Source organism: Planococcus citri, chromosome 2 (assembly GCF_950023065.1).
Source record: "Planococcus citri chromosome 2, ihPlaCitr1.1, whole genome shotgun sequence".
Classification (NCBI taxonomy): domain Eukaryota; kingdom Metazoa; phylum Arthropoda; class Insecta; order Hemiptera; family Pseudococcidae; genus Planococcus; species Planococcus citri.
In genome coordinates, this window is record NC_088678.1 from 33,495,824 (window position 1) to 33,597,662 (window position 101,839).

General features: G+C 34.2%; 1 protein-coding gene and 1 long non-coding RNA gene across 5 annotated transcripts; both read left to right on the forward strand.

Moving 5' to 3' along the window:
• The first annotated feature begins 2,223 nt into the window (after positions 1 to 2,223).
• On the forward strand, positions 2,224 to 98,783 carry bnl (branchless). The gene is made up of 3 exons (XM_065349782.1): positions 2,224 to 2,870; positions 85,186 to 85,289; positions 95,745 to 98,783. Exons 1-3 carry the CDS (start codon positions 2,606 to 2,608, stop codon positions 96,423 to 96,425), a joined length of 1,050 nt encoding a protein of 349 aa, XP_065205854.1. The 5' UTR covers positions 2,224 to 2,605; the 3' UTR covers positions 96,426 to 98,783.
• On the forward strand, positions 35,105 to 40,627 carry LOC135835515 (uncharacterized). 4 transcript variants are annotated; one of them, XR_010556899.1, is made up of 4 exons: positions 35,105 to 38,382; positions 38,732 to 38,912; positions 39,188 to 39,282; positions 39,377 to 40,627. It is a non-coding gene; the product is annotated as an uncharacterized LOC135835515 (long non-coding RNA). The 4 variants fall into 4 exon arrangements; XR_010556898.1 differs by having other exon boundaries at positions 35,105 to 38,148; positions 38,218 to 38,382; positions 38,732 to 39,282; XR_010556896.1 differs by having other exon boundaries at positions 38,732 to 39,282.
• Positions 98,784 to 101,839: the final 3,056 nt, after the last annotated feature.

Genomic DNA, 101,839 nt, shown 5'->3' on the forward strand with positions numbered 1-101,839 from the left:
ACGAAAACTAGTATCTGGAAACTGATTCAAAAAAATTCAAAACTCTGAGAAATAGGTAAATCTCAATAAAAATCAGCACGTGTGAACAAGCTGAAAGAAAAAATACGAGAATATGCTTAGACTCGTTTTTTAATAAATTATGGTGCTACCGAAGAGAAGTCTTTGAACGAGCCTTGCTCTTCGAATTAAGAAAGCTACATACGATCAAACTACCTACGCAGATTATTTCAAAAATTTCCATTTTTAACAGAGAGTTTCCAGAAAAGCTCGAAACCAGAGACAACCTCGAATGAAGTGCGAAAAAATCCGATTTTTTTTCAAACAATGTTACCCCAAAGATTTAAATGAAACCCTGGATAAAGAACTGATTCATTTTATGGCATATGTACCTATCCGAAAAAAAAAGATTTTGAGGGTTTTCAATTTTAAATTTGTATCAGTGGTTTTTGGAAATGAAGCTAGAAAGCGTATATCCTTATGTGGATGTGATTTTTAGACTGTAAATATGTACACCTGCAACGAATTGCTCGGCAGAAAAGAGTTTCTCTGCGCTGAAAACATTTTTTTTGTTTACATTTTACAAAATTCTAAACCTAATTTAATTTTAAAAAAGTAACATTCGACATTATTTTGGTTTTGATGGAAAATTTTCAAAAATTCAACATTCAAAATTCGGTTTTATTAAAAACTACTCAAGAAAAAAAATCTAAGAACATCTACCTAATTAATATTAAATTTTAAAAAAATCAACACTCAAAATGTAACTTAAATTTTGTATGTTTTAAACAACTATTTCCTAGTTGAGATGGGCAACAGCATATTGCTATCTTGCATCAGAAATGCCATATTTGAAAAAAAATTGAATGCAACGATTTACCTAATCAAGAAATTCTCTGAAGCTAAAGTCAGAAAATAGTTGCTTAAAATGTAAAAAATTCAAATTAAATTTTGAGAGCTGATTTTTTTAAAAATTCAATTTTAGATGTTCTTGGATTTTTTTCAGTTTTTAATAAAACCGAATTTTGAATGTTGAATTTTAGAAAATTTTCCAACAACACCAAAATAATTTTGAACGTTACCTACTTTTTTTGAAATTTAAATTAGGATTAGAATTTTGTTCTTGTTTTTTTAAAATATATTTTCTATCATTCTCAATAAAACCATTGTTTCGTATTTTAAACTTTTATAATTATTTTTATTCTTGTTGTAAGTAATTTTTTTTCAATTTTCAATAAAACCACTGCGAAAATAATTTTCATTTGGGGGGAGGGGGGATACAAAACCCTAAATCCGCCTCTGTTCAACACCCTGCATTTACTATAAGAGATTATGCAGATTTTTACGCGTGGTTCTCTTGGTAGATCAGCTGAATTTAACGTTAGAAGTGTTGCATACTCAACGTTTCAAAGGAAGTACTAGGTACGTCTTCCCTCTTCGGTCAAACCAAAGGATCTGGCCACAGGTTTTTACACATAGATAGGGTCTTTTATCGTATTGATAAATGTTGCAATTTTTCTAAAACTGTGCTCAGAAAGTAGGAGTTTTCTGACTTTGAGGAGTAACTGATTGAACACCATTTTTTGTTCTCTGAAAAAGACTGAGATGTTTCTTTCAACGTTCCCTCGTAAGGAAAGTAGGCTTACTGACGTCTTTAGAAATGACTCTTCAGGATGAAGTAATTCGAATGTGCGAAGAATAAATATCGTATTTATACACAAATGATTCAAAGTCCAATATACCTACAAATATTTTGAATGACCAATGAATCACGTGGGATTCATTAATATACACGAACACGATAGGGTTTTTTCGCACAATTACATGGACAAAGTTTGCCACTCGTACATACAACAATCAACTGTCAATTACTGCAGGGCCAAAATTTCAATCGCGTAATTTCTCAGAATTAAATGCAATAGTAATAATGGGAGAATTTTTCATTTCTTTGACGCAGGCAAATAATTTAGATTGTAAGCAGATAACCCAATCCAAGACTACCGATCGCGAATACGAATTAAAATCGTCACTAATAGAATAGAGAGAGGTATAATGACATTAGTCAGCCGAAAAAGCTTACATACACACTACACAGGGGATTCACAGATTCATGACGTACACTCCGCTCTTCCCCGCCTTTACGAGTAGTATTGGCGGGAAAGTTGTCTGGCGCAAGAAGCGCCATCTAACGTGGTAATTTATCAGACTCGCTTCAAACATCCAAATATCTGTTGAGCCGGTAGCTAAACATGCCAGTTGCGAATAATCCGTTAACCGGCTTGTAAAATGATCATTTTATCGAAGTAATCGACAGTTTAAAAATTCGCGAACGAGTTTTCGAATAGGTCAATATCCGATTACAGACGTAAGTATATTACTTTTGAAAAAAAAAAATTCGTAATGAATATTTCGAAAAATTCGACCGATTGCGAATCGCGTTAGCTCGAACGAATTTCGACCACTTGTTGCTTTGCGTACGTACCTACGATTCGGTGATTTTTTTTCACGAGTTTATTTATTTCGATTTCGTTGATTTTTTTTCGTTTCGTTTAAAATTGAAAAATGCGGTGATGCGTTGGAAAGTTATTTGTTACCATGGCCTGACGTCATGGTGAAAAGCTCATTAGGGATAAAATCGTTTCTAGTGCTAGTAATGGTGATGGTGAATGTGGTGACAATGGTCCCGTCTTTACCAATTTTATCACCACAGTCCGAAAATACGCAGAATGATTCGTCCACGAGGATAGAAAGATCCGCTCCTGATAACTTCACCGGAACTACGAGAAGAGTACGAATGTTCATCAGAAATAAATATTTGCAAATCTTCCCAGATGGAACTGTAAATGCCACGGACGATGCTACGAGTGAATATGGTAAGTGTTTTGAAAAAATTCACAAATTATATCCCTTCGTTCAAATTTTGAGATACAATTGGGTTGAATCATTTGGTTCATCACGATTTCGATCAATCAATCAATCAATCAATCAATCAATCAATCAATCAATCAATTTTCCTGTGAGAACTTTGCCAATATAGGGAGCCAAGTTCATCGAGCATTGATCTAGATCTCAGTGATAAACCCTTCCCTTATCTTAAGGTCGAAAATTGGGCTGGGACCACTGCATCTTCATAATACCTAGATTTCAAATCCTTTGAAACCGAGCAAATTCAAAGTTCTCTTCTTCCTCCTGTGGTGTCGAATAAATCAGAAATATTGATAAATGTTGACGTTGTTAACAAGATAAAAAATATGTAGTTACCATTTAGCATCAGCAGGTATTTACCTAAACAGCATGCTACCTGAAAGCTGGAGCTGATTCAACACATAAGTAGTTCGGTGACAAACGAGACTACGTGGATTAAATTTGCAAAATAACGTACCCATACTCTATTAAGTCACTATACGAGACAATGTCTACGAGTAAGAATTTCAAACCGGTTCAATGTGTATTTTGTTTTTTTCAAAAAAGAATTAGAATTCATTTCGAACGATATTTAAACGCATTCAAAACTTCATCTATGCTTTTTATGCAAAAAATGCGGATAGAAACTGAATCGAGAAAAAATGTCGACAGTGTGATGAAAAATATGCCAAATAAATTAAAAAAATAAAGGTCAACTGATGAATTTCGACTGTGAATTTCAAATTATAAAATTTATGGCTTCGTGTTACCGATACGAAATATTTACTTTCGAGATTAAAATATTAAAATTTGAATGGAACGAATAAAAACACGAAAAAAACCTATTTTACCTACATCATTGAATACCTACTCATATAGGTAACTGATGAAATTGTAAAATTCTACCACCCTCCTGTGCGTCGATTTCGAATTTAAATATTTAATGTTCCGAAGCGTAGGTAGGTAACACGTGGATTGCTCAGTTCCTAAATTCGAGAATATAGGTCTTTCTTTCATAAAAAAAAGTATTTCACCAAAAAAAATGCATAATTTTTGAAAGTAAAATTTTTTGATTAACGTTCGTACATGTTTGATTTTCGTGTTTTTATCATTTTTTACTTTAAATTAAAGAACTTGTTGAAAACTAAAAAAAGAAAAAAAATCTACGACACATTTAGTCCATCTTAACTAATAAGGCGTAATTCGAGTGGATAATTAGGACTACACAATATTATAGACCAAAATGTAATTTACGAAATGATTTATGGGTCTCGACAACAATAAATCTTTTTTAATAACGCGTAGAAATTGTGGTTTTCTATATAAAACACAAGCTATTTAGATGAAATCGAGTGTGTAGTTTGCAGTCTGCAACAATGCGAATATAAAAATATGTTTACAACTTTGTCTACTCTACAAAGGCTATAAGGATATAAAATTAGGTATGTACCTAATCATGTTTGCGGTATTATAGCTAAGAGATTGTGTAATTTGTCCATAACTTCCTTTGCTTTTATGTGCATAAATAAGTAGGTTTTCACATCTGGAATAGTTCAAGTGCAATTTTGTAACGTCACTAATATTTATTTCTGAATTCTTATGGGCCCTTCAGTAGGTAATTTTACGAATAAGGAACGATGTGAACTGCAAAGGTGCTCAAATTAGAGCTATAATAATTGTACAAGCTACTACCTATTTCTTGTTTTCATTTTAGCACTAGGTAGATATGTAAATCCATGTTATCGATTTACATACTAATATTTTTTTATTTTTAGTCATACTTGAACAGATTTAGTTTTCTAAATAAGTTCTCTTCGTCAATTGGTGATTTTTGAAAAATTGGAAAAGGAAGTTGGGGAGGTGAATTCAAAATAATGACGAATGAATCAAATTGAAAATTTGAGAGAACTTTTAAAATGAAAATTTAGAAAAATGAAAGAAAAAATAAACGAGAATCAAAAAAAATCAGAAATCTAGGTATGCTGCAACACTTTTTTTTATGGTTTTCACAATTTTTTGTTGAAATGGGGGAAATCCGAATTTTGTTGAATTCGAATAATGTCAGAGCGTTGGGGCCAAATGTAGAATTTTTTTCGATTTTTAGGATCACTATGTCAGATGTATGATTTTCTTCTTTTTTTTTGTTAATCGAAGGACGTCTTGCAAAAGAACCTGCAGGAGCAAACGATTGTGGGGTAAAAAAAAAGGAGACCATAAAATCAACACTGTGGTCGTGAAAAATATTTTTTAGGGGGATAAAAACACAAAAAAGAAATTTTATGATTAAATTTTTTTATTTTAGAAATCATCAAAAATTTTGATGCAAATTTTTTTTAAAAAATGGATAATTCTGCAGAGTTAAACAAAGAAAAATTCGATGAAAAATGTGAGAGTTGATAATCAATTTAATCGGTTTACGCCTGAAAAGATCCGATGGCATAAAAGTCAAAACAATTCGATTTAAAATTTAGTTCTGTTTTCAATTTTCTGCGTAAATTTTTTTGAATTTTTTATACTTTCACAAAAGAAAAACATTTTTTATCAAAATTTTGATTGAATTTCAAAACGGTTTTTCTTCTGAGATTTTCATTTAAAATATGAATTGGTAATATAATTTTACCTTTTTTTGTTGTAGGGGGGGGGGAGGGACTTCTACACGAGAACTATTATTACTATGACTGAAAAGTAAGATATTTTTCAGAATCTTGGTGCATAAAAATTTGGTGAAAGGGGGCATTAAAGAATTAGCATAGGGATCCATCCAATAGCCAATTTGGTGCAGGAAAGAAATTTTGAAGCATTAAAATATGAAAATTGGAAACGATTTTCTAATTAAAGAATTTCAAGTGTTTTTTAATTAAAATTGTCATGATAAATTTGGCTTGGGAAAAAATCATTCGAAGCACCGATCGTAGGTCTGTCTATTTAGAATCGACAGTTTTAGTTAGGTATACTCACAATAAGTTTTCACCTCGATTTTTCACCTATCGTATCGACCTAAAATTATACTCATGTAAGTAATAAGGCCCACTTTTGTTCGTACAAGTGATGTCTGATTACAATTTTTTTTTTTTTGAAAATGACCACAGCTTTTCCAGAGATTACTAAAAAACATCAACTTGATAAACCAATAATCTAACCCACTTCTTTACGGGTGTAATAATCTTGCAAGTTTATAAACACCACCCCCCCCCCCCCCCTACTCAAGAACAGACAAAAAAGCTAAATTAAATTCTATTAAAATTTAAACTGCAAATTACTTATCCATACTAAAACTGGTTCATCGAAGAAATGTTGAATAAAAAGGCCAAAAAAATGGGTTGAAACATTTTACTGTAATTTTTAGTATTTTTCAAAATTATTTTTTTTAGTGAAATTTGATTTAATTAGGTATTTTTTCGTATTGTTTTCTAATCTAACAAAATTTCCACAATACGTATGTGGATCTTAATGTATGTCATTGTTACATTATAAAGTCCACTTTACCTTTTTCAACGAATATGTTTCCTATGGAAATTCACTGATGAATTCAGGTATTTAACCAGGAGAGCATACCTACACATTTTACTTTCAGCTTGAAAAATTCGGCTTCTTTAAAAGTCCTAATTAGCGTAATAAAATCACCAAATCAATTTCGTATCGTCAACGTGCGTGTGAAATGTGAAAAACTGAATATTGAGACATAACCCTACATACCTAGTTCGAGAAAGATTTACATTTAAAATGAAAAATTAAGTTAGAAAGTGGTAAAGCATGGTGGACTACCTTCCGAAGCTTATTTGCACGCTTGTCAAAATAATACCATGAATCCGAAAATCACGTTCAGGTATTCGGTGCCAGCTATAGGTAATACGAAGCTTTGAAAATATTCAAAACATATCAACTATTTGGAGAACGCTTCGAGCATCTTCCACACTCGAGTCATCTTCACTCGACGACGACTGTACAAACAGTGGCTCGATTTAATTACTCACGTTACAGTCGATTTGTTATAATCAGCTACTTAAAAGTTAAGGGATTCTCGACGAGTAGTACAAATGTTTAGTTATGGCTTTTTTATTTACACAGCCGCGTTTTATAGTAATGAATGAAAAATGAGTGTTGAAGCGTGAGAGAAAGATGAATGTTAAAGTACGAGTATAATGATCTCTGCTACAAAAATGTTTAACGTACGAGTAGATACTCTTACTACATTGTTGCGTAGCTTAATTTTTGCGCCCATGATGTTTTTTTTGGCGCAATACTGAGGATGTAATATACGAGTACATATAATTATTATAAGTGCGGCTACTTATGTATACATTATGAGAGGAAATTGACAAGATATGTGTAAACAAAATCGAGATAATATTATAGCTTAAGCTGGCGAGAATTAAATAGGTATAAATTTATCCGCGTTTATGATGATTTTACGATCATTTCGATGAATATTTCCTCTCGCGTTCTCGAGCGGTACCTACATTTTTAAAACGCTATCAATATCGCTTTTATTACAAATACGCGATTAAAGCTGGCCTATTGGATGCTGTAAGGAGCGATGGCTGCTGCGTAAAGCTCGCCACCGCTCGCACCTAAAAACGCACCGTTCATCTTGCTCGCGATTACTATCTTGATATACGGTTTAAGTTCTTTTTTTCTTTCATTTTTATAAAAATGAACTCGTAAAAAATGATATACGTCGCGATGTCTTTATTTTGACCTCAAGATATACTACGCTCCAGCCCACCATCTACACAATGAACTTTTTATTAGCTTGCGAAGGAAATTTTTACAAAATATTCCAACGTGGGGTTTTGGAAAAATCGCGTTATACGTTGTTGGCGCCGGACAAACTACTGTATGATACGAGTACTTATTTCAAGGTTTATAAAAACAACCAATTTATTGTCGAATGAATGAACGACTGAACGTGTATACTTATTATCGATGTGATCTATCAACACTTCAAAACATTTGGTGAATTTTTTTGAAAGTTCACCAATAGTAAAAGTAACGATGGAAATTTTCCGATTAGCTATACGATCTCTCGAGTGCACTACTTACTTTCTCATGCGCTTGATTCGTGAACGTTGGGTAAGTAGGGCTGAAGTTATTCGTTCTTTTACTCGTATTCGGATATTTGATGGGTGGATAATTTTCTTTTCATTTTAGGGGTAATTGTTTAATTTTATAACACGATGAGGATTGTTTTATTGAGCTTAAATATTAAGCACTTGCACTCTAGTTTATTACATGTATTATAAAGACTTTAGAATTGGTGACAATTTGATATACGAGACTTACGAATATTTAGTTAGTACCCGAATGTTGATATTTTTTGAGCTTTTTCTCGAGTGGAGTTTTTCTATTTTAATTTTTGTGGTTTTATTGTAAGAGCGAGCTTTGAAAATGGGAAAATTTTCTCTTTCGTCGTTTTATGTGCTCAGTGGGTACGATTAGTTTAAGAGATATTTCTAGAATGTGAAATCTATTGATATACTTAATACTTATACATTTCTTCAGGATTGGGATATTTCATTGGAGCAGACTAGACCCCCTTCTCTCCAACCCAGCTTAGAAATTATTACTTCATTTTGTTCTTCAAATTATGAAGATTTTGGTAACTACGTATAAGCAGTATTGTAATCAAATCAGCCAAAAACCTTGGTCAAAAACTTGGTTTTTGAAAGGTCCTTCATAATAAACTAAGTATTATGCTCCTTCAATTTACAGATTTGGCACGTTTCAAAAGATTGAAATAATAATGCCCCCCCCCCCCATCAAGGTTACAGCGAAGGCAAACTATCACTCGGATTGGCACGTGACACTTCTGAACCGACCCTTGTTAGAGTTTCTGGCCTTTTTAGGTGTTTCAAAATATGATTTTTAATTTAGGTTTCATGATTTTGAAATTCGTGACACAGTTCCAGCAGAAAAATGCCAAAATTTGACACTCAAAAGTGTCGGACGTTGGCTCTCAAGTGTCGTATTTTGGCACTTATGACCTTAATAGTAACGCTGACCCTACGTTGAAATTTCATACTTGATGACTCAACTCGATATTTTGACTCTTGGATACATAACCCTGGAATTCGAGAATGTCTTGTCAACGTATGATATTAAATTCATTGATTACAAAAATGGTCTATCATTATAAAATGATGTAATATAAATGAGACGATGCATGACGAAAGGGGCCTTAGAGCAAAAAGTGAAGTTTCTTAACCAGATAAACATTTTTTGCTGAAAAGTTTAATGCTGGTGTAGGTAGTCCGGTAGTAAAATCAATTTTTCGATAGTTACCAAAAAAAAAAGTCGATGCAAAAACGTAATATTTTCTGCTTGAAAACTCAATTTTGAAATTTTTGCTACAATTTCCTTACCTACTCATCTCCATCTCTCTTGAAAATGACTTTAGAGAATTGGAATCACTTTCATTCGATTTTTCGATATTTTTTATTTTAATTTGAGAGAGAAAAAAATTGGTCGGATGACCCTAAGGTCTCTTTTACATTAGGCAGTATATAGGGTAAATAATGTCAACGCTATCATCGTTTGATACATCTTCGTTGAATAAATTTTTTCTGGAATACGTGTGGTTATATAAAATTATAGTTCATTAATTTTTCAATTTTTCACCCATTTTTTTGAATTTTCTAGAAGGAAGTTGACAAAAATCAGCCAGTGCCACCAAGAGCCAATGTGGTCCGAGGTCAAAAAAAATCAGGGCCTTCTGAAGACTTTTCATATCTGTTCTCTCCTTTAAATCAAGTACATATGTTTTTTTTCAAAAATTGAAGTCGAAAATGAGTTTATTACAAAACAGAATTTTTTTCACAAGTTTTCTCCTATATGTAAAGATCACCACCCCCTCCCCTCGTAACATAAAACTCATAATGTTGTTTTCAAAAAAAGTTTATTCTGAGCAGTTTTTTCTAAAAAAAAAAAAATGTTTCGAAAATAAGTTGACTCAAATAAAAAAAAGTTTCCTTTGAAAATTGAGATAGAGGTTTTTTGTCTTATGGAGAAATTTTTTTCTCAAGAGACTTTTTTTTAAAAAGCAAAGTTTGATAGTTTTTTGTTCCATGAAGTTTCCATTTTTCCTTCAAAAATGAAGGTTCTGGTTGCATTTTCTTCCTAAAATAAAGTTTGCATACTCTCTCCAAAAACTAAAGGAAATTTTCATTTTCTGTTGCAGAATGACGAATGCTTTCTCTCTTCTAGAAATTGAGTTCACGAGCTTTATTCTAGGAACCCAGGGCCCTGGGGGAACACAAGCCCGAAGCCAAATGCCTCACTCCCTCTCCCTCTTTTTCGTTGACACTGAAACTGAAAGTGACCTAACCATTGGTTGAGAAAAGTTGAATAATGAAACTTTAAGCAAAATTAATTATAATGCTAAATAAATTATTCAAATCAGAATATTCAATTCGTAAAATGCAAATCAGAAAAAATAGTCCAAAATGAATGTAAAAACTGAGAAAAACAATTCAGAAAATTCAATTAATTCAAGTTTTTGAAATTAGGTACTTTCTTGTCGAGGTAAAGAGGTAAATTTTTTCAAATTTTTAAATTCCATCTCCTATTTTTCAAAAAAAAAAAAAAAAAATACATAATTATAAATAAGTAGGTACCTAGTTAAACACCAAAATAAAATAACTGAAAGTAAATTCAACGAATAATGAACTTTCGAACATCTCATAAGAAAAAATTAAATGGAAAGATTGATACGTGGGAATTGAAGAGTTTTAGATTTTTGATTTCAAAGAATTAGAAGAAGGGTAAAAAATATAATAATATTCTACCGTTGAATATAAACACTCAAGTTATACTCGGAAACTTTACCTGTATCAGCACAAAAATGTATACAAATGACCCAGGTGTGTGTCGTGAAACAGCTAATTACTTACCTAGTTAATTACTCGTCCTATCGTTACGTTTAACGATTCGTTTTGCAAATTTGGAAAAAATAAGAAACCTGGCAATCCCACGAGCGTAATTATTTTATAAAGAATAGTATAATGAACGAATTAGGTATAAATCCTACCTACCAGTACACTCGAAATAAGTAGGTCTACGTACACCAAAAAGTATACTCAGAAACTACACCTGTTCTAAAAAATCTGAACGCAATTTCAAAGAATCTCCTATCCTATCCTATAGTTGTGGGTAAAACAATTACAGAAAATATTACCGAAATATTAATAGGTACGTTAACACGCGTGAATATCGAGTATCTGCGCAACGATCATCATGACCCATAGTTAGCCGTTGGATCTATTGTTTTTTTTCTTTCTTTCAAACCTCTCACTATAATTCCGATAGAAAAATTCACTAATCAATTTTATCACGCCGGATCATTTTTCTTGGCCTGAGGCGCCGGTCGAACTTTTCTCATTTTGGGGATCACGTTAAACATCACGCGAGAATAATAATTCGAACGAAATCATATTAATTTCCATTTCTGTTATTAGTGTGTTGGTTGGTCCATTTTACGTATATTTATCTCACGGTTGGCGTTGCTCTGTTGCCGAGTTCTTCGATGTCGTTTAAATATACGTCCTTCGAGAGAAATAAAATACATAACTCGTGCTAGAAAAGAATCGAAAAAATATCAATAAATTGAACAACCATCATCGGATGAGAGTTATTTCGCAGCAGGCGCCATCGTTGTAGATTTATACACAATTCGTGTGTAAAGTAAAACAATTTAAAAATTCGAGCTCGAATTTGCGGACATGTTTCGCGAACTCGAGTGCTCGGTACATAATTGAGACGACAGTAGCTCTACACGTCTGTGATGGTAGGCTATTCTCGTGTTTAGATCTTTATCATCCCCTCGAATGTGGCCAATTTTTCTAGTTTTTTCTCACCACCTACGCGAGTAATATAGTCCACAAGCGAAGCGACGTCGTGAGAATTGTTTTAGAAATTGGCGTCGTCGTTCGAATGTACCTAAGCAAATAAAAAATGTGCAGTAACCTTCGCGTTTAATAATCGCGATATTAAAAACCAGATTTTTAAATTTTATAGGAAATAACGATGCAGTGAAAGGAGCTGACCCTTCTGTTTAATTAAATTCTAGGTGTAATTATGTGACCTTATTATCGGATAATAACGAATAAAAAATTTCCATCTGAGATAACCCACATGAGCAAGTATAACATCCTATCTATCAATTTGATGATACTGAAGTGAGATGTGAGCCAAATCGTTGAAAATTTCGATCGATCATCGAAATCAGATATTCTTTTTGAATCCAAAATCTTCATTGCGTTTGAAATTTAAATTAAAGAATAAACTTTTCTTGTCAAAATTCAAGATTTTTTTTCAATCCATTCTTGAAAACATAGATATCCATGAAGTATAGTTCACAAAAAATTTTAGTTCTGGGTCATTCCACGTCAATTAGACCAAAAAGTGGTAGGGGGTTCGGCGATTTTTTTGAAATTTTTTCTGTGGAGAGACCTTCCGAAGGGATGACCAATGGCGCAAATCGCAGCTGTCTAGCCCACTTTTAAAGGCAGCCAGAGTGTGTCAAATTTTTCAGTGAACCTAAAATATCATCCATTTCAGCAGTGGATTACTCGATAACCGCGATACCTACCAAAAAATAGAACTTTTCCCCATATTTAGGGGTTTTGAAAGGCTTTTTGGTGATTGATATCATAAAAATCAGTGTTGCCACTTTTTTTTGTACAAAAAATTAGCTCAAAAAGTTTCTAAACGTAGTTTTTATATCGTTCCGACTCTCAAAAATTCCGAAAAAAATATATTATGGACAACTTTTCATGCTGAACAACGTATTAAAAAATTGGGATGGTAACATGTTGCAAAGACAATTTAAAAAAATTTAAGTTTGCGAAAAAATGCGATTTTTTGATTAAAAACATGAAAACAAGTTTTGATAGGTGAAGTTGACCCATTTTACCCCTATTTGTACGTATCTGTTGAAAAAGTTGAAAACCCCTTTCACTCGATGAAATGAACTCCTCACCAAAAAAATCAAAATTCGAAAAGATTCAAAAAATGAACAAAATTTTATTTTTTTGGTGTGAGTGAAATTTTTAACAACTTTTTCATGAAATACGTCAGAAAGAGGTCAAAATAAGAATTTGAACTTTTTTTGATGTTCAAAATTGAAAATTGAATTTTTTCGAATTTTGATTTTTTTTGTGATGAGTTCATTTCATCGAATGAAGGAGTTTTTTCGACTTTTTCAACAGATGATACGTAAAAAAAAGGGGTCAAATGAGTCAACTTCACCGGTCAAAACTTTTTTCCACGTTTCAAATCAAAAAATCGCATTTTTTCGCAAACTTTCAATTTTTCTAAATCGACTTTGCGAAATAATGCCATTCCAATTTTTTAATATGTTGTTCAGCATGAAAAGTTGTCCATATTTTTTTCAGAATTTTTGAGAGTCGAAACGATATGAAAATTGCGTTTAGAAACTTTTCGAGCTAATTTTTTGTACGAAAAAAAGTGACAACACTGATTGTTATGATATCGCCAAAAAGCCTTTTAAAATCCCTAACTGTTGGAAAAAGTTCCATTTTGGTAGGTATCGTGGTTATCGAGTAATCCACTTCTGAAATGGATGATATTTCAAGTTCACTGAAAACTTTGACACCCTCTGGCTGCCTTTAAAAATGTGCTAGACGGCTGCGATTTGCGCCATTGGTCATCCCTTCGGAAGGTCTTTCCACAGGAAAAATTTCAAAAAAATCGCCGAACCCCCCTACCACTTCTTGGTCCAATTGACGTGGAATGACCCTTCTAATAACTAAGCCCAATGTGTGTGGCATTTTTTTTTTTTTTACCATGAGTACTTTATTGCGTGTCTATAGTCTTCAATAATTTTCTCTAGTTTCCTACTAGATTCCTAGTGTGCTTCTGGTGGGTTTTGTAGTTTCATTTGTTTATCTACCTTTTTCAAAGCGTTGTAATTTTACACCTGATTAAATCATAGGGCACGTGTTCAAAAAATAATCTATCTTTACTCGCAAAATAGAAGACCCCTTAGCGCGAATAATTCCAAAAAATCGCACCATCATCTCGTTCACTTTCAATATCTCGATACAAATCTCACGCAAATCCCTCGACAGGAGGGCTTCCAGTCGATTGAGACAATTCGACTTAACGAATTAAAAATCGTAAATTAGCTATAAAATGTGATCGACTCAAAGGTGCGCCTTGGCCAGTTCCAGTGCCACATTGTATAAGCCACACATCGACTTCTTCGTATCATTTCCGCCTTTAGGCCGTACATTTCCGAACAGAAGCGGGAAGCCCCCGAAGAAACAATACGCGAAACCAGTTCATCTACGTAAATGAACCGGATTAGATTTGTCAAGATTGTCTCTATATAAGGAAATTGCTGATAAATCCGACTCATCTGGCAATTTTATAGCTTCCAAATTGCTGGTAACTTTTTCATGGAATCGAGACTATATTTAAATAGGTGGGCGCGTGCGCGAACAAACGTGTAATAAATTAAATCACAAATTTGACGTTAACTGCCGCCTCGGCCGTAAATTCGGGCGCTATAGATATCAAACCGCGTATCAGCCATTGAATGGGAAAAAATGCCATACCAGCAACCAACCGATTGCACATTGAATCTAGTGAAAGTACAAATACGTATAAATACATATTGTCGCATCTGTAATATATTTTTCCACCAAAAATAAGAAAAAAATGAATACTCGACGTTTATCAATAAGATAAATCTTCTCCCATTATTTTGTCGCTCATAAGGCGAGCAATGCTCCAGCTCTAAACTGCTACAAGAAGAAAGCCACCTCAAGGTCGAAATTTTTCAAGCCAATAGCGCGTGTTAGGCGATTATTTATTGAAAAAAAAAAACTGCTCGTAGGTATTTATTTTTCTTAATTTATTATGTAAATTTTTTTCGTCAGAATGGTCGAAATTTTTTTTTTTCACTGTATCTCGAATTAAATCGTAGTGGACATCTGTGGTATGCTTCTTCACATATGTGTATCTTTACTCTCTTATATGAGGCTAGAACCCGTCATAATAAATCCGGTCGGTCTTTGACTTTTACTTCTACGTGACAAACGTGTGTAGGTATTTGTATGTGTATATAGTAAACTTCTTTGCAGAACAGAACTCTACCTATCATCAGCGTACGAGATGTTTAAGTTACGATGAGGATGATGATGATGACTATGATACACACGCTTTTAAATGCTGTAGGCTTTTTTGCGAAACCGAAACGAATATTTTCGGAAGCCACCCGCGACGTCAACGCATTAGAAAAAGAGCCGCTCTTTGCCGAATTATATACCGACGCCAATGTAAACATTTTAAACGACCGATCAAGTATGCTTAATGGTATTCCAATACTGTGCCATTATTTTAACACGCGTTCTTCGTAATCGAGCTATGTATATACCCATCTTGAAATTTATTTTTCAAAATGGATCGCAAAATTGTAGTTTAGACCGATTCTGATGAAGGTACATGCTCCAAAATGGATTCAAAACGATTCGATTCCATTCCAAGGCTTTTAAAGGCAAAAGTGGGCCAAAGTTCGTTTTTTTTTTCAAAATTGAAAATTCCCACTTTTTCTATCATAATTCCTGAGGAAAATTTTGTTTGTTCTCAGCATCAAAAAGACTGGCTCTTTTTTATCAAAATTGCAATTGCTGAAAAAAAATTTTTTTTGAGTCAGAATTTCTGAAATGTCATGGCTTTTATGTGGCAAAAAATCTACTTTTTTGACAAAATTACAAAAAAATCAATCAAAATTATCAAAAATTTCATTTTTTTGCCAAATTTTGAAAAATTCTACTTTTTTATAAAAATTGTAAAGAACTCATTTTTTGTCAAAATTGCCAAAAAGTATAATTTTTTTCAAAATTCAAAAAAGACCGATTTTTTGGACGTAATTTGCTTAAAAGTCTGATGTTTGCCGAAATTGCAAAAAAATCCTACTCCTTCATCAAAATTGCAGGAAAGACTCGTTTCTTGTCAGAATTGCCTAAAATTTTTGTTCTGTTACCAACGTATTGCAAGTACGAGTAAGTATAGGTAATTCTTACATTTGTGTTTGGAAATTATGAACTTTACCATTTTTTGTCATTCTGAAGCTTCGAGCGTAAGTTTCACTTTCTCTGAAAAAATTTTGATACTCTGGAGAAATCGAAAGTCACATTGGAGGCTTCAGAATGGATCAGAATGGTGAAATTCGGGTATATTATGTATGTATTTAAAGGGTACCCCCGGATAAGATAGGCAAAATGCCCTTAACCTCGGATTTCGATGAAACTCACAGGGTATGTTTAGTACCCCCAAAAAATAATTTTGGGCCCATAACCCGCTCCCCACCCTACCCCCCTCAGCCAGGGGGGCCAAAAAACGCGTTTTTCAGGGGAAAAATTCTGCATCAGCGAGTAATTGAGATAAATTTATTCTGTAAACGAATATAGTTAGAGGATACATGGGGGTACCTCCCTGAATTTTTTCAGAATTTTTCATCGCATGGGGGGAGAAGGAGGGACAAAAGAAAACTTTAAATCGACATTACTCCGGAACGAAAAAACATACCAAAACGATTTTTTCGTCAAATATGTATTTTTAGGTCTACTTTCCATAGAAATCATCACCCGGCCATTTGGAGCGGTGGGTCAAGCTCAAAAGCTCAAAAAACTCTCAAAAAACCAAGTTTTTTACGTTTTTCTCCAAAAATATGGACAAATGGCCGAAATCGAAGAGAACCAAGTTGTTCAGCGTGAAATTTTACCTCAGAATGTGTAATTGAAAATTCATTTATACCGTGCGATCGTACGGTAAAACTACACGCGCAGAAGTATTTTTGCTTATGCGTATGTATCAAGATAGCTGAAAGGGTATTCCTGAGTAAAATAGGTGGAATGCCCCTGTCCTCAGATTTCTGAAATTTTGATGAAACATCGTTGGGTACCTTTAAAAAAAATGTTGGAGCCAAAAAATTCCCCCACCCCACCTCCCTTGCTCACAATAGCGAAAAAACGTTTTTTTGGGGGGGAGGGATCATGCTTCAACGGGTTTTGGAAAAAAATCTGTATTCACTCAAAATATGTTATGATTCTAGCAACGCAAATTTTTTCAAAAATTGTTGGCTCCCCAAGGGGAAGATATTGACAAAAGAAAATTTGAAACTGCCGTATCTTCAAACCTAATTCAAGCACATGAATTTTTTATCAAAAATATATCAGCATGAGTACTATAATTGGTATTTTTTTCAAATTTTCCCTCCAGGTGGGCCATCCTCAAAAACTCAAAAAACACTCAAAATTGTGTTTTTTGGGTCACGGCACCACCAAAAAAAGCGATCTGTAATTTTGCATTCTGGCCTCCAAATCCATAGAAAACCAACTAACTTCTTGAAACTCCAATTTTGGGGCCATAGGCACCCCCTCTCACAAATTTTGAGGTGAAAGTAGATTGACAATATGGGTATCGTTATCATATGAATCGAACTCGCTGAACACCAATATGAAGTTTGATTTGAAGTTGGATCCTCCTAACGGTCACATTGTGGAGAAGGGTTGTCCAAAAATTAGATTTTTTGAAAAAAATGCTTCATAGCGCAATTAACGCCATGCAACTTTTTAATCAAGATTTTCTTGAATTACAAGTATTTTTCAAGTACATAGTATCTAACTCAAAACATCAGAAAGGTTTCTTTTTGGTGTCGACCATTAAATTTTTATGTGAGTTGCCTACCAAGTACATTGAAAACACAATAAGTATACCTATACCTAGTAGATTGGGTGGATCGCGAAATATTGGGGAAAAAACTGTGAATTTTTATCAATTACAGCAAAAACCGTTATTTTGAGTTGAAAGTTGTACAGAAAAATTCTAGCTCTAGAAGTGCCCCTAAAAGGAAAACATGAGCCCTCAAAGTTGGGGGTATTTTCGAAAAAACTAGCCCCTGTACCCAATTTGTTTTGAGAAAAATGACGACCCAGTCCCAAATAAAATTATTTGAGATTCTGTGTCCATTCTATGCTATTATTTTTAATTGTTATTGCCAATTTCGAAAAATTACCCACAATTTAGGAATTTTTTTGCAATTTTTCTCGATTTTTTGAAATTTAAAATATTGGCGTCACTGCGTTCCAAAATATTTCCTCAGTTTCAGAAATATATCTTTCAATGTTTCTTCTTCATTATAGCGAAACATTTGCGAAGAAAATATTTTCAAAACACCAACTACTAATACCCCCCCCCCCAAAAAAACGATTTGCAAATTTTCAATCGCTCAGTAGAACTCTAAAAATGCACTTGGATTTTGACGGCATCCGCAATATTATAGATCGACGGTTCGACGCAGAATCTCAAATATGTATGTACCTTCATTATACTGTCTCCTCCATATATTTTGAGTGAATTCAAAATATATATATTTTTTTCAAAACTCGTTGAAGCATGATCCCTCCCCCCCAAAAAAACGTTTTTTCGCTATTGTGAGCAAGGGAGGTGGGGTGGGGGAATTTTTTGGCTCCAACATTTTTTTTAAAGGTACCCAACGATGTTTCATCAAAATTTCAGAAATCTGAGGACAGGGGCATTCCACCTATTTTACTCAGGAATACCCTTTCAGCTATCTTGATACATACGCATAAGCAAAAATACTTCTGCGCGTGTAGTTTTACCGTACGATCGCACGGTATAAATGAATTTTCAATTACACATTCTGAGGTAAAATTTCACGCTGAACAACTTGGTTCTCTTCGATTTCGGCCATTTGTCCATATTTTTGGAGAAAAACGTAAAAAACTTGGTTTTTTGAGAGTTTTTTGAGCTTTTGAGCTTGACCCACCGCTCCAAATGGCCGGGTGATGATTTCTATGGAAAGTAGACCTAAAAATACATATTTGACGAAAAAATCGTTTTGGTATGTTTTTTCGTTCCGGAGTAATGTCGATTTAAAGTTTTCTTTTGTCCCTCCTTCTCCCCCCATGCGATGAAAAATTCTGAAAAAATTCAGGGAGGTACCCCCATGTATCCTCTAACTATATTCGTTTACAGAATAAATTTATCTCAATTACTCGCTGATGCAGAATTTTTCCCCTGAAAAACGCGTTTTTTGGCCCCCCTGGCTGAGGGGGGTAGGGTGGGGAGCGGGTTATGGGCCCAAAATTATTTTTTGGGGGTACTAAACATACCCTGTGAGTTTCATCGAAATCCGAGGTTAAGGGCATTTTGCCTATCTTATCCGGGGGTACCCTTTTCATCATTGTAATTTTACTTGTAGTTGGAAAAATTCACAGGGTGTTCAACAAAATCATGACTTTTTCATGACCTATTTACCACATTTTTACCGCATAAAAATACCCTCCACCCCTCAAATATATTTCTGTTTTTTTTTCACTTTTCTGATTTTTTGAAAAAAAATTCAATTTTTAATTTTATGTTTTTTTTAAACAAAATTTCAAGTGTGTTTCGAGCGAAATTCATGACTTTTCATGACTTTCATAACAGTTAGACTTTCTGAAATGAATTCAAAATGTGACAGGTCGTATAATTTTTCCTAAATCGACATTTTTTATAATCATTGATGCACTTTTGATCATTGATCCAAAAAGAAAAAGAGTACGTGCTGAGTCAGCTTATTTGCAAACTAAATTCACAGGAAAAAAAATTCACGTGAGGAGAGAACGGAAGAGGGAAGAAGTTGAACATAAAAAAGAACATCGTGTTACATTTTTAATCCACTTCCCCTCTTATCATTCTTCAACCCATCCCAATCCACAGTCCATCCAAATCATTTAGTATGCCTTCATCATTCGTCTAATATTCGAAGCTTTAAACCTTTCCCAAGCTTCCTCACCGTTCATTTAAAAAACTTCATCTTTTTTCATCTTCACTTCACATCTCATTTCACGTCATGGTATTCAAAACTCAGAAGCCGGAGCATTGAATTGTTTATTTATTAAATGATTCATTCTAGTTAAATAGTTTCTTATCACAGTTTAGAGAGAATAATATTTCAAATGTTATCGCAGAGATCACGCGAAAATTAGTGAAATGCTATCACTACCTACGCGTAAAATACATTCATCCAAACCTACTACCACTTCATCTTCATAAGCTAAAAATCAATAAACTCCAACCCAGCCAATACTTTGTATTTCTTATCAGTATTCGATATTGTGATAGGTCATTGAAATAAACTTTGGAAGCACAAAATCGCACGATTCTTTCGATGTAAACATATAAAATGAGTAACAAACACACACGTTCGAGAGATGGATTTATTTTTGTGTTTAAATTTCTATGTACATACTTCCTTATCAGTTTGCACATTCCCTTGCAATGTTTTATCTCATACTTATATAGGTATTTCGCCTCTTTCTTTCGTTTCCTGAAGATAGAAATTACACGATGACGAAAGGCAAGTTCAATTAACCACTAGAACATCAAAAATAATATCAGATCGACGTTTAAAAAAAAGCTTATAAAGCCAGAAAAATTTAAAATTGATAAAGTTTAAAAACCCATCGAATCGATTTTTTTTTACTTCAATTGAAACTGTACAAAATTTCTGCAGCATCGATGGGTCATAAATTTCCAAAATGACAAATAAAAAACGAAACTTGTTGCTCAAAAAAATGAAAAATATTATTTATGTAAGTACTGTAAGTAGCCTAGATGACTCTTGGTAAACTTGGGAAATGAGAAAATAAGAGTATAGAAATAAGTACTCGTATCTATCTGCCACTCGAATCCATCCAAATAAACCATTTCCACGTATCTTTTTCTTTTAATATCGGATTATTTATGGAAGATATTTTCAAAAAAAATACATCTCTTTTTTGACAAGAAAATTGAAAAAAAAAAACGATCAAATTTGTTAATCAATAAAAGTAGTAGGTAAATCGGATTAAATTTTTATAAAAATAGCAATCGAAGAACCCAACATCGAAATATCGCCAGTGAACTAAAATTTAAAATTAAATTAAACGTCATGTAGTCTATTAAATCTTTAAAAATGTTCTCCAAATAAACATGGTGACCTTGTACGTAATTTGAAAATTCAACAAAACGCCATACACCCATAAGTATAACGTTGAATACGATCAAATCATTTCTGGAAATGGTTCTTTTACCCATAAACCTCGTATATAAATTTCACTTTTTTTCATTCCATTCTATCGTTCATTCAAATTATAGGCACTGATATCTGGCAACAATAATATAGGTACCTAATGGAATATTGAAACGATTCCGTATAACCATAAGGCCCGGCACCTGGGAAAGTAATATTATGAAAATAGTTAGAAATTCCATTCCCAAATGCGGATACCCATCGATGTAATTCTCATTTCTCTTCTTAACGTAGGTACCTAGGTATACGAGTATAACATAAAATTTGAACATTAACGATGAGTTTAAGATTTAAGAAAATTTCCACCTACCAACCAATATCTCTATATTATACGCGGGTAATATACACGTAGTTACTTATCGGTAAAGGCGGATAATTCAAAAGTTTCCTTTTGTAGTTTAATAAGTAGATGCGAGTCCGAGTATGCAGATATAAATCAAATAAAAATGCTACCGGGAGGTTAATATTTTAAAAATAGAGTAAACTAAACAACAGTAGGGTATCAGGTTAATCCCGATGTAGTCGAGAATCGGGTGGTAACTACTAACTAGTCAGCCTGGTATCGTGTAAAATGAAATCTAACTGAACAGTGAACATCGCAGGTAAATCTTAAATTATGACTGGAGTCATTTGTCAGTACAGAATTATTAAAATGCGCAGGTACCCCAGCGCGGCGTGATGTTTGTATACCGCGCTGATTCTCAGCACCGAATACTTCTCTATACCTATACTTTACAATATAGATATATTATCGTACTTCAATGTGTTATAATTAGGTGCTAGTGAAATCAAAAATCATCGGTAATCAGTTCTTTTCATTTTTATTTCAAAAATCACAGGCTACGAAGGGGTGAAAGGGTGCCATCTACCGAAGAAAAAGGGTTCATCTATATAGCAAAACTATTTTTTCATCTTTGAACGATGGATTACTTTCGATTTTTTTATTCGCATTATATAATTTAAACGCTCGTAAACCGAGAACTGTGACAATTGGAACACGTTTACTAGTGCCAAGTTGACCACGAAGTACAAAATGGGATTTTACTATGTAGGTTTATAGTGTTAAAACACATGCCTCCTTCAGTTTCTCTTATCAATGTGTTTTTTCGAGCGTAGATCCGAATTGGAGAGGCACTGAGGGAGGGAATAGCTGGTTCCTACCCAAGAGAGTGTTGAAGGTTTTAAGGGTCCCTGACCTTTTCACATTATAGAGCCCCAGCAAAGACCTAACCAAGAACTATTTTTGGAAAGGGAGGGCAAGACAGAAATCACAAACGTATTGATCGACTGATACCTACTCCAATGAAAATCCTCAAGCTACAATGCAATAAACAAAGTGGGGTCTACTAGTTTTATAAAAGGTGTTACGAGCCCTGAAATTTTTTAATGATTCTTGAAAAAAGTCATTTTATTATTTTTCTCAATATTTTTTGAAACTTTGTGAAACCATCTCTATATCCAGACGAAGATTATTGGATCTTTTTTAGCATTAAAACTTCTTTTTGTGGAAAATTTTTCTAAAAATTTTATATTTTGGCAAAAAAAAAAGAAATTGCCACGAATGAAGCGAGGGCAAAAACTTCCGAAAATTTTATGTGTAAAAGCTGAAAAAAATACATCATTTTTTCAAAACCCAATTCTCAGCTGCCCAAGTTCATTTTTCGATTTTTGGCGAATTTTTGAAAATTCAAAATTGACTGTTTTTGGCGATTTATGCTTTTTTTTAAAAGTACGTACTTGATCAGTAAAAATGGTCAAAATAAGTCCGAAAAGTAATATTAATTACCCAAATACAAATTTCACAATTTCCAGCCATTCTGGAGCCTCCAGCGCGTCTTTTCAATTTCTCCAGAATTTTGAATTTGCTCCAAAAGGCGTGAATATGAAGTTGGACAGCTAAGAATCGAGTTGTATACTACAATCGACCTGTTTAACGAGTTTATCCAGATTTGAGCAGATTTTGAGAGCGACATCTCAAAAGTGGTTTTTTGACTAGCTTTTTTCAAAATTAAAAAATCCAAAAAATCAAAAGATAACCGTTTGTGAGGACATTTTTGAAATTTGTGAGAATCGCTGTATTTCTTCAAGAACTGACCCCCCCCCCCCCGAAAGCAAATTCTACCATTTCCAGCCGTTTTGGAGCGAGAGTGACACCTCAAAAAACCACTCTTGAGGTGTCACTCTCAAAATCTGCTCAAATATGGATAAACTCGTTAAATAGGTCGATTGTAGTATACAACTCGATTCTTAGCTGCCCAACTTCATATTCACGCCTTCTGGAGCAAATTCAAAATTCTGGAGAAATTGAAAAATCGCGCTGGAGGCTCCAGAATGGCTGGAAATTGTGAAATTTGGATTTGGGTAATTAATATTAGTTTTCGGACTTATTTTGACCATTTTTACTGATCAAGTACGCACTTTTAAAAAAAAGCATAAATCGCCAAAAACAGTCAATTTTGAATTTTCAAAAATTCGCCAAAAATCGAAAAATTAACTTGGGCAGCTATAAATTTGGTTCTGGGTGTTTTAGACTATGCTCTTTCCAAAAATCGCGGTCCCGTTCAAATGGGAGTGTGACAACACCTCAAGAGGTTCCCTTGTTATAGATCTACTTACTCTACTTGCTTAAAATTTTTAAAAATTCCAAAAATCATATCTGCTCTCGAATTTAAGTTCCTTTTTTTGATACAACATTCTAAATCTTACGTTTAGTGACCTCGTCACTCCAGTGAAACTGATCCCAAGTGCACCGTGAAACAAAATCTATTCCTGGAAGCTTGGAATCTTCGACCACACCACCTCCAGTCGTGGTAAATTTTCACACGACAAATGAAAAGCCTCAAGTCTAGCTAGGGTTAATAATGTAAACGACACATGCGGATGCCGGTCACCCATTATAAGCGATACTTTGAAGTTTCGATGCGAAAAAATTAAACTTACATAGAGAAATTAACGTACCCGCGCGCTCTTATTAACTAAAATAAGGAAGCAATATATAACGTTAATATAGACAACAAGCCTGTGTACAGCGTGATATACCGCCTTTGCAACGAGTTCATTCGCCTGACCGTCAAACATCGGCAAAAAATCGTCGAAAATTTTATAAATTCAACCTCAGACACAATGTACAATGTTGCCTAAAATGTAAACGTTCTGCTCAATTAGCCAACACCACATGCCATCTCTACTTAAGACGAATTATACGTATGTACATATGCTAAACGTCATATGTGACATGTACTTTTACACATCCGTAGTCTATGTCTATACATGAAACGTATGTGTGCATATATTTTTTAATAGACCATAGACTAAACGGAGATGCAAAAGCTCAATGAACACCACAAGGATCACCCGCTGCTGGCGCTCTGCTCTTCTTAGAATACAAGTGCGTAGATTCCAAGTCTACGTACACATTGTATACACAAATTTTTTTCTTTTCTCTTTAACAAATTGTTGAATGTTAACCTCATCAATTACATGGCCGTTTCTTCGCTTTACTTCTCGAGTGTAATATAAATAATACTTAGATAAATGATTATTTAAAACGACGAACATTCGAAACGATGCTTAGCGAAAAAAATATATATCCTATATTCTCATCACACTATACCAAACTCGATCAAGTTATAAATCTTCCTTAAAAACGTATCAACGAATTTTAAACACCCAAAAATATCAAAGCTGCGGTTACTTAATAAGTTCCATTGTATGTTCCCTTTATGGCCTACTCGTAGCCGACTAATTTATGTTATAATATGTTAAGCGTTAAGGTCTTTTTTTAGAGGTGTATCTGTCACACGCCGCATTCCGAATCCATTATTTTATAAACGATACTATCTGAACATATATTCTCAACATAAACCCCCTTAAAATTTACTACGCCAAATGATCTTTCACTCAACGCGAGCCACCACTTCTTCTCACTCCTCCAAACCTATCTCACGTATTTATTACACCTCTCGGACCTCGTGGTCTGTGTACCCAGCACGATGAAGACCACTGTCACTAACTAGTTCTACGACGACGTAACAATGTATTCTGTTTTTTTTTTTTTTACTCTGGTACCCGAAATAAGACCGGGGCGCCACACAATTTACGACAGGGTGTTAATATAACGAGCTAACAAACGCGGTCGCGATCTAGTAAATCCTTCGATGGGTTTGACCAAAGAGATCTTCTTCCAAGGCTATACTCGAATGGACCAAAGACCATGGACCAGGAAACTAGCAATTATTTTTACAAGAGAGAAATTTTTCGTTCAGTTCACCAGCCTGAATACGAAATTAGATAATAAAATTTTTTATCGCGAGTAACCTACCAAAGCGGTGATGGTGATGGCGGTTTTTTCACGCTATTTTGTTTTTTTATTTTTTTTTTCATTCGTTCCGACACAAAATAACGCACACGTTTAGCGGTTATTTAAGCATTCGCAGAATTACTTCAGGGTCGAAAAATTTATTGTCTGGAAGTCCAATAAAAAAATTGGTTCGGTTCTTATCAGATTTGCAGATTGTATTTCACTATGGCGCATTTAACTATACAGCACCTATACCTTACCTTATGCAAGTTTATGTACTGATTTATGCATAATATACCGACTACAAATCATCTATCATAATTCCTTTCTGTTCGATTCTATAATATCCGTAAACCAGTTTTCATTTTCTGGTAATCCGACGAAATGTTACAGATCTTTTTAAAAACTGTATTTTTGTATAAGTAGGTGAGGCCAGGAGAGTTGAATATAGGATATTTTCCATTTAGTCGTTTCAGGTGAACTACGGTCAAATTTATGTGTCAAATTTATCAGGATTTTGAAAATTTTTCAATTCAAAAAAATTAGGATCCATTCAGTAGGAAGGAACTAGAGCCAAAAGTCAAGTTGGTATAGGCAGATAACACGAGTATATTTTTTGCAATTCCTTACCTATAGTTTTTTTTTCCAAAAAATTTGTTCTCCCAATTTTTGATGACAGAAAATTACTTCAAGAGAAGAGAGGAGCTGATTTCTCCTTCCGCCTTCCATGCCTTAAGTTCAGGATCACACCTTCGCTCACAGAGACGAAACTACTAATAGAGGTAGGTGAAAGGAGAGTTCCCCCTCGTCCTCAGAAATCAACAAATTAAATTGTGAAAAAATCTAAAAAATTTAATAATGATTTAATTTTTGAACATCTTCAAAATTGATGAAACTTACAAAAAATTGCTAAATTGATTCAAAATTTTGGATGTCGAATTCATGCAAAATTTTTGCAAATTTTTTTTTCGCAAAGATTCTGCATACACCTACTAGTAAGAGTACATTTTCAATAGAAATAGAGACCTTTGAATTTCATTGAAAAGAGAACAGAAAAGGATTAAGTATCACTATATAATTTTTAAAAAAATTGTTGAATAAGAGCTTTCAAATACTGTGCCTATTATTCATGAAAAGTTGAGCATTTATCGTGGAACTTGAGCTTTGAATTTTTCAAATTTTATTTATTTCACCGTTTTTGAGTCAATTCATTTACTAAGTATCATGTTTAACACCGTGCAAACTAATTTTTCCCAAGCTCACCCGTGTCTCGAGATACATCAATATCTGCAAAATAGAACTCATAGTCACTTTCAGTTTCAACGTCCGCAATCATTTTCTTCGTAGAATGTTTCCATCACCCTTCCCCTTTTTCTTTCCCTAGCAGGGTTGTTCTAAACTATACTCCAGACCATATAAACTTCTCCGAGCGAACGTTGTTCTTCTTTATTTAATTGCATGCCTTCACCTACAACATCGTTACCTATTCCAGGCAGGGCTCGCAAAGGCTCAATGTACAATAGAGTACATCCACCTGGTACTATAAGAATAGAGCTTTTTACATATCTAATTACATTTTGAATTATCCGATCTATACAGGTACAATACATGTTGATCGTGTTATTTATTAGTCGACTTTTCAAGGTTATCTTTGAGCAGACACCAAAAGACAGTGCGGCATGGCATATTTTATGACCGTTTGCATGTTGTGTCTGCGATATATAAGTTGGATTCGCCATGCGCGCCATCATACACAAGAGAAAATAAATTTCCACCGTGGAAAATACCCGTGTTACTTAGATGCGTTTTTATTGTACGCGAGGTGCGAAAGCATCTCACCTATAGTCGTACATAGACCTAAAGTGTCTGTACTGTGTACGATAAATGGCATTTTTTTGCTCTGTAAGTACGAGGTATTTTGTAAAAGGAATGAATTTTTATACGAGAACGATGGTCGTCTCGCGGATACACGGGTAGTTTATTTTATTCGTAGGTTGATTTTTTCCTTATTTTTTTGTTCAACTCCTCTTCTTTTTTTTTTCTGATGATGATGGAGTTGCTGTTTAGTAGAAGAACACCGACATCGTTTTCCCGCGGCTAACGTTTAAGATATTATAAAAAGAAAATTGAATTTGCATAATAACGTGTTACAGTAATCTATGAACTGTGATTTATAAAACGCGCCACCTGTTTTTTGATTAATAATGGTTTTCGTTCGGATCTCGAATGGCATTTGTTAGTCTGGTAATAATTGTACTATAAGTGCGAAGTCATTCGTATTCAGCGTTGATCTTTTACAACATTGTACCGGTTTCGCCTTTTCCTCCGCAAGTTTATCGGTTCAATCTGGATGGTATTGAGATGGTAATATTATTGATGGATACCATTCCAGAGTCTGAATGGTAACGTTTTCTGTATTGAATCGGAGTAAGTGGGTAGTTTTGCCAAAAGCTGTTTCTGAAATAATTGAATATTGAAAAGAAGTATCCCAAATTTAATATGACGAATCTAGTTTTTGAATATTTGTCGCGGTATTGAAAAGTTTCCTCTGCAACGTTTCTGTGGGCTGATGTGGGGGGTTTTGGGTCTATTGAACTGTTTTTACAAATTTCAAAATTTGTGTGGAGGTTTTAGTTGGATGTATATACCGTGTACCTTACATATTATTAAGATATCTCATTTTGATTAGGTTATTCATAAGTTTACTGATTGATTGTAATTATGTAAGATGGGTTATTTATAAGATAAGTTAGTTATTTCAACTTTTTGTGCATATGATTTTATAAACTGCCGTTTAAGAAATCTTGTGTATGGTGTGAGTTCTAATAATCTTGCCCCACCCACTAGTTGGTTGGGATTGGAGTCCCTTAAAAAAAGGTTAGGTTATGTTGAGTTAGTTTTTTTTGTTTTAGTAATAATGATTCTGTCTTCAGAGTGAAATCAGGGTGCCCAACTGTCTACTGTCTACTGGCATGGGAACCCAAAAACAGGGAAATAGCACGGATTTCCCTAAAAGTACTAGTATGGAAGCATAGAAATACCCAAGAGTAGCATGGATTTTCACAATTTTTGTGTAATAGCAGACTTTTTGAAAAACACCCTGTATTTAATTCAATTGTTGTTGGTGCATCATCATTGACACCAAATATGCACTATGATCTTGCCCCACCCATCAGTTGGTTGGGATTGGAGTCCTTTAAAAAGGTTAGGTTATGTTGAGTTAGTTTTTTTTTGTTTCAGTAATCAATAATGATTCTGTCTTCAGAGTGAAATCAGGGTGTCTACTGCATATGTACTGGCATAGAAACCCAAAAACAGGGAAATAGCATGGATTTCCCTAAAAGTACTAGTATGGAAGCATATAAATACCCACGAGTAGCATAGATTTTCACAATTTCTGTGTAATAGCAGACTTTTTGAAAAACACCCTGTATTTAATTCAATTGTTGTTGGTGCATCATCATTGACACCAAATACTATGATCAACCCTCAGCTCCTAGAAAACCATATCAATACCCTATATTAACTGCTTTTGTGAAAATGCTGTTCTTGAGGGAAGTACTGCAGCTGAATTGAAAAGAGAATATTTAGATTGTGACTAAAGATCAATGTAATGAAGTTGTGCAGTAACAAATAATCGTTCGTTGTGTATCTGCTGAATTAAGAACCAAATTAATGAGAATGAATGCTGATACAAGGAACAATAAGTTCAAAAAGATTGGCCATTATATGAAACGGTGACATAGAAAGGCTCAGGAGATGAAAGTAAACAAAGTAAGTGGCTGCAGAAACTGAAGTCTATGGCAGATGAATCAGATAAGTGGAAAGTATCTTGATGAAAAATGCCCTACAAAGAAAGCTGAATGTTTAAAATGTAAATGTGTGAGTCATTATTTGAAGATGTGTCCTTCATATGATGATAATGTGTCATCTGATCAGAATGCATCAGTAAAAGTGGCTGCAGTTAGTGAGGAGGAAAATATTTTTAGTGTCTGTATGAATGATGCTACAAATTCTGATGCGATGGTGCAATGCGTTTTTAGTGGTGTTGAGGGCCAAGAAATGTTTATCAATTTGGGATCATTATATGCATACAATAGTGTCTTATTTGCAGTGCAGGAAGATACAGACTGTTTCTCAATTTCTTAATGATGATTTAAAGATAAATCTTACAAACGATACACTGGTCACCATCTTAATGAAAAATTGAAAGCAATTAGACACGAAAGATTGAAAAAGTTGCTGCGCTTGTACAGTAAAAATGGATACAAGAATGTCCTTTTCATAGATGAGAAAATTTTCAACATCAAAGAAATGTATAACAAGCAGAATGATAGAGTGTATGTTCAGACATCATACCCAAGAGCAAGGTTCCTAGGGTCCAGTGAGGTCATCATGCGACTTCTGTGATGCTGTGGTAGGGAGTGTCTTATCACGGTGTCACACCAATTCATTTTTGCTAAACGAGTCAAAACATGGACTAGAGTGTACCCAGAAGGTGTTTTGAGAGAATGTGGTGAAGCCCTTGAATGATACTCTATTCAATGGAATTGATTGGATCTTTCAGCAGAACACTGCCCCTGTTCATAAAGCCAAGATGACTCAAGTATGGCTAGAAAACAACATTCCAGCATTTATTGCTTGAGACTAGGCTTCTGGGAGCCCAGACTTGAACCCCCTACACTATGTGCTGTGGAATATTCTTGAAGAGAAGACTTGCAAGAAAGGGCACTCCAATTTGGAGGCCTTGAAACAAAGTATTCTCAAAGCTGCAGCCAAAACTTTGTTGGAAATGATCTGTAAGTACATGCATTAATGAGTTTCCAAAACGTCTTAAGCTCTGTGTCAATAATGGAGGCAGTCATTTTGAATAATTAATATACCATTTGATTTCTATTTTAATGTACTTTTAAATAAAATTTCATTCAATTTTCTATCTCTTTTAGTTTTTGACTGACAAGTGTTGTGTATGTACATTGTATAAAATGCTAAAGTTTAGTTTATTAGTCGGTTTTCAATTGTTTTTTTGTTCAAGTTCTTTGTTCACGTTTTGTTAGTTATTGCCTATACCTACTAGTTACTACAAGTATTGTTACTATTAAATCCTAAGAACCAAAGTTATGTACTGCTTTTTTCATAAGAAAACTAAGTGAAAAAAGTTGCTGTTTTTATAAAATAAGATAACTTCTATACTTTTTTTAAATAAGAAATTGAAAAGAAAGTTACTACATATTATTATTATGTTTCATAACGTTCACTTTTTTTTGTTTGTATTAATATTAAATCTTAAGAACCAAAGTTACTACTTTTTTTATAAGAAAACAAAGTACATAGCTAGATATTTTTATTTTGTAAGTGAAAGAAGCAATAGTGATTAAGTATAAAAAATTAAAAAACGAAGTTACTTGCTGTATTTTTAATAAGAAATTGAACAGAACGTTACTATTTATGTGTCATATAATTTTCATTTTTGAAGTCTAATTGTTGTGAAGCTCATCAATATTGTCTTTGTGTTAATATATTTACATTTTTTATTCTTAATCATGCCAATTATTTTCTTCGTAATGTTTAATCATAATAAAACTGATTTTTAAAAAACACAAAGAAATTTCCTACAAAACAAGTACACACCAGGGGGGGGGGTGTCTTTTTAATCTCAAATTTGAAACCCAGAAAATGGCATGGAAAACCAAGAAAATAATTAGGAATTTGATTTTTCAAATCCAGCAGACACCCTGGAAATAAAAAAAATCTCAAGAAATTAGTACCTACGATAAACTTTCAGCTTTTCACTTTCTTGCTCTCAAAAATCAACTTACAAACTTTCTCTCTCACGTTTCACGTCTTTCAATCATTAAACCGCTACCAATCTAACAAGATCGAGTAATATTTATAATTTAACATTAAAATTGCCTCCTTCATTCTAGTAATGAGCGAGGGAAAAAGGAATGCGACGACACTTGCAGTAGTAAATTGCGAAGAGACAATAAACGCATCGTATATGACCGCTTCGTTTGAAGTGTTCTATTTTTATAAACGTCGGATACGTTTTTAATTACATGCAAATTAACCCGGCAATAATTTCGCAGTATGCAATTTTATTGCAACCGTAGCATAAAAATTATCAGCGGTAGTCTGGATGGCTTGGGCTTGAATTTCAGTTCATTCACTCTCAATTATCATGGAATACATCCTCGACCAAGGCGAAATTTCTTGATGGAATATTACCGATAGAATTTGCTGATGTAGCGGATACTGGCACTGGCAGAGAGTACGTGCAACTCTTGGAACGTGAACGTGATAGCTTATCTGTGACTTCTTCGAAGATAGTAGAAGATGATCGAGTTCTCTAGAATGCAAAAAGAAACTACCCAGAAACCTCTTATCGAGTGATCATCTTCTCGTTCTCTAGAAGGTGACATTATGTACGCTACTCGGAGCATTATTGAATTTTGATAATGAAAAAATGATCAATGCTCACGGTAGACGAAAGTAATGTTTTCGAGTACCCAGGTACCCACCTGTTGACGACTGATCGTACTAATAGATTATGGAATAAACTTCTTTATCAAAAGGCTGGCAATAGGTTTGATAAAATTCGCGAACAACGAGCCATGAGACATAGGTAGGTAGGTAGGTAGGTAGGTACCTCTACTTATGTACTTGTACTTGCAATTCTCTAATAGAATTCGAATGACGTCTCGTTCATGCTGCGAATAGTCAGCCGAATTTCACCTATATCGATAATTGGGTTAATTATGAAAAGGGTAATGATCGCCAAGTTTGCATAGGCACCTGTTGCCATACGATATCCTTGAGGATAAAACCCGCCATGCGGATTCCACCTGTAGCTGATGCTACGAGATCGATATAAAGATCAAAATCAAGTTGGCTGAAATTTGAACTAGATCATGGGCCAATAGAATAGACATACGACGAATTATCGGTATAAAAGGGTAATTTGCCTATATCTCATCACGTGGGTACTGAACTTGATCGTATGCCATCCTTATACGGATGTTGCAACTTCCCAAAGGTAGCGCTGCTTCCAGATTCCAGTTCTAAAATATCAAGATCAACAGACTGGAAATGAGTTTTATCTGATTACGGAACGCCTAACGTTAATCTGTAATGTAACAGGTTGATACGCGCTTTTTTTTTTTTTTTTACTTCTCTGCCTCTCCCGCTATCAAACTTTTCTCCGATCTTTTTTCACTATATAACAGCGAGGAACACAAACTAATAATTTGTTAGGTCAAAATGTTAAACGACGCCGCGATAATTGATTAAAATCCCGCTGTTTATTAAACTATTACGTAAATCTCGACTAATTATAATCAATTTAAAGGTTTTGTTACGCGTCGCGTTCGCGTTGCTTTTTATACTGTACCTACACGGTGCATCGGCGGCGGCGGCGGCGCGGTGGTTTAATCGTCAGCTTGTAATAATGGTTTTTTGGTATAGACAACCCGAAAATAGGCGGGTATACGCTTTCTGTGAGGTATTTAATATGGTCGAAGGTTATCAAAATGAATGATTACCCACCTATGTTGTGAAGAGTAATAGATTCCAGGAAGATGTTTCCGAAGTAGGTATATTTAACCATCGGTAGGTCTTATACATATGTATCTGCGAGGTGTGTCAATTAAGTTTTCAAAATGATGGTTTTTAGTGCGGTTTACACATATACAGTGGTACATCTGGAAGGATGGGATGGTCAGGAGCTTCTGGCGAAGAAGAGACATTTTAGTGATTTGCATCGTGTTTTGAGGGTGCCTGACAGATGAATTTTGTTATTTTTGAAACATTGGTCGGGGCGACCTCACTTCATTTATTATAAAAAATTAATTTAATGGAGATTTTGTGGGAAAATTTTGGTGAATTTTTGAAATTTTAAATTTTTTACATGAAAATAGAAATTAACCTATTCATAGTGGTTTCCAGTAGTTCTGAAGCTTCCAGTGACTTTACATTTATCATCTCCGAAAAATTTCATAAAAATAGTCTAATGAAGGCAAAACCTCTCATTTTAGATAAATAAATTGTGACCATACCAATCTAATACGAGTAATTCTCAAAAAATTAATCTCAAAGATGCCACCCGACGATCTGAGGGACAAATGAAAAATGAAACATTTGCACATATTTTTCAGAATCAGTGAAAGATGAAAATCAACATCATAATGATGGGTAAAAACATCTACAAGTTATCCTCAAAGGTAATTTTCAATTTTTTTTTTCTTCAAAAATTAGGTCTTATGTATGGTTGGGGGAGAAGAGAGGCGGATTAGAGTGAAATTTCTAGCACAACATTTGTTGAAAAAATCTATGCCTAAAATAAAGATTCGTGCTATAACTGCTATACTTCTCCCTTCAATTTTTGAAAAATGAGGGCAACTGAATCATTATTGATGCACACTCTTTCTAACCAGTTTTTCGTGGAAAAGTTGATGGAAGTTTTTGAAAATGAGAATTCATGGATGAAAACTAACCCAGCGAAATAAAATCGAGTACGTATTGAAATTTTAAACTGGGAGAATCTGTAAAATTGATGATTGAGCTTCAGATAAAACAAATTAACACCTCAATTCCACAGCAAAATCGTCAGTTTTTGATGTTTCTTCGACCTTTTTGGGGGGAGGGAGGTTCGATTTCAAAGGCCAGTCGTAAAAATATCGAATTCATTTTTCATTTCAAAATGTACTTTTTCGTCGAATTTTCAAAAAATTATAAACAGATTTTTCTATAATTATTTCTGAGGTTTGAAAACCCTCAAGTTTCGATAATTTTTTAATGAAACTCTAGACTTTTCCCAATTTTTTCACACTCTTGAAGGGCTGAATTTCTGAATTTCTCAACTATCTGCCCCATACAAATTCATCGAGCAGATTCCACAAAAAAAAAATACGCAGTTAAACATATTTAAATCTCATCAACAAACACTCTAGAGTTCGTATTTTTGGACCAATTTTTCGAAACAAACACGAATTCGTAAAAATGAGTTGGGCCAAATGACTGGAATTGACAGTTCACGTTAAATTATTAGGCAATGGGGAGAGGAGGGGGAGGGGGTTGATAAGTTCTTCAATAGGGTGCTGAAGTTTATGGAAAATTTACAAAAGTGATAGAAAACTTATAAATAGGTATTATGGGGAAAAATTGCACGAAGTGAATATCTCCAAAAAATTTCGTTCCAACAAGGAGAAAAAATTGTGAAAATTTTACAACGCAAGTAAATGAGAAAATTCCCATGCATATAAAATTCAAAGGATAAAAAAAGAGAAATGACAACAAAATACGTTTTGAGTTAGTATAGGTACATAGGTATAATACCTACCTAAGTAGATAAATGGATCAGACTGCAGATCTTCCAATTCGTAATTCAACGATGAAAATGTGAGTCACAATAATTAAGGAACACTCACCTGAAACAAACAAAAAAATAAACATATTCTGTCAAAAAAATGAAATGATCGAACAATTCATCTAAATAAAACATTTTTTCCTTCGTGAAACGAACTTTCATCGTGCGGAATCAAAAATTCCACCATTTTAAGATCAAGAAGTTTGTTTTGATTTTTGGTAAAATTTGATTAAAAATATCGCATTATTTCATAAATGAACTACCTAAGTAGATGGGCCTACCAAACATTGCTAGAGAGAAAACTGCAAACTGAACTTTTGTATGTACTAAAATTTTGAAGTAGCAGAATTATTCTTTTAAGTAAACGAACAGTCTACTTACCTAAATAGGCCTACTAAACGATGAAATCGCAATCAAAATGCATAAAATCCTTTATCAATAATTTTTATTAGATGCTCTTTTAAAAAAAAACCAATCGATTTACGATTTTTTTCCCAGCTAAACGGTAAATTCTACGAAGAAACGGCAGCTACGTCGTTAAATTCAGTCAATTTACGATCATCGACTTATCATCGCCAGTTAATTAAAATATTTTTTATCGCGGTATAGTCTTTAGAAAATTTCGAGACATCTGTGCTAGAGAAACAGTTGTGGAGATATATTCTGCACATTACGATATGCTGTTTACAAGCACATCTCCATGTATAGGTCTCACATATGCTAGCTACCTATTTGAGGTCTAGCAGTACCTAGCTTCTGAGAGCTTCATAGGTACCTGGCGACTTACCGCCTCGTTACCTATTTTTCGGACACTGAGTGTAATTACGAATACCACACAGACATTTACCTTAAGATTATTTATCTTACGAAATAATAACACATCTTCAGTTGTCATTCCATGTATTGTTTATCAAGTACATGATAACAACTTACTCAAGCTATATTATTTATACTGGCCTGTACAGTATTACGAAAAAGAGAGATGGCATATTCATGCCTAAGAAAGTGCTATGCACATCACCACAGGGAATAGGGAACAGTACACGGATGTGGGAAGGTCCATATATGTTACTCATTTAGATGAGATTTACAATAAGGATCCTCGGATGTTTTACGTAATAACTCCTGGACCCGAGTGCATCTGAACGACTCTATCAACGTAACTGGAACACAGAACATATTCGAAATAGATCACTTGCTTCACCAGTTCATATTTCGTATATGACTGGACTTGTGCTACTAATTTAGTCCATTAGATTTACGCAAATAGCATGGTATAGGTGGTCCTATACCATCTCCGGAACATTGATATCCGATGTTGTATCATCGGGAGTCGCCAAATGACTGGTTTCTCTAGCGTATGTTCTCTCGTTACGAAGTATAGAGTGAACTAATCCGCTAGGTGTCGTATTACGAAACTATCTTTAATGTTGGCTAGAGGCAGAACGAATTTCTCTCGCATACGCGACCGAAAATGCATCACAATCTGTCTCTACATATGCCCCGAGTTTGTGTAATGGCATAGTGTTTACATAAATTCTCAAATTAAGAGATGATTGCGATCTCCTCTTCTTCTGCCCCGAATTATGTCAACATTTGGTTATTACGCTTGAACATGGACCTTCCGAGAAATGAATGAATGGATAAAATGGAAACTGTACTAGGTAAAAACATATTAAAATACATAATTTGTAAAAAATAAAGAAAATAAAAAAAAATAATACTGCTTACTGATAAGAAAAAAAAATTTTACAATGCTTCTTGTTTAAAAGATAAAAAATAATAAATAGTACAAGTATGTGTTTTACGAAATTTTTGTAATGTGTTTCTGTTTTTCTGTTTCAGGTTTCTATCTTGATGGTGAATAATGTCTTGGATTAATCTTCATTTCAGTTGAAACCGTTTGTGAACAATCATTACGGGAAGTATATTTCTCTTGTGTTACGCGATGTGGAATGTTTGAATACTTTGTGTCAAATTGTTTCATAGGATCAGAAGATTTTCGAAATGGTTCACTGTGTGAATTTTTATTCGGTGAGGAATGGAATGAGACCCAGGATCAGTTCTAAGATGATATGTTGTATCATCGTCGGCGCTTCGTTTTCACCTTTTTCAATTGGAGTGGATCGGTCAAGTATGGATTCCGCTTGTCTTACGTATGTTACTGTTTCCTGTCTTTCATGTGCTGTTCTTTGTAGCCAATCTCGTAATTTAGAACCTTGATCCTTAAACTCTTTTAACAGGATTGGAGGTAATATCACTATTGTTTCAGCTCCTTTGCGTTCCAAAGTATTTATTAATCGTAAATACTGAGATTTTAACTTTTCTTCACAGGTCCCATCCATGAGGTCTTTGTGGCCTACCGACATTATTATACCTCGCGTTGATTTTAGAAGGTGTTTGTCAATATTGCGCTCGAGTTGGTCAACGGAGATGTTTGGCTGTATGAAGTCATTAAATTTCATCGCATCTACATAACTGGGATCTGCTTTTACGGCTGTGTGGACAATTTGTTGGATTGCTCCATCTCCAATCATGAAATGATTTTGAATCAAGAAGATTGTTTCAGAACCACCATTTCCGACTGTCATTGAAAAACTTCTGAGAAATAGATGATCTTTGATCGGGCGTATGTTGTTGTATACTTCTTTTGGTGCTCTGTTCATTAGCGGGTAACTGAAATTTTCTAGTTCTTTTCGAAATAAAGTGTAGTTAATCGGTAAATATACTGTTTGAGCTCTTTTTTCTGCATAGGTATCTATTGTTATCGAGTTACGTAAATGTTTGATTGTCTTGATCGCCGCAAATTGTCCAGGTTTAGGGTAACATTTAGAAGATGGATAAATCATCAGAGATTCATAGCGTTTCGAGTTGCGTCTTTCGTAATCTTGTTTTCTTAATTCATGTCTTCTGTTATATCCTAATGGTGTTCTCGGTATGCGTGTTGAATATCGATAGCTAGAATAATTTGGTTTTACGTATGGTCGTTTGTATACCGGAGACGTCGGGCGAATACGTGTGATTGTTGAGTTAATCGTTGTTCTGATACTGCTTCGTCTAGGTCGGCTTTTAATTTCTTAATAAATGTTTCAGGTCCAGTATCTTTAACGCCATCGGGTAAAGAGTAGAATCTGCGAGCGGTGTCAGCTCGGTTCAAAATGGCATACATTTCGTCAACATATTGCGATCCCATCGTAACGTTGTTAATTGCAAGTTTGTCTGCATATTCGTGGAATTGTAGAATTGGGATACTTTCGATGTCGTGTTCGGGGGTAGGTTGACACTCGGCTATCTGATCTCTCATTTTGGCTACTATTCCAAGTTGTATCATGGTTTGTGACCCAATTAAACATACTTGGTTACATTCCTTGATTATATAAAATGGTATTTTTAAATGATGTTTTCCAAATTTCATTTTAGGTACGATTATATATTCCGAGGTGGTTACCACTTGTTTGTTCGCCATCATGCATTGAACTGGTTCGTGTAATTCTAAAAAGTCAAGCTCGCTTGAATGTTCTCGTATCAATCTTAGCGCTGTTTCTTCAGATATAACGTTAAGGACTGCCCCAGTGTCAAGTTGGGTTGGGAAGTCCGTTTCATCAATTTGGAGATTGACTACGCACGTTTGTGGCATCATCCGTCGCTGTATTAATTGGGAAACTACCGAAGGAGTTTCATCGTTGCTCAGAGTTGAATTTTTTATTAAATCAGGTTCGTAGTAAGGACTGTTCGTAAATATTTGGTTGATTGTGCAGGTAGCATAATCTTCCATCTGATTTATAACTTTCTCTAACCCATTTGCCCCAGGGTATTCCCTCGCACTCAAGTAATCTCGTAAAAATAGTTGATAGGCTCGATAAACGAATGAAGATAGTAAATCTTTCTTGTTCACGGTGTAATAATCAAATTTGGTTGTATGCCTACTGAGTGCTACTATTGCATGGGGCAAGCTATCATAGATCGATAAGTGTTCTTTCTGCAGTCTTACTACTATTATATGATCATTTTGTTTGCCTTGAAACTCGTGAATTGTGTTCACGCAAAACTTTTCTTTTTCCAGCGCAGCTTTCTCCTGCTGTGTGTACACTAAGTACTGAGCTCCTGCTACTCGCGGTAATTGATCGAGGTTTACGAAATCGTGCAGTGACATTTCAGAATGTACTTTTGACGTGGTAGTCATCCCTCTGTCATACATATCGGATAATACTGCACAGGTGGTTAACGTGCAACGATGTGATACAGTTAAGTATTCAATTTTATCAATTAATTGTTGATGTACGTTTTGGTATAACGTATCACGTAATGGCGATCTGTTTATGTACTGGATTTGATGTCCATCTCCGATGAGTATCACTTCTTTTACTTTCGATTTTGCAATAGCTAAAATAATTTCACCGAAATGTACCAACATGGCTTCGTCGATGATAAGTCGTTTATATTGTTGATCACTACTATGCATTAAGTACGAATCGATGGTGCGGTAATTTTTAACTACATCTTGATTTTCTATGTCTAGGTTGCGTAATTTACATAAACGAGTACGAAAATCTTTACATCCTTCCTTCGTTGGAAATAATACCAAATCTGTTCCATCAGTGTTTACGTGTTTGAGTAAGTATGTGGTTTTTCCACATCCAGCCACACCTTGGACCATTTTGGTTGATGGCATTACGAAATCATCGAATGAAATGTTTTTGCATTGTAGGTATAAATCCAGGTCACTTAATATTTTGGTATCTTTGGTAACAATAAGCATATCTGAAGATAAATTCGAAGCATCTTCCACCTCAGAAGTTTGAATTAATTTGTTTCCATCATGTGCATACTTGTGATCAGGAACTGCATCTTTTGGCAAGTGAGTAAATATTCCTGATGGAACATCGTAAATTCCAATTTCATTGTTATTGTAATCTAATATTTTTTCAATATCATCTTCTGATGTGTTTAACAGTTTCGTATGGATGGCCTTAGTTCTATGATGAATCGACATATAGGTGTGGTACCAGATTGCAAGCTGTTCCTTTGCAGCGTTGTACGCAATTTCCTCTTTCGAAATGGCTTCAATTTTTGGTGGTCGGAAATCGATTACAATGGAATCAAGGTGTGTATCATTGGGTGATACTGATTTTTCTGAATTTGTTTGATCCGTGGTGATTATTTTTTCAGGTGCCAACATCGAGGTGTTTTCCGTACGGTCAAGTAGATCAGTTTCATCGAATACTGTATTACGTAAAATTTCGGACTTCTCCAACTCATTAGCAATAACATTTTTAATGTTGTTTAGCTTGTGTTGGGCAGCTTCTTCCGTTTCATCTAGTGTTGGGGGAGGCGGTATTTCCTCTGGTATTTTGATTTTACGGTTATCCAACGGAGGAGATTTAGCACTTTTCGGGTGACTGTCTAACACAATGTTTACGAACGTTTCGATGAATCTTTCTTTCATTGCATTATTTGGTAAATAGTTGCCAGCATTATTTGCATAAAATTTCTTAAAATCAGGTACTACATTATGATGGCGGTCTTCCTTTATTACATACTGAGACTTAATTTTAGGATGAGGTTTTAAACAGGTGAATATCAGCGATGGTTCAATCACTAAGCGGAGGTTGTGTTTTTTTGATAAAGCATAGAAGATTCTTTGAAAGGCATACCATCGAGTGACTGGAACATGGTTACGTTGATCTTTCGTAGGTAATACTAGCGGGAAAGCTAAGATTATGTCCTCGAATCCTTTTTCAATCAATTCTAAGATAATTGCATCAGCATATTTAATGAATTGTTGGTAGTCAACGTAGTTACTGTTAAGTTCTTTTTGACCGAAAGATATAACGGCGTGATAACGGTGTTTGAATCGTGTTTTACGTAATGCTTGAAGTAAGCTATATGCAGATACATTATCAATTAGACATAGTCGGTCAGTTTCGCAGTTTGCTATGTCGAACAGATAAGAGGCCAAAGTGTCCCCTATCATTTGGTATTCAGTAATCGGGAACTTTGACCTATATACTTCGACGGAGTTTAAATATTCAACAACGGTTCCGCCTCCTCCTCGTCTTCGTCTGGAGGTATTGAAATCTCTAGACCATCCTCGTTTTTTGAATCCTCATCTTGTTGTTGCGTGAAATCCACTAGGATGTTGTTCAATGCTCCTGCATATAATGCTTGTAATTGTTCTTGAGTTAAAGAATTCAAAAGTGGTTGTTGTTTCTGATAACTTCCACGTTGGCCAGATGAAGTGCCTGCCCCAGCGTTCGTATCTTGTGTTGAAATTCCATTGTTTTGTTTTCCTTTCCCACTATTTTCTAGACTCTGATTTAAATTTCTACCTCTCGGGTTGTTGCGACCATTATTTTGGTACCGGCCAGCTGGGGTAGATTGAAAAGGTGTGGCGTTGGGCCTCGGGGTACTATTCATCGGTACAGAGCGTTTCGTGAGCTCCTTAATTCGCGCACCTAAATTCTGGATGTTTTTAGTTACGCCCAAATCAAAATGATGTTTCATATCGTCGTCTATTTTCAATTGAATAGTAGAAATTATAGTACAATCGGGAAATTCTGCATCACATAATGTTTTGAACCATTTTTGTAGTTCAAACGCCCATTTAATCGAATTTACTTTCGTAAGTTGTGTCATGATGAAGTACATCTTGGCATTCTCTTGTTGAGTAGTATTCCATAGTGTTTGAATGAATGATGTTCTTAAATTGTAATAAGTCTTGATCTCACCGTTAAGGCCCATTAAGCTTTCCTTCCAATTTTTTCCTGCATCGCTTAGTACTAATGCCTTGAAAAATTCAACGTATTGAGCTTCTGAAGCTCCTTTAGTAGACATGGCTCCTTCGAACTCATAAATAAATTGCATGACATGATAAAGGTTTGAATTAATATGTTTGATGCCTTGATCTGAAAGTTGTTTTGTCTTGATGTAATTATTGGGTTCTTTAGAAAAATATAAGTCATATCTGAGTATCCGTTGTCTACGTGGTACATTGATGGGTATATATTGGTGTCGATTTCCTAATTGGAAAGGTACCACAATCTCATTTCCTTTCTCGTCACGAGGGGGAAAATCCTCTAATTGATCGTCAACAGCATTAGTAGGATCACATGTTAACATGGTTTGTCCGGTTATCATCCCCGTCATGTTGGTGTTCATAGCAGTATAATTTGGTGGTGGATATTGCGTAAAGTTTGGCTGAGGATGATCCGAAGTTTGGTTTACGGAATGAGAATTAGATTGTGGTCCATTGGTAGAGCCTACATTGAATTGGACGTGTGGGGTTGCTTGCCCCATTTGTTGATTATTAGTCGGTTGTTGTACATGGTGTGATTGTACATTCCTTTGATCCGACATCTGTTGATTAAAATGTTGGGCTTCACAAAATTTCTCATACATCGGGTTGACTTTTTCATCCAATTTTTCGAGTGCAGTCCATGTTTCTCCGACACAGTCTTTCAACTTTGTGACTCCTTCTACCCCTTGTATACATGTATTCATGCAAGTAAACAGGGCATCTCTGATTTGGATTTGCTTTTGATGAAACGATAGAAATTGTTCCCGAATGTGTCGACACTCAGTAGCCATAGAGGCTTGTATGTTTTTATAACATTTATCCATTTGAGCTGGTTGGTTCACTACATAGTCATTCATGTCATCACGAGATTTTGTTAATTGGATTTCAAGGTTTTTTATGCGATTTTGAAGATCAGTTATCGCTTCACGGCGTGCAGTTTCGTTTTCGATTGCCCATTTAATATGGTCTTTATGCGCAACTGCTTCGGGATCTTCCGGAATTGCATTTTCCGCGTCCTTAACGAATTCTTTTTCATGATTGATGGGCGCAAAATCGTATATACGTACGTGACGTTGGCTCTGAGTAGCCACTGATAAAATTTGGTGTACGTTTACTTGCTTCGTAATCTCACTCCCTATCATGTTGCCAACATTCGGGTCATCGTCTATTTGCAGGTTAAATGAAGAATCGTCTACGTTTTCTTGCTCATTGATCTGAGGCATGGTACGTATAGGTGAAACATTAGGACCTCCAAAAAGGCCTGACATTCTTTGAGTGGAAGTAGCTACCGATTGTTGCAAATCATTTTGCAGGTTGTTCATAATTTGTTCATTACGACCTACTTGATTAGTTGGATAGATAAGCTGATGGCCTTGGGGAGTAGTTTTCGGTAGTTTTTTCGTACGTAAATTTGTAGCGATATTTTTTAGATGTCTCATTTGGGGACTTTCCGTAGTATTAATTGCTGCAAGTTTGGCCATTTGTCGAGCATAAGCCCTTGTGCTTTGATGAAAACGTGGTTCCACAGGACCGGTGTTCTTACCTTTGTGGGTTGTAACAGTTGGATTCGATTGCCCAGCAGTGTTTTGCTGTAAATTGCCATTATTCGGAATACCATTTTGGTTTACGACAGGTTGTTGACTAAGTAACAAGGGGTTCGTTTGAATCATTGCCGTAAAGAAATCCGAAGGAGGATTGTTCTGATTTGCTTGCGACATTGCTTGGACATTCAGTGATCTATTCAGATCTTGCTGAGGCGGGTTAGAATCCACCAAGTTTCCTTGTACCGGAACAGTATGATTCAAATTTGGATTTTGTCCATTTTGAACTGGTGGGGTCGTGCCCCAAATCGAAGGGATCGGGTGAAATAAATGATAATTGTTCGGCGGTGCATTTGCCTGAGGTGCAGTCGGGACTGGATTCGGAACGAGCATTTGTCCTGTTGAAGCAGGAGTAGTACCAGTTTGATTCACAAAAGGAGTACTTTGAAAGATACTCGCTTGCCCGTTGGTAGGTCCACCTTGTTGAGTAGGATGAGGATTCATATTTTCAAAAATAGAATCTAACGAGACACTGCAATTGACTAACGTTGATGTCTTCCGATAAGCAGGATTCCAAGTTTATTGCGTAAAATTTACGTTTGGCTAACGTCTGTTTTACGATAAACTAGATGATGGAATTATTACGAAATAACACGTTTGGCTAACGTCTGTATTTACGTAATAAATTAATTGCTTGAATAATTAAAATTATTCACACAGGAACGAGAGAATATTTCTCAATATTCACTTGTTGAAAATTGCCTAAGCAACGCTTGATGATAACAGAAATGGAACACCTTCTCATAGCAGAGAAAATAAACATATGAACTCCGTATCGTTGCTTGGTCCGCTAGCTAGTACCATCGATGAAAAATAGGTATAGTGGGAGTAGATAACCTTCCCTTCCTCTTTGCACTTCGAAGTAATGTGCTCATATGGTCTAGCCTCGTAATAATACATTGTACATATCCGTTTGATAGATTTTACATTGTGCAGTGTATTTTATTTTCAGCCAAAAACCTGCTCCAATACTCTTATTGTTTGAGAGTGTTATCTGAACAAGTTTCATAACGAATTGGCTGTTTTACGTAATATATCGCTGACGAGTAGGTATTACCTACCTCACGTTGCTGATTACACATGAAATAAATAGGTAACATTTCAACACGTTTTGAACATGCAACGTGTATCATATTACGCGAATGGCCTTCAATAATCCATCTGAATTGAATTGCGAAATTACCTCTGCAGTAGGTTCTTACGAAATCTTTTCTTCTGGAATATCTCCGGATAATTCCTTAAATTTAATCTCCTTATAACTATTTCTTCTTATAAACGAACACGTACATTGAATAAAAATGTGTCCCATGCAAAAATAGGTATGAGCAGATGAGTAGGTAGGCGCTTCTGCCTGAAGTAGATATTTTCAGGAGTGTTGAAATTACGAAATATTCACTGGAATTATTCTGGAACAGTGTTTCAACACTTCGCGCCCACCCGGGGGCGCCAAATGTGGAGATATATTCTGCACATTACGATATGCTGTTTACAAGCACATCTCCATGTATAGGTCTCACATATGCTAGCTACCTATTTGAGGTCTAGCAGTACCTAGCTTCTGAGAGCTTCATAGGTACCTGGCGACTTACCGCCTCGTTACCTATTTTTCGGACACTGAGTGTAATTACGAATACCACACAGACATTTACCTTAAGATTATTTATCTTACGAAATAATAACACATCTTCAGTTGTCATTCCATGTATTGTTTATCAAGTACATGATAACAACTTACTCAAGCTATATTATTTATACTGGCCTGTACAGTATTACGAAAAAGAGAGATGGCATATTCATGCCTAAGAAAGTGCTATGCACATCACCACAGGGAATAGGGAACAGTACACGGATGTGGGAAGGTCCATATATGTTACTCATTTAGATGAGATTTACAATAAGGATCCTCGGATGTTTTACGTAATAACTCCTGGACCCGAGTGCATCTGAACGACTCTATCAACGTAACTGGAACACAGAACATATTCGAAATAGATCACTTGCTTCACCAGTTCATATTTCGTATATGACTGGACTTGTGCTACTAATTTAGTCCATTAGATTTACGCAAATAGCATGGTATAGGTGGTCCTATACCATCTCCGGAACATTGATATCCGATGTTGTATCATCGGGAGTCGCCAAATGACTGGTTTCTCTAGCGTATGTTCTCTCGTTACGAAGTATAGAGTGAACTAATCCGCTAGGTGTCGTATTACGAAACTATCTTTAATGTTGGCTAGAGGCAGAACGAATTTCTCTCGCATACGCGACCGAAAATGCATCACAATCTGTCTCTACACAGTTCGCTTATACCTACCAGTCTATACGCACAGCTAGAATTTTCGGTGGCACATTCGATTTCGTGAAAGAATAAAAAATCTGCCGGTGATTAAAATTTCGTATACGAAAACGATAGAAACATACATGGAAACAGCAATGAACTGGTAGCCTATAAGAATTTACGTTTGAAAAAAATTTCATCGATGAAAAGACGACGTTTAAATAGTCGTTAATTTGTCAAACGATTTTTTTTTCAACGCGGTTCGAAGTGGTGGATACCTAATTTACTCGTTATAGGACGTAATAAAATTCAAATCAGCTCGATATCTCCATTGATAAATTGGCTGTTGGAATTCCTCAGCTGATGTATGTAATTGCCCGTAGAAAAAGAGATTTTGTCACTCGATTAGAGTATAACTACTGTGTGTTTAGGGACTTCTTTTCCTTCTTCGTCTTGATAGTAGACAGGTGTCATTCAAAAAAGGTACCTATATACCTACGCAAGGGGAACTCGCGTGTGCTTTAATCTTTTAACAATTTCACCGACACCGGTTGAACGAGTCATTAAAATCTGCACATGTATTTATACAACGTGTACCTACTCTTCTCTTCGTATTCGAAGAATCAATTGTAAAATATGTGACCGCCTGAATTGCACGAAACCGCATCGTCGTCTCGATACCGCTATACCTACTTGCTCGTTGCACGAGATACCCCGACTATCGAATTAAAAGTTAGATGAGTTTATTTGAAACAATACCTCTTTACGTATAAACTCCCATAATCGTAGGTACTTGACACTGAGTGTATTTTTTGACGTATCTCTACCAAATATGTATACTAACTTCTCATTCATAATACATATGAGATACTTATAGAAGTAAGTAGGTATACTACTTATGCATATTCGCACATACCTATAAATAATTTGCAACCTAATGGCACTTTAGAAATAGGTGTAGCTTCCGTTAGACGTCGTTACTTTGCATTTTTATTGATCTTTTGAATTTTGAAACAATTTCGACTTTATAATTAACTCTGGAATAGCAACAACGACGACAATGTACTACCGAATAAAATTTATGTGCTTACGAGCAAAGAGCAACCAACCAGTTGCCATGCGACTTACGAGTAGAGAATGCAAGCAATTTACAAACTAGATGAAATCCACCATTGCCAGCTGCAAACAATCGAAGTTAAATGAAAATTTCTTCGAAATTAATTTCAAAAATGTCTCGGGATTACGATAAATTCTCGTTAATATCTTAAACAGCCTTTGGAATGCGTTTAGCGCAGAACAGATCACAGCTGATACCCCAGTAATACCTACCTACTCGTAGTACCTACTATGTATTCATTGTGCCAATAATCTCGAAGCTCTTTCTATAATAGATGCATATTAAAACGTCTTCCTAATAGTTTCCGGCTTCGACTAGTTAAAAATATGCTCGTCTTTTGTATTGACATTTTAATAGCACCCGGAACCCGGTGTGCGGGAAAAAAATTCATTACTGGAGTTTTCGTTTCGTGTTCAAATATTTTCTCGTTCACATTTGTGCTTCAATTTTCCAAGAATTTTTTACAACGGAGGTACATAAATAGGCACTAATTAGGAAGAAACGTGAGTATTTATAGATCCATTCGGGAAAATGTAAAGTGAAAAAATGGGAACAATTTTTCGGGAGGGGGGAATATTTGTATTGAATTCGTCTTGAAAAAAAACTACGTTGGCTTAATGAAATAGGGTCATTCCACGTCAATTGAACCAAGAAGTGGTGGGGGGGGGGGGGGTTCGGCGATTTTTTTTGAAATTTTTCCTGTGGAAAGACCTTTTGAAGGGATGACCAATAGCGCAAATCGCAGCCCTGTGTAGCCCATTTTTAAAGGCATGCCAGAGGGTGTCAAAGTTTTCAGTGACCCTAAAACATCATTCATTTCAGCAGTGGATTACTCGATAACCGCGATACCTACCAAAATGGAACATTTTCTCACAGTTAGGGGGGGTTGAAAGGCTTTTTGGTGATATCATAAAAATCAGCGTTGCCACCTTTTTTCGTACAACAAATTAGCTCAAAAAGTTTCGAAACGTACTTTTCATTCGTTTCGACTCTCAAAAATTCTGAAAAAAATATATTACGGACAACTTTTCATGCTGAAGAATATATTAAAAAATTGGGATGGTAACATGTTGCAAAGTTAATTTTAAAAAATTGTAAGTTTGCGAAAAAATGCGATTTTTTTATTTAAAACATGAAAAAAAGTTTTGATAGGTGAAGTTGAGCTATTTGACCCCTATTTTTACGTATCTATTGAAAAAGTTGAAAAAACCTTTTTACTCGATGAAATGAACTCCTCACAAAAAAATCAAAATTCGAAAAGATTCGAAAAGTGAACGAATTTTCATTTTTTTTGTTGTGAGTGTAATTTTTATCAACTTTCTCATATGTTACTTACGTCAGAAAGAGGTCAAAATAAGATAACTGAATGAATTTAAACTTTTTTTTGATGTTTGAAATTGAAAATTCAATTTTTTCGAATTTTGATTTTTTGTGAGGAGTTCATTTCATCGATTAACAGGGTTTTTTAAACTTTTTCAACAGATACGTAAAAATAAGGGTCGAAATGGGTTAACTTCACCTATCAAATTTTTTTTCATGTTTTAAATCAAAAAATTGCATTTTTTCGCAAACTTTAAATTTTTTAAAATCAACTTTGCAACATGTTACCATCCCAATTTTTTAATATGTTGTTCAGCATAAAAAGTTGTCCATAATATATTTTTTTCAGAATTTTTGAGAGTCGAAACGATATGAAAACTACGTTTCGAAACTTTTAGACCTAATTTTTCGTACAAAAAAAAGTGGCAACACTGATTTTTATGAAATCATCAGAAAGCCTTTCAAAACCCCTAACTATTGGAAAAAGTTCCATTTTGGTAGGTATCGTGGTTATCGAGTAATCCACTGCTGAAATGGATGATATTTCAAGTTCACTGAAAACTTTGACACCCCCTAGCAGCCTTTAAAAAGGGGCTAGAGGGTTGCGGTTTGCGCCATTGGTCATCCCTTCAAAAGGTCTTTCCACAGGAAAAATTAAAAAAAAATCGCCAACCTCCCTCACCACTTCTTAGTTAAATTGACGTGGAATGACCCTTTCTTAAAATTACTACTCTAGACAGGCTATTTGCAAATACTGAACAATCATGGACATAATTCACATATTTTCGCAAATCTAACGGAGATTTCAAGCCATAGGGTAAAATTGTGCTATAGGTTCGTATTAGTAAAATTCATTTGGTCGGATCTCTGCAAATATTTTGTTTCCATGTTCCCAAAGAAGAGATCGCGATCTGGTCACGTTTTGTATGAGGTATTTTAAACGATTCGTATTAGGATCATTGTCAGAATCGGAATTTGAAGGCGAAGAATGAGTTGTTTTTTTGCTGCATTGCGGGTTATCCGAAGTATTTACAATTTGCGAGTTTTTGCCCATATATTTTTCAACTATTTAGATAGATACTTCTGTGACGTTTACAACGCTATAAGTAAGCTTAGTCGTCGAATGAAACAAGAAATAAGAATTCAATTCGGTCATCGTGTTGGTCGTTTGACTTGGATTGCATCATTACAGTATCTAGCTCATCTAATTATGTTGGCTCATCCCTGTGGGTAAATTTCAGGATTATTTACCCATCATGATTCGAGGTCATTTTTAAGATCAGTAGGTACTTGGAGTTATCGAAACTAATGTAAATATACGATTTAAATAATATTTACGAGTATAAAAGTGGTCCTTTTTACAAGTGTTTGTTTAACCAGGTAGGTACTCGTAAGACAAGATGGCTAATAAAAGTAATGAAAATGTTGACTAAAAAATTCGCAAATGATCGAGTTACGCTTTTTTGGTGATACGAGAGTGGACCTACCGACAACGTGATGTTGATATTTATCAGGGAAATTGCTGTACAAATAGACCTTGGATAGCCATCGTAGCCCTTGAAAGATAAAAAGCCGACCAATGAACCGTCTGAAGTGATATTATGTATTCAGCCCACTTATTTCTATGTTTTTTTGTATAATTGGCGTATAGCAAAACAATACGAAACAAGGTCACGAACGGCTATAAATTAGCCTCACCTTATAAATACAAATCAATTAAGAACGTGTGGGCCTACCGGATAATGGGTTTTTAATGAGATCGAAAAATAAATACTCTAGTAACGCGTATATACTCGTATCTAGGTGTACTCTTGGTACTCGTTCACGAAAAATAGCCACACTCTGGGATGATTTGATGAAAAAAAAAAAATTGCGACGTTTAAGTTGCGTATACTTAATATAGGTACTTGGGTAATTATAATTTCATGTAGCAATGCTACGTTTTCGGTGTGCAGTTCATTCACATTTTAATTCGTTGATATACAATTTAATCACTCGTGGTGGCGCCTTTATGTGGAATGATAAATGATAACGTTAAAAATTTTCCTAAAAAATTACGCTAATTTTATACATTGTATAATTCAACTCTTGGCTTAATTGGTTTTATAGTTTGATAAGGCTACAATTTGGGTGTAATGACGTTACTTAAAGCGAATGATTAAATTTACGACAAAAAATGAAACATTGTATAATGGTTACAGACACCTTGATGGTATCAATTTCTTTCTATTCGCAGTCAATCCGGAAGGCAATGTAATTATTGGTAATTTGGTACTGGCTCAATCGTGTACCTAAATGTGTAACATTTTCGATAGATTTTAACTGCCAGAGTTTTTAAGCTTGCCATTATGGAGATGAGCTACATTTAGCGAGATTTTAAGATAGCCAGGTTAATTTATAGGTGATTGTCCTGACCAGTCTTAACGGTTCGAGTTCAATTTTATTTTGTAGCTTAAATAGAACTGAGTTAGGTTCGAATTGTTTCACAGTTAACCTTTTTTTTCTTTTCTAATTGGAAAGAGGCGAAAGAGAACAGCAACTTGATTCGCGAAAAAGACATCACGATGAAAAAATTTCAGATGGGGTCAGTCAGATTGGAAAAATAGCTCTATCTGGTTTCATCAAATCACGTGAAACCGGATAAATTTGCATCGATTCGATGCAAAAAATTTGCTGCTGACGAAGTTGATAACTAACAGCACCTTATAGAGAACTTCAATCCTATGGAGACATGTCATTTTTTGTTGGAGACTTCAGATCGCTTTGAAATGGGTGTAGCTTAATCGATTTCGGGGGTTGATAAATTATCATATTTTCGTTTCAAAATTTTCTCCATTTACAAGGAGTGATGTGTTTCTGGAAATTTTCAAAACTTCTCCAAAAATTTAAAAATTAATTTCGGTGGCTCAAAATTTTGTTCTGAGGTGGGAGTAACGAATTCTTTCTATGAGCCAAATTTCAGTTTGATTGTCCCTACCTTTTCATTCGCAAAAGAAACCTCACACCTCACTTATTGACTCCTGATTTCCTCGCACCCATAGCTAAGTTATTAGCGCAGATATTTATTTGATTATCTTGTTCTCTATTCGATTCTATCTATACCTGTAGGTAGTGTAGGTACTATAAAATGTATCAATGCTATAAGTTTGCCATTCAGCATGTTTAAACTTTATCGTACTTCCAATCAGGACATCGAACGCGGATAAATTTTAATCGTACAGCCGAAATAAAAAACCAGTCTCATCGGCATGTCATCTACTCGGTGTGTGATCATTTTACATTACGAGCCGACTATACAGTGACTGCTACTTTGCTTATAGTACATCGATATCTATGAAAATTGGCTGACGAAACGATTAAGAGGTTCCAATTTCGTTGTCGCTAAAATATGCGAAAGGATGATCAATCGATAGAATGGGTGTTTCAATTCAACAAGTTCACAAGATTTCTTTTCCAGTGTAACGCGGTTTTCGACGTATCTGTGTAATAATGACGTAAATGAGATGTCCAAACACCATTTTTAGCCCGTCAATGCGAGATAAAATTCCATCGAATGGGAAATACAGTAGGTACAAGTATCGAGATAGGGTTTTCGGATACCTATTTTAAATACATAAGTATCTTAATTTTTATGGTCGGTCGTTTCCATTTCCCTTTTATAATTTACCGTACTGAACCCACATCTTGGGTAAAAGTATACCTATGATAATTTAGTTTTCTGGGAATTTCTGAGTTTAATTAAGGCATCTTTTATTTCTTTCCTATTCGTCACAATGGTGGATTTTCTTTCAACGAAAATGAGACCAGATCTTTACAAGAGGAGACAAGCTTAAGTAAACAATTACGTTAAGTACATGTACATACTTATTTACTTTATAGGTACCTAGAATTTGAGGAGACTATAAATGTATCGAAACTGGAGCAGGTGTAATAGATTCATTCAGAAAGTCAAGTAGGTAGGTAATAGGTATTCGCCTACTCAATACTTGCAAAATGTACAAATTTTCTGTATCTATCAGTTCAAATTTTTTTAGTTTTATTTTCAAATTCTCGCCAAATTATACTGTTTTATGGGAAAATGAAGCAATATAAATGTCGAATGTAAATTCAATTTAAAGTCTGAAAATTTAGAGAAGGGAATTCGGAAAAAATTATATTTGGTTTCTGCCAAGGACGAATGAGTCCAACTATACAACAATTGGAAAGAAAAAATCGAAATCGAAAAGGCAAAACTGAAAATCTAAAACCTTAACTAAACCTTCAAAAAATGTCTGCTTGAATTATCTTCGCTTTTTTTCCATTTCATTATCTGAATTTTGAAATTCGTGTTTGAAGGTCAATCGTTGCCTCAATCGACAAAATTACCCAAATTTGATTGAAAAAATAAAAAAACTGAAGAAAAAAAACTGGAAAAAAAACGAAACTACAATGAAAAATTCAAAAAAGTTGAAAAAATAGAACTGAAAAACAAAATTAAATCTATTCCGTTTCTCATTCTTGGTTTTTGTTTTTGCTTTCTATGTACTTTAGTACTGATTATGAAAAAAGAAAGAGGAACTTGAATAACAGAAAAACTGGAACTGGAACTGAAACACCGAAACTGAATACGAAGGCAGTTACTCGAAGAACTGAAACTGTAACTATACATGCGTATTTTCAGTTCCAGCTTCAATCTTTTCACAAGGGAGCTTTCCAAAATTTTTTCAATGTTTAAGAAGTTTTTGAAACGTGAAACTTCCTCAAAATTTCATCAAACGGAGAAGGAAAGCCGAAATTTACTCTGCACTTTAATTTTAACACCTTCTGGACATGACTTCAGGTGAGTTCAAGTTATTTTGGAGCCTCCAGCAACTTATGGAAAATTACTGGAGTCACCACCAGATTTTTGAAACTTGAAATTCCCACAACATTTCATCAAATAGAGTTAGCAAGCTGAAATTTACTTCGCAAACTAATTTAAATACAATATGAAGTCGACTGCATTGTGGTTTCAAATAGTTTTGAAGCTTCCGGCTACTTTTTGGAAATTTAAATTTTCCAAAAAACGCCATACATCCTTTCAAATAGTCGCTGGAGGCTCCAAAACGACTTGAAATCCACCTGCAGTTGACTTCATAGCGTATTGAAATTAGTTTGCAGAATTAATTTCGTCTTTCCATCTCCTTTTGATGAAATTTTGGGAAATTTCAAGTTTCAAAAATCTACTGGAGACTCCAGTAATTTTCAAAAAGTCGCTGGAAGCTCGAAAACGACTTGAAATCCACCTGCAGTTGACTTCATAGCGTATTTAAATTAGTTTGCAGAATGAATTTCGGCTTTCCAACTCTATTGATGAAATTTTGTGGGAATTTCGAGTTTCAAAAATCTGCTGGAGGCTCCAGAACTGCTCAAAACGGTTTAAAACAGTTTCCAATCGATTTGGCATGTCAAAAATAGGGTATATCCCAAATTTCAGCCTTCTCGAACAATTTTGTAAAATTTTGATTTTTCCCTCATTTTTGGCTCAAATTTGATTTTCAAAAATTCACCAAAAATCGAAAAAGGCACTTTAACACTTGTAATTTTGACAGGTGATAAATTTTTGCCTGATCTTTCGATCTACCTTTGTAAGGTTTTAAAAATTTCGTACAAGTCCAATGTTGGAACGCAAAATCTGCGATTTCGGCTGACCTGTCAATCAAAATGGCCCCCATTTTGTAAGTAGGGCCACTTTTTTTCGAGTACAAGGGCTAGAAATGTTCCTTAGGACTCCCCCTTTAAGAAAAAAGTTGCCCCGGAGGATCGACGGGGGGGCTGCAATAGTAGGTATCGATTATGACTAATTCAAATGCATTGAATTCGAATGCCGACTTATATTTTTCGACCGCTTCTGACCCCCCTCCCCCGTTCGCCCCATCAATGCTCTTAAACATGTCCAAAATACCAAAAAAAAAAAAAAAAAAAAAAGTAGAAAATGACGTGTGACGCATCTTTTTTTGGGTTTTATAAATCACTGAATTCGAATATCGATTTATTTTATTGATACAAACCCTCTGCAGTGCCCACCAGTCTCCCCCTCTCAAATTTCGATAAATGTAAAAAAATTATGAAAATGTAAAGTGACGTGTCGATATTTGCTTGGTGATTCAAATAATTATCTATTCGTTCTGAGGGCACGAATCTCAGAGTCCCCCCTCCCTGAACTGTGTTTTTTTCAGAGGGGAGACATTTTCTCGTTTGTTTCTGGGGTTTTCTATTTTTTTGTGAAGATTTTAATCAAATGAACAGTATAATTATATGAACTACCAGAAACATGAATTTTTCACCCCCTCGCCCCCTTTACAGACACTGATCATCAGCTAAGGTATTTCATCGCACACGTTTGCTGTCAAATGAGATTTCTCACCTCTTCACCTCGCTTTCCATTGATAAGGTAACATTCGTTTTGGCTTCGGATAAAAAAAAAAAAATGTAGTTCAGTCAGTCGTGTCAGGTGAAATCATTCATCGGGTGTTTAAATATCTATACGTGCGTCAATTATGGTCGCGTGCACACGTTATAATAACACACATGCTGCACTTATGTGCGAATTTTACAAACTGTTGACTGCTCGGGTACCGTTTGGTGTATTCATAAATCATCCGAGGCGATGATTGCGATGTTATTTTTTCAAATCATCTTAAGGAGGACGAAGACCTACCGCGTTTTCTCACATGTATCTATCTACAGTACAGTGCCTCGGTATAGAGCTTGGTACGATTGACGATGACGTGTGTTGAAAACGATAAAAATATCTTAACGTGGAAATTAGTAAGATGTATCGGTTATCTATTAGTACCCATATAATAGTGTACTATAGGGTTACGTACGTATACGTGTATCCGAACCGAACCATATTATAATGTTTAGATATAAATTTCGTATCCTATATACGTATTGAAGAAGCTATTTAGATTACACATAAAAATTCCACGCTGAAAAAATGGGAGAATTCTTGTTAAATTAGAAACTTCTGAAAAGCAACTGGCATCTTTTCACCGCATACCAGTTGGTAAAGCCATTAACATTGTAATCCCTTAAATCGGTGACAAAAAAAAGCCGGACGGTGGGCGCGGAGGCGGACACAGGAGTCTGGTACATACGAACTACTCGTATCACAGAGTAGGTAAATGCAACATAGTTATGGATTTAAAATGATTATCGTTCGCACGTCTCCGTTTGTAAAGTAGCTCGATCGTAAAAAATTACACAAGGTAAAAACCATACAGTGAAATTTACGAGCAACATTAATATACTCGTATGTGTGTATTACGAACTAAATAGAAATACATTTCTACATAGAAGTATAGAAGTATACACGACGAATGGTTGAAGAGAAAACCCGATACATAAATATTGTCCTAGGTCAAGGAACAGGTCCTCTTCGTTATTTCTATTAGCTAATCGAAATTCGTTAACATGCATGTTGAATTTTAGCAAAATAACCTCTCAAAACGCATTTTTTGTTTTGCCAAAAAAAAAAAAACACGAGCAAGAATGCGTTCGTTTTACATCTCGTAGTATAGATATGTAATGTCAACCCCATAAATTTTGGCGGGCGAAAATTTTAAGGCTCGTGTATCTCGATGTCACCGGTTTCGGCGGCAGGCGACCATTATAGGTTGAGAAAAAGACACGGACACTAATTCGTTTGCTCTTCCGATGGCGATACATTAGAACCAGTTTACAAAGAAGACGAGGTGTGCATGATGAACCCGATCGAAAGATGTAGCCGAGAAAGAGAGGTATTGGTCACAGAGTAACAATGATTCTGATTCCATTGGTATACGCGATGTACACGCTTTTATAGCTACGGAGAGTAGAATAAAGTTATCAATGAAAAAGAAGAGGTAATTATCAAAAGGCATAAATCATGGCAGAGTGACGCGTTCGAGGATTGAAAATATGGTTTTCAATTACGCGCGTGGACATCGTCGGCGAGAAACAGGGTAATATATCTTGGCGCGATATACGATGATGGCACTTTTCATAATAGGAAATTTATTACTTATACGATTGTTTCAAATGTATACGGTTACGAGTTTTTACAAGTATATGAGACGTCTTTGTCGTCGAATCGAAGAAATTCTTATATATCGAGAAAAAAAGACCCGTCTGGGTCTTCTGCAATTGAACGACGAATAATACCCCTTGATCTGTTCCAACGCCGCCAACGCCACCTAGGTACAAAGAGATTGCGGCGACATGGCGGTCAAAATCATACACCAAAGGCCAAAGGGGACCCTATTCACGTATAAAATACGATACGTTTGTGTCTCCAAAAAATATACGAGTACTCGATCCCCCTAATTATGGAATAATACACGAACTTCGGAATTATGTTTCTAGGCGGAATTATTCGTTTCGCGATCGCACATTCGCGTACGATTCTTTGCACAAGTTGCGTACCTCTACCTATCAAACAAAAAAAAAATGACAGCGGAACGTAAAAATTCACCCTTGTTCTATACAACCTTTACCCTCCGTAATATGATTCGCGATTTTAACGGTTCATCAAATACCGTTTAAGAAACATGTTTCGCGGCCAAAAAGCGGATAATTTTTATGATAAGAGTAGGTTACTAATGCTAAAGGAAATAGGAAGGTGCTATAAACGACGCGAGCGTTAATGATTTTCGAATGTGAAAATAAATTATCGTATCATTGCTCAGGGATACGTCTTGGTACTATAGGTTCCTTCTTGTCTGGACGAGTTTATTTAAAAAATTAGAACGATGAATGAGGGTATTTATGGACTATGGAAGATTGAACGAATTGTGGTGTTGGTTTTTTTCAGTATTATTCCTACATATTGCTGCAGCTCTTTTCTGTGCGTTTGTTGATTCGTCATGTGTGGTGATTTTCTAAACGTGAGGTATGGCATGATAATTGCTGTTGAATTAGGTAAATCGGTACTACGGGCGAATTTTCGACCAGATATACGATTACCAACCAATACTCTAATCTGTAGATCTAATCGCAAAATTATTACCTTGGTCGGAACCATATGAGTCCCTCCTCCCCCTATTATAAGTAAGAAGCGGCTATTTGTTCGAATTCTGCAGTATTTAGAAAATCAAACAGTGAAATGAATTTGAACGATCACTCTGGATGATTGAATAGAATGAGTGCAGAATGCGAGAAGAAAGTATCCGCTTTTGAGATGTGGTGCTATCGAAGGCTACTACGGATCTCATGGAAGGACTTCGTTACCAACAAGGAAGTACTAGCAAGAATAGGAGAGGAGCGGAAAGTCGTAGTTGAAGACATCAAAAACAGAAAGCTAAAGTATTTAGCTCATAAAATACGAGAAAACGGTATTTTCATGCTAGCGGTACAGGGGAAAATCCAAGGAAGATCGACGAGAGGGAGGAAACGATCGGAACTGTTAACAACAAACTCACCAGCCAACTCCCCATGCAAGACCCTGAAAGAAACAATTAGATACGCTAGATACCGGCTAATATAGATGGACATATACGCTATCTCCTGTAAAGGAGCGCGACTACGACGACGACGACGATTTCGAAGGAGAAAAAAAATACGAGTAGAACTAACGAAATTGTTTGTGAAAGTTTGAAATTTAGATTGATTGAGAGGACGTAAGAGTGCAAATAATGTTGTGATAGTACATATATGTACATGCGAGAAGAAATTATGAAATTTTGTGCTTACAAAGTATGATAATTTTACATTTTTGGTATTAAAAATCGATGCAGAGAGAAAATCCCTTGAAAGATATTTTCTACAGGGAGAGATGCTATTAACTCATCAATTTCAAAAACCGGTTAAATATTTTCCTAGCAGTCCTAAAGCATCCAGAAGTGCTCTAAATTCTCATTTCTCGAAAATAAATAAATAAAATGGAACCAGCAGTACCAAGAGAAACATATTTTGAGGACTCACGCTTGAATGGCTGATTTGAGCTTGTGCTTGCCAATTTTAATTTTGGCCCTTTTTAAGCAATATTATGAAAACTGGAAAATCCAAAAAATCGCTGGAGACTTCAGAACAGCTCAAAACTGCAACTAATACATTTGAGAGGTTTAAAACGAGATACAAGCCAACTTTCAGTTTTCTATCTCAATTTGATGGATGTTTGATATTAAAAGAGGAAAAGAGGATTTGGAACTTTCAAAAACCAATCAAAAAATCGAGGAATTTTTTTCAATTTTTTTTAGTTGGAAAAATTGCAAAAGATCATTTATGAAAAAAAATCCTATTGGAAAAGTGAAAATGTACTTACCCCAACAAGAGCATCGGAAGCAAATTTTCAAGATTCGTGGTTGCAGAAGCAATATTGAAAAATCATATCTACGTAGATGGTCTTGTTGACTTAAAAAAAGGCTGTGGTTTCCCTTGACTCAATTTTTAAACAAATTTACATGTAGTTCTTAATTATGCATTTTCAGTAAGTTATTTCTAAAAACAATGTAATAAAAAGAACTTGTTCCAAAAAAATAATCCAATGATGTTGAGCTTTTTAATTTTTGCTCTAACATGGTAATCTACTCGTAACGGAATTTTTTTTTGAAAAAAATCACTACTTTTTTCACAACCCTTTTTCAATCAAATTTTCAGAAAGCTCTCCGCTTTCAACTCAATCTCCCCCCCCCCCACAAAAAATTAACAAATAAAGTAAAATTTTTCATTTGAAAATTTTCAACCAAAAAAAATCGAAATTGGAAGAAAATTTGTACATTTAAGTACGAAGAATTTTTTTTATTTCAATCAAAATTATAAAAAAAACAAGTTGTCAATTTCATCAAAAATAATGTTTTTTTTCGATGATTTGAAGGATTTTGTTGAGCGTTTGAATTTTTTTATTTTTTCACTACCTCTTGGCATTTCGACCAAATTCACTTCTTTTTCACTACATTTCACTACCCATTTTTAAAATCACCAAGTTACTTTCACTACCTGTTAGATACCCTAGCTGTCAAAGTCTTCTGAAAAGCACACACTCAACAAGTGAGCGATTTCAAAATCAGGAATATCGTTTCACTCAACTTTTTCATAGGGTCGAGAGGGTCCTTGGATCTTTTCTACGGTCGATTTTTTCATTAAAATAGATTCAAGTTCAACTTGACAAGTTTTGATCAGATATATAAAAAACAGAAGCTTTTTACAAAATATGAATCACACTGCAATTGGAAAATTTTGAAAGCCGCAAAACTATTGACGATCCTGCTAAAAAAAAAAAAAAAAAAAAAAAAAAAAAGGAAATCGCAAAGCACTAAAATATTCCATCCACAGAACTAGATTTCCTAAAATCAATTTCAGAATGTTTTTTTTTCAGATATAAGTACTGTATATCTATGTCGAATCGAACAAAATTTCGAAAGCTCAACTTGACTGATTTTTTTTGGAACTTTCTGTCAGGAGCACTGTGTTTTTCGCGACTACATGAGCACAGAAATAAGTTACTTTAAAAATTTTGATAGGCCTTTTTACCGGAATGAATTTTTACATCATTAATCCAGAGCCTTTAATTAAAACAAGGAAGAACCCCATTTCGAGTATAATTCGATTAATCGATAATAAAAATCTCAAAACTGGACATTTCGATCACGAATTCGGAACCTAAAAATACTTTAAATACCGTTATTAATACCTATAAGATTAAGTATCCATCCTTATCAAATATTTATTAGTGAAAACACCTCGCCAAGGGAGCTCACGACGCCGAATAATTTTTATTCGAAAAAAAAAATTAATAAAACCTACATCTCTAATACACATTTGCACAAGCACACAACATCGAGAACGTTGTACGAGTATCTCTACTACGCTAAGCCACACAGCTATAAATATTATCTTGTTAAATTGAAACTCTCATTCAATAAAAAAACTGGATTGCGGGAAAAGTGGTTAATTTCGTTGATGTCGACATTAGTATGGTTGAATCGCGGCTACAACAAACAAGTGCGATAATTATTTTATAAACAGTGAAAATTAACACTATTCTGATACTTAAGCATGATACTGGTTTTTAGGATTAGATACGAATGTCTGAGGCGTTCGCGATCGCGTTATTAGAGGAGGCTGCAACACGTGTAATTATAGACTGGCGACTTGAACTAGTTATGTGTGTGAATTCCTAATACCTACGAATATATTACCTATAGGTATTAGGTACCTAAAGGTGTATCGATTCGAGTATCGTTTATAATGTTCGAGATGGTTTTCTATTTGCAACTGGGGATATACTCTTAATATTTTAAAATCTCATCTAATTTTTAATTCAATTTTACGCCTGGGACCAAAACTTGCAATATTTTTTCAAAATTTCTCTGAATATCTGTTTTTGTTTTTAGGCGGATGTTACTGTTGCATTTCCGCATTTTCCTCCATTCTTGACACATTTCTTAAATTCAAAAGCATAATACAGAATGCAAAGTTTTTTTTTTCCATGGACACCTTCGTGTTCTTGCTAAAATGTTCCCAGATTCTCGACTAATTATCGATAAATTAGAAAAGATATGAACGTTTTGATTCCCTACTCGATCAAAAATTAACTCTAAATACATACTAATTAAAATTTTATTTGCATATCGTCTATTGAATCCGATGACGTCAAGCAACTGGCGTCAAGATGATTTTTTTCATTAACCAAATTAGCCATTGCCAAAATAGAGATTTGTTAATTGTTACAAAAAAAACGCATTTCTCATTTCGAGGATTATGTAATTTTACTTTTTTGTGTACCACGCCGCGCCGCAGCCATAAAACCATCAATAAGGGAATCCAATTTCAACACTTCTGCGGTTTGCCTCGTGAAATTCAAACTGCCCCAGCTTGCACAAAGTTCAACGATATGAATGACGCTAATAATAGTAACAACATTCAAAATCAAGATTACATGTGCCAAAATGTTCTTATTTACAATGTCATCGTAAATGCATTCTTACATTTAAAGATCTCCTCGTCTTGTTTCGACTTATTAGTAGTCACGTTTTATCATACGATACGTCATAAGTGTAATTTTACCTATACGGTTTATGTAACGAAATATACCTATCCTATAGGAATGAAGATTTAGATCGCTATCTGATGTTAGAAGCTATCATCTCTAACGAACTTTGATGGTTTAACGCCTGAAAAATTTTCAAACATTGTTATGTATTGGTTAGTTGAATGACTGAAGTTGAAAGTGATCTATATGATTTATTTCTCATACACGTTGAAATTTTAGAAGAAGCTTCGAATAGAAAGTGTTTTTGTTAATTTTTTTGGCAACTGGTTTCACCTAAAGGTACTGGCCTGCGAGGGGAATAATTTTAATTTATTATATTTCAAAGAACTAGTTTCATTTCACGAAATTTATCGAGTAAGCTATTCGGGGATGAAATGAGCAAATTCGCGGAATATGTATTGTTTATTTCCTCGATCGACTTTCATCTTGTTATTCATACCATAGGTCCATAAAGTCCACACACATACTAAGTATATACTCGAATCTATTACCTACCAATGTACTGGAAAATATTTACATATTGTTCAAGCAAATAGATGACTAATTATGTTAACATAATGGTATCGATTTTTAATTAATCTTATCTCACGAATAATCTCACACGGACCATTCAGTCACCAGGAGATAATCTATTGTGCGAGTAGGTACTAGGTAATAGGTATATCAAAATAAAATATTTTGCCCATCTAAATAACGTAGCTAGACTCCTGCTAAATTTTAGGAAATTTCATAAGAGATGAAACCGAAGCAATTCTCTTCAGTTCTAAAATCTGATTCGTGACGTGATCTTATAGCATAGCGGGGAATTCTTCTCCGCGGTTGGGTTATATTAATGAATTTCCACAAAAATCATGTATAGGTTTTAATCACCACTGTCTCATCGTAAATATCTACCAGTAACTGGTTTTAATTCCGCTGCAATTCTTTGCATCATCGGTGTAAGCATATTATGGTGTGGTGAAGGGGAAAGATGCATGCAACTGTGCACGAGAAGGATAAATACAATGTAGAAATAGAAATTTAGCTGACGACGGTGAGCTCGGTGTGTTTTGTAAAATATTTTTGTTGAGATGGTTCCGAGTTTTACGTGTAATTTGATATTGGCAATAATGTAAGAATTTGAAAAAAGAATGGTGTAATTTGAAAGCTCATGGGAGGAGGGCTACAGAGTATTACTGATAATTTATTCGGACTGGTTGCGCTGAAATTGATTTTGTAAATGCATCTCAAAGGAAAAAAAATCCTTGAAAATCTCCCACGAATCAAATCTATCTATTTATCGATCGAATATTTCAAGTCATGTGATTTTTTTACTGCTTCTTCTGATGTTTATGAAGCCATTTATAGTCTAAGATGTATTTTTCATCAGAACTAAGTACATCTCACATCACATGATATCGATCCAGGTTCAATAGAGAGGGGAAGGGAAGGAAGAAGGTGGGTAAGGGAAGAGGTCAATACGAAATGAAGCTTTTTCAGCTTGAAACTGTAGGAACAAAAAATATGAATTCTTAAAATATTAATCGAAATTCATTTTTTATCATGGAAGTTGTAACAAGTCGGAGACTAAACTGAATTTTATCAAAATGATTTTTTGCCTAACTTGCAAATTGGAGGGACTATGCACAAAAAAGATCACAATTTTTGAAAATTGATGAAGAATGAAATTGATAGTACGTAGGTAAGTACTTGTAAGTACATATATGTTTAAAGAAGAACATGAGGGCAATTTTTTGCCTAGGACTAAAATTCAAACAGCTACCTGTCATGTGTTTGAAAGGGGTCAACAATTTTCAAAAAATATGTGAATTCACTACGTTTTGGTGTCCATAAATTTCAGCCGTGGGTAAGTTTTGCCAATTGGATTCTCTTCATTTTTTTGCGAGATTCTATTTTCCCAAAATATATACCTACTTACTTTTTGTGATGAAAAATTTGAAATTTAATCATCAATTTTTCAACAACTACACCTTCCGAAGAAACCCTCTTCCCCTCCCAGAAAAATACGAGCTTTTACATACATTTTTAACCCTGGAACACCATCTTTCAAAAAATCTCATCTGTTGCTTAAATTTTCCTACGCTGAACCGAAACATGATGCTGCAATGGCTTTTAATCGGTGTACATAAAAGATTGTCCTGTGGGCTTATCTTGCAAAATTTAAAAAAAAATAGAAAAATTTCAGGTCATTTTCAACTTGAAAAAATTCGGAAACTGAATTTCGATTGACGAAAAAATTGCGATTTTTTGACAGTTTTGCCCCTTTAATAATTTTCTCAATACCATTGAGGGCAGTAGGTATTCATAAACGTTACTTGAAGATTGCTTGTCTGAGTACTGAGTAGAGAATTTTGAAGCAATTTATTAAGGTGAGAAGAAATTTGTAAAAATAAATTTATTGGATGTCATCCATTCGAGTTGAATAGACCTTCAAAATTCTTTTAAAATAATAAATTGTAATTCTTTCACATAAAGAAAAATTTTAATAACAATACCATCACTAAAAAAATCTCAAAACAGATCAGGGTAAATTCTTCTGAACACGATCTTTTAAAATTTGGCATTTTCAACATTCATCCATTATCAAGGTGTCCACCAAAATTTCAAAATGAAAAAGTAGGACTCATGTACGTGTAGGACTTTCAGCAGATCATTTTTCGAGCATTTATGAGATTTGGGAGAGGGGGGGTGGTCAAAATTTGCATTCAAGTTTCAAGCCAAATTTTTATAAAAAATGTTTGCTTTTCTGATGTCTTCAAACATCTTATTAATTTTATTTAAACAAGTAAAAGACGCCAAAAATATAACGTTTCACTTCAATTTAACAATTTTTCGTTTTATTTACTCCTTATCAAATTCAAAAATTCCAATTCAACTCGAATTCTTTAATTTCGATTGTAAATATTTCATGTTACTATGAAAATGGAAAATGAAAAGCATATCAATGGGCCCAAGCAAAGCGAAGGCAAAAGCTCTCGGAAATCAGTATTCCGAGAGGCATAAAAAAATGGTATTCGAATGATGATTTTATTTTTTAGAAAAATTTATAGGTAATTAAAAGAGAAAAGCAAACAGACTCGAGCTAAGCGAGAGTAAACGCCCTCAAAAATGAGTATTCCGAGAGGTATATTTAAATCTTCTCCTGTTCAATTCATCTCATCATAGCTCCAACCTTTCAACAAAACGTTTAGAAATCATAAATTTGCAGCAACATTTTTTTTCTTTGAATCCTCCTCCCACCTAATTATAAACAGACCACTGGTCCAAATATATATATTCACATTAATAAGTAGCTTACCTGCCTATTTCCTACTAAAAAATCTCCCTTTTACTCGGTCGCGCGAGCATGAAAATAAATTCTTTTGAAAAATTCAGAGGCTGTGGTCGTGGTAATTAGACGCTGTTGAATACGACACATGAAGTGTGAAATAATAATCCATCCAGTTCTTATAGTGGAATGCATTATTAAGTAAGTCGTCGAATCATCGAAGCGTACTAATTTTGGCAAAACACCTATTTATAATTTGGCTCGATTTTTTAACCATTGAACTTCAACTTGAATCATGCACTTGAGGAATTTTGGAACATATATACGAAGATTTTAAAAAAGATGGTATTTTCAATATCTAGTTTCATCGAGCATACTAAACGCCGTTAATTTTTCCATCTACTTATCGTTCTCAGTTCTATATGCCACGTTCTGGAACATATTTCCATACAAGGCGGTGGCTGCTGCGGTGTTGATTAAATGCATATTTTTCAACCAGCTTGGAAAAACAAGTCGGTCGTGCCCCCATCGTTGAGCTGAAGTTTACTTTTGTTTTCAAATCAACCAGCTTATTGTTTTAATTTTTTCAAATAGTCTAACGTGGTAGGCTGCAGTTGTTTAACCGTGTTAGGCGTTTAATCCGAACGTATTTCATCTCTGGCTCTCGACTCGAAGGGGGTTCGATGCTTTTGAATGATTGTGTGTACACAAAAATGACATAATCTCTTATTAAATATGTACTTAACTACCAATGGATCGTCTGGAGGTCATCTCTGGGAGCAAATTTCTAAAACAACGATGCACGTAATCCGCTAATAAAACCCTGCCATGTGATCTATTGGCATTTGAATGACGTTCGACGAGACGCTGCTGCGCGATAGTATACGTAAAAAATGCATAAATAAATAACGAAAAGAAAAGATGCATCGAAAACGTACACCCACGATGCATGGTGCATCGCACGAGATGTTAATAATTTCTGTGAAACAAGAATTTGGAATTTACGATGAGTATTGAGGATGGACTGAACTTACGTACTTTGCTGTGCAATGGAGTCGTATTTCACCAAATAGGTACCTATCTATAAAAAAATGCAGATCGAACGTGATCTTCAGCCTGTACTGTTATTTTTCAAAAAATTAATTAGCAGCCAGTCCGCAATATTTTGACGTCAAATACGTGTAAAAGTGTAATTTTTCGCATCGTCATTCGAATTTTGATTAATGAAACGTATATTAGCTGATGATGATGGTAATTACTTGTACGATGTTGAATAACACGTACGTATATTTACTTAGAATGAAATTAGTCGCGTGATCATATTTCTCATTACGAACAAGATGCTCAACAAGAGGAAAAGGAGAAGATTACCGATGTAAGTATTTGGTGGTCAGTTTACGGAATCATTAAAATAAATGGATTCCATTGCAGCGGGCACTTTGTTAACATAATCACCGAACGTTAATTCGGTGGTTGCAATTTCTGGCATTCTGACAACATCTCAACAGTACATTTGTTGAATAGGTCACGCTGTACGTTAACAGCTGATTATTTCGTATTAGTATCGCACCTTACAAGCTATACAGCCGCTGAGCGTGAGCCGTAGGATATTTGACAGTTGGCGCTTTTTTTTTCACCCAATTCCGGAGCTATTAAATAAAAATGATTTCGGGTGTGACAGGGTCTCCTGCCACGTACAGGACGACAAGTGGGAAGTTAGATACTTGAAGATACAACTCGTAACGTTCGTAGCGATTTATTTTATTTGCTCAGCTAGTGCATAGATTAGTATATAATGAATGCTAATGGCGAAGAAGTATTATGTAATTTGTCTCCAGGTTTGCTTTTCGTTCCGCCGCAGACACTATTCGTGTCGTATCCTAAAGAAGGAATTTCCAACGATCTTTATCGAGGTGATGTGTGAAGCAAAAATTTAATTTTTTTCAAAAAATAATTTTCCATTTTTATATCTTTTGAAACGTTATGGATATGAAATAGGTGAATTTATTTAAATACGGGTTAGGTCACTGAATATGGGAGAAGGAGAGAAGACAGGGGAGAAAAATCTGGATTATTTGATTTGCACGTGTCTTAAATATGGAACACGAGTAGTTCAGCATGATATCCTACAATTTTAAGGATTTTGGGTTTGGGTATTGGGTCACCTATTTTTCTCATTCGAACCTGATTTGGTTTTTCTACATTCCATTCTAAAAATAGGAACAATACGCAACGAATGCTTCACTTGAAAATATTTCCCTCTGAAAGCTAATTACTTAAGGTACCTAAAAAAATACCTATTGTGAATGTTCAAATTTTCCTACTCATTTTTAATCCCGTTAGTTACTTCATAAAAAGATCAATTTATAAAATTAAAAAAATATATATGACCTTAAAAGAGTATGATCGCGAAAATACTCTAAAAATTCTAAATATGCACAATTGCACAAGCACATGTAAACATGCGTATTTACGGCGTTCAGAATATGCAAAAATGCGTACACCTGGAAATGAAAACATGTGAAGTATGATTTATCAATACTTATGTACGAGTATTTTTTGAAAGAATTTTTTAGCCGAATGAAAAGAAAATAATTCTGAGGGCGCATACGAAAAGGTACCTATGACCAAAAAATTATTTTTTTTTCTTTGCCAAATTTTCATAAGGACTTCTATAAAAATCGAGTGAAGCCCTCCATAGGCCCCAATTTTTTTTTGGTCATGACTCATGAGGTACCTTTTCGTATGCGCCTTCGCGTATGTTCAAATTCTTCAAAATCGTTCAAAAACGAACAGGGAAATGCGATGCGCTCCAGTAAGATGGTACAAAAGTCGGCAAACATGAAGTCGGAGATATTCATTCACACCACTGCAGATACAGGATATCGTTATGAACATTTCAAGTCAAACCCCACTCAAAAATGTTGGAGATTCGCGGATTAATTCAAATTTAAAGTTGACGTGTTGAAAAGGTTCATTTTGAGAAAAATAAGCTTCAAGTTTTTTACAGCACTTTTTATGAAAAAATAATTTTTAGCAGATATCTATATTTTTTTTTTCATCGCACAATCACATGAAATGACACGTTTTCTGGGGCAATTTTTCACGTTAAATCCGACTCTGCAGTCTAAAATTCATTTGAACTGATATGGGCAAAACTCAGCTGGCAATTTGCTAAATTTTAAAAAATGAAAAAAGCAAATTTCCAAACTTCAACTTTTATTTGATTAGAATGCGAAAATTATGTAAGCGCTCTAAATGGCCACCATTGACCTCAATACACTTTGAAAAACGTTTTTCGATGAATTTAACAATACGAGCATGTATCACGTGGTTTTCATATAAAAATGGTACACCACAGAAAAATAGAATTTGCACTATCACGAAATTTCAGTTTTTTGAGAAAAACTCAAAAACTAAGCATTCTAGAAAAATATTTGTCGTATTTGTTTCCAAAAAAATGTTTTCGTGACATTTTTGCAGTGTTTTAAGGAAAACGTAAGTAATTTTTCATTTTGAATCGAAACATCTATCGCGATTGTTGCCTGTTTTTCAGCCTTAAAATTATTGTTTATTTTTCGATCAAAATAAGATCGATGAACTTTGAACTTTGCTCACCATTTGTTCACTTGAATATTGTTATGATCTTGTCAAGTACTTATAGGTCAAATAAAATATCTCGTACGTTGATTTTTCGTTTTTACAATGAAAATAAAATACGTTAACATCGCTTTATCAGCGTATAACCGTTATTATTAGGTACAACATGCATCTAATCATTGGTTCAATTTTCGTTGTATTCTGACTATCATGACATTTGATGCTGACATTTTGAGTTTGTTATAAGAGTAGAAAAACTGTATTTTCGAAGGCCACATTTTTTTTTTTTTTAAAACAAAAACACAAAAACTTGAAACTTTTAATTCAGTTGGAAAAAAAGATCCAACTTGCAAAGGTCAGTTTCAGGGCCACATTTAGTTTTTTTTTTTTTTTTTTTTTTGGTGTCCCTATTCAAATAATATAAATCTCTTCCACTCCCAAAAAAATTGAATAACCTAGATTTTTTCAATTCACATGCTCCCCAAGAACAACTCTTGAAAAAAAATATTGATATGAAAAACTACTGATTTTTTTTAAATCTACTTTGCATTTTTGAATGAAAAAAAAATTGTGAGCAATCAGGGTGTCTACAGGATTTGAAAAATCAAATTCCTTGCTATTTCCTTGTTTTTCCTTGCCATTTTCCTTGCTCCAAATTTGAGTTTAAAAAGACGACCCCCTCCCCCTTGTGTATAGGTACTCGTTTAGTAGGAAATTTCTAGACTTTTTTTCAATCAGTTTAATTTTGATGAAACATTACGAAGAAAAAAAATTGGCATGATTGGGAATTAAAAATGTACAATAATGCGAAGACAATCAACGATGGGCTTCACAACAATTCGACTTGAAAAAAAATTATGAAATATAATAATTAATAATATGAAATAATAACAGTGGCGTCCAATAAACTGAAAAAAGGTAGAGCGAAATTTGCCACTCTGATACCCACCACCACATTCCCCTTCCTCCCAAATTTGTACCTTTTTCGTCGTTATTGTGATTTATTCAGCTTTTGAACTTTGAAAATTGAATCTAAGATGAGAAGAGAAGGGCGAAGATTTTAACAATTTAGAGCAGCAAAATCATTTTAAGAAGAAGTTTCAACGCTAAATTTTCGTGCTTTTAGATGTTTTTGAAAGAAATTCCCCAACTCTTTTCGCTAAGTACTCGTATTTTGTGCTGCATAATAAAATTTTGCGTTTTTTGAGGTACAACCCTAAAATTTTATAACTTCCGTTAACGATTTCAAAGCTAAGTGAGGGCAAAAGGTTTTGAAAATTGAATTCAAGAAGTATGTGTAAGACCATTATTTTCTATTTGAATGCTTTTTTCACTTATCACTTTTGAATTGTGTGAATTTGTCAAAGAAAATATTAGGAAAAATAAAATGATTCATCCCGAGCGAAGCGAGGGCGAAAGATTTCGAAAATTCATGATTCAAAAAGTAGAAATCAACCATTTTTAATGAGAAAAATTACAACCAAAAAAAAATGGAAAATGCATTATGAAATTGAAAATTCAAGAGGAACTTTTTTGAAAAATCCTTGCTATCACACAGAAATTGTCAAAATCCTTGCTATTTTCCTGCTTCCTTGCTACCTCGAGTGAAATCCCTGCTATTTCCTTGTTTTCCTTGCCAGTAGACACCCTGGCAATTTGAAGAGGGATGAGTAATACCAAAGTAATACCATACCTACCCAACACAGATCAAATTGACACCAACATCGAGAAAAATTTTGTTTTCCACTGCAGTTTTTTCAACTTTGAAATTCGATGCACGACTGCACGTGGAATTTTCAAAAAAGAAATGACAGAAAATTTTTAAGCATCTCAAAAAAGAAATTTTGATAGAATTTTTTTTTGGTTGCTTCGGTAGTTACAACAAGTTTGACTGGGCCTCTTTCAATTTGGAATTGACGATTTTTTTTTTCATTTCGTTAGAGATTTCAGGAAAATAACTTGAAAAAAATGTAAGCACCTTTAATCGAGCTTAGAATTTTTAATTGATGGTTAAATTGGTTGGAAATGTAGTTGAATATCATATCTATTTTAATTCTATTCAACAATTTTTTTTAAAATCCTGAGTTGTGAAGGACTGAATGTACTTACAATTTTTTTTTAATTCTCATTTGGTTTATAATAATCTTAAAATCTTACCCATGAACTGAGGTAGAAAGCCAAACCCATAGGTAAGCCGAATGGTAGAAGCGGATTTCAGGATTCACGGTTTTGGAAAACTCCCTCTCAAATGGCCCAAATAAAGATTACCCTGTCTTAAACACTCCGGTTTATTGTTCTCGTGACTCATTCCATCAATTGCAGTAGGTACAATTTCACAAAATCTATTCCAATATGATACCTTAAATTCATACTTATATATGTACATGACAATCAATTAAAGAAACGAAAAATTTTGAGGTGTTCGTAGCAACAGGGTCTCTAACAAAACTCCCAGAAAAAAAACATGCCTTTTCACGATTTTTCCATGACCTATTTTTCACATTTATCCCACATGTAAAGAACCCCCCCCCCAATAATAAAGTAACTTGAAACTACGAGGAAATTTTTTTCAATTTGTAGGCAATTAAGGATTTCAGTTTTTTCATTTTTCTGATTTTATGAACAAATTTTTTATTTTTTTTACATTTTATGGGCTTTTTAAAAAATTTTCAAACCAAGGTTAGAAACATATTAAATGATTACAAAAAAAAGAGTGTTTCTGACTTTTTCATGACTATTCATGACTTTCATGACCGTTAGACACACTGTGTACACTGAATCGGAATCACTTGACTTGAAAATACTTTTTTCTTGGGAGTGGGGGGGGGGGGTCTAGTTTTTTTAACCAAATCTACTCTACAATGAGAAAATAGTTTTTCAAGTCGAATGAAAGTAGTCACAGAATTTTGAATTTGAAAATTGAAGAGCCGTTTCACTTAATTCAATGGAAACGATGTCAAAATTATTATTTAAAAAAATTAAAGCCAGGTTCTCAGTTTCAAAATTTCATTTTCAATCTCGAGGTTTCTTTCACATTTCTCTAACTGCAGCACAGTACAAATTTCAGCTTGCTTCCAACAAAAAAAAACCGTTCATCACTGATAAAAAAAACAATACCCAGCTAGGTATAAGTATGGCTAAAAATCCCCAGTTGAATGCATTTATAACGACGAAAATACGTATAACGGTTACGAATGCATTTTTAATCGTTTTCGAAATCACGGACACATGTTAAGATGTCCATTTCGATGCATATTTATCTCAAGTTACTCTCATCTTTTATAATCACTTTCGTTTTATTTTCATCAATGTCTCCGTGCTGACTACGTACCAACGTGTGTTTTCACAGTACCTTATACCTACATATGCATTTGACCAAGATTAGGACGTTATATTGGTTCATCCGAGTTAACAAATAACTGATATTTAGTCGTAAGACAGATTATCGAAGTTCAAATCGTAGCCTATGGTGAATCACGATCTGTCGAAAGAAATATTTTTCAAAACATAAAACTATGTATACATATGAGCTCGCATCTCATACTTACGATGTACTCTACCTACACCTATGGGCCCTTGCTCTAAAACAGAATATAAAAATTATCGCGTAACAATAAAAGAAGTTCGATTCTGTACAAGAACTTTATAGGTAATAGGTATATGCATGGAGATGCAAGATGTACTTACACCTTGTAGTTTTAATGTACCTATCAACTGAGAGCTTCAAAAATAATTCCCCATTTTAGGTACCTACATTGTATGCGTAATAGGGTAATAAATAACCAGTTACCTAACATAGTATTAAAAAACTGTTTCTAGTTACAGGTACCTAACTACCTACATGTCCATCATTTTGCAAATAAACTTCATTTAATTTAGAATCTACAGGTAAAAGAGGTATTCCTTATCCTCGAACATCGATGCTGCGAGAATTTTGTAGACGCTACCTTCAAATTGAATAAATCTTTCACCATGATTAGAAAAGAAACTCGAGTCGATAAAATTCTTGTTATCTATTTTTTTTCTTACTCGGTTACTTGGAAAATGATATTTGTTATGTGGTATTTTATTTTTAAAGTACATACGTTGGCACAGAAACCATTTCGAGTTGGGATTTGCCGCCTTAAATTATGTCTCTATTATGAATACAATGGAAATATTATCGCCCGAATTTACCTAGTAATCTTTTTATAAGTACAAAATTTAATACTGTTTGTATATGCGACCGTACCAATGACTACGAGATGAATATAAATCAACAGAACTTTTTTTTTCTTTTCGGGAATAATTAAACTGATACTTTTTGATCCTCGGGGAATGCATTGTGGGTAACGGTAAATAAATCTCGAATTTAAGTTACCTAGTGTAGGTACCAAGTACCAATGTACATATAACTCGTCGCTGTTCGGTGCGAGATGATTTCTATTTTGAATCATATTAACATCTTCATCTTTCTTACGAATATGAACCATTGTTTCGTTAGAGAGTAGAGGGAGAAAGACGCAAGAGGTAAAAAGTAAGTAGCAGTAGATCGGTATCTTTGAAATTTTCGTAGACGCCATAAAGAAGACGACCGAAGATTGAAGTTTTCAAATTGGCATCGAATGAAGGAGGAGATTTTTTGCTTGAGATGTTTTGGTAGGTAGGTAAAATTACTCACTCGTGCACTTGTGCCGATGCATGCCGGTTTGATTAAGTTGTCAAGCTGCGGGCTATATTTGCTGACATGCGGGGATCATCATCGTGATTAGTAATTGGTTTGTACATATATTTACGATTCGGTTTGGATTTTCGTGAGCTAAGCTATACTCACCTTTTACCTCTGCTCGCTTAATCAGCTCGCTAACAGGTATGCTATGAAAATACTATAATTCAGAGTACCAACGTTTTTTTATAACTTACGAGATCCGAGTGTATACTTAAGAAGAGTAGGTATCGTCGCTTTTATAGTAATGACCCTTAAACCTAGTAAGATTTTCGATGTAGTTATTTGCCTATTAGAATATTATCACCTTATAAGTCGGCGATTGATTATCGTTCAATCGATATAGCGATCACTGGATTCGCTCAGAATGTTAGACTCTCTTCTTTTTTTTTTGGTTAATTACCCGGAAGTGCGTATTGCGTGGCCACAGTTAAGAAGCATTCTTTGGAGGATAAAGTAGGTATAGGTACTTTAAATGGGTGCGAAATTGAATAATATTATCTTGGTACGTAAATGAGTAGTTTTTATTAATGATTTGATGAGGCAAAGTTGATAAATGTAGATGAATAATTTCTTATATTAAATTGAGGGCACTCCCCTTATTAAATTGATTGATGCTTTCTAAATGAGTAGAAAATGAAAATTCCATCGGGTTGCAGGGAAATAGTAGGTCGAGAGGTTTGAAAATTTTTTTCATGTGGCTCGAGCTCGAGGCTGAGAGGAATGGAAAACAGTGACATTTTTCACTTCACACTCCCTCATTAAAATATTCTTAATCCAAAGCGAAAAATTCCGCTGACTAGGCAAATCTACGAACTATTCCGAGTATTGAATCATTGCTGCTACGATTATCTCATCAACAATGCAATACTTTCAACAATCCTCACAAGGGAACCTCTTGAGGTGTCACCTTCCGATTTGAACGAGACCACGATTTTTGGAAAGAGCATAGTCTAAAACCCCCAAAACCAAATTTTCAGCTGCCCAAGTTCCTTTTTCGATTTTTGGCGAATTTTTGAAAATTCAAAATTGACTGTTTTTGGCGATTTATGTTTTTTTTTTATAAGGTACGTACTTCATCAATAAAATTTGTCAAAATAAGTCCCAAAACTAATATTAATTATACCCGAATCCAAATTTCACCATTTTCAGCCATTCTGGAGCCTCCAGCGCGATTTCTCAATTTCTTAAGAATTTTGAATTTGCTCCAGAAGGCGTGAATATGAAGTTGGGCAGCTAAAAATCGAGTTGTGTACTACACTCGACCTGTTTAACGAGTTTATCCACATTTGAGCCGATTTTGCGAGTGACACCTCAAAAGTGGTTTTTTGACCAGCTTTTTTCAAAATTAAAAAATCCAAAAAATCAAAAGATAACCGTTTGTGAGGAAATTTTTGAAATACACGCGAATCGCTGTATTTCTTCAAGAACTAACCCCCGAAGCGCAAATTCTACCATTTCCAGCCTTTTTGGAGCGAAAGTGACACCTCAAAAAACCACTCTTGAGGTGTCACTCTCAAAATCGGCTCAAATGTGGATAAACTCGTTAAACAGGTCGAGTGTAATATACAACTCGATTTTTAGCTGCACAACTTCATATTTACGCCTTCTGGAGCAAATTCAAAATTCTGGAGAAATCGAAAATTGCGCTGGAGGCTCCAGAATGGCTGGAAATTGTGAAATTTTGATTTGGGGGGTTAGTTACGGACACAATACAGCGATTCGCATGTATTTCAAAAATTTCCACACAAACGGGAAACTTGATTTTTTGGATTTTTTAATTTTGAAAAAAGCTGGTCAAAAAGCCACTTTTGAGGTGTCACTCTCAAAATCGGCTCAAATGTGGTTAAACTCGTTAAACAGATCGAGTGTAATATACAACTCGATTTTTAGCTGTCCAACTTCATATTCACGCCTTCTGGAGCAAATTCAAAATTTCTGGAGAAATTGAAAAATCGCGCTGGAGGCTCCAGAATGGCTGGAAATGGTAAAATTTGGATTCGGGTAATTAATATTAGTTTTGGGACTTATTTTGACCATTTTTACTGATCAAGTTCGTACTTTTAAAAAAATAGCATAAATCGCCAAAAACTGTCAATTTTGAATTTTCAAAAATTCGCTAAAAATCAAAAAATGAACTTGGGCAGCTGAAAATTTGGTTTTGGGGGTTTTAGACTATGCTCTTTCCAAAAATCGCGGTCCCGTTCAAATCAAAGTGTGACTACTCAAGAGGTTCCCTTGTCAGTAACATTCGTACGCAAATACGAACATCGTGAATATTCTTCCTTGTGGACGTACTGGAAACCACCGTCTTGACTCAGCCAATATTAGCACGCGAACTAAATTAACTTTCCATGTCCTACCAGTAAAGATCCCACAGTAAACTTGAAGAAGACCAACATATGAAGAGGAGGAAAAAAAGCGAGAGCGTTACCACACCTTCGCGTCTTGATGTTACTAAATATGCGCGATCTACTCGTAGCTAATCTAATTTGAATGTATGTTCGGACATCGGTGGAGTGTGGCCGCTTGATATATGGTAATTTCATTATCACCCGCTACGTGCATCCAATAAAGATACAGGTACTCGAACTTGTCTGTCGCAGGTCGCAGGGCGGCTTACCTTATATACTCGTATAGTATAAGACTTTGGTACCATTTTTCAAACCCATCGTATTCTTTTACTCGTATGTATTTCGATCCTCGAGAGCAGGAAAATTTGTTCGATTTAATTAAATCATTGTGTCGTACATGCGAAACCAGTCTCGCGACGACGTTCTCCTGTATGGTAGATTCTAGATGCCTACATAATGGTGAATTTATTTTCGAACGTGTGAAACTGTCTGTTTTATGGTTTAATCGTTTCGACTGGGGTGTTTTAATTGGGCTACCGATGTAATTTGTGATGTAGGCAGTGTCAACTATCGAATATCGACCATGTTCGAACAGGTGAATTGGTGATTAAAAAAAGGAAATTTCGTTATTCTTTTAAAGCTAGCGTTGAAGAATTTTTATACACGTGTGATCAAAAAGGCGAGAGATGAGAGGAGGGAAGATACTGCTTTTTATAATCTGAAACGACGTTTGGAGATGTAATTTCATCGTCTTTGTTGACGTGAAAATATACAGACTGCATATTTAACACGATGCAAAATTTCCATACGATTACGAGCGCTGACATTTTAAATTTAAAAACAAATTTTCCTCAGGAACCGGGAAGGTTTTAAAAAATGAAAATTTTTTGGCTTCTCAATTATCATAGCGAGGTAGAATATTGCAGATCAAATCAGCAGAATGAACGTTAGCCAGAGGCGATACAATTTTCAGAAGCGTGAAAAAATTCATCTGTTTTTAAATTGGTAAATTAATGACGAATGAATGTTACCGGATCTACGAGTAATTTTCTTACTCGGGTAACCTATGATCGACTGTGACTGACGACTGAAATGAAGACTTGACTATCATCACGTAGACCCCTATATATTTTTTAATTTCGGTTTAAACCAATGATTCATGACACATCATTCGAAGATTTCAGCGTAAATTTGTTTGAATCGTAAATCAGTAACAAGTGTTTCGCTCAGAGCTGCTGTGCCAAAACCGGACCTTCTAGTTGAATGTGGAATGAACTTTATTACCCAAAATGAATCGAATTTAAATTATAGTGCTTCAAGAATTTAAGCTGTTCGTATAATAATGTATTTTTTCCTCGAATTTGTTAGCCCTTCTGATGATCTTGTTTTTTTTCATAAATTCTAGCTACCTACCTACTTAATGTAAATTCCCTACAAAATTTAAAATTTTGACAGAAAGCAAAGAACTTATAAAATTTTTTCAAGTTTTTGAAATTGGCAAAAATGATTTAAAAATTGGCACCACTGTGTTCCTAAATATTTCCTCTGTTTCAGAAATGACATTTTTCAATATTTTAACATAATTAATGGGAAATATTTAGCAAGAAAAAATTTTCAAAATACGAATTTATCCAAAAATAAGCGATTTGCAAATTTTCAACCGCTGAGTAGAACCTTCAAAGTGATCTTGGATTTTGACAACAATGGCAAAGATCCACGTAGAATCTCAAATACTTTCATTAAAAACTGCGGACCATTTTTCTCCAAACAAATGGTACATACAATAGCAACAGGAGCAAAAAACCACAATCTTTTCGAAAATGTCCCTTTTTAGAGGTCCCAAAACTTCTCTTCAGGGGCACCTACGGAGCTAAAAAATTCTGTGGATATCTTTCAACTCGAAATGAAGGTCTGTGCTAAATTTGATCAAAATCCGCCGACTTTTCTTTGGTGATCCACCTTATTGTACATATTTGAATTGAAATGGCAATTTTAATTAATTAATTGAGAACGGGTAATATAATACTTAGGGTAGGCATAAATAATTAAATATCTACTAAATAAATTACAAAAAAATTAATCTTTGTTCATTACGAAGAAAATGAGAAAAAAGTTTGAAGAAAATTGTGGGGTCGATGATCCTACCTCGCAGAAAATCGTCATCATTATCTCAACTTCAGCAAATTATTCATCTTTCTTTACAAAATTTTTTTTCAACTGTTTTTTGGACTAAAAGCTCAAAATTTTATGGGCAAAAAATCAGAAACTGAGAACTAGAAAATTTAGTAGTGGTATCAGGGTGTCATCATTACCATTTTACTACCTTTCAAAAAAAACCACCACCTTCCAAAATATTTTTAATCCCCCCCCCCCCTCCACCCTAGATTGATTTTTCATTTATTTTTTTGTTTGTTTGGAGTTAGTAATTCTTTACATTTTGAGAATGCGTTTTCAACGATTTGAAATCAGTGAAATCACTTAAATGATATTTTACATTTTTTGTGTGGAAAATTGGATTTTTCACTTTTTTTCATTTTTCACTACCTTATAAGCAAAATTGCTGAAAATAACTACTTTTTCACTACTTTTATTACCGACTTTCGAAATTACTACCTTTTCACTACTTTCACTACCTGTAGACAATAGACATCCTGAGTATAGAGGACGATCAATTTTTTTCTCTGGAACTAATTGTTGCCATACAATTTCATTTGAGAATGCATTTTTCTTAATTTGGAGCCTCCAAAGCAATTGAAAATTTCTGATAGAAATGAAAAACTCAATGAAGCTTCAAAATGGTCTAGAAGCAATTATTTTCAAGTCGTGTGGTCATCAAAAAGCACTTCGTGATATGCCATTCATGAAAATTTGTGTTTTTTTTTCATTTTTCTGGCTTTAAAAAATTTCTGAATTAGAATTTCTTCAATTTTGGACTGACACACCTGGGATTTTTAAGATAGCCATAAACTAAGCATCAACTAGAAATATGTACGAATGCAGAAGTTCATTTCTAGGCTCTTCCAGATGAGTAATCTGAATGTTCTGGTAAAAATTGAGAGCTTGCTGCAGCTGCAGGTATGAAAAATTTGAATTTTTCATTTGCTGAATTCTGTGTAGATTGATCTCGAGGGTTTAGATTCATATCACTTTTAGGTTTTAGATTTGTCATTATCATTGGCATTAATTCTTGATAATTCATTGCTCACCAATTTCTAGTCTTGAAATTTCTCAGAACATACCTACAGCTAAATGTAAGGCGATGTGCAACATTTTGATAAAATTGTCAAATTTTGACTAAGTATCATGTTTTATTGACCTCTGACGTACCACGGACAAATCTTCAATGCCCTCAACATTTGGAATCCCGGATTAAATATTGGCATTTTGCCCAATTTCAAATGCCTAGGTAGCCTACATTAAAATGAATTAAATTTTCCCGAAAATTTGTGTTTTAAAGAGTGATTTTTTCAATTTAATGACAACGTTCGTGGAAAAGCTATTTCATTACTTAGTAGCTTATACTTGACTTTTTAATGATATGAATACTTTTTGAAACTTCCTGTCTCGTCTCACAAACCTATCTCATTTTATTTTTCAACATTAGCACATTTTATTTCTCTTATTTTCTACGTGCTTAATTGTAATTTTATGATAATCTTTCAAGTGGGCATGAGAAAAACTACCTACTTACTAATATTTCATATATTTATTTCAAAAATTAGGAGATTATGAAATTTGCCCACAATAAATAATTCTGAAAATTCAATATTATGACGGAAAAAAAGCAACTTTTTACATTATCGTAGCTACGAGTAGTTTTGTATCTACGTGATATCAACCTCGTCGATCGTAAAATGACGTTGATGAAAATTTGTTTGGCGTCAAGCATCAAATATTCCAGTTGAGTTTACGCGCATACGTAAATGAACATCTACCCACTTTGAAAACTCGCCGAGCTATAAAATTCCTCAACATGGTAATAGCCATTGATTTTAATTAGAATAGTATTGGCAAATTAGTACATACATAACTACATGTGTAGTACACATTAATGGTAACCTACACGTGTTTCGCATTTTGTGATCTAGAATATTTTTAATCCCAGGTACGTCTACATAGACACACTCGTACATCCAGACAAGTAAATTCCCTATACGACCGACATCATCGACACGACAAACGCATCGTAGGCTAAATTTTCTGTCATCCTGATCACCTACCTACCTACCTACCTAGTGCAAGTTCACATCAGCTCACATCGCGTTTATGCTGAGTACATACAAATTGTTTCAAGAAGTCATTGGAAAGCGGATCGAATGTCTGTTGAGAATCTCCCCGTGATAAATTCGGTAAACAAAAGATTACATCTGATTTATCACCTCGTAAGGGTATTAAAGAGTTTTTTTCCCCCAAGGTCGGTCGATGTATCAAGTTTTCTCTGTAGGCAAAGTATGAATTATATTTGGTCGGCGTACGTACCTATGTAGTACCTACTCTTGAACGTACGACTGGTGGAACGTTTACATCGTGACCTAGTCGTGAAAATGAACCACAAACGAGATTCTTTTTATAAATAATTGTGGAGCAAAGCAAACACTTTATGAAACTGGATCATGGTATTAGCTACCGAGCTCGACTGGTGTATCTTTATCAGCGATATAATTTACCAAATGGTCTCTTAGAGATGGTATTTCGGAGATTTACCTATATGTTTCCAATTCCAAGTATCGTAGCGCCGTCGTTTTAAAAATTTCGAGTCAATATTTACTATCTTCGTTAATTTCATTATACATATAGAGACGACGATGTTTACTCGTAAATTTAGATACGTGCTGCTTATTAAAGTTTTAAAAAAAGTGGCGCTTACCTAGACTCATACGTAGGTGCTCGATATGATGTAATTTTTTGCAACTTGACTGCTCTTCGTACCAATAAAGTTTCCATTGTCGAAACTGCATACTTGAAACAACAGGTGACTGCGTGATTCATTCTGAAAAAGAAAGAAAAAACAAAAAAGGTAGAGTAGAGTACGAGAGATGGAATTTTATGCAGTACGAGTGTATGTATCTGCGCCATTAGCGTGAATCCTCTAAAATCTAGTAAATAACAGAGATTCTGGACTATATCTAATTCATGTGTCAACATATTCCAGATAAGCATAAAACACAGAAGGGAACCGGTTGAGATTATAGACTTTGAAAAAAATCATTAGCATACCGGGACTTATTGTTTGACTTTTGTGAGCCCCGAGCCGCGAATTCATTCCCACAACTCTGAGAGTTTCGTTTTTCATGTAAAAGAAAACAAAAGTAAAATGGCTACGACCATTGAAACGATTTTTTCACTTTTTGACGTACGAAAAATACCTACCAACTGGTAAACTGGGTTGGGTGTCGTACACGGGACTATAAAAATTTTTACAACAGCCACCAGCGTTATTTTTTTCGAATAATTAATTCGAGTTTCAGCTCCGAGTCAAGTTCAATGTGCAATTTATCTAATTTGTCTTTTGAATTCAACAATTTAATTATTACTCGAGCGTGTAATACGAAAGGCGAAAAACAAATAGTGTATTTTTTATTTCTTCGCGCAGTTTACATACACGTATAGGTTAGGTTAGGTACTCGTACATGTAAAGTTGTATGTTTATCTTCATTCTTTGCGCGATGATAATAAATAATAAATCAGAAAGTTCACCCGACGTGAGAGTATAATAATAATGATTAATTATCGATTGAAGATGTCGTTTCCCAGTTCCCACTGAGTTGGTCATTTTGTTCGCTCCTCCTTTTTGCTTCTTTAATATTTGTTTATTAAGGTTATTTCTTTTTTGGCAACACGGTTACTCAGTCGGTTAGATTTATTTGTTCGAATGTATCAAATCTAATATTTGGGTGGAGTACGATTTAATGAGAGATGGCGACAATATTATGGTATTCTCGTATACTTCGTATAAAACGTTGAGAGTCTTGTTCTAGCCTCGTGTTCTTTCTCACATAGTGTTGTTTTGACGTCACTGTTATCAATTTTGCTAAATTTTTTATTATTATGATAACAATGTTTGTATTTCAAATCAGCGTATGATTTCGCGCTAGAATAATTTACCGTTTGAATTTTCAATTATTAGGGTCAAAGCATCATAAATTCATTGAGAATGTATTTTAAGGCCTTCGAATGTGGCGTGACCTTTTTGCTTTTGTAGGGAAATTGGTGAACAAACGAGGCATTCAAATTTCCAAGAAACGTCAAAAGGGGGGGGGGGCGGGTAAAGTCCTAAATACATAAATACAATTTACCTACCAAAATAGAGTAGCGATTTTTCTTCGTCGTTTTTTTTTTAGTACGTTCAACCTATGATTTTAGTTGGGTATACCTACCTACCTAATAGTGCCATAGCCAGAATTTTCTCAAGAGAAGGGCGAATCAAAATTAAGATTATATTTGGGTATAGACAACGTAAAATTTCAACTGAATTTCAAAAACAAATCCATATCACAAAATGACTTCATTCTCGAGCGAGAATTTTTTGAAAAAAGTAGGTACTTAATTCAAAAGGCGAAAAAATGCTCAGATTTGAGTGCTTCATAGCAAAAATTTTTATTCGCATGCAGTTCTGCTGTTTTTTAAACTTGGAAAATAAGCGAAACATTCTTGTTTTTTTACATAAATACAAATTTTGTCAAAGGGGGGGGGGGCTGGAGGATTCAAAGTCTGGGGGTAACCCCCCTCCCGACTTCGAATTATCAGAAATACGAGATTAGACAGGGTGTTCAACAAAATCTGAAAACTAAAAAGAAGGACCTTGGAAGGACCTTTTGGAAGGACGTTTTCAATTGAAATGTACCTACTGATTACGCCCCCCCTCCCACAACTTTCATTTTTACAAAATTGCCAAAAAGAACTTCAGCCCTCGCTTATTTTTTAGACGTAGAAATTGAGTAATTGGGAGACTATTTTAATAAAAAATTTTAATATCTGGAATTGTACTCAAACTTTTCTAAAAAAAGTAACTTTAGTATAACCAAAACAGCTGGAAAAAGTAACCAAAAGGTAATCAAAAAAGTTACTGAAAAATGTTTAATGTAAAAAAAAAGAGGTGAGCAAAAAACGTTCTATTATACAAAACGTTACATTTTATTTTCAGAGGCTGACGAAGCGATGTGTGGTGGGTGGGTGATGTGAGCACAGAGAAAAATGTATTGCACTTTTTACTATAAATCATAAGATTTTGGATGGACTCTGAAAATTTGACAATTCTTTCTATAAATTATAGTAATTTTTGCAATGCTTTTTGAGAGAAATTACTATATTTTATTTAAAAAATCAAAAATTATAATTTATAGTAAAAATTGTCAAATTTTCAGAGTCCATCCAAAATCTCATGATTTATAGTATAAATTCCAACATAAATTTTTCTCAGTGAGGGGAGTGGGTGAGACTGAGAAATTCTCCCAACTTTTCTCGCTTGATTTTCCCAATTTTTTACTCCAAACTCCCCCCTCCCCAAAACAAGATTTTTCCAACAATTGGTCAGATGTGGTTCGAACCATTTTTCAAAAAGGGAAGTTGGAAACAAAAATGTCGAATAAAAAGTTCAAGTACCTATTTGAATTTATGTTTTTGGAATTTCTCGAGTTGATTTTTCCAATTTAGTAAATGTTAGAAAATTGTTGCAGTACAATTAAAATCTGACCGAGCGAAGCGAGGATGAAAGCTGTGAAAAATTGATAATTATTAGACGTAAGACAACACTATTCCTGATTTTTATTAATTGACAAAAATTATTTTAAAATTCGGCAAAAAGAAGGACTTTATACTGACTTTTTTGAAAAGAAGGACTCATGGGCAAAAGGACAAACATTTACTGACCTAGAAGGACCGAAAGGACTGTTAGACAATAGACACCCTGTTAGATAGGCATCGTTGAATTTTTAGAAAACAGTAACAATTTTTGACGCGAAAGAATGCAGATTCAGCTAATTTGCGTTGTCTCCCCCGCCCTCTTCTCCCCAACCAACATCCAAGCTACCTATATATTTTTTCAAAAATATTTCGTACCTATCTTCCTGTCGAAAAGTTCTTCCAGCAAACTTTTGAGGAAGAAACGAAACTGTGAACTGAATTGAAACTGAAATGAAAATATTGAATCTGGAGAATTTGGATGGATACTGAAAATATACCTACAATCAAAAAATCGGAACGAAAAAAATGAAAATTGAATATTTTTCAGTTTCACATCATTGAGAGTTGAAATTCGCCCAAATTAAACTTCTTCGAAAGATTCTGACTTTTTCTCCTTTTTCTGCATCATTTCAGATAATCAAGTATAGTATATTTACATCCAATTTCAACCTGCGAATCATCTTCCTATCCCTTGAATGAAGCTGAAAAAGGCTTTTACTATAAGTCTATAAAGACAAATTAGCTCTGATGGAGGAATTCTGATTTTCCATTCATTATGTAATTTTGACTGTTAGACTTGACCCCTGACTTTTTTTTAAATTTCAGTTAGTAGATTGCACTGATCCAAAACGATTTTTGGCATATTTTTTTTTTCAATCGTCTTTTGTGGTCAATTTTTTTTAGAATTTTACTAAAAAAATCAACACACCTTTACGTTCCTCTTTCTTGTTCCTTCTTCTCGTGTTTTTCAACTAAAATCGAAAAAATATTCACCATTTTCTCATGCAATAAATCTTACCTCACGTTCGAAGAACGGAAGTAGACGTAGGGACATTGCGAGAACCACTTACCTAATAATAATATTAATGATAAATGGTAAAATAAAAATAAAAAACTAGGTAAGCAAATAAATAAATACCTACTAAATAAATAAATAAAATAAAAACAAGATGCATTCGGAGCGAAGCGCCCTTAATGCAACATTTCACGCTTTTACATTCACTCGCACTTGGTCGAGTGTATTTAATGAATGAATCGGCGTTGAAAATTATTTAATCGCGTTTAATCAGAAAATGTACTTTTAATGAAATTTCAAAGCCATAAATGTTTATTTTTATTACACCGAGAGCCTTGAAAACGCCGCATCGTCGCTCCGTACGATAATCAAGTGGTACACCAGAATGCGATATCTAATTAGAACAGTTGAAAATTATGTTTTAAGTTTTGTCTCATCTAAAAATTAAAGAACTGTGCCGACAAATACCTTACAAGGATATAAAAAACGCCGTAAAAAGGTTAAAAAAATTAGCTGGACAAATTTAAAGCTCGTGTAAAGGTACGAGTATTTCGGGTATTTGATACTAGGATTAAGATGTTTGATTTGAATCTTTGAGAGATAATTCAATCGGTTACCTATATCTATTTATAAATGGATAGATGGATGAGGGGCGATTTCGCTGGAAAATGTGCCTTTGCCCTTATGCACTTTTATATTGAGCCTATCAATCTCTATGTGTGCGATTTGTGTGAAAAAAATTGTGTTATTTAGACGAAATATTTTTCTAATCGAGTTTTGAGTGGTGTAGGTAACAGGGGGCCAGAGCGCACGACGGATAAATTTCTGTAACGCCACGAGCTCGTGAAATGACTTCGCCAGATGATAGTTTCTCGTATCTTCGGTGTCTCGACACCCATCCCGACCTTACGTCTCGTATTTTTTTTATTTCAGATGTGAGTGAGAGAGTGAGATCTAATTCAGACGTCACTACAGGTCCCTATGCACACGAGGATTAATATGATAGAAAATTTTCCACATAATGGGTTAATATGTTAAGTTAAGTTACAGAATTCAATGTCGAGAGGCAAATTTCACAAACGATTTCAACAATACTCATATGGGACTGGTCGTTGAACCAAGATTTTATACAATGTTGACGATTCAATATGTATAAATATTGTACTATAAACATAATCATTTATCGTATAGACGCACACATTAATCATAAAGGTTGATGAGGTACTGGCGTTGTGTAGTATATGCTGAAAGCAGCCAAACAATTTATGCTCATTACAAAACGACATCTCGTTTTGATTTATTGTACCGGCCAATTATTTGATTAAATAACGATAAATTGTCTTAAATTCGAATACAAATATCTAAAGCTTTCAACGTATCTATCGAATTTTTTCTACGATTATTATCGCAAGAATGACTATACGAGATATGGTACCATATCATGCGGGTGTTTTTTTCATTTTCATAATGTAATAGGTAGATAAAGATATGCTCTGCATTTAAGTTAAGTACAGGTAGTGAAAGTTTGGGATCACAAAAGTACTTATCAAGTATAGTGATACTGTAGCAAAACGTGAGATTATCTGAAATTGATATATTGCATTTTTGGCAATGGCCGTTTATTAGTACACCTATGATTATAAAGAGAAACGAGTTTATGGTTAAAATTTCATACATAGACTAACGTATCTATCTAAAAATTAAGTAGAGTGTGTGTAAGATATCATGGGGATACGTTTCTATGTTGGCTATATTTAATGTTTTTTTTTTTGTTCTGTTTCAGCTATAATTCAACAATCCGGTGTTACTAAAGATACTATGAAAATTCAAGGCATCGCTACCTGTGCCTTTCTGTGTATGGATTCGTGCGGGCTTCTTTATAGCACGGTAAGAATTTGATGCATATTATCAACTTACTCGTACTTAGTCTAAATTAAATTATGGGTACCTACAGCCATTTTTCTATGTGTCAAATGTTGATTTTTGTTATGACAAATTACATTAATGATAAACTGATCAGAAATTTGAACCATCCTCTACTCTCCGTTGATCTGAATTTAATGGAGGTTCAATCTTTATTTCCTGCTCTTTTTATTTTCTCCTCGAGTATTTTTCAATGAGCCTCTATTTTAACCACTGAGTTCACTTCAAGAATATGGAAATCAAGACAGGAGTGAAAGAAATAGGTATTCAACTCCACTTCCCTCAGGCAGGGATTCTACATTAATTTTTATGAAGACAGAGTTGTAGTACTTTGAAGAAAATTCTGTACATACTTCTGATAGGGAAAGCCTTTGACTCGGAATTTTTCATTGAAATGAAGCTCGAATGGAATAAAAGAGCCCCCCCCCCCAAAAAAAAATCAGCTGCTAAAATTTTTTTTCGGATTTTGACGGATTTTGACGAATTTTTGATTTTTTTTCTGGTAATGAAGGTATTGAGCAAGAGAGGTAGCTCACCGAGCTGGAAAACTTTCGAACCGAACAAAGAAAACCCAATAAAGAGCTCAAACATACGCCACAATTTCATCAAGCTTAATTTTAAATGCTGAATTTAATTGTTCGATTTCAGATTTGAGTAAGCAGAATTTCAAATCTGAAAATTTATCCTCGTTAAGTACTACTTTGAAAAGATCACAAACCAGCCTTTTTTCATGTCAATTTTTCAAAAACTGGAAAAATCTCAAGAATCACAATATTAGAAAGGTTTCAAAAAGACTCAAAACTACTATCCAATGAATTTGGAAGACTGCAATTACAAGGTGTCTACCAAAATTTAATTCTCAAAAATAGCGACTTTTCGCGACTTTTAGCGACTTTTTTTCGCGACTTTTAGCGACTTTTTTTCAGTTAAAAGTACCCCCCCCCCCCCCCAAAAAAATTTCCAACGAAAAAATGTTTTTTTCAACAGTTCCCACACCCAATTTTTCAACAAAAAAAATGGGATTTTTCAATAGTTCCCATGTAACATGAAAAAAAATTTATGAAGAACCTTTTTTAGTTTCCATGTGACATAAATAGTCATCCAAATTTTCGAGCTTTTCTTTTTCCTTTTCCATCTACTTAACTTTCTTCAGTTCTAAAATTTCAATTTCTTCGATTGTTCTTTTTCTAGTCATTTCAACCACTAATCTTTCTTTTTGTTTAAGCGAGAAGTTCATTCTTTCACTTCAAAACTTTGAAAGTTGAATGATATTTTTTCAGAAATTTCGATGTGTAAAAAGAAAAGAAAACAAGCCCGAGCGAAGCGAGAGCAAAAGCTTTTGAAAATTTGACTTTTGAAAAGTAAAAAAACACGTTTTTCTTCCATCACGGGCCCTTTCTTTATTGTCGGACCCTCCAGAATGAGCGAGTCCTAGGTAACTCTCGACGGTCCTGCTCCTCCAGCAATCTAACAATAATTTCCAAAATATTACAATAGGTACATATTTCTAAAAATACACCTACATGGCCCGTACGAACCGAGCCAACTGAGGGCAAAAGCACTGGTAACACGAAAATTCACAATTCTCCAGAAGTGAAAAAATATCATTTTTAATGTGAGAAGTCAATTTTTCTATCATCAAGACTCAACGTTTGGCTAAAGAAAACGAAATAATATGCCCGAGCGAAGCGAGGGCGAAAGCTTTTGAAATTTTGAATTTTTATGATTATTTAAAATGCTAATTTGGCAGTAGCATTAACATTGAATAATAATACAAAAAGTTTTTAAAATTTGAAGTTTGGACAATTTATAGCGACTTTTTGGTATTTTTAGCGAAAATCGCGACCTTTTAGCGACTTTAGCGCCCTATTTTCAAAATCGCGACTTTTCGCGACTTTTAACGCTATAGCGACCTGGTAGACACCCTGAATTAAAGGTTTTCGCGGGAGGGGGGAGGAATGTTTGTAATCGCATGATTATTACAATGTTCATTTTTCAAAAATCAGAAACGAATTTTGTATAAAGTGCCTAATTGAAACAGTCACGAGCACAGTAAACTCAAGTTTTTAAAGCTGGCCTTTTTTATAACAATTTTTTTTCAAAACTGGAAAATCTTAAACCTTGCTGCGTTGGAGGCTTCAGAACTATTATAAAATACGAAATCAATTCGTGAGGTCAAAAATAGACCATTAAATAAATTTTGGTTTTCAGTCTCAATTTGGTCAAATTTTGATTTTTTTTCATAAAATATTGATCAAATTTGAATTTTTGAAAATTTATCAAAAATTGAAAAATGGAATTTAGCACCTACGTCGATTGGGATGCTTGTCATGTTTTTACAATTTTCTAATTGTTTGTGCTTTTACTCGGTAAATTTCAAGTTGTTTCATTTTTCAAAAAACTGTAAGCACGTACAATTTTGATTTTGAAAAAATTTCATTTTTTTCTAAGAGGAGAAGGGCGAAGAAAAATTTTTTTTTTACAATGGACGTTTTTGAAATGTTTTTGATCCAGCGAGCCATATGCTTCTTCATTTCACCTGAAAATGTCCTGGCATCTTTGAGAATTCCTTTACAGTAAATTTTTAAAAAATGGGCGAGATCAATTTGGATGAAAAAATGAAAAAAGAAAACGCATATTTCCAAAAAAAAAAAAAAAAAGCGAAAATATGCACATATGGAATGAAACAAGGGCTGCCCATTAAATATCTTAGATGAGGAAAATGACCGAATGAGGGATTCAATGAGAATGAAGTGATGAGGAATGAATGATGGAAGAAGAGAGACATGCACCAAAATGAGATGAAAATTGAACAAAAACGAAACCAGAGATGTCTTTATGAAACAAAACGCAAAATTTTTGACAAAAAATGTTTCAACCTACATTTTTTCTCTTGTAAAATTAATATGAAAATTAAAATCAATGATGCAAAGGAATACTTTGAAGAACTCTGGAGTGATGAAAATGCACAAGATACAAAGAGAGAAGATGAAATTGGAGAAACAGAAGACAGAATGTCATTTAAAGAGCTACAAGAAGCTTATAAATCCATTTTTCTCCCGTTCGTTCTTTCCAACACAGATTTGGAGGCAAAATAGATAAAATATAAAGATAGCATAATGAGATGGTAATGAACGAGAATTAAACCAAAATTAAGGAATTGATGACTATGCTAATTCTTTTATTCATATAGGTAACCCGAAATATTGGATTTTTTACCTTTCATCAACAACTTCATCTCGAATCACATCTACCTACCAATGTAATAATTTAGTATCCTTTTCCACCGCCATATAAAAAGTCGCGTGCCTCTCAAATCACCAAATCAAGCAACTTGATTCTCCTTTGATTTGAAAAATTCTTCTTGTGCTATTGCTATTTGGTATTCAAATTTAAACATCTCATTTAACCACGTAGTACACGACTTATATGGCGTGTTTCACTTACCTTAAACCTAAACAATTCGGTTATTGCGCTGTAAAAATGTCACAATAACTACCGTTCTCAGTGAAAAAAAGCAAGAAAAAATACCTCGGAAATGGGTACTCGTTACAATTTACACTATCATTTAGTATGTTAGAATGCACTTCGAACAAGAATTAAATAAATACTTTTAATAAGATTTATTCTAGCTGGTACCTACCAGGCAATAAACCATCTCGTATATTTTACCGCCTTATAGGAGTACATAGTATACCGCCGTTGCTGCTTTTTTTCCCCCTTACTATGGTATAATGTATTTACAATTAGACTAGGTTAATACAAATTAGTCGAATTCAAAACGATGCATAATGTGTTTTAAAGTCTTTTTCTTTCTTTTTTTGATACCGGTTCGTGAACGATAGCCAGAATATAACTGGTTTTTTGTTTGTGAATTATAATAAACATGTCAATCCGTTTACTTAGGTGCAGTAATAGCATATATACTGTGTGCATCCTTGTCTGAATTATATCCTAGGTTCTGTATCTATCTGTGTACTTGTTGCTGTAGCCATAGCCATTGCAGTACAGCAGATAACACAGTTGCATTCTTAATTAACGTATTGTTGGGGGTGCCTGATCAATTGGGTACTGTAGCTTACTTTTACTAGTTTTTTTATTCTTCATTCGATACAAAATATTGTTTCATGTTAGATGAGGCGAGTGGTTCAAGATCTTGCATGTCAGTGAAGCTTTTTGGTTTTTTTTGGGGGGGGGGGAAGAGGAGGAGAAATGAAACCACATCAATTTTTACTTAAAAACTCAATTTGAAATAATTACAAATAATATTCAAATCAAAAGTTGCCTCGTTTGATGCGATGAAATATATACCTAGGTATGTATCTAGTAATCTCTTTTCTAGATGTTGAGCGTAGAAAAAACTATAATTTCCATTTAAGTATGTCAAAATAATGGGCTTCCAAACATGATAGCAAAAAAATGAGGATTTGCACGCTCCATAATAAAAATTAGCCATTTGATTTTTTCACCAATTTATACAATTTTTGGACAATTTCTAAAAAGTCAAGGCTCTGCAGAGCCCTCAATTTTTCATTTGGGCAGCTGAAATTATTTTTGGGAGTTACTTGAGTACCCTATACTATGAACTCTTACACATTGGTAAAAGAATGAGCAAAATTGGTGGCTGAATCATTTACAAAGTTCTCTTGATAGAAATTTTCGACGTTCCTATGTTTCGAAATTATCATTGAAGAAATGCCAATGCGAGTCGAATAGTCAGTTTTTTCAAGTTGAGGGCTATTTCAAAAGGCATATGACTAATTTCCTGACCCCTGAGTGATCGATCATCATCATACATAGTATCATAGTTTATCGATTAATCGCTTGTATTGATGATAATATTGATAGATTGACAAATCGATCAACAGATCGATAGGCCACTGAATTTATTCTTCCCCTCCTCCTCAGCGTTATTTATTCGTTATCTCATCTTTAGTATCAAAATTGAAATGCGTTTCATTTTTGAATTTTTAAAATTGACGAGTGTTTGAAAACTGAGATTGCGCTTCTCCTTCTACAAGATCATGATTTTGTTTTTTATGATCAATGAAACCTATACTTTAAATCACTTCAATAGGCAGGTTTATTTTTGTTCGTAGTAATTCAGAATATTTAAATTAACCTATAAGAAATTCTCATTAAACATCGTTTATATAATTACTCTGGTCTAGGAATTTATTTGAAAAAAAAATTAGGGTTTTCCTCGCTTCATTTTTTGATACTCGTAAAACTAGTGTATGAAAAATTGGCGCCATGCTTACGTGACAACTGACCAGGTGCCCACACCTACGTACACGTCTAGAATTCGTGATTCTTACCTGAAAAAATGAATGCTCGAGATATTTTCGTAGAAGGAAGGAAACGGGAAGAAAAAAATTCTCCCATCGAATCACGACTTGTCGTAAACATTACATCATGTGCCATAGATGAGAGCGCACAATGTACATATGTAACTTACTCGTAATACATTCTTGAGCGCCATTAAAACTACAAGTAAATAAACATCGAAGCTATTTTTTCGAGTATTGGCTTAAAAATAAACCGTACCTACCTAGCTTTCGTCGATTAGAGGTGCATCATTTGGCGTTAAAATGTTAGCGGGCGTAGGTGCATAGGGAAAATCACGACGACGAGCAGTTGCCAGCTAGCATTTTATTTTTGTCGAATTTTTATCTCAAATAGTAATCACCTTGAGATGGATCAATGAATGGCATCGTAAGTAAACGACGAAACGCGATTTTCAATTTCAATGACGGATCTCCTTCATCTTCTTGTCCCCTTCTCCTCCTCCTCCTCCTCCTCCTCCTCCTCACTATTATATTAAGTGTATAGTATTCTGCTAATCGTCGTAGTCATATTCGATAAAAATTTAAATTATATGGTAGCCGGGATCAGTTTCTTAACTAGCCTCATAACGGGAGAAAATACGAATATTTTATAACCGATAATTATCACAATTAGATTTAATTTCTCAAACTTACACGTCTGTTTAAAAATAATGGCGTATACTGGTATTTAGTTTCGATAGCGTTTTTTTAGGTAAATATTTTTTATAAATTTACGAGTCACGAATATTTTGAGCTGATAAATTGGTCCATTCGATGCTGGTCTAGTATTTTTCCTTTCATATATCAAATAAAAATGAAGTAAAAAATTTATTTTTAACCCCTTTTCTTAATTTTTTTATTAAGTTACCGGATATTTTGGCTGAATTTTTCCAGTCGAAATTCTCTCGAGACTATTTTTTACTCGTATAAGTAGGTAGGTATAGGTTCTAGTTTACAAACCCAAGTATTTTTATTTTACCAAAGGTAATGGTTCACGAATATTCGAACAATGTACCGTTTTGTGTCATACGAGATGGTTAACACAAGTTCGTTGCCTGGTGTTGGTAGACGCGGCAGAAGTGCATTTGTGTAAATAAATATAGTATGAACTAAACAGCGTCGAGTACGTGTAATTATAACAATAGAGTGTCGACTGACGAGTTAAAATAAGTTGTACTTGTGTCACGTTTGATATTATATAAGTACTCGTACTCGCATTTGTCTATTACGAGTAGATTTTTTTTCATCACTTTGTGCAGCCCCCTATACACATTGTATTAATAGGAGACTTACACTCTTCGTATTATTTATGCGGCCAAAGTAAAAATGAAAAATTCTAATTTTATATGACTTGTTTGATGTTGCCAAAAAATATGCGTAGATGAATATTATAGGTTCATTTTTCAAGAATAATAATTTTATGAAAATTATTTTTAATACGAGGAGCGTTTTACCTTACCTTATGCGGGGCAATTATACGTGACACGGTGTTCAACTCGAGTACGTTATAATGTTGATGTCGCCGTCGTTATTGTCGCTACCCGCAGACTTTAAGAGGGAAATTTTTCAACTTTATTGCTAAGTATGAGATTTTTTATCGTCGTGTTCGTCGTGTGTCCTTCTGTAATCTGTATAGGATTTTTCGCCCCTTTTATCTGCGTACAGTCATTTGTCTAACGTGAGGTACTTGAACTCCGTGGATGATTTTCTGTTCACAAACAAGACTTGAATAAAAATAATGAATTTGAGGATGCGAGAATAAAAGTTTGAAATTTTGTTTTTTAACTTTTGTAAAATTTTTGAAAGTAAAATTTTGAGCTGATTGATTGTACATATTTCATGTTTGATTTTGTTCTGCAGGTGAATTGTAATCTAAATATGTCGACTGTACCTAGTGGTGATCTTGCCTTTTCTTTTTTTCATTTTGAAATTGGAATAGGGAAAGGAATAGTCCATAAATTAGGCTTTTACAGCTCAAATTCAGCGAACGAGAATTTCTCTTTATAATATTACTGCATTCAACAAATTTTTGAACATTTGAAAAATGAAATCAAAAAATGGTGTTTTATAGCCCAGTCAAATAGCAGAAAAAAATAGGTGAACCCAAACATTATTGCGATCAAAGGTTTTTTTGGTGAATATTGTCTAGGATGGTATGCTGAACAATACACTAAAAGTCCCCGCCCCTACCCCACGAGCTAACCCCGCCCCCACAGTGGATCAAAGCCCCCCAAAATCAGTTTTTCGTCAAGAACTCCTGAAATATTGATTTTTGAGTAAAATAAGCTCAGTGATCATTTCATCTCCTCTCCAATACCTATCAAATGAGCTATCGACCAACTCTCTAGCCTCAAGGGGGTGGCGCTACGACCCTTCAAAGTGACGTGATTTTAATAATTTTACATTTTATGACTTGGGACTTGTAACCTGTTCTAATTGATAAAATGAAGTCAAACTTGGGGAATGGGATTCTTTTGGGAGATAGAGTTGACCTCTGGAGTGGAGAGGGTCAAAGTTGAAAATTACAGAAAGGTCATTTTTTTTGGAGGGGCATAAAATGACTCCAAATGTTTGAAAACGGGGCAAAATCATACCATCGGACAGTACCCCATCTGTGATCAACATAACCAAATTTCAGCTTCCTAGGTCATCCCCACTCCTTTTAAGATGGAAAAAACCGAAAATATGGCAAAATAAAGGGATTTTCATCTTAATTCTGCTTTAAATGGGGGGCTTTGATCCACTGTGGGAGGGGGGTTAGCTCGTGGGGTAGAGGCGGGGACTTTTAGTATGTTGTTCAGCATTTACCACCCTAGACAATATTCACCAAAAAACCTTTGATCGCAATAATGTGTGGGTCAAATTTCATTTTGACTGGGCTATTTAATCCAGAAACATTAGGTGGGTCGTCATAATTTTATGACTCTTTTCTCATTTTCTGAGAGTTTTCAAGAAAATCTCTTGTCAATGAATCACTAATTTCTTTCATTTAGAAAAAAAATGTTTACTGTAACATAAGTTCACAGGGATTCTTGAGATAGCTTACAAAAAATGTTAGCTGCCCTATCAAAAAATGAAGTTCATTCGACGAGGTTAAGCAAATGTTGGATTATCTGGGCCTTAATTTGTCAAAAACATGCTCTGTTTAAAATCTCGAAAAGAAAGATTAGGGTAGCTACATCAATTGAGTATAAACACCCCCGGGCCCCCTCCCCCCCCAAAAAAAGCTGGAAACCTTATATTTCAATCATTTTATTCGAATCCCACCTCTTCATTTCATGGTCATAAAGTTTGGTCAAAATAGGTACTGGTACATATATCAAGATAATTATATGTACATCAAAAATGATTTCAATACAGAAGGTATCTCAACCTGCAGACATTTTTTGAAGGGGAAAAAATTACAGATCATCTAAAAATACACCACCAGTCCAGATTTCAGGAGCTGAATTTCATTTTTAGATTTTTGATGAATTGTTAAAAAATTTGAGGAAAGCAAATTTTCTATGAAAAAAAAAATCAAAATTTGAGCAACCTTAGTTGGAAAACTGGAATTTAGTTAATACATACATATATGCACTGCACTTTGTTTTTGAACTCCAAAATTGATCGATGGTGGTTTTGAGTCATTCTGGAGGCTTCAGTGGATTTTTAGATTTTTCAATCCAAGAAAAATTGCAATAAACATGGAAAAAATTAAATTCAGCATCTCTGAACCCAAGTTTACAGTATTTATGATCCTTCGATTGATTTAAACACAAATTTTCGAAAATCGTTTCTAAAAGTTTAAATTTCCTTTCTGTAGGTATTTTTATTATTATCTAGATATTGTTTTTTTTTTTTTTTTTGAAAAATACAAATTTCGAAAATTTGCTGGGTATTCCAGAATGCCTCAAAAAGACCACCAATCATTTAGGAAATCAAAAATGAAATGTGAATCGATCAAACGGGTTGAAAAGACAATTGATACAAGTTCTTAGGTGTCGAATTTCATTCTGGGTTTTTTTGAGATGATTTCCTTAAAATTGGAAAATCCAAAATTCGTGCTGAAGGTAACAGAATGACTGGAACCACCGGCCAGTAAATTTTGAAAACCAAAATTAGAAAATTCAGCTTTCAACTTTGATTTTATCAAATTTCAATTCTCTTTTTTGAAAAATAGGGCTTTGAACCGAAAAAAAATTCACCAAAAATTTAAAATGAAATTCAGCATCTGAAATGTGACCTAATACAAATATGTTATATTTTTTAATATTATTTTGGTTATGTACCTAAAAACCTATTAGACCAGAAAAAAACCAGATGAACATTCAAAAAATTTTGAGAGAAAAAATTGAGCCTTCATTCCCACGAAAAAGATATGTACCTAATACCTATATAAAGGGACATTTTAGCTCAAAAATATCATTGATGCAATAAGTTTCGATTCTGACTATTTTTTCGATGAGACGATAAAAAGAATAATTTTTTAATGTTTTTACATTTCACTGAAAAAAAAATAGAAGAATTTGAATAACAATTAAAACAGAAATAGTAAATTTTGAATACACCTCAAAAAATAGTCAACAAAAGTTGTAGGTAGGTAATTATAATTAATAATTTCAATAAATAGAAAGGTACTTTTACAATTTGAAAATTCATTTTTTTCAAATCCAAAGTCACTTACTCTTGAAGCGAATTACCTGGAACTTCCTTCGCCTTTAAAAATCAACGTACTAAGGCAATTACGATCATTCCACGCAGATCTTGGGAATATTGCAAAACAAAAAGTTTATTATATCTTCTGAAAAAATTCCAATCCGCTGGAGAAAAGCCAACTTTTGGAAAGGGGGGGGTGAGGGGTTCCCATAGCAAAAAAATGTACTAATGAGTTATTTACTTATTTAAACATTCGTCAAAAATCGACGAGTCGATTCAATCTTATTAGTTCAAAATTTGGTTCTGAGATTTGGATAACACGTGCTTTTAGTGAGCTAAATTTCAGCTTGATCTAATGAGATGTGCTCTAAAGTTTTCCTCGTTAGTAATTTAGCATATAAGGCCAATTTTTCGATTAATTCTCAAAGTTTGTCATTTCATTTTCATGTTACAGAGAGACTTCGACGACGAATGTGTATTCAACGAAACGCTAGAGGCACACTACTACAACACGTACTGGTCGGTGAAACACTCGAATGAAAAATACCGGAAATACATCGGTATAACAAAGAGCGGCACGCCGCGAAAAATCGAAATCAAAACCGGCGCTAATCTCGGCAAACTGGCGAATTTCGCCTCAGTCCTACCAATGGATGTCAGTTCGGAAGAAATTAAAATTTTACAAGACAAAATTCGAACCCAGCATCCTAATTCCACGCAACCTCAACATCATCATAACATGAGACATCATCATAACATGAGACATCATCATATCTGCCCTCCTCCTTATCATATGAAAATCACCGAAAGCACTAAATGTATAGGCATAAAATTAAAAAATAAAAAAAGAAAGAAACGAAAATGTTACGAGAATGAAAAAGAAAACGACGAATGTCACACGGTAGGAGTTAAATCAGCCACCTCCAATAATGCCGATGGTCATCGTAAGGAGGCCGATGGAGTCGCTGAAAGTTTAAATCATCCGAAAAAAATTAGAAAAAAGAAATCCAGTAAGAGAAAGAATAAACAATCGAAATCTCCAGATAGGAAAGATGCGGCTGAAAGAAATTCCGATCGAGATGCGGATGATACCATGACTACTATTACACCTGAAGACGGCGCTGATGACGACTGACGAGTTCCTAGATAAAGAATAATTAAATTAATGCGTTAAAAAGCTTTAAGTATTTTTATCAATATTTATATAGCTTAGGTAAATTGTGATTAAAATGAGTACAAATCAGTGTTTACGTTCGTATTATCGAACACGCGTACCGTTATATCGAACGATTTCATGATCCATATGCCTGTTGCCTATTATAATACTTAAGTAGCCTATGGATTTTTTTAAAAATTTAGTTCCTTCGTTCATTTCTTCGAATGTGAAAAATTATCGATATCAAAGTTGCCGGGAATAAGCTTCAATCAGTTGGGCTTTTATAATCGATGCTGGTCATCATATTTTTTTAACGAGAATCTTTGAACCGGTTCCACTGAAATTCGCTCAAATGAGCAAGAAAAACGAGTCATTTGCAATCGCGTCTTTAGTCTTCTTTTTTATCATACTCAAGTAGGTATCTACCTACCTATTCTTTTTCATCATAAAATATCCGGAGCAAGCTTTGGTTACTTTGAACATTGAAAGGTATCTCTAAAGATAAACTTTTCTTCGAATGAAAACATTTTCCAAGTTGGTTCTTTTGGACGTTAAAAACCGAAGCCAAAAAGCTCGCTCATTGTTACGTTCAAGTTCAACGATCTTTTAATGCACCATCGCGAAGAAATTACATCTTTTTTATCGTACAATTTTTTTCTATAGCAATTTAAGCCCATTATGGCATTATACACGAAATTTTGCATTGAAAAAGACCTTCGCTTATCTTACACCGTAATATCGGCTGTCTGAACGAAGCGATTGCAGTATTAAAGCGCGAAAAGGTAATTAATTCTTTGAAAATTCTTCCTACCTAAAGGCTTCATTTAAAAGTATATAATTCTTATTTATTGTTTCGAATTTCGCTGCAAATTTTATAAAATGAAATTTCTTGTTTTTCAGCTCATTTTAGTAAGCCTATTATCATTTATCTTTACTGAAATCGAGTTTTGGTAATTTAAGGTCGTTGACTGCTCTTTCAAACCTTAGAAAATTTTTCTGATTAAAAAATTACGCTATTTTAAAATACCATCGAACGAATCGAAAAAGCTTTCATTATTTCATATAAAGTAAGTACTCATTTTAATACATTATACAACTCGAAAGAACCGTACGAAGTATTATGTATTTATTTTAAAGTACCTATGCATTTTTTACGACTGATCCGATACGTTTTTTTTTTAGTTACTAATTGAATTTAGAATTAAATTCTCGCCCTATTGGGGTGTGTTATTTACACAAATATTATTATATTATGCCTATGTGTAGTACGTGCCTTTCGTTCTTATGTTGGTTACCTGCTGATGCATCGCTTCAATTTATTATTTAGATTCTTTTATGTACTATGGTTCGTACAATACTCGCGATAATGAAATAATAAAATGAAAATGAAAATGTCAACTGAATTGTTTGTAAAGGAACGATTCTCTTAGACATTGTTTCATACTTACGCGATAATTACTCGGATAATTTACCATTTAATGTGCATCGCGTTGTATATTATTTTTTTCACGTATAATAAAAGTCACGTCACTAAAAGAATGTAATTTTGCATTTGAAGACTATTTTTAAAACATGATCTAACGTACGAATATGTTTCGTTTAAAGTTGCAAAAAGGGCAAATGTACGAATTGTGAAGTTGAAAAATGTACGGATTTTTAATGGGACTCGCTGTGATATTAAAACTGTATTAGTAAATGTAATTTTTATACATCAATTTTTAACTCGTTATTACACAAGTAATGTAATTACCTTCTCTTATTTGTATTTCTTTTTTCTATAAACGTAGCATTTTCCGCTAAGTCAACGTGTATTATTGTCCGTGTGATGCGAAAAGATCAGATTTTCACGTTTGTGGTTTTTTGTTCGCCGAATGGAATGAAAAATTCGATAAACGTGCAATTTTTTTTTCCTTAGAGAGACTTCGTTCGTGTTGTAAGTATAGATTAATTTCAAATCTCTGGTCATTATATTTTTAGGATTTGTATTCTATAAGATTGATTTTATAGTTATTTTTTGTACGATTTGAAATTCTCAAGCTGTCAAATTTGATTGCATTCTATACGTTTTAATAATTTTTTTTTTTGTACTTGGCATATATACGATGTGAATGTCCATAAGTGATTTTTTTAAAGCTTAAAATTTATTTATTTATTCTTTTTTTAAAATACTTATTTTTGTGTTTTATTTTAGTAGGTATTCCTTTTTTAGATACGATTTTTTTTTTTTTGTATGACACGAATAATGCGATATTTTTTAGTGTACATTAGATCAAAAAAATAGATTGTGTAAATTACGAGTATTAATAATAAAATTATTATTTTGATGCTTCGGTTCAATTCAACGTGTTGAGTTTTTCTATCTGTGGAATGGTGACCTGCAGGTTGAGTAATATGCGAACCATCGCATTTCTAGTTATACGTCTGGAAAAATAGTGTTAATAAAATTGCATACATTGCAAAATGAAGGCAAAATGAGATTTTTGGGTGATTTTCTGTAGCGAATGCATCTGGTAATACTTAATTATGGAAATATTGAAAGCCAACTACGTACCTATCCATCCAACAAGACAAGTCTTTTTTTGTATTTCACAAAAGTAATTAGTATTCGTACTGACTATTTTTTAAATTTATTGAGAAATTGATAATCTCAAGCAGGGCTTTCTCATGACTAGAGTTGTGATTTTTATGCAAAAATTTCAGTTTGAGTAACATATCTCTGAAAAGGAGTTTTCAAGCTGAAAAACATAAAAACTTCAAATTCAAAACAAAATGAACCCAGAGATCAAAAAATACAATTTTTTTTTTAAATAGGCAAAACAAGTCATATATAAAATTTATAAATTATTCCGGGAAAAATTTTCTTGATGATATTTTAGCAGTGTTGCAATTTTTTGAAGAAGAAAAATCTTGAAAATCTCAATTTTTCCAAAATTTCGGTTAATATTGCAAAAAAAATACCAGAGAATGCTCAAAATATTCAAAAATATGCAGGTTTTTCCCCAAAAGGCCAAAAATATGCTAAAATATACAATTTGGTCTGAAATATGCAAAATGATGTTGGATTCGTTCGTCAGGAAATTTCATGATTCGTGGAGATCTTATCAAATACCTATGCACTTTTTCTAGTCCACAGAAAAATATGCAAACCATACAAATCCCAGCTCTACTGACTACTCATGACTTAACGATGATATTCGATTCAGTGGAAGCGAAAAAAAAAGGTTTCTGAGAAGCTCGGATATCTTATTTTATTGATACGTTTTTGAGAAAAATAAGGTGATGTAGTCTACTGAAACATTCAAAGATTCTGTTCAGCATCCGTTTTCAAAAATTTCGAAATTTGAACCAAAAAAAAATGTCTTGGAAAACGGGCATGCATCTTGGTTCATTTTTTATCCAATCTTTTTTTTTTTTTCATTTTTGGAGTGGAAATTTTTCAAACATTTTTCATTCTTGTAAAAAATTACGAAATAACGTGGAGTAATTTCATCTCTTTTGCTCAATCTGTTTTTTATTTCCTCCAAATGAGCCTTAATGCAACACAAATCCAGAAAAATACTAAAAAAAATTGAGGGGAAAATGGATAGCGAATATCTTTGTAGAGCTGAAAATGTATTTGGGGCTGATTTTTTAGAATATATACGTACGTAGTTTCTTAGTTAAATTATTGGCAGAAAAAGAGGACGAAAAATTTCAAAATAATTTTCGCACGTTTCATTTTAAAAAGAATAACAAATCTTTATTTATTTATTTTATTTAATGAGATTTGTACCTAAAGTACGAGTAGATTTCTTAGAACAGGAGAGACCGATTTCCATAAAAAATTGAAATCTGATCAAATTGAGATGGACCGCTGAAAGGTTTCTTAAAATATGTTTTTAGAATCTCGATCCGATTGATGGTATAGTTTTGATACATTATTTTTTCCGATTTTTGATGAATTTCCGACAATTTAGCTCATTGGCCTATTTTTCAAAAGAAAGAATAATTATTTTTCATATTTTCTTTTTAGTCATTTTTCTGTAGGGTATACCTTCAATAATAAATTTATTCAAAAATTAATAGCATGTTTGCCATACAGAGAGTATTTCAGAGCGGATGTAAAGTCTTCCATTTAGATATCTAGATTGACATAGGTAAGTACCAGGTAGGTCTATGTACCCATTACCTAACTGTTCATGAGCGATTTTATGAGCTCTGTATATCTAATATTTAATATACAATTTTTGAGTAGGGTACATTTGTTTCAATATTACTGTGGAATGACCTCCGAACACAAGTTTCAAGCGTAATAATTTTAAGAGTGCATATTCCAAGTACATGACACTGTCGTAAAAATATTACCCCAGGCTCTCGGGCAATAACTTTCTTTACATATGGAAAATTTTTATTTCTACTCGTATCATGCACTCGCAATTTATTTTATCTACGTATAGAGGTACCTACGTATCAATGAACTGGTGCAAAGCTCTCAAAATATGAAATGCAATTTAGCGTTATTTCTCACCGGAATTCATTTTATTTAAAATAAATAAATTCATCCAAATTATTAATAATTTAACATCGCAGCGATAAGATAAAAAATGCTCGTATAATGCGATGAACTTCGCCAAGGTAAAATTAAGAAATTTTTATTTCAATGCAAGATCGTAAAATAATAACGCGATCATTGATGAGAGAATTTTTTCTGCCAATTTTTCTCCAAACTTTGGCTAATTAAGTACGAGCATATCGTGCATCTATATTAATGGATTCAATGAACGCGATTATAAATTATCGAATTATTTTTCAACTGGTTTTTGCCCATTAATGTAGGTATTGGCTACTGTGGGAAGTTATAATAACTCGATGGCAAAAATAGCGAAGGATTTAAATTTAGATCGGGGTATGATTTGAAATATTTGCATTCTGAATCTAAAATAAGTAGGTAAGTATTTTGGAAAATTTCCTAAAATGTAATTTTTACGACTTCGACCATGTATTTACGCTGAATTGCCAAATTGGAAACGAACAATTCAGCTATTTTTTTATGTGTGCATTTTGCCGAAGCACCACAGCTGTTCATGGTTAAAATAGAAAATAAAAAATGAATGATACTCGTATAGTCACGTTTGCAACATTGTTGAATTTTTTTTTCGAAGTTCCACCTTCTGATATGAGGGCTGAACCTGTAGGTAGGAAACCCAAATGCATTCACCTGTACGTAGGTGCCTTAAGGTTATAAATAAATTTCGCAGTTAGAATTTTCGAGTCTTAATTATAGAACGCGAAAATTTGAGAATTTATCGAACCGATATTGTTCGTAAGGAAATCTATAATTTTCAGTATGCGGTTTGCAGTTTTACAATAAGGATGCTTTAGGGGTAACCTAATACTGAACGTAGATCTCATCA

What these genes read in the sequence shown, in the direction of transcription:
- bnl (XM_065349782.1), top strand. Translation starts at nt 2,606, where the DNA reads ATGGTGAAAAGCTCATTAGGGATAAAATCGTTTCTAGTGCTAGTAATG. An exon ending in CGATGCTACGAGTGAATATG is followed by an intron (nt 2,871 to 85,185) that starts GTAAGTGTTTTG and finishes GTTCTGTTTCAG; the next exon opens with CTATAATTCAACAATCCGGT. An exon ending in GCGGGCTTCTTTATAGCACG is followed by an intron (nt 85,290 to 95,744) that starts GTAAGAATTTGA and finishes TTCATGTTACAG; the next exon opens with AGAGACTTCGACGACGAATG.